This window comes from Rattus norvegicus, chromosome 1 (genome assembly GCF_036323735.1).
Source record: "Rattus norvegicus strain BN/NHsdMcwi chromosome 1, GRCr8, whole genome shotgun sequence".
Taxonomy (NCBI): Eukaryota; Metazoa; Chordata; class Mammalia; order Rodentia; family Muridae; genus Rattus; species Rattus norvegicus.
The window spans coordinates 248,245,080-248,368,655 of record NC_086019.1 but is presented as its reverse complement, the minus strand read 5'-3'; the positions used below and the strand labels follow the sequence as shown (position 1 = coordinate 248,368,655).

The 123,576-nt window shown below is 40.8% G+C and overlaps 3 pseudogenes across 1 annotated transcript; 1 reads left to right on the top strand and 2 right to left on the bottom strand.

Moving 5' to 3' along the window:
* Window positions 1–39,802: 39,802 nt before the first annotated feature.
* Window positions 39,803–96,366, bottom strand: Cyp2c6_v1-ps2 (cytochrome P450, family 2, subfamily C, polypeptide 6, variant 1, pseudogene 2; annotated as a pseudogene). Its single transcript, XR_005499678.2, has 9 exons — window positions 96,153–96,366; window positions 94,248–94,410; window positions 93,923–94,073; window positions 92,924–93,084; window positions 91,673–91,849; window positions 72,746–72,887; window positions 62,412–62,599; window positions 60,682–60,823; window positions 39,803–59,527 (listed from the first exon to the last, which is right to left on the bottom strand). The product of XR_005499678.2 is annotated as a cytochrome P450, family 2, subfamily C, polypeptide 6, variant 1, pseudogene 2 (transcript).
* LOC134485235 (igE-binding protein-like) lies at window positions 50,619–51,689 on the top strand (annotated as a pseudogene).
* A 14,754-nt stretch (window positions 96,367–111,120) lies between the features above and the next one.
* Cyp2c6_v1-ps1 (cytochrome P450, family 2, subfamily C, polypeptide 6, variant 1, pseudogene 1) lies at window positions 111,121–116,272 on the bottom strand (annotated as a pseudogene).
* Between the last annotated feature and the right edge of the window lie 7,304 nt (window positions 116,273–123,576).

Here is a 123,576-nt window from a genome sequence, read left to right as displayed (position 1 = left end):
CACTCTACCTGGAAACTTCATTATTATATCAACTGACACATCTTCCCTCATATGAGGGTCCTCAACTAAGTAGGACTATTGGTGACAGTCCTTCCATGAGAGCTGGTATGTTACTTTCAAGTAGTATAAAAACTACTTGGAAATGAGAAAACTTCCAGCTCACTTTCAGTCAAATTTCTCCTGTCCTGTATCCAAAATGTGAGTTGCTTTTTGGGTCAGGGTCTTGACATATAGTATGTAGCCAACAAGAGCAGTAAGAACCTTGTGATCTGGAGAAATGTGTAGATTTCCTTAGTCAATAATTCTTGAGGAGATAAAAGAAAGAAACACTTGTTGCTGACCTAAAAGCCTTATGGTTCCTGAGGGTTCTGCTTCAACCCATGCAGGTTCAAGGTATAAACCCTCAAACTGCTATTTTTACTGTTCTAAGTTTTTTCACATCTACAAGGCACCCCAAAGCTTAGCAATATGTTAAAGATACCGTGTTTCTGAAGAGATACTACTATCCTTTCTAAGAAAATACAATTGGTCTTGGTCAGGTAAGGAGATTGTTTAAAAGAAATACTAACAGCCCCAACACATAATAAAAATCTCTCATAATTTTTATCCAATATTTAGTCTAAAAAGTACTGTTTGGCAAAGCAGTGTACATTAGGCCTTTACCTTAGTGAGTCCTCTACAATGCACAATATTTCTCCATGATTCATCTGTCTATTTCTTTTTTTTTTTTTTATTAACTTGAGTATTTCTTATATACATTTCGAGTGTTATTCCCTTTCCCGGTTTCCGGGCAAACATCCCCCTCCCCCCTCCCCTTCCTTATGGGTGTTCCCCTCCCAACCCTCCCCCCATTGCCGCCCTCCCCCCATAGACTAGTTCACTGTGGGTTCAGTCTTAGCAGGACCCAGGGCTTCCCCTTCCACTGGTGCTCTTACTAGGATATTCATTGCTACCTACGGGGTCAGAGTCCAGGGTCAGTCCATGTATAGTCTTTAGGTAGTGGCTTAGTCCCTGGAAGCTCTGGTTGCTTGGCATTGTTGTACTTTTGGGGTCTCGAGCCCCTTCAAGCTCTTCCAGTTCTTTCTCTGATTCCTTCAATAGGGGACCTATTCTCAGTTCAGTGGTTTGCTGCTGGCATTCGCCTCTATATTTGCTGTATTCTGGCTGTGTCTCTCAGGAGCGATCTACATCCGGCTCCTGTCGGTCTGCACTTCTTTGCTTCATCCATCTTGTCTAATTGGGTGGCTGTATATGTATGGGCCACATGTGGGGCAGGCTCTGAATGGGTGTTCCTTCAGTCTCTGTTTTAATCTTTGCCTCTCCCTTCCCTGCCAAGGGTATTCTTTTTCCTCATTTAAAGAAGGAGTGAAGCATTCACATTTTGATCATCCGTCTTGAGTTTCGTTTGTTCTAGGGATCTAGGGTAATTCAAGCATTTGGGCTAATAGCCACTTATCAATGAGTGCATACCATGTATGTCTTTCTGTGATTGGGTTAGCTCACTCAGGATGATATTTTCCAGTTCCAACCATTTGCCTACGAATTTCATAAACTCGTTGTTTTTGATAGCTGAGTAATATTCCATTGTGTAGATGTACCACATTTTCTGTATCCATTCCTCTGTTGAAGGGCATCTGGGTTCTTTCCAGCTTCTGGCTATTATAAATAAGGCTGCGATGAACATAGTGGAGCACGTGTCTCTTTTATATGTTGAGGCATCTTTTGGGTATATGTCCAAGAGAGGTATAGCTGGATCCTCAGGCAGTTCAATGTCCAATTTTCTGAGGAACCTCCAGACTGATTTCCAGAATGGTTTTACCAGTCTGCAATCCCACCAACAATGGAGGAGTGTTCCTCTTTCTCCACATCCTCGCCAGCATCTGCTGTCACCTGAGTTTTTGATCTTAGCCAATCGCACTGGTGTGAGGTGAAATCTCAGGGTTGTTTTGATTTGCATTTCCCTTATGACTAAAGATGTTGAACATTTCTTTAGGTGTTTCTCAGCCATTCGGCATTCCTCAGCTGTGAATTCTTTGTTTAGCTCTGAACCCCATTTTTTAGTAGGGTTATTTGTTTCCCTGCGGTCTAACTTCTTGAGTTCTTTGTATATTTTGGAAATAAGGCCTCTATCTGTTGTAGGATTGGTAAAGATCTTTTCCCAATCTGTTGGTTGCTGTTTTGTCCTAACCACAGTGTCCTTTGCCTTACAGAAGCTTTGCAGTTTTATGAGATCCCATTTGTCGATTCTTGATCTTAGAGCATAAGCCATTGGTGTTTTGTTCAGGAAATTTTTTCCAGTGCCCATGTGTTCCAGATGCTTCCCTAGTTTTTCTTCTATTAGTTTGAGTGTGTCTGGTTTGATGTGGAGGTCCTTGATCCACTTGGACTTAAGCTTTGTACAGGGTGATAAGGATGGATCGATCTGCATTCTTCTACATGTTGCCCTCCAGTTGAACCAGCACCATTTGCTGAAAATACTATCTTTTTTCCATTGGATGGTTTTGGCTCCTTTGTCAAAAATCAAGTGACCATAGGTGTGTGGGTTCATTTCTGGGTCTTCAATTCTATTCCATTGGTCTATCTGTCTGTCTCTGTACCAATACCATGCAGTTTTTATCACTATTGCTCTGTAATACTGCTTGAGTTCAGGGATAGTGATTCCCCCTGAAGTCCTTTTATTGTTGAGGATAGCTTTAGCTATCCTAGGTTTTTTGTTATTCCAGATGAATTTGGAAATTGTTCTGTCTAACTCTTTGAAGAATTGGATTGGTATTTTGATGGGGATTGCATTGAATCTGTAGATTGCTTTTGGTAAAATGGCCATTTTTACCATATTAATCCTGCCAATCCATGAGCATGGGAGATCTTTCCATCTTCTGAGGTCTTCTTCAATTTCTTTCCTCAGTGTCTTGAAGTTCTTATTGTACAGATCTTTTACTTGCTTGGTTAAAGTCACACCGAGGTACTTTATATTATTTGGGTCTATTATGAAGGGTGTCGTTTCCCTAATTTCTTTCTCGGCTTGTTTCTCTTTTGTATAGAGGAAGGCAACTGATTTATTTGAGTTAATTTTATACCCAGCCACTTTGCTGAAGTTGTTTATCAGCTTTAGTAGTTCTCTGGTGGAACTTTTGGGATCACTTAAATATACTATCATGTCATCTGCAAATAGTGATATTTTGACCTCTTCTTTTCCGATCTGTATCTATTTGATCTCCTTTTGTTGTCTGATTGCTCTGGCTAGAACTTCAAGAACTATATTGAATAAGTAGGGAGAGAGTGGGCAGCCTTGTCTAGTCCCTGATTTTAGTGGGATTGCTTCAAGTTTCTCTCCATTTAGTTTAATGTTAGCAACTGGTTTGCTGTATATGGCTTTTACTATGTTTAGGTATGGGCCTTGAATTCCTATTCTTTCCAGGACTTTTATCATGAAGGGGTGTTGAATTTTGTCAAATGCTTTCTCAGCATCTAATGAAATGATCATGTGGTTCTGTTCTTTCAGTTTGTTTATATAATGGATCACGTTGATGGTTTTCCGTATATTAAACCATCCCTGCATGCCTGGGATGAAGCCTACTTGATCATGGTGGATGATTGTTTTGATGTGCTCTTGAATTCGGTTTGCCAGAATTTTATTGAGTATTTTTGCGTCGATATTCATAAGGGAAATTGGTCTGAAGTTCTCTTTCTTTGTTGTGTCTTTGTGTGGTTTAGGTATAAGAGTAATTGTGGCTTCATAGAAGGAATTCGGTAGGGCTCCATCTGTTTCAATTTTGTGGAATAGTTTGGATAATATTGGTATGAGGTCTTCTATGAAGGTTTGATAGAATTCTGCACTAAACCCGTCTGGACCTGGGCTCTTTTTGGTTGGGAGACCTTTAATGACTGCTTCTATTTCCTTAGGAGTTATGGGGTTGTTTAACTGGTTTATCTGTTCCTGATTTAACTTCGATACCTGGTATCTGTCTAGGAAATTGTCCATTTCCTGAAGATTTTCAAATTTTGTTGAATATAGGTTTTTATAGTAAGATCTGATGATTTTTTGAATTTCCTCCGAATCTCTAGTTATGTCTCCCTTTTCATTTCTGATTTTGTTAATTTGGACACACTCTCTGTGTCCTCTCGTTAGTCTGGCTAAGGGTTTATCTATCTTGTTGATTTTCTCAAAGAACCAACTTTTGGTTCTGTTGATTCTTTCTATGGTCCTTTTTGTTTCTACTTGGTTGATTTCAGCTCTGAGTTTGATTATTTCCTGCCTTCTACTCCTCCTGGGTGTATTTGCTTCTTTTTGTTCTAGAGCTTTTAGGTGTGCTGTCAAGCTGCTGACATATGCTCTTTCCTGTTTCTTTCTGCAGGCACTCAGCGCTATGAGTTTTCCTCTTAGCACAGCTTTCATTGTGTCCCATAAGTTTGAGTATGTTGTATCTTCATTTTCATTAAATTCTAAAAAGTTTTTAATTTCTTTCTTTATTTCTTCCTTGACCAGGTTATCATTGAGTAGAGCATTGTTCAATTTCCACGTATATGTGGGCATTCTTCCCTTATTGTTATTGAAGACCAGTTTTAGGCCGTGGTGGTCCGATAGCACGCATGGGATTATTTCTATCTTTCTGTACCTGTTGAGGCCCGTTTTTTGACCAATTATATATTGTCAATTTTGGAGAAAGTACCATGAGGAGCTGAGAAGAAGGTATATCCTTTTGCTTTAGGATAGAATGTTCTATAAATATCCGTTAAGTCCATTTGGCTCATGACTTCTCTTAGTCTGTCTACATCACTGTTTAATTTCTGTTTCCATGATCTGTCCATTGATGAGAGTGGGGTGTTGAAATCTCCCACTATTATTGTGTGAGGTGCAATGTGTGTTTTGAGCTTTAGTAAGGTTTCTTTTACATATGTAGGTGCCCTTGTATTTGGGGCATAGATATTTAGGATTGAGAGTTCATCTTGGTTGATTTTTCCTTTGATGAATATGAAGTGTCCTTCCTTATCTTTTTTGATGACTTTTAGTTGGAAATTGATTTTATTTGATATTAGAATGGCTACTCCAGCTTGCTTCTTCTGACCATTTGCTTGGAAAGTTGTTTTCCAGCCTTTCACTCTGAGGTAGTGTCTGTCTTTGTCTCTGAGGTGTGTTTCCTGTAGGCAGCAGAATGCAGGGTCCTCGTTGCGTATCCAGTTTGTTAATCTATGTCTTTTTATTGGGGAGTTGAGGCCATTGATATTGAGAGATATTAAGGAATAGTGATTATTGCTTCCCGTTATATTCATATTTGATGTGAGGTTATGTTTGTGTGCTTTCATTCTCTTTGTTTTGTTGCCAAGACGATTAGTTTCTTGCTTCTTCTAGGGTATAGCTTGCCTCCTTATGTTGGGCTTTACCATTTATTATCCTTTGTAGTGCTGGATTTGTAGAAAGATATTGTGTAAATTTGGTTTTGTCATGGAATATCTTGGTTTCTCCATCAATGTTAATTGAGAGTTTTGCTGGATACAGTAATCTGGGCTGGCATTTGTGTTCTCTTAGGGTCTGTATAACATCAGTCCAGGATCTTCTGGCCTTCATAGTTTCTGGCGAGAAGTCTGGTGTGATTCTGATAGGTCTCCCTTTATATGTTACTTGACCTTTTTCCCTTACTGCTTTTAATATTCTTTCTTTATTTTGTGCGTTTGGTGTTTTGACAATTATGTGACGGGAGGTGTTTCTTTTCTGGTCCAATCTATTTGGAGTTCTGTAGGCTTCCTGTATGTCTATGGGTATCTCTTTTTTTAGGTTAGGGAAGTTTTCTTCTATGATTTTGTTGAAGATATTTACTGGTCCTTTGAGCTGGGAGTCTTCACTCTCTTCTATACCTATTATCCTTAGGTTTGATCTTCTCATTGAGTCCTGGATTTCCTGTATGTTTTGGACCAGTAGCTTTTTCCGCTTTACATTATCTTTGACAGTTGAGTCAATGATTTCTATGGAATCTTCTGCTCCTGAGATTCTTTCTTCCATCTCTTGTATTCTGTTGGTGAAGCTTGTATCTACAGCTCCTTGTCTCTTCTTTTGGTTTTCTATATCCAGGGTTGTTTCCATGTGTTCTTTCTTTATTGCTTCTATTTCCATTTTTAATTCCTTCAACTGTTTGATTGTGTTTTCCTGGAATTATTTCAGGGATTTTTGCGATTCCTCTCTGTAGGCTTTTACTTGTTTATTAATGTTTTCCTGTGCTTCCCTAAGTGTGTTCAGGTCTTTCCTGAAGTCCTCCAGCATCATGATCAAATATGATTTTGAAACTAGATCTTGCTTTTCTGGTGTGTTTGGATATTCCATGTTTGTTTTGGTGGGAAAATTGGGCTCCGATGATGGCATGTAGTCTTGGTTTCTGTTGCTTGGGTTCCTGCGCTTGCCTCTCGCCATCAGATTATCTCTAGTGTTATTTTGTTCTGCTATTTCTGACAGTGGCTAGACTGTCCTATAAGCCTGTGTGTCAGGAGTGCTGTAGACCTTTTTTCCTCTCTTTCAGTCAGTTATGGGGACAGAGTGTTCTGCTTTCGGGCGTGTAGTTTTTCCTCTCTACAGGTCTTCAGCTGTTCCTGTGGGCCTGTGTCTTGAGTTCACCAGGCAGCTTTCTTGCAGCAGAAAATTTGGCCTTACCTGTGGTCCCGAGGCTCAGGTTTGCTCGTGGGGTGCTGTCCAGGGGCTCTCTGCAGCGGCAGCAACCAGGAAGACCTGTGCCGCCCCTTCCGGGAGCTTCAGTGCACCAGGGTTCCAGATGGTCTTTGGCTTTTTCCTCTGGCGTCCGAGATGTGTGTGCAGGGAGCAGTCTCTTCTGGTTTCCCAGGCCTGTCTGCCTCTCTGAAGGTTTAGCTCTCCCTCCCACGGGATTTGGGTGCAGAGAACTGTTTATCCGGTCTGTTTCCTTCAGGGTCCGGCGGTGTCTGTGGCAGGGGTCCTGCCGCTCCTGGGCCCTCCCCCACGGGAGCCCAGAGGCCTTATACAGTTTCCTCTTGGGCCAGGGATGTGGGCAGGGGTGAGCAGTGTTGGTGGTCTCTTCCGCTCTGCAGCCTCAGGAGTGCCCACCTGACCAGGCGGTTGGGTCTCTCTCTCACCGGGTCTGGGAGCAGAGAGCTGCTGCGGGCCGGGATCCGCGGGTGTGGGACTTCCGGTAAACACAGAACGTGCCCGGTTCTAGAGAAATTCTGCTTCCGTGTGTCCCAAGCTCACCAGGCAGCTTTCTTGCAGCAGAAAATTTGGTCTTACCTGTGGTCTCGAGGCTCACGTTCGCTCGTGGGGTGCTGCCCAGGGGCTCTCTGCAGCGGCAGCAACCAGGAAGACCTGTGCCGCCCCTTCCGGGAGCTTCAGTGCACCAGGGTTCCAGATGGTCTTTGGCTTTTTCCTCTGGCGTCCGAGATGTGTGTGCAGGGAGCAGTCTCTTCTGGTTTCCCAGGCCTGTCTGCCTCTCTGAAGGTTTAGCTCTCCCTCCCACGGGATTTGGGTGCAGAGAACTGTTTATCCGGTCTGTTTCCTTCAGGGTCCGGCGGTGTCTGTGGCAGGGGTCCTGCCGCTCCTGGGCCCTCCTCCACAGGAGCCCAGAGGCTTTATACAGTTTCCTCTTGGGCCAGGGATGTGGGCAGGGGTGAGCAGTGTTGGTGGTCTCTTCCGCTCTGCAGCCTCAGGAGTGCCCACCTGACCAGGCGGTTGGGTCTCTCTCTCACCGGGTCTGGGAGCAGAGAGCTGCTGCGGGCCGGGATCCGCGGGTGTGGGACTTCCGGTAAACACAGAACGTGCCCGGTTCTAGAGAAATTCTGCTTCCGTGTGTCCCAAGCTCACCAGGCAGCTTTCTTGCAGCAGAAAATTTGGTCTTACCTGTGGTCTCGAGGCTCAAGTTCGCTCGTGGGGTGCTGCCCAGGGGCTCTCTGCAGCGGCAGCAACCAGGAAGACCTGTGCCGCCCCTTCCGGGAGCTTCAGTGCACCAGGGTTCCAGATGGTCTTTGGCTTTTTCCTCTGGCGTCCGAGGTGTGTGTGCAGGGAGCAGTCTCTTCTGGTTTCCCAGGCCTGTCTGCCTCTCTGAAGGTTTAGCTCTCCCTCCCACGGGATTTGGGTGCAGAGAACTGTTTATCCGGTCTGTTTCCTTCAGGGTCCGGCGGTGTCTGTGGCAGGGGTCCTGCCGCTCCTGGGCCCTCCCCCACGGGAGCCCAGAGGCCTTATACAGTTTCCTCTTGGGCCAGGGATGTGGGCAGGGGTGAGCAGTGTTGGTGGTCTCTTCCGCTCTGCAGCCTCAGGAGTGCCCACCTGACCAGGCGGTTGGGTTTCTCTCTCACCGGGTCTGGGAGCAGAGAGCTGCTGCGGGCCGGGATCTCATCTGTCTATTTCACAGGACATAGATTTCTGTTTAAGAGGCTTGTGACTTGGAAAACACTCTTCACACCAGAATATATAGAGAAGAGAAATGTACAATGTCTACTCTAGGTGTATAACTTCCCAGACCTAGGTGGAACTTCATATTTCTATGTCTGTGCTATTATATTATATTTGCCTTGAATGTACTGGTCAAAAGTTTTTAAAGGCTTCCAGATACTCAATACCACAGCACTCAACTTTCTGTCAAATTTCCCTTGAGATATACCAGTTTCAACACATGTGCCAAAACATTGCATTCAAGTAAAACCAGTGTACTCCTTTCATCTGCTCTGAACCATCCTTTTTTCAGCTTTTAATTATTTATTAGCAATACAAGGGGATATGTTTGACAGACACATTAAAAATACAGTACTACATTGATTTATTAGGATATATTAGGAGCTATATGTACAAAGGTAAAAATAACTAATAAGTTCTTTAAAGTACACATGCAATATTGGCTTTTAATTGGAAAAGAAGGGGGAATAGAGCAGACCACCCAGGGGTGCAGATATCCCAAGGCCACAGGACAGCTCTGGACACATCGGCCCACATGCCTTTTCCAATGGGAAACTGCACAGTAACTCTGGACACAGGGATATAGGAGCAGACAGCCACCAGTACCCACAGTTCTGGTCCGTGCCCAGGACTGAACTGATCTGGCCAAACAGCTGCCTGCACCAAAATCCAGTAGGGGAGAGAGCTGGAACATCAGGAATGTGGATACTACTGAGAAGTCAGAGGAGACTACCTTCTACCCACAGTACAGATCCAAGAGGGAATCGCATAGTGCCAACTATGACCGAAGGGTGCAAGGACTTACATGAGCAATTAGAGGCAGAAGCCTTTGATCCCTGCCCATGCCTAGAGCTGGAGGATGGTCTTCAGGAGCACTAACACACCTGAAATCAGAGCACCTGTACTCAGGAAAGGCTGAAAGAAAGCATGAAAATAGTTCTACAGGAGTGCTGACACAGCGGCCTACAGCAGGTTCAAGTCACTCCCAGAAACAGCAAGACGAGCAAACACCAGAGACAACCCAATGGCTAGAGGCAAACACAGGAACCTAAGCAACAGAAACCAAGACTACTTGGCATCATCAGAGCCCAGTACTCCCACCAAAGAAAATACTGGCTATCCAAGCACAGCAAAAAAGCAAGATTTAGATTTAAAAATCACATTTTTTATAATGATGGAGGACTTTAAGAAAGACATAAATAATTCCTTAGAGAAATGCAGTTAAACACAAGTAAATGAGTAGAAGCCCTTACAGGAAACACAAAAATCCCTAAAAGAATTACAGGAAAATGCAACCAAACAGGTGAACAAATTGAAAATGGAAATAGAAACAATAAAGAAAGCACAAAGGGAGACAACCCTGGATATAGAAAACCAAAGGAAGAGACAAGGAGTCATAGATACAAGCATCATCAACAGAATACAAGAGATAGAAGGGAGAATCTCAGGGGAAGAAGATACCATAGAAAACATAGACATGTTTGTCAAAAACAATGTAAAACGCAAAAAGACCCTAGCCCAAAACATACAGTAAATCTAGGACGCAATGAGAAGATCAAACCTGAGGATAAGGTACAGAAGAAAGTGAAAGTACTTAAAGGGCCGGTAAATATATTCAACAAAATTATAGAAGAAAACTTCCCTAACCTGAAGAAAGAGATGCTCATAAACGTAAAAGAAGCCTACAGAATTCTAAATATATTGGACTAGAAGGGAAAGTTCTCCTGTCACATAATAGTTAAAACAACAAATACACAAAACAAAGAAAGAATATTAAAAGCAGTAAGGGAAAAACGTCAAGTGACATATAAAGGCAGACCTATAAGAATTACACCAGACTTCTCGCCAGGATCTATGAAAGCCAGAAGATCCTGGACAGATGTCATATAGACCCTAAGAGAACACAAATGCAGCCCCAGTTACTGTATACAGCAAATCTTTCCATTAGCCTAGATGGAGGAAACAAGATATTCCATGACAAAACCAAATTTATGCAATATCATTCTACAAATCCAGCCCTACAAAGGATAATAGATGGAAAACTCCAAACCAAGGAGACAAACTACACTGTACAGAAAGCAAGAATAGAATTTCCTTGCAATGAAACCAAAAGAGACAAACATAACGCCACATCTAACAACGAATATAATAGGAAGTGATAATCACTATTCCTTAATATCTCTCAATATCAACAGACTCAATTCCACACTAAAAAACATAGACTAACAGACTGGATACTTAAAGAGGACCCAGCATTTAGCTGAATGCAGGAAACACACCTCAGAGACCAAGACAGACACTACCTCAGAGTAAATGGCTGGAAAACAACTTTCCAAGCTTATGTCCTGAAGAAACAAGCTGGAGTTGCCATTCTAATAACAAATTAAATTGACTTTCAACCTAAAGTGATTAAAAAAATAAGGAAGGACACTTCTTAATCATCATAGGAAAAAATCCAGCAAGATGAACTCTCAATCCTAAATATTTATACTCCAAATGCAAGGGCACCTACATTCATAAAAGAAACCATACTAAAGCTCAAAGCACACATTGCAAGTCACACAATAATACTAGGAGATATAAACACCCCACTCTCATCACTGGATAGAGCATGGAAATAGAATTTAAACAGCGACGTAGAGAAAGTAACAGACATTATGAACCACATGGATTTAATAGATATTTATAGAACATTCCATCCTAAAACAAAAGGATATACCTTCTTCTCAGCACCTCATGGAACCTCCTCCAAAACTGAACATATAATCACAAAACGTTGTTGAGGTCACAAAACACGCCTAAACAGATAAAGGAAGATAGAAATAATACCATGCATCCTATCAGATCAACACACCCCAAGTCTGGTCTTCAATAACAACAACAATGACAGAAATCCCACATATACATGGCAGTTGAATAATGCTCTACTCAATGAAAACTTGGGCAAAGAAGAAAAAAGAAAGAAATTAAAGACTTCTTAGAATTTAATAAAATGAAGATATAATATTCCCAATCATATGGGACAGAATGAAAGCATTACTAAGAGGAAAACTCATAGCTCTGAGTACCTGAAAAAGAAACAGGAGAGAACATATGTCAGAAGCTTGACAGCACACCTAAAAGCTCTAAAACAAAAATAAATAAATAAACCCAAAAGGAGTAGAATAATCAAACTCAGAAGTGAAATCAACCAACTAGAAATGAAAGGACTATACAAAGAATAAACAAAACCTGGAGCTAGTTCTTTGAGAAAATCAACAAAATAGATAAACCTTGAGCCAGAGTAACCAGAGGTTGCAGAGTCCATCCAAATTAACAAAATCAGAGATTAAAAGTGAGACATAACAACGGAATCTAAGGACATTTAAAAAAAATAAAGGATCAGATCTGACTACAAAAGTCTATATTCAACAAAACTGGAAAAACTGGGGGAAATGGACAATTTTCTAGACAGATACCAGGTACCAAAATTAAATCAGGAAAAAATAAACCATCTAAACAACCCCATAACTACTAAAGAAATAGAAGCTGTTATTAAATATCTCCAAACCAAAAAGAGCCTAGGTCCAGATGAGTTCAGTACAGAATTCTATCAGACCTTCATAGAAGACCTCACACCAACACTGTCCAAACTACTACACAAAATAAAAAGAGAGGGAGCACTACCAAATTCCTTCTATAAGGCCACAATTACTCTTATACCAAAAACATAAAGACCCAACAAAGAAAGAGAACTTCAGACCAATTTTCCTTTTGAATATTTCACAAAAATATTCAATAAAATTCTTGCAAACTGAATGCAAGAACACATCAAAACAATCATCCATCATGATCAAGTAGGCTTCATCCCAGGAATGCAGGGATGGTTTAATATATGAAAGTCCATCAATGTAATCCACTATATACACAAACTCAAAAATAAGAACCACATGATCATTTCATTAGATGATGAGAAAGCATTTGACAAAATTCAACACACCTTCATGATAGAAGCCTTGGAAAGACCAGGAATTCAAGGACCATATCTACACATAGTAGAAGCAGTATACTGCAAACCAGTAGATAAAATCAAACTAAATGGACAGAAACTTGAAGCAATTCCCTCTAAAGTCAGGGACTAGACAAGGTTGTACACTCTCTCCTTACTTATTCAATATAGTAATCGAAGTCCTAGCCAGAGCAATCAGACAGCAAAAGAAGGTCAAAGAGATGCAAATTGGACGGGAAGAAATAAAATATCACTATTTGCAGATGATATGATAGTGTACTTAAGCAACCCCAAAAGTTCCACCATAGAACTACTTAACCTGATAAACAACCTCAGCAAAGTGTCAGGGTATAAAATTAACTCAAACAAATCAGTAGACTTCCTCTACTAAATGGATAAACAGGCTGAGGAAGAAATTGAGGAAATGACATCCTTGACAATTGTCCAAATAACAAAATATCTTGGTGTGACTTTAACCAAGCAAGTGAAAGATGTGTATGACAAGAACTTAAAGTCCCTGAAGAAAGAAATTGAGGAAGATCTCAGAAGATCAGAAGACCTTCTGTGCTCATGGATTGGCAAGATTAAAAGTCAAAATGGCCATTTTGCCAAAAGCAATCTACAGATTCAATGCAATCCCCACTAAAATTCCACAATTCTTTGTAGAGATAGAAAGACCAATTTGCAATTTCATTTGGAATAACAAAAAATACAGGACAGCAAAAATTATACTCAACAATAAAAGAAATTCTGGGGGAATAACCATCCCTGACTTCAAGCAGTATTACAGAGCAACAGTCAGAAAATCTGTATGGTATTGGAACAGAGACAGGCAGATAGATCAGTGCAACAGAATTGAAGACCCAGAAATGAACCCACACACCTAGAGTCACTTGATCTTTAACAGAGGAGGAAAACAATCCAATGGAAGAAAGATAGCATTTTGAACAAATGGTGCTTTAGAAGAATGCAAATTGATCTATTCTTATCACCATGTACAAAGCTTAAGTCCAAGTGTATCAAGGACCTCCACATCAAACTAGATACTAATCAATATTCAAACTAATAGAAGAAAAACTGGGGAAGGGTCTCGAACACATGGGCACTGGGGAAAATTTCCTGAACAAAACATGAATGGCTTATGCTCTAAGATCAAGAATCGTCAAATGGAACCTCATAAAACTGCAAAGCTTTTGTAAAGCAAAAAAAAATGTCATTAGGATAAAACAGCAACCAACAGATTGGGAAAATATCTTTAACAATCCTACATCAGATAGAGGGCTAATATCCAAAATATACAAAGAACTCAAGAAGGTAGACTCCAGTGAGCCAAATAACCCTATTAAAATGGGGTACATAGCTAAACAAAGCATTCTCTGCTTATGATTATGGTCAAAAGGCACTTAAAGAAATGTTCAACATCCTTACTCATCAGGGAATTGCAAATCAAAACAACCCTGAGATTCCACCTCATACTAGTCAGAATGGCTAAGATAAAACAGGTGACAGCAGATGTTGGCCAGGATGTGGAGAAAGAACACTCTTCCACTGTTGGTGTGATTGCAAACTGGTACAAACACTCTGGAAATTAGTCTGGAGGCTCCTCAGAAAATTGAACATTGCAATACCTGAGGACCCAGCTATACCTCTCTTGGGCACATACCCAAAAGATGCTCCAACATACAACAAAGACACATGCTCCACTATGTTCATAACAGCCTTATTTATAATAGCAAGAAGCTGGGAAGAACCCAGATGCCCTTGAATGGAGGACTGGATTCAAAAAATGTGGTACATCTACTGAATGGAGTACTAATCATCTATCAAAAACAATTACTTCATGAAATTCATAGGCAAATGGAATGAACTAGAAAATATCCTAAGTATGGTTACTCAGTCACAGAGAAACACACTTGGTATGCACTCATTGATAAGTGGATATTAGTCAAAAAGCTCAAATTACTCAAGATGCAGTCTTTAGAACACAGGAAGCTCAAGAAGAAGGATGACCAAAATGAGGATGCTCCCACTCCTTCTTAAAAGGGGAGAGATATCCATAGGAGGGGTTATGGAAGCAAAGTTTAGAACAGCGATTCAAGGAATGGCTATTCAGAGCCTGACTGACATTTGGTCCATATATTTATATCCACCAAAACTAGATAAGATTGATGAAGCTAAAAAATGCATGCTGAAAAGTACCAGATATAGCTCTCTCCTGAGAGACACATCCAGAGCATATCCAACACAGAAGTCAATGCTAGCATTGAACTACCGAACTGAGAAGAGGACCTCTCAGCGGGGGATTTCAGGAAGTATTGAAAGAGTTGAAGGAGCTTGCAATACCATAAAAAAACAATGCCAACCAACCAGAACTTCCAGGGACTAAACCACCACTGAAAGACTATACATAGACTGACCCAGGGCTCCAACTACATATGTAGCAAAGAATAGCCTTGTTGGGCCACTAGAGAAGGGGAAGGCCTTGGTCCCACCGAGGTTGGACCCACAGTGCAGGGGAATATGGAGGGACAATAATGGGGATGTATAGGGGGAATACTTGTATGAGGGAGGGGAAGGAGAAGGGAGGGAATGGGGATTTATGGACAGGAAACCGGGAAGGGGAATACCCTTTTAAATGTGTGTAAAGAAATATATCTAATAAAAAAATTTTAAAAACTCAGAAAAGAAAATCCTTTTGGAAAACCTAATATTATACTCAGTTTTTAGTGTCTGTTTCTACAGAAATACCTCACTGATCATTAATATTTATTCTTCTTTAAAATAAACAAATTAAGAAGGGAATGAGATAGAATTAATTGGATTCTATTAGTAAAATAATGCCATTTAGCTAATGCCATGATTTAAAACTATGAGAATACCATTTTTAATTTGAATATTTTCTTTATTTGCATTTCAAATGTTATCCCTTTTCCTGCCCCCTGGAAACCCCCGATTCCAGCCCCTGCTTTTATTAGGGTGCTAACCAAACTACCCACTCCTTCCTGCCTACTTGCCCTGGCATTCCCCTACACTAGGGCATCTAGCCTTCCTAGGACCAAGGACATCCCCTTCCATTAATGCCCAACATGGCCATCCTCTGCTATTTATGTGGATAGAGACATGGGTTATTCCATGTGTACTATTTGGTTGATGGTTTGTTTTCCGGGAGTTCTGGGTAGTCTGGTCAGTTGATATTTTTGCTCTTCCTATGGAGGTGCAAACCCTGTCAGCTACTTCAGTCCTTTCTCTAACTCTTTCTTGGGGACCCTATTTTCAGTCCCATGGTTGGCTATGGGCATCTACCTCTGTATTTGTCAGGTTCTGGTAGAGGCTCTCGGGAGACAGCTACATCAATCTCCTGACAGTATGCACCTCTTGGCATCTGCAATAGTGTCTGGGTTTGGTGACTGTATGTGGGATGGATCCTTAGGTGTGATAGTTTCTGGATGGCCTTTCCTTCAGTCACTGTTCCACATTAAGTCTTGATATTTCTTCCTTTATTTTATTTCCCTTTCTTCCCCCTTGTTGTGCCCTTTTGATAGGTTTTGCAGTTTAGAAATACAATTTACATGCAGGTTTATTTCATTCAGATCTGTTAGGACCTTCCCTATTAACGATCTCACTTACCATGTGCACAACAAACCACTAAAGTCATGTAATAGTCTAAATGTACTTACTAGGTAAAAAAAATCTTTTTCTAAATCTATTATGAACACAGTACTAACTGGCTTAGTAAACTGAATATCAAACATGTCTTTCTCAAACCTAATTTTCCTGAAATTCCTGTCATTACACCAATGTTTTCTAGGAATTTTATTTCTACTGCTAAAATAAACACCATGACTATCACAACCTTGAGAAGGAAAAAGTTTACCTGTGCTTAGACTTTCTGGTAGCAGTCCATTATTCAGGGAAGTCAGGACAAGAACATGAAGGCAGGAAATGAAGCAGAGATGACAAATGCTACTTATTAGCTTGCCAACAGGTGGGAACAAGCCATGCAATTGGCCTAGCAATTGGTGCTGCTCTTCAAAGGGCAGGGTTAAATAATTCTCAAAAAAAAACCCTGCTTTAACAACAAACAGGTCAGTCATTTCATGAGAGTATGCCCTCACCCTTGCTAAAATAAAAAACCTCCAATTGAGGGACAGAAGAATGTTCTCCCAATATGGGCTCCACCAACTATGTTGTGCCCCCATGCCTTAGAGGCCAAAATTTGGCTAGTGACTGTAGATCCAAAACCAACAGCCAAAGATGTCCCCTGCTCCCATGGCAGTTGGGCAACTCTCCACAGGGACAGCTTCTGGCCCCCATTTTCAGGACAGGTCCCGGGGCAATAGGGTTTGTCCCTCAACAAACCAGTCACCACTCACCAAATCAATTGCCCATCTCTGGCAAACCACAAAGAACAACTCAGGATTGGACCTCTGTGCCTCCTCCAGTACAATATTAACACCGGAAGAAGGTTTCCAGGCCCCCTACCCCCAAATACTCTTGGCTTGGTTCTGGGAAGATCGTCCCACTCCCTGAAGGGATTCCAGATCACTCCTGGGGTTATAGACCCTGACCACTAGGGAGAAATACAGGTCCTGGCCAGCATCACAGGTGGCCCGATACTCATACCCACACAACAAGCCATCGCACAGTTGTTGTTACTCCCCAAGATGCCAGTCAAAAATCCACATCATAAACATGCCAGAGCCCCAGGAGAGAGATGGATATCAGAGAATTTTTGGGCCCAAAAGATATCCTCCTCTCAGCCTATGCTTACATTAGTTCTGAATGGAAAAACTTTCCAAGGACTCTTAGACTCAATGGCTGATGGCAGGTATTTCTGACAGGTTCTGGCCAGCTGCCTGGATGTTATCTGACTCAGCCATCCACCCACAAGGAATTGGACACTCTAAAAATCCTAAGATTACCACTCAGACCATTAGGTGGACATATCCAAAAGGAAACTCAGGAACTGTGATCTCCTATGTAATACCTGACTTGCCAATAAATCTCTTGGGGAGAGACATTCTTTTCCAGATGAATGTTTTCATGTGTAACCCTAATGAGGTGGTCACAAAACAGATGCTAGCCCAGGGACTCCTACCTGGACAAAGATTGAGAAAACAGGCACAGGGTATCAAAGAACCATTGGCAATGACACAAAGGCTAGATCGAAGAGGCTTGAGATTCTTGTCTTCACATTTTCCCTAGAGACCGCAGTCATGCCTGCTCCCCAGGCTCACGCAGAAAAGATCTCTAGGAAAGATACTGCTCCAGTCTGGGTTGATCAGTGGCTGCTAACTCAGGAAAAAATTGGCTGCTGCAAAACAGTTAGTGCAGAAACAATTAGCAGCTAGCCACATTGAGCCATCCTCCTCCCCCTGGAATACCCCAAACTTTGTTATTAAGAAAATGTCTGAAAAAAAAAAAAGAAAATGTCTGGCAAATGGAGACTCTTACAAGATCTCCGCGTGGTAAATAAAATTATGGTACCCATAGGTGCACTATAATCTGGTCTTCCATCTCCTGCCACCATTCCTGTCAAGCTCTTTAAAATTGTTATTAATTTAAAAGATTGCTTCATTACCATATTTCTTCACCCAGAAGATTGTCACCATTTTGCATTTAGAATTCCCCAAGTTAATTTCCAGTGGCCCATGGACTGCTTTCATTGGTGGGTCCTTTCTCAGGGCATTGCCAGCAGTGCTTCCTTGGCTCAAAAATATGTAGCCCATGTAATCCAGCCCATAAGGAGAGCTTGGCCACAGATATATATCCTTCATTATATGGATTGTGTAATACTGGCAGCTCCTGGCCAGCAGTAAGCCCTTTCATGTTTTCAACATCTTCGAGAGACACTCAGCTCCCAGGGGCTTAAAATCACCCCTGAAGAGATTAAAACACAAGACCCCTATTCCTACCTGGGGTATGAACTAAAACTAGAACAGATCCATACCCCCAAAGTTGAGCTCCAGCTTCATCCCTTAAAACTTTACAAGATTTTCAACAATTACTTGGAAACCTCCAATTTATCCACCCCCACCTATAGATTCCCCCTGAGGCTCTAGTCCCTCTCAATGAACTTCTTTCAGGGGATTCTCATCTATTGTCCTCCTGAACCCTCACCCCCCAGGCCATCTTGGCACTACAACAGATAGGTCAAGCTATTTCCTCTCAGATCTCATTCCAGATACATTACACTGCCCTCCTATATCTTATTGTTTGTGCTACTACACAAACCCCAGTGGGAGTCTTTTGGCAACAACCCAGAGTCCCAAAGGAAAAGGGTTCCTTCTATTATGGGTATATCTCCCCTCCAATGTGAGGATGGGAAAGAACTGAATTGTCTGACACTGGTTTTATATCCAATCCCTTCTGGTGAATGAAAGGTTGCAGCTTAAAATCTTGTAAAATAGGATCAAGATTAGAAACAGTTCTATATGAGCCAGGTTTTCCTGAAAATAGAAAACAATTAGAGTATTTGTATTGTATTTTCTCTTTTTTTCTTTCTTCTTTTTTTCTGGAGCTGGGGACCAAACCCAGGGCCTTGCGCTTGCTAGGCAAGCGCTCTACCACTGAGCTAAATCCCCAACTCCATATTTTCTCTTAATTTATGCTTTTCTCAGCCCCAAGCTCCCAGAAGAACAACTATATTTACATGTATTAACAATGCCTTGGACAAATTCTTTGGATAGTTCTATGATTAGCTGATAAATTAATCACCCTGTTATTCTTCTCTGAGTTCTGCCATGTGCCTGGTTACCTGGTTTGTCTCTCTGCCATAATCCTCTCATGTGCCAGAAGTCCCACCTCCCTTTTTCTTGCCTAAGCTAATAATCAACAGCGTTTTTATTGACAAGTTATTCTTCTATACCATGCAAGAGGTTTTCTCTACAGTTCTCCCTTTTGTTTCAATCAAAGGCTTTTTCCACTTACAAGAATAAACTACAAGCAACAATAATACTTATGAGAGCTCTCAGGTAAGATTACATTCATAATGGTATGTATTTCTCAAACTTGGAGACATACTGTTATTTATCCTGTCTTAGTGATCTCAGATGTCTATACCTAAATTATTATTTATCTTTTTTTTATTAACTTGAGTATTTCTTATTTACATTTCAAGTGTTATTCCCTTTCCCGGTTTACCGGCCAACATTCCCCTAGCCCCTCCCCCTCCCCTTCTTTATGGCTGTTCCCCTCCCCATCCTCCCCCCATTGCCACCCTCCCCCCAACAATCACGTTCACTTGGGTTTCAGTCTTAGCAGGACCCAGGGCTTCCCCTTCCACTGGTGATCTTAACAGGATATTCATTGCTACATATGAGGTCAGAGACCAGGGTCAATCCATGTATAGTCTTTAGGTAGTGGCTTAGTCCCTGGAAGCTCTGGTTGCTTGGCATTGTTGTACATATGGGGTCTCGAGCCCCTTCAAGCTCTTCCAGTTCTTTCTCTGATTCCTTCAATGGGGGTCCTATCTCAGTTCAGTGGTTTGCTTCTGGCATTCGCCTCTGTATTTGCTGTATTCTGGTTGTGTCTCTCAGGAGAGATCTACATCCGGCTCCTGTCTGCCTGCACCTCTTTGCTTCATCCATCTTGTCTAATTGGGTGGCTGTATATGTATGGGCCACATGTGGGGCAGGCTCTGATTGGGTGTTCTTTGTGTCACTGTTTTAATCTTTGCCTCTCTATTCCCTGCCAAGGGTATTCTTGTTCCCCTTTTAAAGAAGGAGTGAAGCATTCACATTTTGATCATCTGTCTTGAGTTTCATGTGTTCTAGGCATCTAGGGTAATTCAAGCATTTGGGCTAATAGCCACTTATCAATGAGTGCATACCATGTGTGTTTTTCTGTGATTAGGTTACCTCACTCAGGATGATATTTTCCAGTTCCAACCATTTGCCTACGAATTTCATGAAGGCATTGTTTTTGATAGCTGAGTAATATTCCATTGTGTAGATGTACCACATTTTCTGTATCCATTCCTCTGTTGAAGGGCATCTGGGTTCTTTCCAGCTTCTGGCTATTATAAATAAGGCTGCTATGAACATAGTGGAGCACGTGTATTTTTTATATGTTGGGGTATCTTTTGGGAATATGCCCAAGAGAGGTATAGCTGGATCCTCAGGTAGTTCAATGTCCAATTTTCTGAGGAACCTCCAGACTGATTTCCAGAATGGTTGTGCCAGTCTGCAATCCCACCAACAATGGAGGAGTGTTCCTCTTTCTCCACATTCTCGCCAGCATTTGTTGTCACCTGAGTTTTTGATCTTAGCCATTCTCACTGGTGTGAGGTGAAATCTCAGGGTTGTTTTGATTTGAATTTCCCTTATGACTAAAGATGTTGAACATTTTTTTAGGTGTTTCTTATCCCACGCGCGACTTCTCGCTGGCAAGAAACACGTGGGTACATAGAAATCCTTGCTGTGACTAAACTTTATTTTAATCTTAATGAGGAAGCTCCAGCGCACCAACATGGTGCGCTTATATACACCCTAACATCCACACCTGATTGGTTGTTTACCCATGATCTCATCAGGCACTCCCTGGAGTGGGCAAAGACCTGGCACGAAGGCACTATTGCACATGCACACAGTTAACTTCCTGAAATGGAGTCGCCTAGCGGGGCGAAGGCTGGCGCATTCTTGTAATGGCGGAGGCTATCCTGGCATTCCACGTTGGGCATAGTGGAAGCCAGTACCATCTAGTGGTGGCGAATGTTATTGCGGCCCTCTACATCTCACCCTTATAATTTATATTTTTTTATAGCAGTCATGATCACCCTATCGCATGCAATGAGGAAACCTCAGCGATGTGGATGGGCTGATCAAAGGATCAATGAGTCTCTCTCATCCCAGTGCAATGGATCCACAGATCCATGGGGTGTAAGAGCAGAGAACTCAGATACAGAAAGAGAGCCTCTCTCCTCCCAGTGCAATGGATCCACAGATCCATGGGGTGCAGAAGCAGAGAACTCAGATACCGACTACTTCCTGAGCAAGATAACCAAATTCCAGGGGAGGCCCCTTGTACAATGGCCACAAGTGCTTGAGTGATAACGGCCTTGTCATGTTTCTGTAGAGATCTGAGTTTGCAAACCAACCATAGTATGAACACTGATCCACAGCATAGGGCTGCACCAGACAGAGCCACTCCCAATAAGTAGTGGGCACCTCATTTGGTCCTCCTCAGCTGTTACCACCAAGGGCCGTAGTCAAGCTGCTCCTATAATAAAATTTAGAATTCCCAATTGTTAGTAACTACTCCAGAAAGTTCATCCACTGTGTTTGTCTAACAATAGATCAGGGGAGGATAACTCCAGACACTGCAGACACAATGTCTGCAGCAGTAATGGCTGCTACAATAGCAGCGAAAGTGTTAAGGTCTTTTCCAGGACAGTTCAGAATCAGGCATTTTCTCTGGAACAACCAGCAGACAATGGAACCATTTCTGAGATCTGTATAACCAGGACAGAGTTCCCCAGTCCACTGTAGCTTTACGCAGGTGGCTTTCTTGTGAAGCTACAGTCTGTAAAATGACAACACCAGTTACCAGTTAAGGCAGCAAGAGTCACTAGGAAAATGAAGGGGGCAGCAACAGCTGGAGTCCAGTCTTCTCCAGCAAGCAGCAGTGTACAGAGGGTCATAGAGCAGGCCATAGTGGGACGGGACACACGCAGCGGTAACACTGAATGCAGCAACGGCAAAATCTCTGTGATGACAAAGGATGAAGGGGAAATCTTTCATCTTCTTCTCAGGGCAGAGGGATGACTCCAGGGACCCGAGCCACAAGAGCTGAATCTTCATGTAACCAGGATCAGCAAGTCTCAGCAAGCACTCAGGCAGCTGGCACACTCTTGTAGCATCCTGTAGAAAAAACACAAACATTCCCTCTTCCCCATATAAAATATCTGGACAGGATCATGTCAATACGTGGATCTCTCTATTTCACCTAGGCAGAAATATGCCTAGTTGTAGGGTGCCATAACCTTTGGCATCCAAAATTTTAAAATTGAAATAAAAGGAGCATTATTTAGCATACAGGGATAGCTCCCCCTTTTTATTTATTAAGATATATTAAAGATATTATTTATTAAGGTAAGTCCTTGAGGATTAAATTGAGGACACTGAGCACTTGTATTTATAAATTGACTTGTATATCAAATTATTGTCTCCAGCATTATTGTTTTGGATATATAAAGAATGAGATTTTTTGACTAATTGTTCCTATGTAAGGCCTATAATCTGTCTGGTATCATTGTCCTCCATTGCTAAAGAGCCCAGGCAATTCAGTTTGAGTTCTTAAATGTCCTATAAAGGAACAGTACTTAGTGCTCTTAACCACTAAGCCATTTCTCTAGCACCTCACAAACTTTATTTACCTAAACATAAACATTAATTAGAAATGTCAAATCTTGTAAATATTGTCCAATTTCAGTCTTACTAGAAATCCCTGAGCTGGCAGGGTGAGGCTGGGAATTGAAAACAAGCAAATGGACTCTTCCTCTTTTCGTGAGGGTGTGTTATCAACTCCATTACCATTTTTAAAGAGCTAGGTCTATGGTTTTGTTTAGTTGTCTGAGCCAGAGCACTGAAACGACAGTGAGTTGTCAGACAATTTATACTGAGATCACTCACTGATTTCATGTAGAAAACTTGTCTCTAATAAAGCATTAAGTAATTGAAATAAATTGTAAACCAAAAGCCACACATTGGCTATCAGTATGTGAATTGAAAGTTTGATTTAAAAACAGTGGCTAAACTACGGAATTTAATAATCTGTGTTGAAACAATAGAAACTCAAGAGAATAAACAAGTGATCCAATCATACATGTAGCCTTTTCATTAGATGAACCACCTATAAATACAGTAAGCGCATTTCCTATGGGTTGTATGCACAAATATACAGGAAGTACAAAAGCATATAAAGAGTAAAATTATCAATTTTGTCTGAAAAATTTGTATATGTAATAGGCCAAATATCAGTATTTTGTAATAACCAATTAACTGTTGTTTGGAATAAGATATGTTTTACCAGGTTTCTTTTCAAAATACTTCTATGACTCCAGTCCACAACTTTGTACTAACACAGCTGAAGCTTTATCTCCAATGTGCATAACAAAGACCTAAGTCCTCTGGTAGGGTGAGGTACTTAGCCAATTAACATATCCTTAGAAGCTTAAAATTAGCTTCAAATATTCTTATCTGGAGTAGTGTAACAGCTACTCCCCAAATATCAAAGCTCATTTTGAGAGCAAAGGTTTGTAGTAAAAATTTCCATATACATGAAAGATTTAAGTTCTAACTTCTTAAACTGAGGAAGCAACAAAATTACCTAATATAAGGCTGTTAGCAATCCTATAAATCTATCCTGAAATGGCAGTTGGAGTAAGTAAACTGGCTGTAATGTTCTCACAAGTTCCAAAACCTCATCAATCCTTCGTAAATCTTGTAACAATCTCTACCTGTTTGATTTTTCCTTAATTAAAAATAAGTTTGAGTTAGTCATTGTAATACTGGCAATCCTTAATCACAATCTTTAAGTTCTCTTTGTAACACCAGAACACAGCCACAACATTGGAAGGTCACCTGAGTTCTGAGTACGGGACTAGGCAGCTGTCCTTAGGGCAGTGGAATTAGCATCAAAATGCAGATACAAAGTTTGACTGCCAATTCCTATATATGAACGCAGGATGGCGTAGTCTCTAGTACCTCAACAAAGAGACATTGTCCTAAATTCTTTTAGAAGCCTGGTTCCTAGAATAAGAATTCCATAAAAACATTACCTCAATTTAGACCTGTTTCCCTAGGTTGGCCCATGTCACATGTTATCTAGAATGACTCCATCCAGATTACCAGCTTTATGTCAACTTTCTGTTACCAATATTATACCCTTTTAACCATATCCAATTACTTGAAAGCCAATAGTCCATAACGAAGGCAAGTAGAGCATATTATACATTTAAAACCAATCAGAAACAAATTGAAGTGGCTACACATATCTTAATGTTTACACCAAACACCATTTTTACCTTTTAGCTATGATTTTAAGAGAAGCACCTTGTCACCTTGTACCAGCTATGATTTTAAGAGAAGCACCTTGTCACCTGTTGAGTCAAGTAATAAGTCAGGGATTTTTCTAAGAGAAACAGCTATCAACTCTTGTATCAAGGAAGCTGAGAGGTTGTTGGCGCCTTTAAGATCAGCTCATGTAGACGCTTAGCCTCTGGGCAGCTTCTCCAGCTAACCTAGACACCTGGCTACAGGCACAGGGCTCCAAAGGCCTGATTGAAACTGTTTTTTATTCATTTGTTCCTTTTTGACACGAGTTAAAACCAAGTCAAGGTGTGAACGACCAGCAGATAAAGTTTTTTTTTTTACCATTTTTTTCTTTTGAACATGAAACATAAAACATTTAAACAACAAGAAACAAAAACCACAGACATACACTGACAGACAAGGGGACATCCTGGTGCACCAGAGACAAACAATAGACAAAGAGGGAAAAAACCAGATGGTGTTCACGGTGACTATCCACTCGAGTGGAGTCGATATGGGCGATGGATTGTCTCAATTCCTGGACTAGTCCACCAACGTGTTGAAACCCAATTCCAATCCAGTAAGATACTGAGATATATTATCTGAGCAGCACGACTGACAGTCGCCAATGGTATGGAAGTGAAACACAGCCCTGAATATATTTACTCACAACCCAATTACATTAACTCCATCAAGCTGTGCACGGGCACTGAGATGTCCTTTTGTTTGATTCTCCTGAATAAATTTTCAGGCGGTCTGCTTCTATCAAATCTGATCAGTATGACTCTGTAAAGCTGTCATGTCAGCGCATGGATGCCACGGTGTCCCGAGAGCCGGCACCGGAGCTTAAGCACACTTCTTACAGGCACAAAGACAAAATTTTTCTCCCAAAATGGTGTGTTCCTTTTATCTCCTCCCTTCTCCTCACCCGGGGCGTTCTTTCCCCAACCTTTCGCTTCCGCATTGGAAGGGCTTTTTTTCTTAGGTGCACCTTTTCCCTTTAAGCTCTTTAATTCGTTATCTAACCCTGTTTCTGACGCGCCGCCTCGCCCTTCCCCCAACACTCTCTGCTTTGCTGTTACAGCTGGGCAGTTCCCACGCGACCTCTGACACTATCTGGCGGTAATTAGAAACTCAAAGGTCAATAGAAACAACCCGAGGGCAGCCAGAGCAACCATAAAGGTTCCTGCCGCATCCGGAAAAGGAGTGAGCTGGAACAGATCAAGGCTAAACATAGTCTCTCAGAGTCTTACCCCCACTCACAGCTTCTGGACTTCTTCCATGAAACAGAGTCTCCTCTTGGCACCGGCGATGATGTAGCTTTTTTGTCCCGGGTTTCTGGCACCAAATGTCCCACTCGCGAATTCTCGCCGGTAAGAAACACGCGGGTACATAGAAATCCTTGCTGTGACGAAACTTTATTTTAATCTTAAAGAGGAAGCCCCGGCGTGCCAACATGGTGCACTTATATACACCCCAGCGCAGTGCATCCACACCTAATTGGTTGTTTACCCATGATCTCATCAGGCACACCCCGGAGTGGGCAAAGACCTGGCATGAAGGCACTCTTGCACATGCGCACAGTTAACTTCCTGAAAGGGAGTCGGCTGGCGCGGCGAAGGCTGGCGCCATCTTGTAATGGCGGAGGCATCCTGGCCTTCCACGTGGGGAGCAGTGGAAGCCAGCGCCATCTAGCGGTGGAGAATGTTATTGCGGCCCTCTACAGTTTCTCAGCCATTCAGCATTCCTCAGCTGTGAATTCTTTGTTTAGTTCTGAACCCCATTTTTTAATAGGGTTCTGTGCCTCCCTGCGGTCTAACTTCTTGAGTTCTTTGTATATTTTGGATATAAGACCTCTATCTGTTGGAGGATTGGTAAGGATCTTTTCCCAATCTGTTGGTTGCCGTTTTCTCCTAACCACAGTGTCCTTTGCCTTACAGAAGCTTTGCAGTTTTATGAGATCCCATTTGTCGATTCTTGATCTTACAGCATAAGCCATTGGTGTTTTGTTCAGGAAATTTTTTCCCGTGCCCATGTGTTCAAGATGCTGCCCTAGTTTTTCTTCTATTAGTTTGAGTGTATCTGGTTTGATGTGGAGGTCCTTGATCCACTTGGACTTAAGCTTTGTACTGGGTGATAAGCATGGATCGATCTGCATTCTTCTACATGTTGACCTCCAGTTGAACCAGCACCATTTGCTGAAAATGCTATCTTTTTCCATTGGATGGTTTTGGCTCCTTTGTCAAAAATCAAGTGCCCATAGGTGTGTGGGTTAATTTTTGGGTCTTCAATTCTGTTCCATTGGTCTATCTGTCTGTCTCTGTACCAATACCATACAGTTTTTTTATCGCTATTGCTCTGTAACACTGCTTGAGTTCAGGGATAGTGATTCCCCCTGAAGTCCTTTTATTGTTGAGAATAGTTTTAGCTATCCTGGGTTTTTATTATTCCAGATGAATTTGCAAATTGTTCTGTCTAACTCTTTGAAGAATTGGATTGGTATTTTGATGGGGATTGCATTGAATCTGTAGATCACTTATAGTAGAATTGCCGTTTTTACTATATTAATCCTGCCAATCCATGAGCATGGGAGATCTTTCCATCTTCTGAGATCTTCTTCAATTTCTTTCTTCAGAGGCTTGAAGTTCTTATTGTACAGATCTTTTACTTGCTTGGTTAAAGTCACACCGAGGTACTTTATATTATTTGGGTCTATTATAAAGGGTGTCGTTTCCCTAATTTCTTTCTCGGCTTGTTTCTCTTTTGTGTAGAGGAAGGCTACTGATTTATTTGAGTTAATTTTATACCCAGCCACTTTGCTGAAGTTGTTTATCAGCTTTAGTAGTTCTCTGGTGGAACTTTTGGGATCACTTAAATATACTATCATATCATCTGCAAATAGTGATATTTTGACTTCTACTTTTCCAATCTGTATTCCTTTGATTTCCTTTTGTTATCCGATTGTTCTGGCTAGAACTTCAAGAACTATATTGAATAAGTAGGGAGAGAAAGGGCAGCCTTGTTTAGTCCCTGATTTTAGTGGTATTGCTTCAAGTTTCTCTCCATTTAGTTTAATGTTAGCAACTGTTTTGCTGTATATAGCTTTTACTATGTTTAGGTATGGGCCTTGAATTCCTATTATTTCCAGGACTTTTATCATGAAGGGGTGTTTTATTTTGTCAAATGCTTTCTCAGCATCTAATGAAATGATCATGTGGTTTTGTTCTTTCAGTTTGTTTATATGATGGATCACGTTGATGGTTTTCCGTATATTAAACCATCCCTGCATGTCTGGGATGAAGCCTACTTGATCATGGTGGATGATTGTTTTGATGTGCTCTTGGATTCAGTTTGCCAGAATTTTATTGAGTATTTTTGCGTCGATATTCATAAGGGAAATGGGTGTGAACTTCTCTTTCTTTGTTGGGTCTTTGTGTGGTTTAGGTATAAGAGTAATTGTGGCTTCATAGAAGGAATTCGGTAGTGCTCCATCTGTTTCAATTTTGTGGAATAGTTTGGATACTATTGGTATGAGGTCTTCTATGAAGGTCTGATAGATGTCTGCAGTAAACCAGCACACCTAAAAGCTCTAGAACAAAAAGAAGCCAATATACCGAGGAGGAGCAGAAGGCAGGAAATAATCAAACTCAGAGCTGAAATCAACCAAGTAGAAACATAAAGGACCATAGAAAGGATCAAGAGAACCAAACATTATTTCTTTGAGAAAATCAACAAGATAGATAAACCCTTAGCCAGACTAATGAGAGGACACAGAGAGTGTGTCCAAATTAACAAAATCAGAAATGAAAAGGGAGAGAAAAGTATAGAATCAGAGGAATTCAAAAAATCATCAGATCCTAGTACAAAAGCCTACATTAAACAAAACTTGAAAATCTGCAGGAAATGGACAATTTCCTAGACAGATACCAGTTACCGAAGATAAATCAGGAACAGATAAACCATTTAAACAACCCCATAACTCCTAACGAAATAGAAGCAGTCATTAAAGATCTCCCAACCAAAAAGAGCCCAGGTCCAGGCTGGTTGACTGCAGATTTCTACCAGACCTTCATAGAAGACCTCATACCAGTACTACCCAAATTATTACACAAAATTGAAACAGATGGAGCCCTACCGAATTCCTTCTATGAAGCCACAATTACTCTTTCTTTTTTTCTTGGCTCAGATAGATTTTTAATTATAATTTTTGCTGGACCAAGATTTCTAAAGTCTGATCTAAGTCATTTTACTTCACCCATATTTAAGCAGAGTCTCAGTTCAGGTTTTACTGCTGTGAACAGACACCATGACCAAGGCAAGTCTTTAAAAGACAACATTTAATTGGAACTGGCTTACAGGTACAGAGGTTCAGTACATTATCATCAAGGCAGGAACATGGCAGCAGCCAGGCAGACATGGTGCAGGAGGAACTGTGTTCTACATCTTCATCTGAAGGCTGCTAGCAGAATATTGACGTCCAGGCAGCTAGCATGAGAGTCTTAAAGCCCATGCCTACAGTGACACACCTACTCCAAACAAGGGCTTCTTTGAGGCCAACCTGGGGCAGCAGCCTCAACAAAATCAGAGTTGAGGAAGATCCTGAAATAAAGGGGCCAAAGACCTGGGCAGACATCGGGCCTTCAAAGAGCCTTGTGTCAACCTTGTGAGGCTGAAATGGAATAATCCCCATGCCGTTGATTTGCTTGCTAACCAGGAACACCTCCCTTGTATACGTCCTTCTAGATTTCCATGCTTCAGCTTCCTCTCCTTTCTAGCTCCCCAGCATGAACCTAGAGGAACACTTCCCCGCAGCTGCTGGACAGAGCCTTCCTGTTATCCTGTTTTGTGCTCAGACAAACACTGAAGGCCCTAGACCCCTGTGTCCAAAACTCTCTTGGTCTTCCATTTGGCAGAAAAAAGTTCAAGAAACCTATGGCCCATGGCTTTATCCACAAGGATCAAACCAACTCTCAAACCTAAAAGAATAGAGAAAGTAGGATACGGCAATGGAGAGTCTGATTTTGACGTCTCCGATTGTGGAAACAGACCCAGGCCGTGACTGTCTCCCACAGGCTTACAAGCTTGTCCAGTGCTGGCCTCTACACAAGTCTTCTTTCAGGACACATCTCAGTTACTTTTTATTTTTTTAATCTTTATTAACTTGAGTATTTCTTATTTACATTTCGATTGTTATTCCCCTTCCCGATTTCCGGGCCAACGCCGCCCTAACCCCTGTTCCTCCCCTTCTCTATGAGTGTTCCCCTCCCCATCCTCCCCCCATTACCGCCCTCCCCCCAACAATCACATTCACTGGGGCTTCAGTCTTGGCAGGACCAAGGGTTTTCCCTTCCACTGGTGCTCTTAATAGGATATTCATGGCTACATATGCAGTTGGAGTCCAGGGTCAGTCCATGTACAGTCTTTGGGTAGTGGCTTAGTCCCTGGAAGCTCTGGGTGGTTGGCACTGTTGTTCATATGGGGTCACTGGACCCTTCAAGCTCTTTCAGTCCTTTATAAGATTCCTTCAACAGGCTCCCGTTCTTAGTTCAGTAGTATGCTGATGGCATTTGCCCATGTATTTGCTGTATTCTGGCTGTGTCCCTCAAGAGAGATATACGTCCGGTTCCTGTCGGCCTGCACTCCTTTGCTTCATCCATCTTATCTATACTGGTTACTGTATATGTATGGACCACATGTCAGGCAGGCTCTGAATGGGTGTTCCTTCTGCCTCTGTTCTAAGCTTTGCCTCCCTATTCCCTCCCAAGGGTATTCTTGTCCCCTTTTAAAGAAGGAGTGAAGCATTTGCATTTTGGTCATCCTTCTTGAGTGTGATGTGTTCTGTACATCAAGGGTAATTCAAACATTTGGGCTAATATCCGCTAATCAATGAGTGCATACAATGTTTGTTTTTCTGAGATTGGGTTAGCTCACTCAGGATACTTTCCAGTTCCATTCATTTGCCTATGAATTTCATAAGGTCATTGTTTTTGATAGCTGAGTACTATTCCATTGTGGACATGTACAATATTTTCTGTATCCATTAATCTGTTGAAGGGTATCTGGATTCTTTCCAGCTTCTGGGTATTATAAATAAGACTGCTATGAACATAGTAGAGCATAGTAGAGCTCATAGTATGAGCATAGTAGAACTCTTTGTTATATGTTGGGGCATCTGTTGGCTATATGCCCAAGAGAAGTATAGCTGGGTCCTCAGGTAGTTCAATGTCCAATTTCCTGAGGAACCTCCAGACTGATTTCCAAAATGGTTGTACCAGTCTGCAATCCCACCAAAAATGGAGGAGTGTTCCTCTTTCTCCACATCCTTGCGAGTATTAGCTGTCACATGAGTTTTTGATCTTAGCCATTCTCACTGGTGTGAGGTAAAATCTCGGGGTTGCTTTGATTTGCATTTCCCTTATGACTAAAGACGTTGAACATTTCTTTAAGTGTTTCTCAGCCATTCAGCATTCCTCAGCTGTGAATTCTTTGTTTCGATCTGAACCCCATTTTTAATAGGGTTATTTGTCTCCCTGTGGTCTAACATCTTGAGTTCTTTGTATATTTTGGAAATAAGCCTTCTATCAGTTGTAGGGTTGGTACAGATCTTTTCCCAATCTGTTGGTTGTTGTTTTATCCTAACAACAGTGTCCTTTGCCTTACAGAAGCTTTGCAGTTTTATGAGATCCCATTTGTCAATTCTTGATCTTAGAGCATACACCATTGGTGTTTTGTTCAGGAAATTTTCTCCAGTGCCCATGTGTTCAAGAACTATATTGAATAAGTAGGGAGAGAGTGGGCAGCTTTGTCTGGTCCCTGATTTTAGTGGGATTGCTTCTAGTTTCTCTCCATTTAGTTTAATGTTAGCTACTGGTTTGCTGTATATGGCTTTTACCATGTTTAGGTATGGGCCTTGAATTCCTATTCTTTCCAGGACTTTTATCATGAAGGGTGTTGAAATTTGTCAAATGCTTTCTCAGCATCAAATGAAATGATCATGTGGTTTTTATTTTTAAGTTTGTTGATATAATGGATTATGTTGACGGTTTTCCATATATTCAACCACCCCTGCATGCCTGTGATGAAGCCTACTTGATCATGGTGGATGATTGCTTTGATGTGCTCTTAGATTCGGTTGGACACATTTTATTGAGTATTTTTGCATCAATATTCATAAGGGAAATGGGTGTGAAGATCTCTTTCTTTGTTGGTTCTTTGTGTGGTTTAAGTATAAGAGTAATTGTGGCTTCATAGAAGGAATTCAGTAGCGCTCCATCTGTTTCAATTTTGTGGAATAGTTTGCATAGTATTGGTATGAGGTCTTCTATGAAGTTTTGATAGAATTTTGCACTGAACCCATCTGGACCTGGGCTCTTTTTGGTTGGGAGACTTTTGATGACTGCTTCTAATTCTTTAGGAGTTATTGGGTTGTTTATCTGTTCCTGATTTAACTTTGGTACCTGGTATCTGTCTAGGAAATTGTCCATTTCCTGCAGATTTTCAAGTTTTGTTGAAATTAGGCTTTTATAGTAGGATCTGATGATTTTTTGAATTTCCTCTGAATCTGTAGTTATGTCTCCCTTTTCATTTCTGATTTTGTTAATTTGGACATACTCTTTTTGTTGTCTTGTTAGTTTGGCTAAGGTTTTATCTATCTTGTTGATTTTCTCAAAGAACCAACTTTTGGTTCTGTGGATTCTTTGAATGGTCCTTTTTGTTTCTACTTGGTTGATTTCAGCTCTGAGTTTGATTATTTGCTGCCTTCTGCTCCTCCTGGGTGTATTTGCTTCTTCTTGTTCTAGATATTTTAGGTGTGCTGTCAAGCTGCTGATATATGATCTCTCCTGTTTCTTTCTGCAGGCACTCAGAGCTATGAGTTTTCCTCTTAGCACAGCTTTCATTTTGTACCATAAGTTTGGGAATGTTGTACCACAATTTCTCTTATATGTAAACCACACAAAGACCCAACAAAGAAAGAGAACTTCAGACCAATTTCCCTTATAAATATCAATGCAAAAATACTCAATAAAATTTTTGTAAACCGAATTCAAGAGCACATCAATGCAATCATCCATTATGATCAAGTAGGCTTCATCCCGGTTAAGCAAGGATGGTTGAATATATGGAAAACTATAAACGTAATCCACTCTATAAACAAACTGAAAGATAAAATCCATAGGACCATTTCATTAGATGCCGAGAAAGCATCTGACAAAATTCAATACCCCTTCCTGATAAAAGTCATGGAAAGAACAGGAATTCAAGGCCCATACCTAAATATAGTAAAAACCATATAGAGCAAATCAGTACCTAAAATTAAACTAAATGTAGAGAAACCTGAAGCAATCCCACTAAAAGTAGACAAGGCTGTCCACTCTCTCCCTACCTATACAATATAGTACTCGAAGTCATAGCCAGAGCACTCAGACAACAAATGGAAATCAAAAGGATACAGATTGGAAAAGAAGTCAAAGTATCACTATTTGCAGATGATATGATATGATTTAAGTGATCATAAAAGTTCCACCAGAGAACTACTGAAACTGATAAACACCTTCAGAAAAGTGGCTGGGTATAAAATTAACTCAAATAAATCAGTACCCTATGTCTACACAAAAAAGAAATAAGCTGGGAAAGAAATTATTAAATAACACACTTCATAATAGTCCCAAAGAATATAAAATATCTTGGTGTGACTTTAGCCAAGCAAGTAAAAGATCTGTATGATAAGAAATTCGAGCCTCTGAAGAAAGAAATTGAAGAAGACCTCACAAGATGGAAAGATCTCCCATGCTCATGGATTACCAGGATTAACATAGTAAAAAATGGACATTTTACCAAAAGCAATCTACAGATTCAACGCAGTCCCCATCAAAATTCCAATTAAATTGTTCAGAGAATTAGACAGAACAATTTGCAAATTCATCTGGAATAACAAAAAACCCAGGATAGCTAAAACTATCCTCAACAATAAAACGACTTCCGGGGAAATCACTATCCCTGAACTCGAGCAGTATTACAGTGCAATAGTGATAAAAACTGTATACTCTTGGAACAGATAAACCAGTAGCATGCAACTGAAGACCCAGAAATGAACCCACACACCCATGGTCACTTGATTTTTGACAAAGGAGCCAAAACCATCCAATGGAAAATAGATTGCATTTTCAGCAAATGGTGCTGGTTCAACTCGAGGTCAGCATGTACAAGAATGCAGATCGACCCATTCTTTTTTTTTTTTTTTTGACAACTTAGAAAAAAAGTTTATTGGGACTCATGATTCCAATCAGTCAGAATATATGATCGTCGTGGTAGGGAGTCTGGCAGCAGACAGGCAGCCATGGCTCTGGAGCAGTAGCTGAGAGATTAGCTGACATTCTGATCTACAGAAAAGGGCAGAGACAGAAAAAGCTAACTGGGACTGGCATGAGCTTTTTTTTTTTTTTTTTTGGCTTTATTTTTTTTTTATTTTTTTTATTTATTTTTTTATTAACTTGAGTATTTCTTATATACATTTCGAGTGTTTTTCCCTTTCCCGGTTTCCGGGCAAACATCCCCCTCCCCCCTCCCCTTCCTTATGGGTGTTCCCCTCCCAACCCTCCCACCATTGCCGCCCTCCCCCCATAGACTAGTTCACTGGGGGTTCAGTCTTAGCAGGACCCAGGGCTTCCCCTTCCACTGGTGCTCTTACTAGGATATTCATTGCTACCTATGGGGTCAGAGTCCAGGGTCAGTCCATGTATAGTCTTTAGGTAGTGGCTTAGTCCCTGGAAGCTCTGGTTGCTTGGCATTGTTGTACTTTTGGGGTCTCGAGCCCCTTCAAGCTCTTCCAGTTCTTTCTCTGATTCCTTCAATAGGGGACCTATTCTCAGTTCAGTGGTTTGCTGCTGGCATTCGCCTCTGTATTTGCTTTATTCTGGCTGTGTCTCTCAGGAGCGATCTACATCCGGCTCCTGTCGGTCTGCACTTCTTTGCTTCATCCATCTAGTCCAAATGGGTGGCTGTATATGTATGGGCCAAATGTGGGACAGGCTCTGAATGGGTGTTCCTTCAGTCTCTGTTTTAATCTTTGCCTCTCCCTTCCCTGCCAAGGGTATTCTTTTTCCTCATTTAAAGAAGGAGTGAAGCATTCACATTTTGATCATCCGTCTTGAGTTTCGTTTGTTCTAGGGATCTAGGGTAATTCAAGCATTTGGGCTAATAGCCACTTATCAATGAGTGCATACCATGTATGTCTTTCTGTGATTGGGTTAGTTCACTCAGGATGATATTTTCCAGTTCCAACCATTTGCCTACGAATTTCATAAACTCGTTGTTTTTGATAGCTGAGTAGTATTCCATTGTGTAGATGTACCACATTTTCTGTATCCATTCCTCTGTTGAAGGGCATCTGGGTTCTTTCCATTTTCTGGCTATTATAAATAAGGCTGCGATGAACATAGTGGAGCATGTGTCTCTTTTATATGTTGAGGCATCTTTTGGGTATATGCCCAAGAGAGGTATAGCTGGATCCTCAGGCAGTTCAATGTCCAATTTTCTGAGGAACCTCCAGACTGATTTCCAGAATGGTTTTACCAGTCTGCAATCCCACCAACAATGGAGGAGTGTTCCTCTTTCTCCACAACCTCGCCAGCATCTGCTGTCACCTGAGTTTTTGATCTTAGCCAATCGCACTGGTGTGAGGTGAAATCTCAGGGTTGTTTTGATTTGCATTTCCCTTATGACTAAAGATGTTGAACATTTCTTTAGGTGTTTCTCAGCCATTCGGCATTCCTCAGCTGTGAATTCTTTGTTTAGCTCTGAACCCCATTTTTTAATAGGGTTATTTGTTTCCCTGCGGTCTAACTTCTTGAGTTCTTTGTATATTTTGGAAATAAGGCCTCTATCTGTTGTAGGGTTGGTAAAGATCTTTTCCCAATCTGTTGGTTGCCGTTTTGTCCTAACCACAGTGTCCTTTGCCTTACAGAAGCTTTGCAGTTTTATGAGATCCCATTTGTCAATTCTTGATCTTAGAGCATAAGCCATTGGTGTTTTGTTCAGGAAATTTTTTCCAGTGACCATGTGTTCCAGATGCTTCCCTAGTTTTTCTTCTATTAGTTTGAGTGTGTCTGGTTTGATGTGGAGGTCCTTGATCCACTTCGACTTAAGCTTTGTACAGGGTGATAAGCATGGATCGATCTGCATTCTTCTACATGTTGCCCTCCAGTTGAACCAGCACCATTTGCTGAAAATGCTATCTTTTTTCCATTGGATGGTTTTGGCTCCTTTGTCAAAAATCAAGTGACCATAGGTGTGTGGGTTCATTTCTGGGTCTTCAATTCTATTCCATTGGTCTATCTGTCTGTCTCTGTACCAATACCATGCAGTTTTTATCACTATTGCTCTGTAATACTGCTTGAGTTCAGGGATAGTGATTCCCCCTGAAGTCCTTTTATTGTTGAGGATAGCTTTAGCTATCCTGGGTTTTTTGTTATTCCAGATGAATTTGCAAATTGTTCTGTCTAACTCTTTGAAGAATTGGATTGGTATTTTGATGGGGATTGCATTGAATCTGTAGATTGCTTTTGGTAAAATGGCCATTTTTACTATATTAATCCTGCCAATCCATGAGCATGGGAGATCTTTCCATCTTCTGAGGTCTTCTTCAATTTCTTTCTTCAGTGTCTTGAAGTTCTTATTGTACAGATCTTTTACTTGCTTGGTTAAAGTCACACCGAGGTACTTTATATTATTTGGGTCTATTATGAAGGGTGTCGTTTCCCTAATTTCTTTCTCGGCTTGTTTCTCTTTTGTATAGAGGAAGGCAACTGATTTATTTGAGTTAATTTTATACCCAGCCACTTTGCTGAAGTTGTTTATCAGCTTTAGTAGTTCTCTGGTGGAACTTTTGGGATCACTTAAATATACTATCATATCATCTGCAAATAGTGATATTTTGACCTCTTCTTTTCCGATCTGTATCCCCTTGATCTCCTTTTGTTGTCTGATTGCTCTGGCTAGAACTTCAAGAACTATATTGAATAAGTAGGGAGAGAGTGGGCAGCCTTGTCTAGTCCCTGATTTTAGTGGGATTGCTTCAAGTTTCTCTCCATTTAGTTTAATGTTAGCAACTGGTTTGCTGTATATGGCTTTTACTATGTTTAGGTATGGGCCTTGAATTCCTATTCTTTCCAGGACTTTTATCATGAAGGCGTGTTGAATTTTGTCAAATGCTTTCTCAGCATCTAATGAAATGATCATGTGGTTCTGTTCTTTCAGTTTGTTTATATAATGGATCACGTTGATGGTTTTCCGTATATTAAACCATCCCTTCATGCCTGGGATGAAGCCTACTTGATCATGGTGGATGATTGTTTTGATGTGCTCTTGAATTCGGTTTGCCAGAATTTTATTGAGTATTTTTGCGTCGATATTCATAAGGGAAATTGGTCTGAAGTTCTCTTTCTTTGTTGTGTCTTTGTGTGGTTTAGGTATAAGAGTAATTGTAGATTCGTAGAAGGAATTCGGTAGGGCTCCATCTGTTTCAATTTTGTGGAATAGTTTGGATAATATTGGTATGAGGTCTTCTATGAAGGTTTGATAGAATTCTGCACTAAACCCATCTGGACCTGGGCTCTTTTTGGTTGGGAGACCTTTAATGACTGCTTCTATTTCCTTAGGAGTTATGGGGTTGTTTAACTGGTTTATCTGTTCCTGATTTAACTTTGATACCTGGTATCTGTCTAGGAAATTGTCCATTTCCTGAAGATTTTCAAATTTTGTTGAATATAGGTTTTTATAGTAAGATCTGATGATTTTTTGAATTTCCTCTGAATCTGTAGTTATGTCTCCCTTTTCATTTCTGATTTTGTTAATTTGGACGCACTCTCTGTGTCCTCTCGTTAGTCTGGCTAAGGGTTTATCTATCTTGTTGATTTTTTCAAAGAACCAACTTTTGGTCCTGTTGATTCTTTCTATTGTCCTTTTTGTTTCTACTTGGTTGATTTCAGCTCTGAGTTTGATTATTTCCTGCCTTCTACTCCTCCTGGGTGTATTTGCTTCTTTTTGTTCTAGAGCTTTTAGGTGTGCTGTCAAGCTGCTGACATATGCTCTTTCCTGTTTCTTTCTGCAGGCACTCAGCGCTATGAGTTTTCCTCTTAGCACAGCTTTCATTGTGTCCCATAAGTTTGAGTATGTTGTATCTTCATTTTCATTAAATTCTAAAAAGTTTTTAATTTCTTTCTTTATTTCTTCCTTGACCAGGTTATCATTGAGTAGAGCATTGTTCAATTTCCACGTATATGTGGGCATTCTTCCCTTATTGTTATTGAAGACCAGTTTTAGGCCGTGGTGGTCCGATAGCACGCATGGGATTATTTCTATCTTTCTGTACCTGTTGAGGCCCGTTTTTTGACCAATTATATGGTCAATTTTGGAGAAAGTACCATGAGGAGCTGAGAAGAAGGTATATCCTTTTGCTTTAGGATAGAATGTTCTATAAATATCCGTTAAGTCCATTTGGCTCATGACTTCTCTTAGTCTGTCGACATCACTGTTTAATTTCTGTTTCCATGATCTGTCCATTGATGAGAGTGGGGTGTTGAAATCTCCCACTATTATTGTGTGAGGTGCAATGTGTGTTCTGAGCTTTAGTAAGGTTTCTTTTACGTATGTAGGTGCCCTTGTATTTGGGGCATAGATATTTAGGATTGAGAGTTCATCTTGGTGGATTTTTCCTTTAATGAATATGAAGTGTCCTTCCTTATCTTTTTTGATGACTTTTAGTTGGAAATTGATTTTATTTGATATTAGAATGGCTACTCCAGCTTGCTTCTTCTGACCATTTGCTTGGAAATTTGTTTTCCAGCCTTTCACTCTGAGGTAGTGTCTGTCTTTGTCTCTGAGGTGTGTTTCCTGTAGGCAGCAGAATGCAGGGTCCTCGTTGCGTATCCAGTTTGTTAATCTATGTCTTTTTATTGGGGAGTTGAGGCCATTGATATTGAGAGATATTAAGGAATAGTGATTATTGCTTCCCGTTATATTCATATTTGGATGTGAGGTTATGTTTGTGTGCTTTCATTCTCTTTGTTTTGTTGCCAAGTCGATTAGTTTCTTGCTTCTTCTAGGGTATAGCTTGCCTCCTTATGTTGGGCTTTACCATTTATTATCCTTTGTAGTGCTGGATTTGTAGAAAGATATTGTGTAAATTTGGTTTTGTCATGGAATATCTTGGTTTCTCCATCAATGTTAATTGAGAGTTTTGCTGGATACAGTAACCTGGGCTGGCATTTGTGTTCTCTTAGGGTCTGTATGACATCAGTCCAGGATCTTCTGGCCTTCATAGTTTCTGGCGAGAAGTCTGGTGTGATTCTGATAGGTCTCCCTTTATATGTTACTTGACCTTTTTCCCTTACTGCTTTTAATATTCTTTCTTTATTTTGTGCGTTTGGTGTTTTGACAATTATGTGACGGGAGGTGTTTCTTTTCTGGTCCAATCTATTTGGAGTTCTGTAGGCTTCTTGTATGCCTATGGGTATCTCTTTTTTTAGGTTAGGGAAGTTTTCTTCTATGATTTTGTTGAAGATATTTACTGGTCCTTTGAGCTGGGAGTCTTCACTCTCTTCTATACCTATTATCCTTAGGTTTGATCTTCTCATTGAGTCCTGGATTTCCTGTATGTTTTGGACCAGTAGCTTTTTCCGCTTTACATTATCTTTGACAGTTGAGTCAATGATTTCTATGGAATCTTCTGCTCCTGAGATTCTCTCTTCCATCTCTTGTATTCTGTTGGTGAAGCTTGTATCTACAGCTCCTTGTCTCTTCTTTTGGTTTTCTATATCCAGGGTTGTTTCCATGTGTTCTTTCTTGATTGCTTCTATTTCCATTTTTAATTCCTTCATCTGTTTGATTGTGTTTTCCTGGAATTCTTTCAGGGATTTTTGCCATTCCTCTCTGTAGGCTTCTACTTGTTTATTAATGATTTCCTGTGTTTCCCTAAGTGTGCTCATGTCTTTCTTGAAGTCCTCCAGCATCATGATCAAATATGATTTTGAAACTAGATCTTGCTTTTCTGGTGTGTTTGGATATTCCATGTTTGTTTTGGTGGGAGAATTGGGCTCCGATGATGGCATGCAGTCTTGGTTTCTGTTGCTTGGGTTCCTGCGCTTGCCTCTCGCCATCAGATTATCTCTAGTGTTACTTTGTTCTGCTATTTCTGACAGTGGCTAGACTGACCTATAAGCCTGTGTGTCAGGAGTGCTGTAGACCTGTTTTCCTCTCTTTCAGTCAGTTATGGGGACAGTGTGTTCTGCTTTCGGGCGTGTAGTGAAAAGCTCTCAGGGAGAACTTTCCCTCGGGATGGAGACCCTCCAACTCCAAAGACCAGACCGAGACACCACAGGATGCAATCAGCAAGAGGATTTTGTTTATTGTCGGGATACACAGGCACAGGCACCTGCGGGCGCTTCAGTCACTCGGGGGACTGGCGCGCCCCACAGAACCAAGGATGGGCTTTTATAGGATTTTGGGGAGCAGAAACAAGCATACAGAAGCAGATGCATGGTTACAGGGATATAATTGGTGGATTCTAATATGGCAAGGGTTTAGCCCGGGGGCAAGTTTCCTAGCTACCTTCCAGAAACATAACGGCTGACTCGGCCCCCCAAGGGTTCAGCCCGGGGGCAAGTTTCTTAGCTACCTTCTTGGAACATAAAGACTGACTCGGCCCCCCACCAGGGTGTGGGACCTCTCCTGGGGCTTTTTTTCATTGTCAGGTGCTCAACCGAAGTCGTCCTGTTGCCAGGCCTTCAACCAAACACATCCTGCTTGGCAGCCGCTGTGTACTCAGTGTTCTAACCTTTCCCTGAACCAGTCATCTTAAGTACAGCCTTGCAAAATGGCGTTACTGCTGCTAAGCTGGGGTCTTTCATTCCCCCATTTTTTTTGTTAACTTTGAGTGAAATCTTTCACTCGACTTGGTCAAGAAATTTCTGTCTGGTGGGGGCTTATTCCCCCACTGACTCTAGGCCACAAAAGGGCTAGGAGGAGCCACGTAGGAGTTTTAACTTTAAGGGGTTTGGAGTGCGCTGAACTCTCCATGTCTGGGGTGTAGTGTTGTGATTAGTCAATTCCTCAGACCGGACTGCCTTGAGGTGTGGTGCGTGGATCTAAGCCGAGACTCCGTCTACCTTTAGGGCGGTCAGGGTAGTCAGGAGGACGGTGTAGGGTCCTTTCCACCGTGGCTCGAGATTCTTGGTCTGGTGTCTGTGCACCCACACGGTGTCTCCAATCTGGAACAGGTGTGGCACCACCGGATGTTCAAGCTTGTCCTGGTAAGCAGCGGCCAAAGGTCTCCAGACGTCTCTCTGCACAATCTGTAGGGCCTGTAAATGGGCCCTCAGAGAAGGGCTGTCAGCAAAATCAGCAATGTTTGAATCAAAGAAATGGACAAATGGGGGTGGTGTTCTATATATTATTTCAAAAGGAATTAGACCATGGGGGCCCGGGGTATTCCGGGCCCGATATAGAACTAGGGGAAGGAGGGCCACCCAATCCTTTGAGCCAGTTGCAAGCGTATGTTTGGATAAAGTCTCCTTAATTGTTCTATTCATGTGTTCTACCTGACCTGAACTCTGGGGTCTATAGGCACAATGTAATTTCCAATCAATCCCCAGCAATTTGGCCACCAACTGACTTACTTGGGAGACGAAAGCGGGCCCGTTGTCTGACCTCAACGCTTGAGGCATGTCATACCTGGGAAAGATTTCCTCGAGGAGCTTCTTGGTGACCATTTTTGTAGTCTCGTGCTTCGTGGGGAAGGCTTTGACCCATCCTGAGAAGGTGTCTATAAACACTAGGAGATACTTGTATCCATATATACCTGGTTTAATTTCAGTAAAATCAATTTCCCAATGGATGTCGGGACGGTGTCCCCTAGGACGAACTCCTTGTCCAATCATGGTCCTTCCCAGGTTAACCTGAGCACACGCTTTGTAACTCTCAGTCACCTTTTGTATCGCTTTGTCCCAATTAAAAAAAAAACAGATTTATCTCTTCTCGATCTAGTAAGGTTTTTATCTTCTTATGTAAAAAGGAGATCAATTCAAAAGTCCTTTGTAGACCCACTGTTTTAGTTGAGGGTGGTAGATGGCCCCCATTTTTTTAGGAGCTCTATGTCCTCATGGGCATAAACCCAACTGGTTTGTCCCACTGGTGGGGGCGTGGGTTGGTCTGGGCTATTTAAGGGCAAGATTTGTTTGCTCATGGCCGCTTTTCGCGCCGTGGCATCGGCCAGCCGGTTTCTTCGTGCCTCTGGGTTGTGCCCTTTCTGGTGTCCTGGACAATGTACTCAGTCTTTTGGGCAAGAATAGGGCTTCTAAGAGGGCCAGAATTTTAGCCATATCTTTACCCTCAGATGTGAGCAGCCCCCGCCTCCGGTAGATCTCCCCGTGGATGTGTGCCGTGGCAAAGGCATAACGGCTGTCTGTATATATATTTAGCCTCTTACCTTTTGTCATCTTGAACGCCTGAGTCAAGGCGATGAGTTCAGCCCGTTGTGCGGAGGTACCAGCAGGCAGGGCTTTCGCCCAAATCACTTTGTCCTCCGTAGTGACCGCAGCTCCAGCCTTTCACTCTCCCTCTGCCAAGAAGCTGTTGTCATCCGTGTACCATGTGTGGTCAGCATTCTGAAGAGGCTGGTCCGATAGGTCCGGCCTGGTTCCATGTACTTCTGCGAGGATTTGTAGGCAGTCATGCTGTTTTGCCTCCTCTGGTAGAGGAAGCAAGGTGGCAGGATTGAGGGCGACTACGGGCCCAAACTGAACCCGTTCTGCATCCAGTAACAAGGCTTGGTGTGAGAATTAGAGAGCCAGCGGTCTGGGGGCTGCTTTACCAAGGCCTCCACTGCGTGGGGTGCTAGGATGGTGAGTGGCTGTCCCAAAGTCAATTTTCCAGCGTCCTTGATCAGGACAGCAATAGCAGCCACCATCTTTAGGCACGGTGGCCAGCCGGAGGCCACAGGGTCCAATTTCTTAGACAGGTAGGCCACAGGGCGTTTTCAGAGTCCCAACCTTTGTGTTAGGACCCCTTTAGCATACCCCTGTTTCTCATCGATGAACAGTTACTGAGCAAATTGTAAGGGTTTGGAACAGTCGGATGAATATCTTCTATCCTCTTGTTGACCTTTCTCAAGTCTTGTACTGGCCTATAATCTCCAGTGCCGGGTTTCTTAACAGGCAGAAGAGGCGTATTCCAAGGCGACCGGCAGGGGATTAGGATGCCTTGATCTAGAAGCCTCGTAATGTGAGGCCTTATACCTTGATAAGCTTCATGTGACAGGGGGTATTGTTTTATGGAGACTGGAGTTGTATGGGGGCTGTTGGAGCGCCAACCCCATCCCACCAGTCTCTGCCCAAGCCAGTGTCCTGTCCCGGTTCATAGGGTTAGAACTTGAAGGGGAGTTCCGTGGGGGCCAGTTATTTGGGCCCCTCCTTCCTCAAAATGAATTTGTGCTTTTAGTTTGGTGAGCAGATCACGGCCCAGCAGAGGGTACGGGCAGTCTGGAACATGTAAGAAGGAATGGGTCACCTTACCAGTAGCCAGCTGAACCCGGCGGTCCGTAGTCCATCGGTATTGTTTCTCACCAGTAGCTCTTTGTACCCAGGCCGTCCGGTCGCTGAGTTGTCCTGAAGCTTGGGTGAGGACTGAATGCTGGGCTCCTGTGTCTACCAGGAAAGTAACCGGCTGCCCCCCAACTTTAAGCGTTACCCTGGGCTCAGGGGGGGGCTCCTGGCCCTGACCTCCCTAATCTTTATCTAGAGCCAAGAGGGAGGTTCGTGGTCGAGGCTTTCGGGGTCCGCCAGGCTTCTTGGGGCACTCTCTAGCCCAGTGCCCTTTCTCTTTGTAATAGGCACATTGATCTTTATCCAGCTTCAGCCCCTTTCGAGCTCCCCCCTATCTCCCTTCCTTTCTTGGCTCTGAACTACGGCGGCCAAGATTCGACTCAATTCTCTCTCTTATTAAAAATCTTTTCAGCTTCTTTAAGTAAATCCTGTAATGTATAGCCCTGCAAATTTTCTAACCTCTGTAACTTAGTCCTGATATCTGGAGCAGCCTGCCAGATGAAGGACATAGAGACACTCGTCATTTGTCCTGGGTCATCTGGGTCATAGGGAGTGTACATACGGTAGGCCTCCTTAAGTCTCTCTAGAAAGGCGGAGGGAGTTTCCCCTGCTTCCTGTAATACCTGTTTTACCTGAGCCAAATTAGTAGGGCGTCGTATAGCCCCTCGGAGACCCGCTAGAAGCAACTGGCGATAAAGGCGTAGGTGTCCCTTACCTTCAGCTGTATTAAAATCCCAGTTTGGTCCTCAGGCAGCTGGGTGGGACGCCCATCATCTCCCAGAACATGCTTTTTGGCCTCTAGGATCACTCTTTGTTTTTTTTTTCTGAGGTTAAGAGGGCCTGTAAGAGCTGTTGGCAGTCATCCCAAGTAGGCTGGTGGGTAAGTAAAACAGATTCTATTAGGTCGGTGAGTGCCACCGGATCTTTGGAGAAAGAAGGGTTGTGTTGTTTCCAATTGTAAATGTCAGCTGTCAGCTGCTGAAAACGGCCAGTATTGGGTCTGGCCACTGGTTCCCTGTCTAAGTGGGAAAGCCTGGGAGGTTGTATCTGGCATCACCTCGCGCTTATTGCGCAATCTCCCTGCGACAGGGGAGAAACCCTTATCAGACTGTGGCCCGGCAATGATCTGGCCGGCGGCTCTGCCTCCTCCGTTTCAGCCGGCCCTGTCAGAGAGAAGATCTATGAGAGGGGAGTTTGGGTCTGCCGGGAGGACAGGTTTCTTAAGACGTGGCCGGCAGACCGGGCGGGGCCGAGGGGACAGGCTGGGGGTTGAGGGGAGGCCAATTCGGGTCCACGAAGGGTTCCGCCCAGGAGGGGGGTTTTAAGGCGAGACTCTCTCAAGTGATAATATAAGAAACCTGGTCAGGATGTCCGTGGACGACCCGATCTTTAACCTGTAAAATAATGATCTTATTAAATGTGTCATTCACTGGCCATCCTGCTCCGAAAGTGGGCCACTCGGATGTGTAGAGAGTCTGCCCTTTTCCTTTTTTTTTTTTAACCTCGACGGACTGGTTGTGTGCCTGGTCGTGGACGTCTTCCCAATGATCAAGAGTGAGACTTAGGGGCATTGTTAGGGACTGTCCCATGTTAGTTCTAAGGAAGATTAGGACACAGAGAAAACAAACAACACCAACAGTCAAACAAACAACAGACAGGCGTGCTACACGGCTTTGGTACCAAACTGAAAGCAAAAAGTCAGATGGAGGTGGCAAAGGTCCGGGGCCCTCTGAAAGCCAAAAATACAGACAGAGTGCCGTTAGTCCGGATCTTTCTCCTCTCCCAGATTGGGCCCCGAAAAGTCGGGCCCCTAACACCCTTGGAACGTCTTCCAGGGCTGCGGGGCGAGAAGTCCGAGCTCGTCAGTTCCTTCTTCGTCCCGCCCAAATTCCAAACAACCTGGCTGAGCGCTCACAGAACAGACCTGGCTGAGCGCTCACAGAACCTGGCTGAGCACTCACAGAACAGACCTGGCTGAGCGCTCACAGAACAGACCTGGCTGAGCGCTCACAGAACAGACTTGGCTGAGCGCTCACAGAACAGACAGAATAAGGCAGAACGAGACAAAATCAGACAGACAGACAGACGCCGGCCGGCTTACCTCCCAGTGGGTGGTCGGTGGTCCCTGGGTGGAGGATCTCCTTTCCCGGCCAACGCACCAAATGAAAAGCTCTCAGGGAGAACTTTCCCTCGGGATGGAGACCCTCCAACTCCAAAGACCAGACCGAGACACCACAGGATGCAATCAGCAAGAGGATTTGGTTTATTGTCGGGATACACAGGCACAGGCACCTGCAGGCGCTTCAGTCACTCGGGGGACTGGCGCGCCCCACAGAACCAAGGATGGGCTTTTATAGGATTTTGGGGAGCAGAAGCAAGCATACAGAAGCAGATGCATGGTTACAGGGATATAATTGGTGGATTCTAATATGGCAAGGGTTTAGCCCGGGGGCAAGTTTCCTAGCTACCTTCCAGAAACATAACGGCTGACTCGGCCCCCCAAGGGTTCAGCCCGGGGGCAAGTTTCTTAGCTACCTTCTTGGAACATAACGACTGACTCGGCCCCCCACCAGGGTGTGGGACCTCTCCTGGGGCTTTTTTTCATTGTCAGGTGCTCAACCGAAGTCGTCCTGTTGCTAGGCCTTCAACCAAACACATCCTGCTTGGCAGCCGCTGTGTACTCAGTGTTCTAACCTTTCCCTGAACCAGTCATCTTAAGTACAGCCTTGCAAAATGGCGTTACTGCTGCTAAGCTGGGGTCTTTCAGTAGTTTTTCCTCTCTACAGGTCTTCAGCTGTTCCTGTGGGCCTGTGTCTTGAGTTCACCGGGCAGCTTTCTTGCAGCAGAAAATTTGGTCTTACCTGTGGTCCCGAGGCTCAGGTTCGCTCGTGGGGTGCTGCCCAGGGGCTCTCTGCAGCGGCAGCAACCAGGAAGACCTGTGCCGCCCCTTCCGGGAGCTTCAGTGCACCAGGGTTCCAGATGGTCTTTGGCTTTTTCCTCTGGCGTCCGAGATGTGTGTGCAGGGAGCAGTCTCTTCTGGTTTCCCAGGCTTGTCTGCCTCTCTGAAGGTTTAGCTCTCCCTCCCACGGGATTTGGGTGCAGAGAACTGTTTATCCGGTCTGTTTCTTTCAGGTTCCGGCGGTGTCTCAGGCGCAGAAGTCCTGCCGCTCCTGGGCCCTCCCCCACGGGAGCCCAGAGGCCTTATACAGTTTCCTCTTGGGCCAGGGATGTGGGCAGGGGTGAGCAGTGTTGGTGGTCTCTTCCGCTCTGCAGCCTCAGGAGTGCCCACCTGACCAGGCGGTTGGGTCTCTCTCTCACCGGGTCTGGGAGCAGAGAGCTGCTGCGGGCCGGGATCCGCGGGTGTGGGACTTCCGGTAAACACAGACCGTGCCTCCTAGAGAAATTCTGCTTCCGTGTCCCAAGCTCACCAGGCAGCTTTCTTGCAGCAGAAAATTTGGTCTTACCTGTGGTCCCGAGGCTCCGGTTCGCTCGTGGGGTGCTGCCCAGGGGCTCTCTGCAGCGGCAGCAACCAGGAAGACCTGTGCCGCCCCTTCCGGGAGCTTCAGTGCACCAGGGTTCCAGATGGTCTTTGGCTTTTTCCTCTGGCGTCCGAGATGTGTGTGCAGGGAGCAGTCTCTTCTGGTTTCCCAGGCTTGTCTGCCTCTCTGAAGGTTTAGCTCTCCCTCCCACGGGATTTGGGTGCAGAGAACTGTTTATCCGATCTGTTTCTTTCAGGTTCCGGTGGTGTCTCAGGCGCAGAAGTCCTGCCGCTCCTGGGCCCTCCCCCACGGGAGCCCAGAGGCCTTATACAGTTTCCTCTTGGGCCAGGGATGTGGGCAGGGGTGAGCAGTGTTGGTGGTCTCTTCCGCTCTGCAGCCTCAGGAGTGCCCACCTGACCAGGCGGTTGGGTCTCTCTCTCACCGGGTCTGGGAGCAGAGAGCTGCTGCGGGCCGGGATCCGCGGGTGTGGGAGATCGACCCATTCTTATCACCCTGTACAAAGTTTAATTCCACGTGGAACAAGGACCTCCACAACAAACCAGATACACTCAAACTAATAGAAGAAAAATTGGGGAAGAACCTTGAACACATGGGCACTGGAGAACATTTCTCGAACAAAACGCCAATGGCTTATGCACTAAGATCAAGAACTGAAAAGTGGGATTTCATAAAACTGCAAAGTTTCTGTAAGGCAAAGGACACTGTTTTTAGGACAAAACAACAACCAACAGAATGGGAAAAGAAGTCTATCAATCCTACAACTGATAGAGAACTTATATCCAAAATATACGAAGAACTCAAGAAGTTAAACTGCAGGGAGACAAATAACCTTATTAAAAATGGGGTTCAAAGCTAAGCAAAGAATTCACAGCTGATGAATGCCAAATGTCTGAGAAACACCTAAAGAAATGTTCAACATCTTTAGTCATAAGGGAAATGCAAATCAAAACAACCCTGAGATTCCTACTCATGCCATTCAGAATTGTTAAAATCAAAAACTCCAGCTACATCAGATGCTAGGAAGGAAGTGGAGAAAGAGGAACACACCATTGTTGGTGGGATTGCAGACTGATACAACTGTTCTGGAAATCAGTCTGGAGGTTCCTCAGAAAATTGTACATTGAACTACATGAGGACCCAGCTATACCTCTCTTGGGCATATACCCAAAAGATGCCCCCAGAAATAATAAATACACATACTCCACTATGTTCAGAGCAGCTTTATTTATAAGAGCCAGAAGGTAGAAAGAATCCAGATGCCCTTCAACAGAGAAATGGATATAGAAAATGCTGTAAATCTACACAATGGAATATTACTCAGGTATCAAAAACAATGACTTCCGCAAATTCATAGGCAAATGGGTGGAACTGGAAAATACCATCCTGTGTGAGGTAACACAATTACAGAAAAATACACATGGTATGCACTCAATGATAAGTGGATATTAGCCCAAATGCTCGAATTACCCTAGGTAAACAGAACACATGAAATTCAAGAAGGATCCCCAAAATGGGAATGCTTCACTCCTTCTTTAAAAGGAGAACATGAATACCTTTAGGAGGGAATAAAGAGGGAAAGTTTAGAACAGATGCTGAAGGAACACCCATTCAGAGCCTGCCTCATATGTGGCCCATACATATACAGCCACCAAACTATATAAGATGGATTAAGCAAAGAAGTGCAAGCTGACAAGAAACAGATGTAGATCTCTCCTGAGAGACACAACCAGAATACAGCAAATACATAGGTGAATGCCTGCAGCAAACCACTGAACTGAGAATGGGACCCGCATGGAAGGAATCAGAGAAAGGACTTTTAGAACTTGAAGAGGCTTGAGACCCCATAAGAACAACAATGCCAACCAACCACAGCTTCCAGGGACTAAGCCACTACCCAAAGATGATACATGGACTGACCCTGGGCTCCAACTGCATCGATAGCAATAAATAGCCTACTAAGGGCACCAGTGGAACGGAAACCCTTGGTCCTGCCAAGACTGAACCCTCAGTGAATGGTATTGTTGAAAGGAGGGTGACAATGGAGGAAGGATGGGGAGGGGAACACCCTTATAAAAGGGGAAGGGGAGGAGTTAGGGGGATTTTGGCCTGGAAACCGGGAAAGTAATAACAATTATAATGTAAATAAAAATACCCAATTTACTAAAGATGGAGAAAAAATATTTCCAAGCTAATGATCCCAAGAAAAAATCTGAAGTAGCCATTCTAATATAGATTAAAATTGGTTTTCACCTAAAACTTATCAAAAAAGGTAAGGAGGGACACTTCATATTCATCAAAAAATTGACACCAAGATGAATTCCCAGTCCTGAATAACTATGATGCAAACGCAAGGGCAACTACATTCAAAAACAAACATTACTAAAGCTAAAACACACATTGCACCTCACATAATAATACTGGGAGACTTCAACATGCCTCTCTCAGCAGTAGACAGATCATGGAAAGAGAAACTAAACATGGGCACTGAAAAATCAAAAGAAGTTATGAACTGTGAGGAGCTGTCCGAGGAGCTGTCCTCACAGAGATGTGAGGAGCTGTCCGAGGAGCTGTTCTCACATATGTGAGGAGCTGTCCTCACAAACTCCATTACAAGATGGCACCAGCATCCGGCAGAACGCACCTAGTAAAAAGGGCAATACGCAGGCGCCTGGTAATGTCCCTACTCAAAGGGACACGTACGTTTTGGTACGTCATCTGGCATAATTGGCGGCGACCAGTCAGAGAGTGACACGTCCTAGGCGAGGATAGTTTCCTATATAAGGGACGGTTATTCCTCACTCTCCGTCTCCACATTGTAAGCTTATGCTCTCCCTCTCAAGACGCATTAAAGCTTTTCTGTAGTAGGATCCTGTGTGTGCCGTGTCGTTCCTGCTGGCAAGACGAAGCGCGGGACATCTGGTGCCAAAAACCCGGGAAAGACCTCACCATCGTCAGCACCTTCGGAGATCCCTTGGCGACAAGGAGGATTCAGAACTGCAGGTAGATACGTTCGGAGAGGCAGCCCTCCCTTGGACTTTGGTCTGGGGTTGTCACCGCCTTGGGAAGGATTTGTTGAGGCTATAGTATTTGTCCTGGGAGCCACCCTACTCTTTGTGTTCTGTTTTCACCGTTTTCGCTGTTAAAAGGACGATCACAGCAGCTGAAGGCGCGTCTCAGTCTCTCGTATATAAGTGAGCTTCGCGCAGCTCCCTTTTAACAAGGACGCGATAAGGCCGACGTACATAAGCGGCACCATCTGGGGAGGCGCGTGTAAGACTCCCGTACATAAGAGAGCAGCGTGTCCGTCTCTACCCTTTCACCTCACGCCTTGTCAGACGGACGTAGGTAAGCCGCCGGCGTTCCTGGCCCATCATGGGATCCTCACAGTCTGTGGTCACAGCCTTGGAAACAGTGTTAAAGCAGAGGAACATCAAAATTGGAGGAGGAACACTTAAAAACTTTGTGAAGGAGGTGGAGAGGGTGGCGCCTTGGTTTGCCTGTTCAGGCTCGTTTACGATTGCCTCATGGAACAAACTTGGAAAAGACCTTGACAGAAAATTGGCGGAAGAGGATCTGTGCCTAGGGACCAAAGCTATATGGAAGCTGGTTAAGAATTGTTTAAAGGATGAAACGTGTAAGGCAGCAGTAGTAGAAGGACAGGCCACTCTCGAGGTAGTCCGGGAAAGTCTGTCAGAAACTGAACGTAGTGAGAGGTTGGGCGCGCGCAAGAAAAAAGACGTCCTAAGAAAGAAAAAGTGCCCTCCCGGTAAGTCCAAAGACAAGGGAGCGTTGAAATTTTCAGATTCCAATACTTCCTCCTCTACACATAAACCAGGAGGGGGAGCCAGCCTATACCCTGTGAAAGAGCTAGAAGCGCTGAACCTCGACATTTCTGAAAGCTCTGAAAATGAAACCTTAGACTCAGAGGAGGAGGCTGAGCTAGATGAGGAAGCAGCTAAATATGAGGAGGAAAGATATTACCCAGATGAATGTAGGGGAAGTAATAGAAGCCTTCTAGCGCGGCCGCCACCAACGGCGCCTCCTCCATATGAGACACGCTCACGCGCCTTCTCACTAGTCCCCGAGAGGGTGAAAAGAAAGCTGAGTATGACATTTCCTATCTTTGAGACTCCGGAGGGAGGACGGGTCCATGCCCCTGTTGAATATAATCAGATTAAGGAATTAGCGGAATCAGTTAGAAAGTATGGAGTCACGGCCAACTTTACTCTAACACAACTCGACAGGTTGGCCATGACAGCATTGACACCAGCTGATTGGCAGATGATTGCTAAGGCAGCCCTTGCCAGCATGGGCTAATACATGAATGGAAAGCGCTCTGGTATGAGGCAGCCCAAACACAGGCCAGAGCAAATGCTACGGCCTTAATACCTGAGCAACAAGAATGGACTTTCGAACTCTTAACAGGACAGGGCCGCTTTGCAGCTGATCAGTCTGCTTACCACTGGGGCGCCTATGCTCAGGTCTCCAGCACAGCTATTAGAGCCTGGAAGGCACTGTCCAGGAGAGGAGGGATTGATAATCAACTTACAAAAATCGTTCAGGGACCCCAGGAAAATTTCTCAGATTTTGTAGCTAGAATGACAGCGGCTGCAGGACGAATCTTTGGCGATCCTGAACAAGCAGCACCACTAATAGAACAGCTCGTTTTCGAGCAAGCCACCCAGGAGTGCCAAACAGCCATAGCCCCCCCGAGGAAATAAAGGGCTACAGGATTGGCTTAGAGTTTGCAGGGAACTTGGAGGGCCCCTTACTAACTCAGGCCTGGCGGCTGCCATTCTCCAGTTCCAGCAACGCCCCGTTAAAGGGACGGATAAAAGATCATGCTTTCAATGTGGGAAAACAGGCCATCTAAAAAGAGACTGCAGGATGACAAAAAGAGACAGGGGGTCTGCAACCCTCTGTGTCCGATGTGGCAAAGGCTACCATAGGGCTGACCAGTGCCAATCAGTGAGAGACATTAAAGGCAAACTACTCCCTCCTTTGGAGACTCGACCTAATGAGATGTCAAAAAACGGGCTGGTGGGCCCCCGGTCCCAGGGCCCTCAAAGATATGGGAACCGCTTTCACAGGGCCACGACCCCGGCAGAGGAGGTCCCCCAAGAGGCGACACAAAATTGGACCTGCGTGCCGCCTCAGACTTCTTTCTAATGCCCCAGATGGGCATTCAGCCAATTCCTGCTCAGACTGTGGGGCCTCTACCCCCGGGAACCATAGGCCTTGTCCTTGGGAGAGGATCTCTTGCCCTACAAGGACTGATAGTCCATCCAGGCCTTGTTGAAGCTCAGCGCTCTCTTGATATTCAGATTCTTTGTTCAAGTCCCGATGGGGTTTTTTCCATAAGTAAAGGAGATAGAATAGCACAGTTATTACTCCTTCTGTGCTTCCAGGCCACGATACAAGATACCAAGGGACCCATGGGGTCCACTGGTCATGATTCGGCATATTTGGTGGTTCACCTTAACAACCGCCCAAAATTGAGCTTAGAAATTAATGGAAAGAAATTCGAAGGCATACTGGATACTGGGGCTGATAAAAGTATAATTTCCTCAAAATGGTGGCCTCAATCATGGCCTACCACAAAATCTTCTCACTCACTACAAGGATTAGGCTACCAGTCATGCCCTATGATCAGCTCTGCCACTCTAACTTGGACAACTGCCGATGGCCGACAGGGACAATTTATTCCTTATGTACTTCCCCTGCCAGTTAATCTTTGGGGGAGGGATGTTATGCAGACCATGGGACTGACCTTATCTAATGAATACCCCCCACAAGTGGCCCACATGATGTCAAGGATGGGCTATAAGGAAGGGAAAGGCCTAGGGCGATTAGAACAGGGTTGTCTCACGCCCATTGAACCGATTGCCAACCCCCATAAACAAGGCCTGGGTTTTTCCTAGGCGCCATTGGGGCAGCACGACCCATACCATGGAGGACGGAGGACACGGTGTGGGTTCCCCAATGGCCATTAACCTCTGAGAAATTACAGGCAGCTACAGGACTGGTGGATGAACAATTAAGATTGGGACATTTGGAGCCCTCTACCTCTCCTTGGAACACCCCAATTTTTGTAATAAGGAAAAAATCAGGAAAATGGCGACTACTCCATGACTTGAGGGCCATTAACGATCAGATGGAATCCCTTGGACCCATTCAGCGGGGCCTTCCTATACTCTCGGCCCTACAAAAAGATTGGAATTTGGTAATAATAGATATCAAGGATTGTTTTTTCTCTATTCCTCTTTACCCCCCAGATAGGCCCAGGTTTGCTTTTACTCTCCCATCAATTAATCATATTGAACCTGATAAAAGATACCAGTGGAAGGTCCTACCTCAGGGCATGGCCAACAGCCCTACGATGTGTCAGTTATATGTTCAGGAAGCCCTCAAACCAGTCAGGGAGACCTATCCAAATTTACTGTTAATCCATTACATGGATGATATATTGATGTGTCATAAAGACTTAGAATTCCTCAAACAAGCCTATTCCTTATTACAAAAAAACCCTTAAACAATGGGACTTACATATTGCTACAGAAAAGGTCCAAATTGCTGACACAGGCCATTTTCTAGGATCCATTATTTTCCCTGATAAGATTATACCCCAGAAACTGGAAATCCGTAGAGACCACCTCCATACTCTTAATGACTTTCAGAAGCTCTTGGGAGATATCAACTGGTTGAGACCATTTTTGAAAATCCCTTCCGCGGAATTAAAACCTTTGTTCGAAATATTGGAAGGGGACGGCCACATCACCTCCCCTCGTGTGCTAACTCCCGCTGCAACCAAGGCCTTACTAAAAGTAGAAGATGCCATAAAACAGGCCCAATTGCAACACATTGATTGGTCTCTACCTTTTTCACTCTGTGTACTAGATACCAAGGATTTACCCACTGCCGTTTTATGGCAACAAGGTCCACTGTTATGGATCCATCCACATGCTTCCCCTGTGAAGATTATTGATTGGTATCCAACCGCAGTAGCACATCTGGCTATTAAGGGCCTAAAAGCTGCCATCTGTCACTTTGGGACTCCACCCCAATCCTTGATTATCCCATATACACCCTACCAAGTCCAAACTCTAGCCGCTACCTCTGATGATTGGGCAGTGCTGCTCACATCCTTTACAGGGAAGATAGATAATCATTATCCTAAACACCCCCTATTGTGTTTCGCAAGATCACAACCTATTGTTTTCCCTCGCATCACATCCCACAAACCATTAAAGGAGGGGATAACGGTGTATACGGATGGGTCAAAAACAGGGGTGGGAGCATATGTGGTAAACTCCCAAGTATTCTCTCGACAATATTTTGAAACCTCACCCCAAGTGGTAGAATGCCTAGTGGTCATGGAGGTCATTGAAAAATTCCAGGTTCCTCTAAATATTGTTTCAGATTCCTCCTATGTGGTTAATGCTGTTAGTATTCTTGAAACCGCCGGTATAATTAAAACCACTAGTAAGGTGGCAGATATTTTCCGAAAAATCCAAATTATCCTATTAAATAGAAGATTCCCTGTATACATTATTCATATACGGGCCCATTCTGGACTCCCTGGCCCAATGAGTTCAGAGAATGATTTGGTTGACAAAGCCACAAAAATGATAGCTGTGGCCCTGGCCTCTCCTTTAGAGGCCGCTAAAGCCTTTCATGGCAATTTCCATGTCACCTCAGAAACTTTACACCGCCGCTTCTCTATAACTAGAAAAGAGACACGTGATATAGTCACCCAATGCCAACAGTGCTGCCAGTTCCTCCCAGGTCCTCACATCGGGGTCAACCCGAGAGGAATACAGCCCTTGCAAATCTTGCAAATGGATGTTACTCATAATTCTACTTTTGGAAAATTACAGTATGTGCATGTATCTATAGACACATGTTCTGGCATTCTACATGCCACCCCACTTACAGGAGAAAAAACAACACATGTCATTCAGCACTGCCTTGAAGCATGGAGTGCTTGGGGAAAGCCAAAATGTGTAAAAACTGACAATGGCCCCGCCTACACATCTCAAAAATTCCGTCAGTTTTGTGCTCAGGTGCAGGTTACCCACCTGATGGGCCTGCCCTACAACCCTCAAGGACAGGGAATCATAGAGCGTGCTCATCGGACGCTCAAATCATATTTAATAAAACAAAGAAGGGGAATTATGATAGAACTCCCCCCAACACCCCGAGTGGCCACTGCTCTGGCCCTTTTTACCTTAAATTTTTTAAATCTTGATGAAGCTGGACAAACAACGGCTGAGCCACATTGCTCAGAGCCCAAGAGGACAAAAGAATTAGTCAAATGGAAGGATGTATTAACAAATGAATGGAAAGGCCCGGATCGGATCCTGTTTTAATAAGATCCAGGGGAGCTGTCTGTGTTTTTCCACAGGACAATGAAAATCCCATATGGATCCCAGGACGACTTACTCAGAGCATCACAGCAAGTGATCAAGAAGGGACTGGGACTCCTGCACCTCCTCACTCTTCTTCCATGGATGCCAGCAACGGTGCAGGGCGAGCTACGATGGGGAGTAATGTCAACCTTTCCACTCCCGATGCCGGTGATGTACCACTAACAGGGATTTAGGGTTGGCCTATTTACCTAAGGATCCACAGGTTGAACGACTAAAAGAAAATAGGACTATTCCCCTTAAGGGCAGCCTTTGTTTTGGCATATTCAACAAAACATCTTTTGATCTCCCTTGCATTATGTTATATAATCAATCTTCTGCTTGGTTAAGGGAGGCCACATGGGGAACTGTTGAGGAGGACATTGTGGCTAACACCACAGTTCTCTATGGTGGTGGCCTTACATTGCGTTAATGGTAGCTGCACTGATCTTACACCCATGGCGATGCTACTTGGAGGAAAGGGCGAAAAGGGACGGTTGTCATTTTCCTGGACGGGGAACATCAAACCTGCTGCCTCTGTCTGGACAGCTACTCATATAAAATATCGCAGTAGTTACCCGCATGCCGCGCTTTATCCCGATCCCTGTTGATACCTCGGGGACCATGACCTTATTTAGAGGAAAAAGAGATTTTGGTACTTCTGCAATTATTGCTGGCATTATTGCTACGACAGCAGTCGCTGCCTCGGTTACTGCCTCGGCATTGGCCTTGTCAAATTCAGTACAGACAACCCAAACTATCAATGATTTATCGGCCACCATCTCTGGTGTCTCGGGACAGACAGGCCTCGGCCAATACTCAGACATAGGGAGGCCTTATGCTTGTCAACCAACGTATAGATCTGGTCCGAGAGCAATTAGACATTCTATGGCAACTGGCCCAGCTTGGCTGTGAGCAAAAACTCCCAGGCCTTTGTGTCACCTCCATATAATATGACAAATTTACCCGAGCTGCTAATCTGTCTAAGAGTCTTTCACAGCATCTGTTACAGAATTGGACCTCGGAGTTTGAACAGACACTTCGGGAGCTGAGAGCGACCATCATTCAAGTAATTTCTACCTGACTGGACCTGTCTTTGATGGAGGGATTGTCGTCCTGGATCACCTCAGCAGTCTCTTATTTCAAGGAATGGGTGGGAGTGGGACTTTTTGGAGTGATCCTCTGCTGTGGATTAGTGTTACTCCTCTGGTTGCTTTGCAAATTGAGATCTCAAACAAGAAAGGATAAAGTAGTGATCGCCCAGGCGCTTGTAGCCCTTGAACAAGGAGCGTCAGCCGATATCTGGTTGACCATGCTCAAGCAACAGGTCGCCGGCTGGACAGCTCTTGCACTCCTAGAACCTTGGTTCATTGCACAGGATTAGAGTGTCTGGCTTGAGCAGCCCATGAGGGGTGACGAGCTTAGCATCGCACAGGGAAGTTCTACCAAATACGCTCCCTGGAAGGCATGTCATATTACATGAGGGTTTCTGCCCCAGTTTTCCCTCCCTCGAAAAATGGCAGTGCGACGGGTCGGGAGTGCCCTGGGTCCCAACAACAGCCTAAGGGTATCTCTCTTGTACAGGTTCGCCAACTTTGTACAAGGATATGACCTCTGTCTTCGCCCTCCTATATCTGGGTGTCCTGTTTGCTTAAAAAAAAAAAAAAACAGAAAAGGGTGAGATGTGAGGAGCTGTCCGAGGAGCTGTCCTCACAGATGTGAGGAGCTGTCCGAGGAGCTGTCCTCACATATGTGAGGAGCTGTCCTCACAAACTCCATTACAAGATGACACCGGCATCCGGCAGAATGCACCTAGTAAAAAGGGCAATACGCAGGCACCTGGTAACTTCCCTACTCAAAGGGACACGTACGTTTTGGTACGTCATCTGGCATAATTGGCAGCGACCAGTCAGAGAGTGACACGTCCTAGGCGAGGATAGTTTCCTATATAAGGGATGGTTATTCCTCACTCGGCGTCTCCGCATTGTAAGCTTATGCTCTCCCTCTCAAGACGCATTAAAGCTTTTCTGCAGTAGGATCCTGTGTGTGCCGCGTCGTTCCTGCTGGCGAGACGTAGCGCGGGGCAGGAACCTGGTCTAGCTGTTAACTGGGAGGTTCAGCCAGCAACTGATCAGTGCAGATGTAGAAGCTTGGAGCCAACCATCACACTGAGCTCCAGGCCTCCGGTACGGGAGACAGCAGAAGCAATGGGGTAGCAGAGAGGGATTGCAGCCCCATAGGAAGAGCAACATCAGCTATCCAGACTACCTAGTGCTCCCAGGAATTATAGCACCAAGGGGTGTACAGGGAAGGATCCACGGCTCCAGATACATATATGGCTAAGGATGGCCTTATCTAACATCAATGGGGGAAAGCCAGAGGTACTGGGGAGATTTGATGCCCCAGCATAAGAGGATGCTGGAATGGTGGAGCAGGAGTGGGTGGATGGGGTAGGAAGCACCCTAATGGAGGCAAAGCTGAGAGGGGAGATGGTAGATGGGATGGGTGTGGTATAGTGAGTTAACTGGGAAGGGAGATACCATTTGAAGTGTAAACAAATGGAATAATTAATTTACTGTGCCCAGGACCTTAATGAACTGGCCAAACAACTCCCTGCACCAATATCCCATGGGGGAGAGAGCTGGACATTCAGAAGTGTGGATACTTCTGAGAAGTGAGAGGAGAAGATCCTCTGCCCACAGTCCAGACCCAAGAGAATTGCACAGTGCCATCTGTGGCCACTGGGTGCAAGAACCTATAGGAGCAATCAGAGGCAGGACCCTTTAATTCCTGCCCACGCCTAGAGCTGGAAGACAGTCCCAGAAGCACCACCACAGTTGAGAGCAGAGATAAGACCCACTTTTCTGCTACCAAGTGACCTGCTTGGTTGTATCAGGATACACAGAGGCAGAATTCCTCGGGGTCAGAGCCCTTCCTGTTTTTGGCTCTGCCCGGAAGTGAACATCCCACAGTTTCCTGCACCCAAATCCCATGGGAAAAGGTTCTTACTAGCACAAATACCAAGTGGTCAGTCCTAAAAGCACATGTATACAAAAAAAAATCATCATGAGAACACAGCCTAGATAATCAACTATTCAGAGCCATAACAGTTCACATAGATGGAAGCAAAGACCAAATGGGTCTGCATTAGGTCCTCTGCATACATGATGTGGTTGCATAGCTTAGTGTTTTGGGGACTCCTAACAGGAGGAGTCTGGGTATCTCTGCCTCATTTGTCTACTCTTTGGACCATTTTCCTCTTCCTTGTCGAGTAGGACCTTGATATGACGATTTGTAGCTAATCTCGCCACACCTTTTAATGCCAAGTTGGCTTGATATCCCTAGAAGGCCTGCTATTTTCTGAAGGGAAATGAAAGAACAATGAATCTGGGGAAGAATAATGGTAGTAGAGGAACTTGAAGAAGTGGAATGTTGGGGGAGGGGCTACAGTGAGGAGATGCTATATGAAGAAAGAATAAATCAAAGGAAAAAGTACTAAGAGCCTTTTGTCAGTGTTGTTGAAAGTAAACCTTGGCACAACCTGCATGTTTATTCCTCCCTGTGAGTTGTCTTCATTATATTTGTCTACAGAGTACTTCAGTTTCTCATCAGCATTTATATGTTTCAAACACAAATACTGCTAGTGGCTATACTTAACATTCAGGAAAAAAAGCTTTCTTACTAATCTCCCATTCACATTCCTTTTTATATTAGTTAAAGGGGAAGATAGTGTGTGCATGACTAGTTGCATGTTTGAGAAGAGCGCCATATCTATGTAAAGGCCAGAAGTAAAACTTTTACTAGTACTGTTTCTTTTAGAAACATCTTGTCTTGTTATGCGAGACAGTTTATCTCCCTAGTATGGCTATTAATCTAGTGTGGGTGACCAGGAAACCCAAGGGATCCTCCTGTGCCTGCCTCCCAAACTCTGGTATAACGAGCACATGCACTGACTTTGAGACATGCACTGAAGATGAAGGTTGGGTCTTCAGACTTGAATGAAAAGGGCAACAGGAGGAACCTGTTCCTCCCCAGAACTGCCACTTTACATGCTCTGTTATCATTATACGGAACAAAATGATATATTGAGAATCTAGTGTTTTGGTTTTAGCCTGAATTGTAAGGAAACACTGAACAAAGGCAACTCAATCAAAAGATCTTATTTTTGAGAACATAAAGAAGATAAATTTCTGTGAATTACCAGTGCTACAGCTAAACCACAGTAAGAACTCAAATTTAGATATACATAGGTACATGAGATGGGGAGACTGTTACAGAGAATATGGAAGTGCAGATATATGTGAGCAGTGACTCCAGAAACTGGAAAATGCAATATGGATATTTCTTGAATCTTGAGGAATATAGGAGTTATTTGAAGGGAGAAAATACAACACATCAGGAGCCAGGCAATTTGATCTCTTTAGAGAGGAATGAAGCACAGCTCATAAAATGGTGGTAGAGAGGCAAATCCATGGAAAACTGGAGTTGTATCAATATCCTTTGGTTGAAGTACAGATTTCAGCTTAAAGTTCTGTAAAATTGTGGTCAGGAATAAAAATAACTCCATGCGGGCTAGGCCCTCTCCTGCAAACATCCGTTTTCCTAGGAGGGAAATGCCAAAAAAGGTAATTATTCCTTGTATATGGTGTTGACCTGAGATGTATTGCACTGGTACAAAAAATACAAGGGAATAACAGTAACTACTGAGTTAAAGCATACATTTTTTAGATTAATCGATGGCTAAAGGAAAAACATTTTAGACAAAAAGAGTCATTTTTCAAACTAACATATGATATCAAAGAATATATCATTCAAAAGTACTAGTCAGCTAGATAGATGCTATGATCTTACCTATATTCAAAGCACTAGGAAAGTTGTAGAGGGGGAGGTTTTTAATTTTTTCATAAAGAACATAAAACTTAGGTAGCACACACACTAAGAAATGTACTTTATATCCACTGTTCATACCCTGAATTTGGGAGAGGGGAACCCTGAGGCCACTGCAGGGCATGATGGCATATCTACAATATTTTCATCAAACTAAGGTGTTCTGAAAATTTTTCAAAAGAGAGAAAATGTCCTGTTCAATTGGTTAAGAAACTTCAATGAAATGATCTCCATTTTCTTTTGAATATTATTTGTGACCTATACCCTTTGAGTAAGCTAGACATTTTAATGAGAATGCTGCTCTATGTTTTGTACAAAATGTAATGTATGAAAGAGCAAGGTATGAACTTTTCCCAGTATCCCTCTGACCTGGGGATATGTGATAATCTCACATGCATTAACCATAATGTATTTGCATGAAGTAATCACTCCTCTGTTTCCCGTATATGTTTTAGGCCCCTTGGTGCTTTCTATGTTTTAGGAGACATAGCTTATTATCCAGTCTGGAGGTGAGTAAGAGCAAAGAAGGAATTTAATTTTGAAGAAGTCTCCATTTTCATGGGGAGTAAGTAAAATGTAAGTGAAGTTTAGTTTCTAGAATGGTATCCTTGGTATTTCTGTAATGTACCTAAAGGAAGAAAGCAAATTCCCTATACTCTAGGTTTCTCGATTTATGAACAACTGATAAACAATCAAAACACTCATTTTCATACCCTGACAAAGAAGGTGGTCACATCAAGGCAGTGCATACACAATGAAAATTATGCTCCTTATCATGCAGATGCAAATCTATCAGCACATGAGGAGTCATACTCTAAGTCCCCACGGATCTGCATGTTACTGGAACCATGGAAAGGAGTTTCTATTACCTGCTGAGAAAGGCATGAAATAGTCACTTTTCTTAAACTTTCCATTCCCATCTAAAAAGTGCCCAGGGTCAAATATCTCTGGGTTGGGGAATTCCTTGCTGTCATGCAGCACTGATGAGAGTGATGTTATTATTGTTGTTCCCTGTAATGACACACAGAAGAGTAACAAACAAACAAGTTACAAAAATTCATGACTTATAAGGAAAATAGTAAATAACATAGTTCAATCTTCTGGTCCATAGGTAAGATTAAGTTTAAAGAATATCGGGTATATTTATGGCAGAGAGATCATAGGAAGAGTATGAGGACAGTGACAGTGATGTTACTAAAGTGCCTTCAGATCAATTTTAGGTCACTACTTCAGTAGTGAAATCATCATCTCTAGCAGAATTTTAAGCAAGCGACATGGCTGCTTGGGCAAGAGATAATATCCAAACTCCTTCTCGATCTGTGTGATCTGGCTGTAATACAGATATGCCTTAAATTCCAGGAGACAAAGGCAAGCAAACCTCTGAGATCAAGACCAGTATTGCATAGAGCAAGTTTCAGTTAAACCAAAGCATAGGTCCAGGAATGGTAGAATACACCCTTAATCCCAGCACTCAGGAGAGAGAGACATATAAATCTCTGAGTTCCATTCAATTAGTTCCATTAGTTCAGTGATCTAAAAGACAGGAGAAAGTGGTAGTTCATTTTGTGGAGATCAGCAGCAGTTTTTAACAGGGGCAGATTTACAGAGACAGGCTTCAAGGAGAACAAGTTAGACACAATTAAAGGCAGAATGACTCAGACAATATGAAAGAGTCAAAAGATTAGAATAGATTGCCAGAGTTAGTTTGATACCAAGCAGAGGAGGAATTGGGTGAGAATCTGAGAGACGTCAGATTGAATCAGTCAGCTTGGAGAGAATTTGGGCCAAAAGAACTGAGTTAAACCAGCCAACCAGAGTTCAAAAAGAACTAGAAAGGATGTGCTTAGTTAGCAGTAAACCTAGATGACAACTTCATCAGGTGAATAAAATTTACCCATACAAAGTTCATATAAAAAAGATTATTCATCACAACCAGACTGGTTAAATCCAGAAATGCTGGGATGACCCTACCCAAAAGAAGAAAACACTTCTCATACTCATGAGAAAAAAGTATACTTACTTAGGTCATATAGTTCAAAGATACAAATGCTACATATTTTCTCTATCTTGAGAGTCTTGGTTAAAATATTTGTGTGTTTTAGGCTTTTTAACTTAGTGTATATGTGGAGACTAGATAGCTAAATGCAGGTGATTGTCAGTGGAAATGCATGGGGGTAGTAGAATACATGTTAAATGAAAGTAGAAAGGACAATACTGGGGGCAGGATTCAAAGAGGTAGTAAAGGGAAAGTTGGCAAAAAAATGAAGGCTTAAACAACATGTGATGTATGTAAGAAGCTATGTGGAAACCTACATACCATTCCCAATGGGAAACTCAAGGAAAAATATGTAATAAAGGGGTATAATTGAATGTGTATACTATCAAAGAACAGGGCAAGTATGATAGAAGTGATAAGTTTAAGCATGGATAGAGAAATAAGGAAAAGAAAAAAATAAGGGTTAAGGATTCAATCATATCCTCAATCCTCAGGGAACACCGTGAAAGAATGGGGAGAAAAATGTAGGAATCAAAGGTAAAGTGTGACTGAGAAGACTGGAGCACACAGCACAGATGTGCAGCAGAGAAAAGGAAAGCTTACCATGGGTATTAGGTAGTTCCTGAACTTAATGTCACAGGTCACCGCATGTGGCAGGTTGGTAGGAATGAGGTCAATGAACCTCTGGACCTCATGAATCATGGCATCTGTGTAGGGCATGCGGCTCCTGTCCTGCATGCAAGGGCTGCGATGTTTGCCAAACACACGATCAATCTCTTCCTGGACTTTAGCTGGTTGGTCACAGTAGAAGTGTTGAAATGGGAAAGAAGTAAACTGTTTATCACAATGCATGAGTACATGATGCACAAAAGTAGCATTACAAATGCATTTTATATGCAGGAGTACATTAAGACATGCAGATATGCTATATATAGATGCATACCACTATCTCACTAATAGCTGTTACATCGCTATGTATCATTATAATAACAAGAACAAAAGGATTAAGTAAATACTTCAAATAGCATAACATATCATAGTCTGATAAAGATAATTAGAAATCAAACATTGAATTTTTGTCAAAAATATATCTTAAAATATCTTTAGTGTGTGTGTGTGAGAGAGAGAGACAGAGAGACAGAGAGACAAAGAGACAGAGAGAGAAATTTGATGGGATATAATGTTCATAATAGGTCACCGTCAAAGTCAACAAGTGCTTCTGAAGTATAACCATATTTGTAAATAATTAATGTTTGCTATGTAGCCAATTACATAAAATATCTTCTGTTGTGAAAGATGAAAAACATGAATTACAGTTATATTCCAAATACTAAAAGACATCTTCAAAAAGACAACACAAGCATCACACTTTCTGTTACTTCATGAACAATGTGTTGAATTTCAGAATTCAGTTATTCCAATTTTCACTGTGAGATTCATTGACAGTATATAAATATGATTCTCCATTATGAAAAATTTGATCATCTTCTACTAGTACTAGTCATTTATATTTAGTTTGTAATATTCCATTTTATGAGTTTAAAATTGTTTCTAAGTATTTAAATTCATAGCTCTTGAAATAAAAGCTCAGTTGATGTAGGCATCAGACCACATATTACTTCTCCTTTTTCCCTCATCTTTGTTCATGCATGCAGGATCCACATGGTAAAAACAGAATAGAGATCTCTATAGGTAATGTGTCCAGAAACCTAGCCTTTACCTTATCTTTCTATGTGGGCTGTTCTGATTCCTGAAGCCCATGACTTCCTTGACCCTGATTCAGAGAAGTAGATAAAAATATTCTCAGGTGTTTCATTAAGAAAAGACACATTTCTACGAATACTGGAGTCCAGGCTTACATTTTTGCTCAGCAGTCTCAAGGCAAGTGTTTACATGTGACTCAGGGGTCTTTCTAGAGGATGTCATGCTTATATTTAGTCTTATGTTCTGAAACTCTGTGACTGTTTCTTGGATTAGTGGTTTTATTCTCTTCACATTGCAGAGTATTTAGAATGGTTTATTAAGATGATAGATAACACACACACACACACACACACACACACACACACACACACACAGTTACTAACTTAACTAAGAGGTAGATCTTGCCACTAAAATTCACAAGCAAATTAGAGAAAGGTGCTCTGATCCTCTCAATTCTGGAACTGGAACATGGTCACTCTTCCCCTTTCATCTCTGTAGACTGCTCTTTCTCTGTCAGCCACTAAAGATCTTTGAATACAAGGCTACTTAGGCTGACTCCTTAAAAGCAACTCTGTCTTCTTCCATGGGGGACACTTAGTCACTGCAGGACTGTGGATAGAAAGGGAGCCCTAGCAAGAAGAGACCCCTTTTCTAAACCTTTTATAACCGTATGTTGACTCTGTATTGTTTTCAATCGACATCCATACTGTAATTGTAGAAATGTAGCTTACATGTTCATCTGATATCTATGCTACAGTGTCATCTTCCCTGCCCCATTTTTCTTTGTTCCTCATTACACTGTTGTATTTAAGTATTTTTGTGAAGCTCTATTAATCATGTGCCATTTTCCATTTCTCCTACCCTTTAATTATTAATTATTATTCATATTTATGCTAGAGTCACTTTAATGTAAATTACATAAAATTGAGAGGTGAACTTCATATATGCTAAAATATTGAATGTATTTAAAAGTAACTTTTGGGTTAGCACAATCAGATGCTTTCTGCAGGGTACACACTCCCCTTTAAGAGGAAACAGAGGGAGCCACGTCCCCTTAGAAAGAAATTAAGACAGTTCTCATGGATGCTCTATTTACTCTGATGACAACAATATAAGAAAAAAGTCTGTAGCACTTTGTTATTTCCTTTTTTTCTATCTCCAGATGTTAGACTAATGAAAACTGCATACTTACCACATGTGCAATAGTAACATTTAAAGCTATCTGGCAGACTATGAAAGCCAGAAGATCCTGGACAGATGTCATACAGACCCTAATAGAACACAAATGCCAGCCCAGGTTACTGTATCATACAAAACTCTCAATTAACATATATGGAGAAACCAAGATATTCCATGACAAAACCAAATTTAAACAATATCTTTCTACAAATCCAGAACTACAAAGGATAATAAATGGTAAAGCCCAACAAAAGGAGGCAAGCTACACCCTAGAAGAAGCAAGAAACTAATCCTTTTGGCAACAAAACAAAGAGGAGAAAAAGCACACAAATATAACCTCATATAAAAATATGAATATAACAGGAAGCAATAATCACTAGTCCTTAACATCTCTCAACATCAGTGGACTCAACTCCCCAATAAAAAGACATAGATTAACAAACTGGATACGCAATGAGGACCCTGCATTCTGCTGCCTACAGGAAACACACCTCAGAGACAAAGACAGACACTACCTCATAGTGAAAGCCTGGAAAACAACTTTCAAAGAAAATGGTCGGAAGAAGCAAGCTGGAGTAGCCATTCTAATATCAAATAAAATCAATTTTCAACTAAAAGTCATCAAAAAAGATAAGGAAGGACACTTCATATTCATCAAAGGAAAAATCCACCAAGATGAACTCTCAATCCTAAATATCTGTGCCCCAAATACAAGGGCACCTACATACATAAAAGAAACCTTACTAAAGCTCAAAACACACACTGAACCTCACATAATAATAGTAGGAGATTTCAACACCCCACTCTCATCAATGGGCAGATCATGGCAACAGAAATTAAACAGAGACGTAGATAGACTAAGAAAAGTCATGAGCCAAATGGACTTAACAGATATTTATAGAACATTCTATCCTAAAGCAAAAGGATATACCTTCTTCTCAGCACCTCATGGTACTTTCTCCAAAATTGACCACATAATTGGTCAAAAAACGGGCCTCAACAGGTACAGAAAGATAGAAATAATGCCATGTGTACTATCAGACCACCACAGGCTAAAGCTGGTCTTCAATAACAATAAGGGTAGAACGCCTACATATACATGGAAGTTGAAAATGCTTTACTCAAAGATAACCTGGTCAACGAAGAAATAAAGAAAGAAATTAAAGACTTTTTTAGAATTTAATGAAAATGAAGGTACAATATACCCAAACTTATGGGACACAAAGAAAGCTGTGCTAAGAGGAAAACTCATAGCACTTAGTGCCTGCAGAAAGAAACAGGAAAGAGCATATGTCACCAGCTTGACAGCACACCTAAAACTCTAGAACAAAAAGAAGCAAATACACCCAGGAGGAGTAGAAGCCAGGAAAGAATCAAACTCAGAGCTGAAATCAAACAAGTAGAAACAAAAAGGACAATACAAAGAATCAACAGAACCAAAACGTGGTTCTTTAAGAAAAGCAACAAGATAGATAAACCCTTAGCCAGACTAACTAAAGGACACAGAGAGTGTGTCCAAATTAACAAAATCAGAAATGAAAAGGGAGACATAACTACAGATTCAGAGGAAATTCAAAAAATCATCAGATCTTACTATAAAAGCCTATATTCAACAAAACTTGAAAATCTGCAAGAAATGGACAATCTCCTAAACAGATAACAGGTACCAATGTTAAATCAGGAACAGATAAACCAGTTAAACAACCCATAACTCCTAAGGAAATAGAAGCAGTCAGTAAAGGTCTCCCAAGCAAAAAGGGCCCAGGTCCAGACGGGTTTAGTGCAGAATTCTATCAGACCTTCATAGAAGACCTCATACCAATATTATCCAAAGTATTCCACAAAATTGAAACAGATGGAGCACTACCGAATTCCTTCTATGAAGCCACAATTACTCTTATACCTAAACCACACAAAGACGCAACAAAGAAAGAGAACATCAGACCAATTTCCCTTATGAATATTGACGCAAAAATACTCAATAAAATTCTGGCAAAACGAAACCAAGAGCACATCAAAACCATCATCCACCATGATCAAGTAGGCTTCATCCCAGGCATGCAGGGATGGTTTAATATACGGAAAACCATCAACGTGATCCATTATATAAACAAACTGAAAGAACAAAACCACATGATTATTTCATTAGATGCTGAGAAAGCATTTGACAAAATTCAACACCCTTTCATGATAAAAGTCCTGGAAAGAATAGGAATTCAAGGCCCATACCTAAACATAGTAAAAGCCATATACAGCAAACCAGTTGCTAATATTAAACTAAATGGAGAGAAACATGAAGCCATCCCACTAAAATCAGGGACTAGTCAAGTCTGCCCGCCCTCTCCCTACTTATTCAATATATTTCTTGATGTTCTACCCAGAGCAATCAGATAACAAAAGGAGATGAAATGGAAACAGATTGGAAAAGAAGAAGTCAAAATATCACTATATATAAATGGTATGATAGTATATTTAAGTGATCCCAAAAGTTCCACCAGAGAACTACTAACGCTGATAGACAACTTCAGCAAAGTGGTTGGGTATAAAATTAAATCAAATAAATCAGTAGCCTTCCTCTACACAAAAGAGAAACAAGCCGAGAAAGAAGTTAGGGAAATGCACCCTTCATAATAGACCCAAACAATATAAAGTACCTCGGTGTGACTTTAACCAAGCAAGTAAAATATCTGTACAATAAGAACTTCAAGCCTCTAAGAACGAAATTGAAGAAGACCTCAGAAGATGGAGAGGTCTCCCATGCTCATGGATTGGCAGGATTAATATAGTAAAAATGGCCATTTTACCAAAAGCAATCTACAGATTCAATGCAATCCCCATCAAAATACCAATCCAATTCTTCAAAGAGTTAGACAGAACAGTTTGCAAATTCATCTGGAATAACAAAAAACCCAGGATAGCTAAAACTATCCTCAACAATAAAAGGACTTCAGGGGGAATCACTATCCCTGAACTAAAGCAGTATTACAGAGCAATAGAGATAAAAACTGTATGGTATTGGTACAGAGAGAGACAGATAGACCAATGGAATAGAATTGAAGACCCAGAAATGAACCCACACACCTATGGGCACTTGATTTTTGACAAAGGAGCCAAAATCATCCAATGGAAAAAAGATAGCATTTTCAGCAAATAGTGCTGGTTCAACTGGAGGTCAACATGTAGAAGAATGTAGATCGACCTATGCTTATCACCCTGTACAAAGCTTAAGTCCAAGTGGATCAAGGACCTCCACATCAAACCAGATACACTCAAACCAATAGAAGAAAAACTAGGGCAGCATCTCGAACACATGGGCACTGGAAAAATTTCCTGAACAAAACACCGATGGCTTGTGCCGTAAGATCAAGAATTGACAAATGGTATCTCATAAAACTGCAAAGCTTCTGTAAGGCAAAGGACACTGTGGTTAGGATAAAACAGCAACCAACTGATTGGATAAAGATCTTTACCAATCCTACAACAGATAGAGGCCTTATATCCAAAATATACAAAGAACTCAAGACGTTTTACTGCAGGGAGACAAATAACCCTATTAAAAATGGGGTTCAGAGTTAAACAAAGAATTCACAGCTGAGGAATGCCGAATACCTGAGAAACACCTAAAGAAATGTTCAACATCTTTAGTCATAAGGGAAATACAAATGGAAACAACCCTGAGATTTCTCCTCACACCAGTGAGAATGGCTATGATCAAAAATTCACGTGACAGCAAATGCTGGTGATGATGTGGAGAAAGGGGAACACTCCTCCATTGTTGGTGGGATTGTAGACTGGTACAACCATTCTGGAAATCAGTCTGGAGGTTCCTCAGAAAATATAGCTGAGGATCCAGCTATACCCCTCTTGGGCATATACCCAAAAGATGCCCCAACATATAAAAAAGACACGTGCTCCACTATGTTCATAGCAGCCTTATTTATAATAGCCAGAAGCTGGAAAGAACCCAGATGCCCTTCAACAGAGGAATGGATACAGAAAATGTGGTACATCTACACAATGGAATATTACTCAGCTATCAATAACAATGTCTTCATGAAATTCGTAGGCAAATGTTTGGAACTGGAAAATATAATCCTGAGTGAGGTAACCCAATCACAGAAAAACACACATGGTATGCACTCATTGATAAATGGCTATTAGCCCAAATGCTTGAATTACCCTAGATGCCTAGAACACATGAAACTCAAGACAGATGATCAAAATGTGAATGCTTCACTCCTTCTTTAATACGGGGAACAAGAATACCCTTGGCAAGGAATAGAGAGGCAAAGATTAAAACAGAGACAGAAGGAGCACCCATTCAGAGCCTGCCCCACATGTGGCCCATACATATACAGCCACCCAATTAGACAGGATGGATGAAGCAAAGAAGTGCAGGCTGACAGGAACCGGATGTAGATCTCTCCTGAGAGACACAGCCAGAATATAGCAAATACAGAGGCGAATGCCAGCAGCAAACCACTGAACTGAGAATGGGACCCCCGTTGAAGGAATCAGAGAAAGAACTGGAAGAGCTTGAAGGGGCTCGAGACACCATGTGAACAACAATGCCAAGCAACCAGAGCTTCCAGGGACTAAGCCACTACCTAAAGACTATACATGGACTGACCCTGTACTCTGACCTCATAGGAAGCAATGAATATCCTAGTAAGAGCACCAGTGGAAGGGGAAGCCCTGGGTCCTGCTAAGACTGAACCCCCAGTGAACGTGATTGTTGGGGAGAGGGTGGCAATGGGGGGAGGATGGGGAGAGGAACAGCCATAAAGAAGGGGAGGGGGAGGGGTTAGGGGGATGTTGGCCGGTAAACCAGGAAAGGGAATAACATTCGAAATGTAAACAAATACTCCACCAGAGAACTACTAAAGCTGATAAACAACTTCAGCAAAGTGCCTGGGTATAAAATTAACTCAAATAAATCAGTTGCCTTCCTCTATACAAAAGAGAAACAAGCGAGAAAGAAATTAGGCAAACGACACCCTTCATAATAGACCCAAATAATATAAAGTACCTCGGTGTGACTTTAACCAAGCAAGTAAAAGATCTGTACAATAAGAACTTCAAGACACTGAGGAAAGAAATTGAAGAAGACCTCAGAAGATGGAAAGATCTCCCATGCTCATGGACTGGCAGGATTAATATAGTAAAAATGGCCATTTTACCAAAAGCAATCTACAGATTCAATGCAATCCCCATCAAATTACCAGTCCAATTCTTCAAAGAGTTAGACAGAACAATTTGCAAATTCATCTGGAATAACAAAAAACCCAGGATAGCTAAAGCTATCCTCAACAATAAAAGGACTTCAGGGGGAATCACTATCCCTGAACTCAAGCAGTATTACAGAGCAATAGTGATAAAAACTGCATGGTATTGGTACAGAGACAGACAGATAGACCAATGGAATAGAATTGAAGACCCAGAAATGAACCCACACACCTATGGTCACTTGATTTTTGACAAAGGAGCCAAAACCATACAATGGAAAAAAGATAGCATTTTCAGCAAATGGTGCTGGTTCAACTGGAGGGCAACATGTAGAAGAATGCAGATCGATCCATGCTTATCACCCTGTACAAAGCTTAAGTCCAAGTGGATCAAGGACCTCCACATCAAACCAGACACACTCAAACTAATAGAAGAAAAACTAGGGAAGCATCTGGAACACATGGGCACTGGAAAAAATTTCCTGAACAAAACACCAATGGCTTATGCTCTAAGATCAGGAATCGACAAATGGGATCTCATAAAACTGCAAAGCTTCTGTAAGGCAAAGGACACTGTGGTTAGGACAAAACGGCAACCAACAGATTGGGAAAAGATCTTTACCAATCCTACAACAGATAGAGGCCTTATTTCCAAAATATACAAAGAACTCAAGAAGTTAGACCGCAGGGAAACAAATAACCCTACTAAAAAATGGGGTTCAGAGCTAAACAAAGAATTCACAGCTGAGGAATGCCGAATGGCTGAGAAACACCTAAAGAAATGTTCAACATCTTTAGTCATAAGGGAAATGCAAATCAAAACAACCCTGAGATTTCACCTCACACCAGTGAGAATGGCTAAGATCAAAAACTCAGGTGACAGCAGATGCTGGCGAGGATGTGGAGAAAGAGGAACACTCCTCCATTGTTGGTGGGATTGCAGACTGGTAAAACCATTCTGGAAATCAGTCTGGAGGTTCCTCAGAAAATTGGACATTGAACTGCCTGAGGATCCAGCTATACCTCTCTTGGGCATATACCCAAAAGATGCCTCAACATATAAAAGAGACACGTGCTCCACTATGTTCATCGCAGCCTTATTTATAATAGCCAGAAAATGGAAAGAACCCAGATGCCCTTCAACAGAGGAATGGATACAGAAAATGTGGTACATCTACACAATGGAATATTACTCAGCTATCAAAAACAACGAGTTTATGAAATTCGTAGGCAAATGGTTGGAACTGGAAAATATCATCCTGAGTGAGCTAACCCAATCACAGAAAGACATACATGGTATGCACTCATTGATAAGTGGCTATTAGCCCAAATGCTTGAATTACCCTAGATCCCTAGAACAAACGAAACTCAAGACGGATGATCAAAATGTGAATGCTTCACTCCTTCTTTAAATGAGGAAAAAGAATACCCTTGGCAGGGAAGGGAGAGGCAAAGATTAAAACAGAGACTGAAGGAACACCCATTCAGAGCCTGCCCCACATGTGGCCCATACATATACAGCCACCCAATTAGACAAGATGGATGAAGCAAAGAAGTGCAGACTGACAGGAGCCGGATGTAGATCGCTCCTGAGAGACACAGCCAGAATAAAGCAAATACAGAGGCGAATGCCAGCAGCAAACCACTGAACTGAGAATAGGTCCCCTGTTGAAGGAATCAGAGAAAGAACTGGAAGAGCTTGAAGGGGCTCGAGACCCCAAAAGTACAACAATGCCAAGCAACCAGAGCTTCCAGGGACTAAGCCACTACCTAAAGACTATACATGGACTGACCCTGGACTCTGACCCCATATGTAGCAATGAATATCCTAGTAAGAGCACCAGTGGAAGGGGAAGCCCTGGGTCCTGCTAAGACTGAACCCCCAGTGAACTAGTCTATGGGGGGATGGCGGCAATGGGGGGAGGGTTGGGAGGGGAACACCCATAAGGAAGGGGAGGGGGGAGGGGGATGTTTGCCTGGAAACCGGGAAAGGGAATAACATTCGAAATGTATATAAGAAATACTCAAGTTAATAAAAAAATAAATTAAAAAAAGATGTAAGGTTGTTTATGCAGGGATAATCAATAAAATGTATGCCTCCCCCCCCCAAAAAAAGCTACATGTCATAGGGAAACTTTTGTTCTATCCAGTAATATATTTTTTTCTTAAATGTTAAGGATACAGACCTATTCAGAAACATGATAGATAATTTAATAAATATTGTAAAATAATAATACTAGAATAACTTTCCTATAATAATATTTTTAAAATAAATGCTGCTGGTACAACTGGAATAAGTGTGAGCAATATAGGTTTCATGGAAATGGATATTTGAAATAATAACATTCCTTTTTCTATAACTATTGCCTTATATGGAAATAACTTTCTAATGAATTGATTATTTTTACTCCTTCTCAGAGTAGACATTATCTCAGATAAGCTCAGAAATTCCCGAATTCATGCTTGTTTCAGTGAAGTAAGTTTTTACCTCTGTATACCTCAAAATTAGGTTAATTAGAAACATAGAAGGTAAGTACAAAAAGTTGCCTGCTCTGAAAACCTAATTTGGGGACAAAAAAAATGTATAGGCAAAACAAGCCAAAGAAGGCTGTAAGTGCCTGTCCCAGATTATCTCCAAAAGAACCCAGACACTTAACAACATTCTTTTCCTATGTGCACAGTCTCTTCATTCTTCTCATTCATCCTACACTTTCTGGCCAGTAGCACAAAAAGTCAACGGCAGACTTTTCTAAGAATAATACACAGGACATCAACAACATCTTCCCAGCATACTATGAGAATGCCAAGGTTCACCACCTGTGTCCTTACATGTGATTTCTGGATACTTCAGCAGGAGCAAAAGAGCATATCTCAGTGTTGTGCTTGTTGTCTCTGTCCCAGCACCAAACAAATCAGTCACAGTGATTGATAAGTTTTCAAGTGTAAATTCCGAATGTGGATTGTGACTTTCCTAAGAATTGGTTGATGTAATTTTCTGGTAAATTTTTTACAAGCACCTATGATAACAATGATTCTACAATATCACCCCATTTTCTGCATGGTTACCAACACAGAACTGAAAATGTAGTGCCAGAAGAAATTAACACAACATTGCAGAGACTAATACAGAGGATCTAAATTTCATTCCGTACACTCATATATTTTTGCTTGAATTCAGGGATACTCTACATCTAAATTTGTATGATAAAATTAGCATTAAGATTTAAAAGGGTGTAAACAAGATTGTTGTTCATTCATTAAAAACAAAAATCCATATGCTAAATATAGTGAGAAAAAATCAAAGGCATTTGACTCTAACAATATGGGGATCTCTGTTATGCTACGACTGGTCTATAATCCAAACTGCTTGCACTGTAGTAAAATAAACCAGTTCTTTCTTTAAGGTATTTATGCTACTCTTAAATCAATAGAATTGAGAAAGTGGTTACACACTGTACAAGATGTTACAAGCTTATATTACACATTTGTTATTCATTGCTTTGTTCACAACTTTATGGACTCAGTATTGCTGCAAATTTGCACCAAAGTTGAACTTGTAAAAAGTGTAAAAGTTCAAATATCTAGAAGGAATGGGGAAAAATAGTCTCACAATGTGAAAATACCATGGCTCCATTCCATAAGCGAGTCCACTAGTAACATGCCATGTATAGGGCAGAATAATTGGACAGTATAACCTGAGGAGAGAATAGGTCATGAAGACAGGGGAAATACACACAAATAGCTCTACTAGGATGAAGGAGAGAGTATATAGAACATAATTATGAAAATGAGGAATAAAGCCTAGCAGATAGCATATTATAGGGATTTCATCATATTATATCTATGGATATTTAGTCAGGATATCATTATTCATATATCCTAATTTAAAAATAAGTAACACTACAGTGTTTAATATTATGTAATAACACTATTAACACAATTTAAATCACCTTCTCTATGTTAGTATCTGTGAAAAATACAGAAAAATCTCCCTTTCTCATATTACTTCAGGTACTTTTGTTTCCTGAAATTCATTTTATCTTATTGTTCTGGTGGATCCTTCAGAAAAATCATGAGAAGTCATATATTGTCTTTTTTTCTTATTTAATTAGCCCTAGTACAGTAGTACAGATCAAGGCAATTGGCTGGGAAAGGCTAGTAAAAGCATGCATTCTTCAGTTCTAATTCTTTATTCCAGACAACAAAGTATGGCATGAAAGACAACAAATCATAACCTGCACCTGCACTTATGAATAAGTTTTTACAAATCTATGTCACATCCTGTTGTCCATTTTTTAATAGAAAGATGGCACCAAATGATTGTGGCCATATGTTCATTCTATGGAAAATGAGTATTCATGAGCTGACCCTACACAGAAAAAAATTTACAAGTCTATGCTCTAGCACAGTCATACTGATTGGTCTCTTTGAGAATTTCAGACCAATTCCTCTTATGAATATCAATGAAAAATTACACAATAAATATCTTACAAACCAAATCCAGGAACACATTAAAATGATCATACATCATGATAAAGCAGGCTTCATCCCAGGGATGCAGGGATGGTTCATTATACAGAAATTCATCAAGATTATTCACTAAATAAACAAATTCAAAGAAAAAGCCACATGAATATCTCATTAGATGCTGAAAACGCATTTGATAAAATCCAACACCCCTTCATGTTAAAAGTCTTGGAAAGATCAGAAACTCAAGGCCCATACCTGAACATAGTAAAAGCACTATACAACAAACCAGTAGCCAACATCAAACTAAATGGAGAGAAACTTTAAATAATCCCACTAAAATCAGGAACTAGACAAGGCTGCCCAATCTCTCCATACTTATTCAATGTAGTACTCAAATTGTACCCAAAGCAATTGGAAAACAAAATGAGGCAAAGAGGATACAGTTGGAAAGGAAGAACTCAAAATATCACTATTTGCAGATGATATGACAGTATATTTAAATAACCCCAAAAGATCTACCAGAGAAATCCTCAATGTGATAAATGGCAGCAAAGTGGCTGGATATAAAACTAACTCAAACAAATGAGTGGCCTACCTCTACACAAAGGAAAATCAGGCTCAGAAAGAAATTAGGGAAATGACGCCCTTCATAATAGTCACAATTAATATAAAATAACTCTGTGGAACTCTCATCAAGGAAGTAAAAGATCTGTATGACAAGAACTTCAAGTCTCTGAAGAAAGACCTCAGAAGATGGAAAGATCTCCCCTGCTCAAGGATTGGCAGGATTAATATTGTAAAATTGGCCATCTTGCCAAAAGCAATCTACAAATTCAGTGCATTTCCCATCAAAATTCCAACTCAATTCTTCATAGAATTAGAAAGAGCAACTTGCAAATTCATTTGGAATAACAAAAAAATCCAGGGAAGCAAAAACTATTCTCAACAATAAAAGAACTTCTGGGTTAATCACAGTCCCTGACCTCAAGACGTATTACAGAGTAATAGTGATAAAATCTGTTTGGTATTGGGACAGAGACAGACTGGTAGATCAATGGTATAGAAATGAAGAAACTGAAATGAACATACACACCTATGGTCATTTGATCTTTGACATAGGAACTAAAAACATCCAATGGGAAAAAAGACAGCATTTTCAACATATGGTGTTTTTAAACTGGCAGTCAGTAGGTAGAAGAATCCAAATTGTTTCATTTCCTTAATAATAATTATTTATTGTTTCTGCTTTTTCAATAGGATATTTTTATTTACATTTCAAATATTATCCCCTTTCCTGGATTGAAATCCATAAGCCCCTAGATCATTTCCCTTCCACTTCTTCTATGAGGGTGTTTCCCCAACCAACCAAAAGCCCCTTCCCACCTACCTCCAATAAGCCTATTAAAAAATGTGGTACAGAACTAAACAAAGAATTCTCAGTGAGGAATATGGAATTGCTGAAAAGTACCTAAAGAAATGTTGAACATCCCTAGACATCAGGGAAATGCAAATCAAAACAACTCTGAGATTCTACCTCATACCAGTCAGAATGGATAAGATAAAAAACTCAGGTGACAGCAGATGCTGGCAAGGATGTGGAGAAAGAGGAATACTTTTCCATTGTTGCTGGGATTGAAAGCTGATACAATCACTCTGGAAATCAGTCTGGAGTTTCCTCAGAAAATTGGACATAGGACTACCTGAGGAATCAGCTATACCACTCCTCAGCATATACCCAAAAGATGTTCCACTGTATAACAAGGACCCATGCTCCACTATGGTCATAGCAGCCTTCTTAATAATAGACAGGAGCTGGAAAGAACACAGATGTCCTTTAAGAAAGGAATGGAGACAGAAAATTTGGTACAGTTACACAATGGAATACTACTCAACTATTAAAAAGAATGACTTCATGAAAATGAAATTCTTACACAAATGGATGAAATTAGAAAATATCATCCTCAGTGTGGTAAGCCAAACACAAAAAAATCACAAGTGGTATGCACTCACTGATAAGTGGATATTAGCCCAAAAGCTCAGATTACCTTATTGACTATCCATATGAAGCTCAAGAAGGACAACCAAAATGTGGATGCTTCAGTATTTCTTAGAAGGTAGAACAAAAATATTCATAAGAGTAAATATGGAGACAAAGTTGGGAGCGCAGACTGAAGGAAAGGCCATCCAGAGACTCTGCACTTGGTGTTTCAACCCATATATAGTCACCAAACCTAGACAATATTGCTGATTCCAAGAAGTACATGCTGAAAGGAGCCTGATATAATTGTCTTCTGAGAGACTCTGCCAGATCATGACAAATACAGAGGCAGATGCTTGCAGACAACCATTGAACTGAAAATAGGGTCCCAATTGGATAAGTTAGAGAAAGTATTGAGGGAGCTGAATGGGTTTGCAACCCCATAAGAAGAACAATACCAACAAACCAAATCTTCCATGGACTAAACCACCATCCAAAGAGTATACATGGACATACTCATTGCTCCAGGTGCATATGTAGCAGAGTATGCCATTGTCAGCCCCCGGTTGGAGGAGAAGCCCTTGGTCCTGCCAAGGCTTGGTACCCAATTGAAGGGGAAAGTCAGGGCAGAGAGTTGGGTAGGGGTGGGTGGGAGGCTGGGGGAACACTCTCCCAGAAACAGAGGAAGGGGTAGATGGAATAGGGGGTTTATGCGTGGGAAACTGGATAAGGCTATAACATTTCAAATGTAAATTTTAAAATATCCAACAAAAAAACTTCTATTATTTATTTTAATTTTCATTTAAATTTTCTTGGACACTTTATATATTTACATTTCAAATGTTATCCCCTTTCCCTCCTCTCCCAGAATCTCCTCCCCTGTCTCTCTCCTTCTATGAAGATGCTCCCACTCCCACCTACCCACTCCAACTTCTATACTCTTACATTACCCCACATTGAAGACAGGAGACTTCCAAGGACCAATTGCTTTTCCTCCTATTGATGCTGGACAATGCCACCCTCTGCTACATATTCTCTACTTACCAAATGCTACATAGCAGACAATAACTAAGTGCTGCTCTACATACACAGTTTTCTAAGTCCACTTAACAGTGTGTCTGGATGCAAATGTAGAATCTAAAAGTTGATTGCATACTATGCCTTCTGACTTCATTGCCAATGTAATACATGTGCGTAAATTACTTAAATGATATATAGGATATTCATTGGTTTTCTCCTAAATATTCTTAAGAAGTATGTCTTTCTCAGTTTACATTCCAGATCACGAAATATTGCTGTTCACAGAGATCAGCATTTGAGCTCAAAACAGTCATTTCTGAGAAGCTTTTAAATGATGCTAACCTTTCACAGTTAGGTTATATGTATATATGATCATATATTCATATACAGAGTTGTACACATGCATGTGCATATACACATATGCACCCATATACATATGTCAGTTTTGCAGGCACACATTCCATATAATTAGTAGTCCTATACTACAAATAATAAAGTGACTACCTTGTCTTGGCATTTTATTACAAATAAAATTAATTTGTGACCCTGGTTGCTTGTTCATAAGTGCTAAATACAAAGTATTGATAGCAGTAAAGATAATAAGACTGACTTATACTTACTTCTCATTAGCTTAATTTGGTTAGGTAGTTTTCAATTTCCCATCTACATTTTTACTATTGTGCACATTTTCTATGTTACTCAGATTTATCTGGCTCAATGCAACTTGTACTGAGTTGTTCAACTGCCACTCTATGTGTGCCTTAGTCCAGAATAGCTTATACTTCCACTCAGGTCCATAGCTTCCACTACCAAAGATTGAGAAACTCCTCCCTCACCTGTGGACCTTACCCAGGGTCAAATCTTATCCCTAATTTGCATCTGGAACCTCTGGTCTATATCACTGGTCATATAACATCACCATCTTGGATATTCACTGGTACAATAAAACTATGAGCATTACAAGATACCTAACTACATTTGGATTAGTTTTAAAGACTGCAGCAAGGAATTTAGTACCCAGAAATGTGTTGCTGGTTAAAAGCCCATGGATGGAGAAGCCAAAAACCTGAGGTTACAGCTTACTGATGTTATAATGCTATAATGCTAATGGTCATAATGTTCAACTACTCTGTGTGTGTGTGTGTGTGTGTGTGTGTGTGTGTGTGTACACAAACTTGGGCTGTTATAAATTTAGGTACAATAAGTTTCTGTTTACAGATTAGAAGTCTATGCAGAGATGTGTGTATTGTAAAAGTGCAAAAAATAAGAGTCCGAGTACTCAGCCCTTTATTAACCCCATATTCCTGCTAAGAAGTGGTAGAAAAGCTGTAAGAATTAGAGGATATGATGCAGTGAAGTGATGTGCAAATAAATGACACACTTATGCACATTTGATCTTTGACAAAGAAGCCAAAAATATACAAAGGAAAAAAGAAAGCATCTTCATTAAATGGTGCCATTCTATCTGGATGTCTGTATGTAAAAAATTACAAATAGGCCCATATTTGTCACGATGCACAAAGCTCAAGTGCAAGTGTTTCGAAGACCTCAATATAAAACCAGATACACTGAATCTAATAGAACATAAAGAGGGGAAAGGGCCTTGAACTCATTGGCACAGGCAGAAATTTCCTAAAGAGAAATCCGATGGCTCATGCACTAAATTCAGGAATGGATAAATGGGACCTCATGAAACTGGAAAGCTTCTGTAAGGCATCAGACATAGTCAATAAGACAAATTGATATCCTACAGGTTGGGAAAAGGAGATAGGTGTTGGGGGAGAGTGTAGCTTAATCTTATATTGTGTGGGTGAAAGAACTGAAGCACTGAAGGCCAGCAGAAAGAATCAAAACAGGTGAATTCAGGAGGTAGGAGGTTGGGAGGACACTCTAGAATGTACCAGAGACATGGGAAGTGAGTGACTCTCTGGAATCAGAGAGGGCAGATACCCTAGATGAAAGGCCCCACATGGGGAGAAGGAAATTATTGAATTCGCCACCAGCAGAAAGACAGGTCATTAAATGAGAGATGGGGTTGCTATCACACAGCCAAAACTCTGACCCATAATTCTTCCTGTCTAACAGCAATGCAAGGATGAAAATGGAGAAGAGCCTGAGGAAAAGAAAGTCCAGTGACAGGCCCAAATTGGGGTCCAGCTCAAGGGGAAGCCCAAGACCTGACACCATTACTGACCCTATGGGGTGTTCACAAAAAGGGACCTACCATGACTTCTCTCCAAAAGACCCAACAAACAGCTGAAAGAGTCAGGTGCTGATATGAGTACCCAACCAATGAAAAAACTGCTTACCCTCCAGTTGAATTAGGGAAGAGCTGTAGGAAGCTAAAGAGGAGGGCAACCCTGTAAGAGGACCAGCAGCCTCAATTAACTTGGGACCCTGAGATGAGACACTGAATCACCAACCAGGCAGCATACACCAACTGAGATGAGACCTCCAACACATATACAGAAGAGGACTCCCAGGTCTGGGTTAAGTCAGAGAAGATGCATCAAACCCTTAAGGGACTGGAAGCCCTAGGAAGTTTAAAGGTCTGTTGGGATGGGTACGATGGTGACATCTTTCTTGAAACTGGTGGGTGGGGAGTATCGGGAAGCAGGGAGCAGGTATTGGATGTAGAACTCCCAGGGAGTGGATCACAAGGGGAATAAAATCTGGAGTGTAAAAATAAATAAATAAATAATGAATGAATGAATGAATAAGTAAACAAACAAACTCTCAAGAAAGAAATCAAGAAGATCTCAGAAAATGGAGAGATCTCCTATGATCATGAATTGGTAGAATTAACAAAATAACACTACCAAAGCAATCAATAGATTCGATGCAATCCCCAGTAATATCCCAACAAATATTGATTTTTATTTTCTTTTTTCTACATACAGTCTGCCAGTTAGACCAACACTAGTTTTTGAAGGAGTTGTCTGTTTTCCATTGTATATTTTTTGTCTTCTTTGTCAAAGATCAAGTGTCTGTAAGTTTATAATTTTATTTCTGGGTCTTGAATTCTATTCTGTTGACCAGTGTTTCTGTCCCTGTACCAATACAAACTTACAGACACTTGATCTTTGACAAAGAAGACAAAAATAACCAATATTTGTCACATTACACAAGCTCAAGTCCAAGTGAGTCAAGCAACTCAACCCTAAAACAAGATACTTTGAATGTACAATGTAACAAAATGGAAATTTGGAAAGAGCATGGAACTCATGTGCACAGGAGACTATTTCCTAAATAGAATGGCTACAATGGCTCAGGCTCTAAAATAAAGAATTGATAAATGGGACCTCATGAAACTGAAAAGTTCTGTAAGACAAGGACATTGTCATTAGGACAAATTGAAATACAACAGATTGAAAAAAATCTTCAGTAACTTGACATCTGATAGGGGTTAGTATTGAAAGTACAAAAAAAAAAAATCTCAAAAGCTAACCACTAAAAAACCAAAAACAAAAAAAAAAAACAAAAAGAAACCCCAAAAAACAATCAAAAATGAGGTATAAAACTTAACAGAGAATTCAAAAAAGAGGAATCTCGAATGCCTGAGAATCACTTAAAGAAATGATCAAAGTCCTCAGTGATCAGAAAAATGCAAATCAAAATGGCCCTGAGATTCCACAGTACACCAATCAGAATGGCTAAAATAAATAATTCAGGTGTCAGCACATGTTGGCAAGGATGTGGAGAAAAGGATCCTTCCTCCATTGATGGTAGGATTGCAAACTGGCACAACCACTCTGGAAATAAACTTGCAGGTTCCTCAGAAAATTGGAAATATATCTACCTGAAGACCCAGCATACCCGCAGAAGATGTGCCACCATGCCACAGGGTGTGTCTTCCCCTATGTTCATAGTGGCCTTCTGTGTGACAAACAGAAGTTATAAACAGCCCATATGTCCCCCAAAGGAAGAATGTGTTAGGAAAACATGGTTCATTTGCACAATGAAATATTATTTACCTATTAACAACAATGGCAACCTGAGTGAGGTAACTCAGACCCAAAAGGACATGCATGGCATGTACTCACTAATATATGCATATTAGCCAAAAAGTACAGAATTCCCAGGATACAGTCGTAGAATTCAAGAAACTAACAAGCCAAAGGGCACAACTGAGCATGCTTCAATCCACATGGCAGAGAGAAGAAAGCAATCATGGTGGGCGGGAGAGCAGATGGAAGAAGAGACCAGTCTGGGAAAGAAGCTGAGGTGGCAAAAGAAGAAACATTATCTTGTATTGGGGGAAAACAGGACTAAAGCCCTGAGGGTCAAATAAAAAAATGGAAACAGGCAACCTTGGAAGATGGGTTGTACGGGAACCCTCTAGAATGTACCAGAGATCTGGGAGGTGAGAGATTCTCAGGACAAAAAGGGAGGGACTCCAAAAGAAATGCCCTCAGAATATTGGACATAGAACTACCTGAGGACACAGCTATACACTCATGGGTATATACCGGAAAGATGCTCCAATATAACAAGGACACATGCTCCACTATGATCATAGCAGCCTTATTTATAATAGCCAGAGAATGGAAACAACCCAAATGTCCCTCAACAGAAAAATTGATACAGAAAATGTGGTACATTTACACAATGGAGTACTACAGAGCCATTAAAAATAATGATTTCATGAAATTCACAGAACTAGAAAACATCATCCTGGGTGAGTTAACACAGTCACAAAAGAACACACAGGGTATGTATTCATTGACAAGTGGATATTGGGACAAAATCTCAGAATACCAACAACACAACTCAGAGACCATTGAAGCTCAAGAAGAAAGAAGACTGAAGTATGGATGTTTCGGTCCTACTTAAAAAGGGGAGCAAAGTAATCACAGGAGGTTTAGTGTTAGAGGAACATGAAAGGAATAGTGGAGGGGGAGAGGAAAAACAGGGGGCCAGGCTCAGGTTTGGAAGGAGACAGGGGAGATGTTCAGAAGAACAGGAAATTGAACAGAGGATAAAGAATGGAGAAGAGACTGAATGACAGACCACCATATACTGACACACATGGGAGTTTGAGAAAGGACTGAGGTAACTGAGGGGGGTTGCAAGCCCATAGTAAAAATAACAATATCATCCAACTAGACAGTCCAGAGCTCCCAGGGACTAAACCACCAATGAAAGAAGGCACATAGAAGGACCCAGGGCTCCAGCTGCATATGTAGCAGAGGACAGAGTTATCTGGCATTCATGGGAGGGGAGGCCCTTAGTCCTATGAAGGGTTGATATCCCAGTGTAGGGGAATGCTAAGGCAGTGAGTTGGGAGTGAATCAGTGGGTGGGGAAGTTACCTCATACAGGGGAATAGGGTAAACTGAGAAGGAGGATAACATTTGAAATGTAAATAAATAAAAGAACAAGTAAAAAATTTTAAAAAAGGAAATGCCCTACAGTTGGAGAGGGGACAGGTAGAGTCCACCTCAGGTAGAAAGACAGAATGTCAAGTGAAGGGATTGGGTTGCCATCCCGCAGTCAAAGACTCTGACCCAGAATTGTTCCTGTCTGAAAGAACTGCAGGGACAAAAATGGAGAAGAGACTGAGTGAAAGGAGGTCCAGTTACAGGCCCAAATTGGGATCCAGCTCAAGGGTAGCACCAAGGCCTAACACTATTACTGATACTATGGTGCATTTGCAAACAGGAGCCTAGCATGGCTGCTGTCTGAGAGGCTAAGGAAGCAGCTGAAAGAGTCAGATGGAAATACTTACAGGATACTGAAGTACAGAAGCTGTGGACCCTGTGGTCGATTAGGGAAAAGTTGGAAAAAAGTGAGGAGGAGGAGGGGAACCCCATAGGAGGACGAGCAGTCTTCCTAGACTCCCAAGGTCTTCCTTGTGCCACCAACAAGGCAGCATACACCAGCATATTTGAGGCCCCCAATGCATATACAGGAGAGGAATACCTGGTCTAGCCTCAGGGAGAGAAGATACACCTAACCCTTGAGAGCATTGAGGCTCCAGGGTGAGTGAATATCTAATGACATGATACTGTTGGGGACAAATTATTGGAGACAGGGGCACTGCTGAAATATAGGATGAAGAACAATCAGAAGGCAGACTGAGAGGGAGATAAAAACTGGACTGTAAAAAACATTAATGAAGTCCCCTGCAGTCCAGACACTGCCTAGAACTGAAGGGACCCGATCAAAAGTTCCCTGAACTCAAATCCCTTGGGAGGGAGAGTTAAACCTTCAGAGGGACAGACATGGATGGGAAGCCAGAAGAGATTATACTCTGCCCACATTTCTTACTCCAGAGGAAAACACCAAATTCGATCTGGGATCCTGGTGCACAGGGGCCCCGGGAAAAGGCAGCACAGGCCCTCCTGGTTGCCGCCCTCACAGAGAGCTCAAAAGCAGCCCCCCATGAGCAACTTCAGCCGAGGGACCACAGGTAAGACCAACTTTTCTGCTCCAAGCGGCATGCCTGGTGGACTCAGGACACACAGAGGCAAAATTCCTCTGGGACTGGACACTTCCGGTTCTTAGCTGGAGCCCTAACCCCACTGATTCCTGCCCAGAGTTCAATGCTCCCAAACCCCTTGGGAGAGAGAGCTCACAACCTGGACAGGTGGGGACTCCTGAGATTGCAGGGTGGGAGAAACCATGAATACTGTCCATTCCTGCCCACATCCCTGGCACAAGAGGAAACTGTATACGGCCTCTGGGAACCAGAAGATAGAGGCACTCGAATGGCAGATTCCCTGCAGTCCAGACACCAGCCGGACCTGAAGGTAACTGGTCAACAGTTCTCTGCACCCAAATCCCATGGGAGGGAGAACTAAACTTTCAGAAGAGCAGACGCGCCTGGGAAGCCAGAAGAGACTACATTCTGTCACATTTCTGACTCCAGAGGAAAACACCTAAAGCCATCTGTGACCCCAGTGCACGGGGCCTGAGGAAAAGGCTGCGCAGGCCCTCCTGGTTGCTGCCCTCACAGAGAGCTCAAAAGCAGCCCCCAACAAGCAACTCGAGGCAGGGGACCACAAGTAAGACCAACTTTTCTGCTCCAAGAAACCTGCCTGGTGGACTCAGGACACAGGCCACAGGAACAGCTGTAGACCAGTAGACATGAAAGACTACACGCCCAAAAGCAGAACACTCTGTTCCCATAACTGGCTGAAAGAAAACAGGAAAACAGGTCTACAACACTCCTGACACACAGGCACATAGGGCGGTCTAGCCACTCTCAGAAATGGCATAACGAGGTAACACCAGAGAAAACCTGACGGTGAGAGGCAAGCACAGGAACACAAGTAACAGAAAACAAGACTACCTGGCATCATCGGAGCCCAATTCTCCCACCAAAGCAAACACTGAATATCCAAACACACCAGAAAAGCAAGATCTAGATTCAAAATCACATTTGATCATGATGATGGAGGACTTCAAGAAAGACATGAAGAACTCCCTTAGAGAAACAGAGGAAAACATAAATAAACAAGTAGAAGCATATAGAGAGGAATCACAAAAATCCCTGAAAGAATTCCGGGAAAACACAATCAAACAGGCGAAGGAATTAAAATCGGAAATAGAAGAAATAAAGAAAGCACAAAGGGAAACAACACTGGATATAGAAAACCAAACAAAGAGACAAGGAGCCATAGATAAAAGCACCACAAACAGAATACAAGAGATAGAAGAGAGAATCTCAGGAGCAAAAGATTCCATAGAAATCATTGACACAACGTTCAAAGATAACGTAAAATGGAAAAAGCTACTGGTCCAAAACATACAGGAAATCGAGGACACAATGGGAAGATCAAACCTAAGGATAATAGGTATAAAAGGGAGTGAAGACTCCCAGCTCAAAGGAGCAGTAAATATCTTCAACAAAATCATAGAAGAAAACTTCCCTAACCTAAAGAAAGAGATGCCCATCAACATACAAGAAGACTACAGAACTCCAAATAGATTGGACCAGAAAAGAAAATACTCCTATCACATAATAGTCAAAACACAAAATGCACAAAACAAAGAAAGAATATTAAAAGCTGTAAGGGAAAAAGGTCAAATAACATATAAAGGCAGACCAATCAGAATCACACCAGACTTCTCACCAGACACTATGAAGGCCAGAAGATCCTGGACTGATGTCATACAGATCCTAAAAGAACACAAATGCCAGCACAGGTTACCGTATCCAGCAAAACTCTCAATAAAAAATAGATGGAGAAACCAAGATATTCAATGACAAAACCAAATTTACACAATATCTTTCTACAAATCCAGCCTTACAAAGGATAATAAGTGGTAAAGCCCAAAATAAGGAGGCAAGGTATACCCTAGAAAAACTGAGAAACTAATCGTCTTGGCAACAAAACAAAGAGAAGAAAATCACACAAACATAACCTCATATCCAAATACGAATGTAACAGGAAGAAATAATCACTATTCCTTAGTATCTCTCAACATCAATGGCCTCAACTCCCCAATAAAAAGACATAGATTAACTAACTGGATACACAACAAGGTCCCTGCATTCTGCTGCCTACAGGAAACACACCTCAGAGACAAAGACAGACACTACCTCACAGTGAAAGCCTGGAAAACAACTTTCCAAGCAAATGGTTGGAAGAAGCAAACTGGAGTAGCCATTCTAATATCAAATAAAATCAATTTTCAACTAAAAGTCATCAAAAAAGATAAGGAAGAACACTTCATATTCATCAAAGGAAAAATGCACCAAGATGAACTCTCAATCCTAAATATCTATGCCCCAAATACAAGGGCACCTACATACGTAAAAGAAACCTTACTAAAACTCAAAACACATATTGCACATCACACAAAAATAGTAGGAGATTTCAACACCCCACTCTCATCAATGGACAGATCATGGCAACAGAAATTAAACAAAGACATAGACAGACTAAGAGAAGCCATGAGCCAAATGGACTTAACAGATATTTATAGTACATTCTGTCCTAAAGCAAAAGGATATACCTTCTTCTCAGCACCTCAGGGTATTTTCTCCAAAATTGACAATATAATTGGTCAAAAAACGGGCCTCAACAGGGACAGAAAGATAGAAATAAGCCCATACGTGCTATCGGACCACCACGGCCCAAAACTGGTCTTCAATAACAATAAGGGAAGAATGCCCACATATACGTGGAAATTGAACAATGCTCTACTCAATGATAACCTGGTCAAGAAGAAATAAAGAAAGAAATTAAAGAATTTTTAGAATTTAATGAAAATGAAGGTACAACATACCCAAACTTATGGGACAAAATGAAAGCTGTGCTAAGAGGAAAACTCATAGGTCTGAGTGCCTAAAGAAAGTAACAGGAAAGAGCATATGTCACCAGCTTGACAGCACACCTAAAAGCTCTAGAACAAAAAGAAGCAAATACACCCAGGAGGAGTAGAAGGCAGGAAATAATCAAACACAGAGCTGAAATCAACCAAGTAGAAACAAAAAGGACCATACAAAGAATCAACAGAACCAAAAGTTGGTTCTTTGAGAAAATCAACCAGATAGATAAACCCTTAGCCAGACTAACGAGAGGAAACAGAGAGTGTGTCCAAATTAACAAAGTCAGAAATGAAAAGGGAGTCATAACTACAGATTCAGAGGAAATTCAAAAAATCATCAGATCTTACTATAAAACCCTATATTCAACAAAACTTGAAAATCTGCAAGAAATGGACAAGTTCCTAGACAGATACCAGGTACCGAAGTTAAATCAGGAACAGATAAACCATTTAAACAATCCCATAATTCCTAACAAAATAGAAGCAGTCATTAAAGGTCTCCCAACCAAAAAGAGCCGAGGTCCAGACAGGTTTAGTGCAGAATTGTATCAGAGCTTCATAGAAGACCTCATACCAATATTATCCAAACTATTCCACAAAGTTGAAACAGATGGAGCACTACCCAATTCCTTCTATGAAGCCACAATTACTCTTATACCTAAACCACACAAAGACCAAACAAAGAATGAGAACTTCAGACCAATTTCCCTTATGAATATCGATGCAAAAATACTCAATAAAATTCTGGCAAACTGAATCCAAGAGCACATCAAAACAATCATCCACCATGATCAAGTAGGCTTCATCCCAGGCATGCAGGTATGGTTTAATAATGGAAAACAATTAAGGTGTTCTATTATATAAACAAACTCAAAGAACAAAACCACATGATCATTTCATTAGATGCTGAGAAAGCATTTGACAAAATTCAACACCCCTTCATGATAAAAGTCCTGGAAAGAATAGGAATTCAAGGCCCATACCTAAACATAGTAAAAGCCATATACAGCAAACTAGTTGCTAACATTAAACTAAATGGAGAGAAACTTGAAGCAATCCCACTAAAATCAGGGACTAGACAAGGCTGCCCACTCTCTCCCTACTTATTCAATATAGTTCTTGAAGTTCTAGACAGAGCAATCAGAAAACAAATGGAGATCAAGGGGATACAGATTGGAAAAGAAGAAGTCAAAATATCACTATTTGCAGATGATGTGATAGCATATTTAAGTGGTCCCAAAAGTTCCACCAGAGCACTACTAAAGCTGAAAAACAACTTCAGCCAAGTGGCTTGGTATAAAATTAACTCAAATAAATCAGTAGCCTTCCTCTACACAAAAGAGAAACAAGCCGAGAAAGAAATTAGGGAAACGACACACTTCATTATAGACCCATATAATACAAAGTACCTCGGTGTGACTTTAACCAAGCAAGTAAAAGATCTGTACAATAAGAACATCAAGACTCTGAAGAAAGAAATTGAAGAAGAACTCAGAAGATGGAAAGATCTCCCATGCTCATGGATTTGCCGGATTAATATAGTAAAAATGGCCACTTTACCAAAAGCGATCTACAGATTCAATGCAATCCCCATCAAAATACCAATCCAATTCTTCAAAGAGTTAGACAGAACAATTTGCAAATTCATCTGGAATAACAAAAGGATAGCTAAAATTATCCTCAACAATAAAAGGACTTCAGGGGGAATCACTATCCCTGAACTCAAGCAGTATTACAGAGCAATAGTGATAAGAACTGCATGGTATTGGTACAGAGACAGACAGATAGACCAATGGAACAGAATTGAAGACCCAGAAATGAACCCACACACCTATGGGCACTTGATTTTTGATAAGGATCCAAAAACATCCAATGGAAAAAAGATAGCATTTTCAGCAAATGGTGCTGGTTCAACTGGAGGTCAACATGTAGAAGAATGCAGATCGATCCATGCTTATCACCCTGTACAAAGCTTAAGTCGAAGTGGATCAAGGACCTCCACATCAAACCAGACACACTCAAAGTAATAGAAGAAAAACTAGGGAAGCGTCTGGAACACATGGGCACTGGAAAAAATTTCCTGAACAAAACATCAATGGCTTATGCTCTAAGATCAAGAATCGACAAATGGGATCTCATAAAACTGCAATGCTTCTGTAAGGCAAAGGACACTGTGGTTAGGACAAAACGACAATCAACAGATTGGGAAAAGATATTTACCAATCCTACAACAGATAGAGGCCTTATATCCAAAATATGCAAAGAACTCAACAAGTTAGACCGCAGGGAGACAAATAACCCTATTTAAAAAATGGGGTTCAGAGCTAAACAAAGAATTCACAGCTGAGGAATGCCGAATACCTGAGAAACACCTAAAGAAATGTTCAACATCTTTAGTCATAAGGGAAATGCAAATCAAAACAACCCTGAGATTTCACCTCACACCAGTGAGAATGGCTAAGAACAAAAACTCAGGTGACAGCAAATGCTGGTGAGGATGCAGAGAAAAAGGAACACTCCTCCATTGTTGGTGGGATTGCAGACTGGTACAACCATTCTGGTAATCAGTCTGGAGGTTCCTCAGAAAATTGGACATTGAACTGCCTGAGGATCCAGCTATACCTCTCTTGGGCATATACCCAAATGATGCCCCAACATATAAAAAAGACATGTGCTCCACTATGTTCATTGCAGCCTTATTTATAATAGCCAGAAGCTGGAAAGAACCCAGATGCCCTTCAACAGAGGAATGGATACAGAAAATGTGGTACATCTACACAATGGTATATTACTCAGCTATCAAAAACAATGACTTTATGAAATTCATAGGCAAATGTTTGGAACTGGAAAATACCATCCTGAGTGAGGTAACCCAATCACAGAAAAACACACATGGTATGTACTCATTGATTAGTGGCTATTAGCCCAAATGCTTGAATTACCCTAGATGCCTAGAACAAATGAAACTCAAGAGGGATGATCAAAATGTGAATGCTTCACTCCTCTTTAAAAGGGGAACTAGAATACCCTTGGCAGGGAATAGAGAGGAAAAGATTAAAATAGACTCAGAAAGGACACCCATTCAGAGCCTGCCCCACATGTGGCCCATACATATAGCCATCCAATTAGACAAAATGGATGAAATAAAGAAGGGCAGGCTGACAGGAACCGGATGTATATCTCTCCTGAGAGACACAGCCAGAATACACCAAATACAGAGGCGAATGCCAGCAGCAAACCACTGAACTGAGAATAGGACCCCATTGAAGGAATCAGAGAAAAAAACTGGAAGAGCTCGAAAGGGCTCCAGACCCCTTATGAACAAGAATGCCAGGCAACCAGAACTTCCAGGGACTAAGCCACTTCCTAAAGACTATACATGGACTGATTCTGGACTCTGACCACATAGGGAGCAATGAATATCCCAGTAAGATTACCAGTGGAAGGGGAAGCCCTGGGTCCTGCTAAGACTGAACCCCCAGTGAACTAGATTGTTGGGGGGAGGGCGGCAATGAGGGGAGGATGGGGAGATGAACATCCATACAGAGGGGAGTGGGAGGGATTAGGGGAAATGTTTGCCCGGAAACCGGGAAAGGGAATAACACTCGAAATGTAAATAAGAAACACGCAAGTTAATAATAAAAAAAAACTAAACAAAAAAACAGTGACTTTATGAAATTCATAGGCAAATGGATGGAACTGGAAAATATTCTCCTGAGTGAGGTTACCCAATCACATTAAAACACACATGGACTCATTGATAAGTGGCTATTAGCCCAAATGCTCAAATTACCCTAGATGCACAGAACACATGAAACTCAAGGATGACCAAAATGCGAATGCTTCACTCCTTCTTTAAAAGGGGAACAAGAATACCCTTGGAAGGGAATAGGGAGGCAAAGTTTAGAACAGAGGCAGAAGGAACACTCATTGAGAGCCTGCCCTACATGTGGTCCATACATATACAGCCACCAAACTAGATAAGATGGATGAAGCAAAGAAGTGCAGTCCGACAGGAACCGGATGTAGATCTCCTGAGAGATACAGCCAGAATACAGCAAATACATAGGTGAATGCCATCATTACACCACTGAAATGAGAACGGAACCCATGTTGAAAGAATCAGAGAAAGGAATTTTAGAGCTTGAAGGTGCTTGAGACCACAAGAACAACAATGCCAACCAATCAGAGCTTCTAGGGACTAAGCCAATACCCAAAGATTATACATGGACTGATCCTGGACTCCAACTGCATAGGTACCAATGAATTGCCTAGTAAGAGCACCAGTGGAATGGGAAGCCCTTGGTCCTACCAAGACTGAACCCCCAGTGATCGTGATTGTTGGGGGGAGGGTGGTAATGGGGGGAGGATGGGGAGGGGAACACCCATAGAGAAGGGGAGGGGAAGTGGTTAGGTGGATGTTGGCCCAGAAACCGGGAAGGGGAATAACAATCGAAACGTAAATAAGAAATACTCAAGTTAATAAAAATGAAAAAAACCTTAAAAAAATTTAAAGAATAAAACAAAACCAAAAATTGAAATAAATAAAATTAAAATCTCTTTCCTATTTCAGAAAATGCTTAAGGCACAAAATGATAATTATATATGAATAGTTTTCTTACATAATATATTAAATAAATAATAAATGAAAATCCCATGATGGCATGAATTTGGAAAAGCAGTGGAAAAAAATACAAAGCTTATTTATTCCCAATTTCTTATACTTTATCACATGATTTGAGTCGGTTTACATCTCTGCTGCACTTCATGTTGTCTTTTTCCTCAGTTATGTTACTTTTTGTGGTGAAATAACTGTCAATGTGTTCTGATTAACCAATTCCCCTTATGTGTTCCTGAATCCATATTGTACTTTCATGGCTCAATAACTATTCAAGTTGGTTTTCAAATGACACTGAACCGAGGCTTTTCAAAGCTCTGGCAAATAAGTTTTCAGTGACTGTGAATTTACTTGAAAAATGAAATGAATGAATATATATATCAATGCTTTACCTGCTTCCACTTAATTAGGTAATAATCAATAAAGTCCTGAGGATTTGTAACATCCAGTGATTCTTGATGCTCTTTTATTTTCTTCAGAAGGTAGTTTCTAATATGATACACATTTTTAGCTAATGTCGTATGACTTCCCGGACAATAATCAATTAAAACAGGGAAAAAACTGCAAAACTACATGGAAAAACACCAAGGATTTATTAAATGCATAAGGGATAGTAAAGAAATACATACATACTATAATCTAGCAATTCTCATTGGGATTTATAATTACATATATGGCTTAGGTTCACCTTGAAAAAGAGTTGCTCCATTTTAGTATAATAATATTATATATAAACTCTATGCTAGTAGAAGAATTGAGGAAGAAAATCCTGCTCATATAATTCTGGTTCATAGTGAATTTTTCCACATTCAGTAATAATTCAATTTTACCTGCAAAGTTTAAATATTATATGATATAAAGTAATGTAATCCATACATTCTGGATGCCAGTATATGTTAAGAAAATAGGGTAAATAATTTACTGCAGAAAGCTTTTCAATCAGCCAATCTCTGAGATGAAGTGAAAGCATAGAATTGTGTGGGTCTCTAAAGCTGCTTTGACAAAAATTATACACCTTTATTTACTTCTCTGTGGTCCATAACTACTATATAGAAAGAGAGCAGGAGATGCTAATTCCTCACATGGAAAGATTGTCACGACATTAGTGACCTACACACCATACAACCATTCATACCACCATTTCTTCTTGTCCCCATGTCAGAGAGGATCCAAAATAAAGCAGCAAATATTCCAATGGTTTCAGTGCTTCCTGTATCATTATCCAAAGTTTCCTTTAGCAGATTATTTTCTGTCTACACTGAGCATTTATGCCAAATACTGAAATGTATAGGTCTTAACTTTTCGCAGTACAAGAACTTGTGAGTAATGCAAGAATATTCTTTCATGAGTGACTGAATATCTTTCTAAAAATCAATGGATTAATTTGTAGAAAAAGCTCTCTGAAAGTCAATGACTAAAAATAACATCACATAGGAAGCTAAGTAGCTTGAGCCATCTTGGCATTTGTGCTTTGTTTATCTGTTGGTTAAGCAAAGGATGTAGACATCCCTTCCAGAGGTCCTATCCATACTACTCTAGGCAGGTCATGTGTATCATTACATCACTATTAGTCCCCTTGTAATTTGACCTGAGAAAAAGAATAGTCACAAGTTTGCTTTCAGGAGGAGATGAATTTTACTCACCTGTGTCCAGGGACTGCTCAAAATCTTCATGTTCTCATTGAGTTTTTCCATCAAGTTAAGAAAATCCTGATCTTTATAATCAAAACGATTCTGGAAAATAATGGAGCAGATGACATTGCAAGGAGCACAGCCCAGGATAAACGTGGGGTCACAGGGTGAGCCTGAGGAATGTGAAACAATTGCAATATGTTATTAAAATATACCAAGAGGGCACTTTATCTTTGTTAATAGGTAAAATCCTGGAGAAATTTTAAACTTCACTAAAATATGATTTTCAGTCTTCATTTTATTTTGGAGAAAGTACTTAAAGACAAGTTTCTTCATAATTTAAGCAGATAACTTGACTGTTCTGTGAAAGATATTTCAGGGGTGAGTAGCATTCACATAGCAATTGAAGATCTGTTCATCACCTAAGCCAAAACAGCGAATACAGAGAGAAATGGTTTACACAACAGAAGACAGATATGTAATATACTTAGCAAAAATGAGATGTTGTTAATGAAAACAGTTCAAGGTTACTTATACATGTCATTTTATTAAGTTCTTTGTGTTTGAAGATTAGTACTGTCATGTGTAATTTCTTAAAGCATACAAAACATAATAAAATGAAATTATGATAATTTTTCAAATCATGATGAAATTCTATTACATAGCCAAAGAATGAAATTATATTTTGACTCATAATACCCAGGACTATGAAAACGAGCATTCAAGACACATTGCCACATCAGTGAATTTGGGGAGATGAAAGTAGGTCCACAAAATGAAAACAAATATCATCTGGTTTGGGATATATAGATGTAGATGATGTCACTACCACCATTATCAATATCAACTCTTCTGTACTAAAATGATCAGCAATAAATAAGTTATGTTCGCGCTAAGAATGGAACTCATTAGAAAATTAAAATAAAAGCTGTGATAAAGTAATGCCAGTAGATCCTTTGATCCTTTGTACTCTAACAGGATGGAAAACTCAAAACACAAAAATTTACTTACCATTGGTTTTCCTCATGTTCCTCCACAAGGCACCGTGCTTCCTCTTGAACACGATCCTCAATGTTCCTTTTCCCCATGCCCAAATTCCGCAGAGTCGTGAGTGTAAAGCGTCTTATTTCTTTCCATCTATTTCCATGGCTAAAAATAATTCCTAAACAAATGGGAATAGAAACTACAATGTGATCTCAGAAAGAAAGAGGGCACTGGAGAAAACACAACCCTAGAGAGGCATAGTCTGAGCCCCAGGATCAAGTCTGGCCTTTGCTGTCTATCTTCTTCCTCAGTGTGAATGCTACCCAGCTCACCCATAAAAATGCATACTTACCAAGGTCTTTATTAATTTTTTCAGCTACTGGGAAGCTCCCTCTTTCAGCAAACTCCTCCCCGTGATCAATCAAGGCTTCTTTTACTGCTTCATATCCATGCAATATCACAGTGGGCTTCATGCCAAAGTAAAGAGTAAATACAGGACCATACACTTTTGAGAACTGGAAATTGAAAAGCAACCAATAGGTACTTGTCACTTTTCAGTGATGTCACAATGGCCCAGGCACTTGATATTTAGAATACAACAAAGTACCGCATCAAAATATTCAGCAGGTCTCTTGATTGTGTTTCAGTAAGTACTTCAGGCAAAAGTTTTCCAAATTCATTTTGGGACTGAATTGCTCATGAATAAAAGATCCATTCCATGGGCAGTCACCAAACCCTGGCAACTGTTACTGATTCAATGTTGTGCTTGCAGACAGGAACTTAGCATGACTTTCCTATGAGAGGCTCAAAGAGCAACTGATTGACAAAGATATAGATGTTTACAGTCAAAAATTGGACTGTAGGAAGAGTAAGGAAGAGTGGGAAGATTGAAGGAACATAAGGGAATAGCAATCCCATAAGAAGCCAAAGAGTGTTAACTAACCTGGGCCACTGGGAGTTTTCAGGGACTAAATCACAAACTAAAGAGAATACAAACCCTGAACTGAGGCTTCTGGCACATATATAGGAGAGGACTACCTTGTCTTGCTTCAGTGGGAAAGGATGTGCCTAATCCTACAGAGACTTTATACACCAGGGAAGGGGGATGAATAAGGGGCACCTTCTCAGAAACAAAGTGGAAGGAGAATGAGGAAGAACTATGCAAGGGGGATGATAGTCAATATTGGGGAGGTAAATAACATAATAATAATAATAATAATAATAATAATAATAATAATAACTAATATTGTTTTAAAAATGTAAAAGTACTCAACATTTAAAAGTACTCTTTTTTTATGACTTGATGCCTGGACAATCTAATTCCATGTTCGCTCATACTAAAATAAGTGTCAATGCTCAGATGATGATTTCAGCAACACCTGTAAGGACTTTTCTGTGCAGCTTAGCTTCAGGAATAAAAGAGAAAATCCATAGTGAGGACCCCAAGTTAATTCTATCATTACTACAAGTGTGGAGACTGTGTAGTACCAAAGCTGCACAAAGCATGGGCATCTGCTAAGAGAACAGTTTCACCCTGAGGCATTCATGGTCCCAGGCACAGAATAAAAGTCAATTTGAATAGTATCAAATATGTTTAGTTCTCTTATTTCCTGTGTTTTGCCTCATCTATGGATATTTTATTTTAATAAAACATCAGTTATTTAGGGAACTTCAATACCAAAAGATAATAAATACACATCTTTAAAATGCTGCATGATTTGGTGGATGGTGTCATATGCCCTTTTCCAGAGACTTAGCAAAAATATGGAAACAGCAATAAAATAAAGAAAAGAAGTGTACATAGCTTTTGCAATTTTCCAAATGTTATTTTAATATGTAAAGACCCAAAGTTCTCTAATTCACCATAGAAATTGTTTTTTCTTCAATTTCTCTGGGGATAGAAATGAACCTTCACAGGATTCTAACTTTACAATCATTAATCAATTACAAGGCCATTTGGCCAAGTCCTGAAATTGTAAATGAAAATAAGATTATACAGACTTTACAGGTTATAGTTATGAATATATGTATATAAATATACCTATTTGCATGTACCAATTAATAAAAGAATGGCCATGGATTGTATAAAAGAAAAGTAGGAGTGTATGGGAGGGTTTGGAAAGAGAAAATGAAAGAGGAATATATTATGATCTCAAAATAATAATTATGTAATTATAATCTCAAAATGAAAAGAAATTTTTAAAAGAGTTATATTCACCTTTCCTTGCAAGGTAAAAGAAGAGCATAAGCATATTACACTGGTTAAGGATTGGGTAATGTTCTTCACATTTAGCTGAAAGATATTGCCAATAATTGGGAGAGGAATAGGGCCTGGGGGGAGCTTTCCTCTCCCAGAACTCTGTCTCCAGATTGACAGGAGAATAAGACAGGTGAGAGTGAGCACCAGCAACATGACCAGATCCATTGAGTTTCTCCTTATTGACATAGCTCTGCCAGGAAGCATAGAGCTTTTATCATGTGGCTGCTAAATCAATATTGCATAATTGACTAATTAGCTACGTGCTGATCTTTGTCTTTTACATGAACTTTATCCTAGGGACAATAACAAAAATAAGCTCTTCTTCATTCTTAAACATCTCATTACATAACTCAAACTATTTACTTATCTGTTTGACCTTCCCAAGGTGAGAAGTATATGCATGAGCCACCATGCCCAAGTTTAACTGTATATTTAACTGGGTGTTTAATTGAAATATTTGTTACCTCAAACATTTACACATGCATTCTCAATAACTGTAACTTTATAAATATTTAATACCCCATTTTTTCATTGGGTTGTTTGGTTCTTTGATGGTTAGCTTTTTGAGTTCTTTATGGATTTTGGATATTAGCCCTCTGTCAGAGGTCAAGTTAGTGAAATAATTTTCCTTAATCTGTCGGCTGCTGATATTCCCTATTGACTATGTCCTTTGCCTTACAGAAGCTTTCAAATTTTGCGAGGTCCCGTTTATCAATTCTTGATCTTAGAGTATGAGCAATGAGAGTTCTATTTAGGAAATTTCTCCTTTTCCAGTGAGTTCAAGAAACTTTCCCACTTCCTCATTTATTAAAATCAGTGTCCCAAACTGGGATACAGCTCAAGGAGAGGCCCCAAGGCCTGACAGTATTACTGAGGCTATGGAGTGTTCACAAAAATGGACCTAATATGAATGCTCTCTGAAAGACCCAACAAGCAGCTGAAAGAGAAAGATGTAGATATTCATATCCAACATATGGACAGAAGCTACCAGCCCCTGTGGTTGAATTAGGGAAATCTAGAAGAGGCTGAGGATGAGGCCAACCCTTTAGGAAGACCAGCAGTCTCAATTAACCTGGACCTCCGAGAGCTCTCATAAACTGAACCTCCAACCAGGCAGCATATACCAGCTGATATGGGGCTCCCAACACATCTACAGCAGAGGACTTCTCAGGCCGTGTTCAGTCAGAGAATATGCACCTAACCCTCAAGAGAATGGAAACCTCAAGGATTTAAGAAGTCTGATGGGGTGGCGGTGGGGAAATCCTCGTGGAAATAGGGAGTTTGTTGAAGTGGGGGAGATACGGGATTGGAACAGTCAGAGGGTGGACCCAGAGGCAGACATATTCTAGAGTGTTAAATAAAGATAATAAATAAATTTTTAAAAAGTATTTAAAAGAATAGTGCAGAATTCTATCAGACTTCATAGAAGACATCATACCAATACTGTCTATACTATTCCACAAAATAGAAACAGACAGGACACTATCAGTTTTCTTCTACAAAGCCACAACTACTCTTAAACCAAAACCAAAGACTCAACAAAGAAAGAGAACTTCAGACCAATTTCCCTTATGAATATCGACTGACAAATACACAATAAATTTTTGCAATCCAAATCCAAGAACATATCAAAACGATCATCCATAATGATCAAGTAGCTCCATCCCAGGGGTGCAGGGATCGTTTAATATACAGAAATCCATCAATGTAATCCACTATATAAACAAACTCAAAGATAAGAACCACATCATCATTTCATTACATGCAGAAAAATCATTTGACAAAATTCAACACCCCTTCATGACAAAAGCCCTGGAAAGATCAGAAATGCAAGGCCCAAACTAAGCATAGTAAAAGCAACACACAGCAAAACAGTAGGTAACACTAAAATCAATGGAGAGTAACATGAAGCAATTCCACTAAAATCAGGAACTACATGAGTCTGCCCACTCTCTCCCTATTTATTCAATGTAGTATGCAAAGTCTTAGCCATAGCAATCAGTCAAAGAAAGGAGGTCAAAGCGATACAAATTGGAAGGGAAGAAGTCAAATATGACTATTTACAGATGATATGATAGTATACTAAAGTGACCCCAAAAGTTCTACCAAAGAACTCTTAACCAGCTAAAAAATTTCAACAAAATGTCTAGAGATAAAATTAACTCAAACAAATGAGTAGCCTTCTTCTACTCAAAGGATAAACAGGCTGAGAAAGAAATTAGGGAAATGGCACCCTTTATGATAGTCTCAAATATTAAAAAATATCTTGATATGACGATAACTAAGCAAGTGAAAGATCTGTATGACAAGAACTTCAAGTCTCTGAAGAAAGAAATTAAAGAATATCTCAGAAGATGGACAGATCTCTCATGCTCATGGATTGGCAGGATTGATTTAGTAAAAATGGCCATTTTGCCAAAAGCAATCAACAGATTCAATGCAATCCCCATCAAATTTCCAACTCGATTCTTCATAGAAATAGAAAGAACAATTTGCAAATTTCTTTGGAATAAGAAAAGAAACAGGATAGGGAAAAATATCCTCAACAATAAAAGAACTTCTGGGGGAGTCACCGTCCCTAACCTCAAGCAGTATTACAGAGCAATAGTCATAAAAACTGTATGTTATTGGTACACAGACAGGCAGATATATCAATGGAATAGAATTGAAGACCCAGAAATAAACTCACAGACCCATGGTCACATGATCTTTGTCAAAGGAGCTAAAATCATCCAATGGAAAAAAGATAGCATTTTCAAACAATGGTGCTGATTCAACTGGAGGTCAGCATGTAGAAGAATGCAGATTGATCCACTCTTATCACCCTGTACAAAGCACAAGTTCAAATGGATCAACAACCTCCACATCAAACCAGATACACTTAAACTAATAGAAGAAAAAGTGAGGAAGATGCTCGAACACATAGGCATTGGAGAAAACTTCATGAACAAAACACCAACAGCTTATGCTCTAAGAACCAGAATAGACAAATGGGACCTCAAAAAACTGCAAAGTTTTGTAAGTAAAAAGACACCGGCATTAGGACAAAACGGCAATCAACAGATTGGGAAAAGATCTTTATCGATCCTTCATCTAATGGAGGGTTAATATCCAAAATATACAAAGAACTCAAGAAGTTAGACTCCAGATAGCCAAATAGCCCTATTAAAAGTGGGGTACAGAGTTAAACAATTCTAAGCTGAGGAATATCGAATGGCTGTGAAGCATGTAAAGAAATAATCAACATCTTTAGTTATCGAAGAAATGCAAATCAAAACAACTTTCAGATTCCACCTCATACCAGTCAGAATGAATAAGATAAAAATCTCAGGTGACAGCAGATGTTTGCAAGGATATGGAGAAAGAGAAACACTCCTCCATTGTTGGTGAGATTGAAAACTGGTACAACTATTCTGGAAATGAGTCTGGATGTTCCTCAGAAAACTGGACATTCCACTACCTGAGCACCCAGTTATACCTCTCCTGGGAATATACCCAAATGGTACTCCAACATACAACAAAGGAACATGCTCCTATATGTTCATAGCAGCCTAATTTCCAATATCCAGAAGATGGAAAGAACCCAGATGCACTTCAACAGAGGAATGGATTCAAAAAATGTGGTACATTTATGCAAAGGAGTTCTACTTATCTATCAAAAATAATGACTTCATGGAATTCATAGGGAAATGGAATTAACTAGAAAATATCATCCTGAGTAAGGTAACCCAATCACAGAAAAACACACATGGTTGGCATTCATTGATAAGTCTACATTAGTCCCAAACTCGAATTACCCAAGATGCAATCCACAGACCACATGAAGCTCAAGAAGTAGCATGACCAAAATACGGGTGCTTTCACTCCTTAAAATGAAGGAAAAAAATCCATAGGAAGGGTTATAGAGGCAAATTTTAGAGCAGAGACTGAAGGATCAGCCATTCAGACCCTGCCGACATGTGGCATATATAGCCACCAAAACTAGATAAGATGTATGGAGCTAAGAAGTGCATGCTAACAGGAACCAGATATAGATCTCTCCTGAGAGACACAACAGGAGCATGTCAAATACAGAGATAAACGTTAGCAGCAAACCACTGAGAATGGAACACAATTTAGGGGAATTAGAGAAAGGATTGAAAGAGCTGAAGGGGTTTGCAATCCCGTAAGAACAACAATGCCAACCAACCAGAGCTTCTGGGGACTAAACCACTAATCAAAAACTATACATGGACTGACCCAGGTATCCAACTACATATGTAGAAGAGAATAGTCTTGTTGGGGCACCAGTGGAAGGGGCAACCCTTGGTCCTGCCTAAGTTGAACCCCTAGTGCAGGGTAATGTCAGGGGGATTGTAGTGGTCAGTATGGGAGGAACACTTTTATGGGAGATGTTAAGGGGCTAGGAGTCTTATGGACATGAAACCAGGAATGGGAATAACATTTGAAATGTAAATAAAGAAATATATCCAATAAAAAAAGACTGATAAATAAAACTAAGTAAAAAAGTGCGCCTAGTGTTACTCAGACATCTTGAATAAAAGATCATAAAATACAATCCATGGAAAATAAAGACTCTTTTATTTGTCCTAATGGTGAAAAGACAAACAGAAGTTCACACAGTTCACACAGTTCATAGAAAAAAATGAATTCAGTGAGATTTTCTTATGGCCATAGTTACTGTAGTTTTGTTACAACTTCTTATTTAAAATAGATTCTTATCTAATATCATACATCCAGGCCTCTCATCCCTCTACTTCTCCTTGTTTCTTCCATCTCCCTTCTCTCCGCAGTATTACTCCTCTCACTGCTCGATTTTCTGTTCAGAAAAGTGCAGGCCTTCAAGGGATGACAGTCAAATGGGGCAAATAATGATACAGTAAAAATATACAAGAGCCCTTATTTGAGACTAGAAAAGACAACACAGTAGGAAGGAAAAAAGATTCAAGTTCAGGCAAAACAGCTACACCCTCTGTTAGGCAGTCCACAAAACCACCAAAGTACAGCTCTATACCTATATGTCTACATAAAAAAAGTATTGGGACTGCCCCCTTCACATCACTCTAGAAGAGAAACTAGCTTAGTATAACTGACCACAGAAACATCTGATCTCTGAGCAGAAAATACTTGAGGAACTGTGAGTAACTGAATATATTGTCTCCCCCAGAAAAAGTGTTTTCTATTTTATATTATTGTCTAAATTAGAGTTAATAATGATGTGATGAAATATCATAACCAAAAGCAAATAAAGGAGGAAAGTCTTTAATTGGTTTACAATTCTACTGGATGGTTCATAATTGGAGGAAGTCAAAACAAGAGCTCAAGCAAGGTGAGTTCAGGAAGTAGAGGCTGATACAGAAGTCATGGAGAGATGACTTTACTGGTTTGTTTCCCAAGGCTTGTTCATCCTGCTTTCTCCTAAAACACAGAAACACCCTCCTATAGATGGCCCCACCCATCATGAACTGGGTCCTCTTCAATCAATCACTAATTAAAAATATATCTATAGCCAGAACTGAGAGAAACATTTTTTTTTCTTTTTTTTTTTTTTTTCCGGAGCTGGGGACCGAACCCAGGGCCTTGCGCTTCCTAGGCAAGCACTCTACCACTGAGCTAAATCCCCAACCCTTGAGAGAAACATTTTATCAATTGAGGTTCACTTTTTCAAAATGACTCTAGCTTATTTCAACTTGACATAAAACTGTCATCATAATTCTGTAATTGATAAGAAAAAATTACTATACAATAAATAATGAAAGTTGAAAACAGAGCAGTTTCCTCTGGCTTTAATATATCATAGGTAATTGAGGATGTTAGAAATCATAGTTTAAAATGACCGGACTATTCAGAATGGGATCATAAAAATTCAAATATTAATGGAATGATATATGTTATTCTAATGGCAAAGCTCACGCAATGGCATCCTTGTAGAGGTGACATAATACTTGTTCTAAATTGGCTAAAAAGATATTGCTAAGCTCTCTTATCACAGAAAATTGTCTTTTAAAACTGTTATACAGTATTTCATAAATCATATTATACATATTCTGTGTATTTTCTTAAAATGCTCACTTCAGTATTTCATTTGAGTTTTCTCTATTGTCTTTGTCTAAGCCAAAATTATTTCCACCAGGGATTAAAAGGTAAGCCTTGGAGATCCTGTCCTTTGCCTAGGCAGACAGAGACTATAGGTAGTTGAGCCAGAGTGTGAGTCCTTATCTTGCCCTTTTTTTCTCCATATAGACATTCAGTTCTATTGCATCTACCAACCTTTACTGACTGTGTACAGTGATGCAATATCAACCTTATTAAATCCTATTTAAAACAAACATGAACTTAGTTAATAATTACATCATAATACTTGACATTGAGATCAAAAAAGTTTGATCCTTATCATCTTTCAAATCTAGTTAATAATTAGATCATTGTTTTCTGACATGGAGGTCAGAAAAGTGCTATGTTAATAATCTTTAGACTTTTGGTGACCAAAAGTCATCTTGTGTAAATTAAGCAGAATTTGCTGCCTGACTCACATTGAACTAAAATCCGAAAGAAACAAAGTTACATTTACTGGACATAAGCTAGACTAAAAAGCATAAAACTTTATATTTGAATTTATATTGGAAATTAGTAAGCTCTTAAATTGATGTAATCCTAATGGCCTCAGTGCCCAGGATACTAGCTGAAGTCAGAGCCTATGGAATAGTTAGAGAAATATGTCTTAACCTGTTTTATTTCCCACTAGAACCATTGTGGGTAGCTGATAAAACCTTGAGCTACAAAACACAATCTGAAGTATCTATACATAGGCAGCATGACCTAACCTTGGTCCTTTGCCTTTACTAAACTTGTCTCTGGACTGGTCTGAACTATGGTTTCAGGATGGGATATGACAAACAGCATTGGTTTTCAAAGGGATGCCCATACTATCCTTCTTCCAACATCAGGAAGCACAATGAAGAGTAATTATCTTCATAGGAAAGACACAAAAGAAGGTGTCTTATAGGTACCCATAAAGGGAGACTGCTCAGACATAGGTTTAAGCCAACAGTAAGCCTATTAGCCAGCTGGTAACAGCATTGGTTTTTCTGGATCTCAATGTAGCCCTGAGCATTTCTTATGATGAACTTTTAAGCACAAATACCATACTCTATGCTAACATACTTCAGTTAAAAATATGATTAGCTAGAAGCTGAACTACAGAAGCCAAAAAGTAAGAATAATACATTGGGAGACTTTCCCAGAACTGGACATTCATGACTAAGGGGTTTTTTTTTGTTTTTAGTTTTTCAGTTTTTGTTTTTGTTTGTTTTGTTTTCATTTTGGCAAGTAGTATTGGCTGTGCTCTGAGTTTTATGTCCTAAGGGTACGTTCATCATGAAGTCAGTTGAAGTAAGCTGTGGGGGCCTCCATTGAACAGACAAATTTTATTTGTATACACACAAATATGAAAGGGTTTCATGCCAGCTTCCCCCACATCACCCTGGTTCAAATCTGAAGGATAATAAAACCATGCTCCTCATGTGCATCAATTATTACCATCCCGGCTTTAAAAATGATGGACCCCAACCCCAGAGCTCTCTCATAAATCACCTGAGGGTAAATTGGTGTCATCTATGTTTCTTAATTTGCTAGGCAAACATATGCTTTTGTTACAGTAGATACATAGTCATGTGGGTTACAGCCCAAATAAGTGAGAAGTCAAAACAGCTAATTCACCACATGCTCTCTACCTTTTCCATCATGACATTCCTCAACAGATAAAACCTGATAATTTCCCTGACTTCACTATCTCTCATTTCAAAACCTTCTGCACATGTTGGGAAATTGTTCACCATACAGGGATTTCCCTCAAGGAATAGTATAAAAAGTACATCAAAGCCTTGAAATCCAATTTCAAAAACAAAAGACAACCACATACCCCCTAATGTACAATTAATAATAGCTCTGTCTACACTAAACAAATTTAACATCTACAAAAACTCCAAACACCCTCCTATCTTCCTCCACTGACACACACCAAATTTATCTCCCCTGCCATAGTTTATGGACATGGTCCTTTGGATGGAATTTGGAAGGGACCAGACCCTCAACTTACAACTGGGTGTGGTTCACTTATGTTTTCCCACCGGATCAACCTAAGCCTATCTTGGTTCCTAACAGAAATGCCTGACACCACCCCATCAACCAAGAATATGGCAGATCAAGTGCAAAGAAGGAGGAGGAGGAGGAGGAGGAGGAGAAAGAGGAAGAGGAGGAGGAAGAGGAGGAGGAGGAAGAGGAGGAGGAGGAAGAGGAGGAGGAGGAATTTCCAAACACAGAGGAAAAGCACGATCTCCTGTAAGGACATCCATGATCTGGTGAATGCTGCCCAGGCCATGTTACTCCCACAAGCTTCCCTCTCCTCCATTCTCTTGGGTGTTTTTATCATTCTTCATACTAACTCTGCTACTGTCCAGACTACCCCTATCCTTCCCAGGACCTATCATTAGAGTATCTTTGCTAGAGAAACCTACAACGAACATAACAAATTCATAGGAATGTAGGATTGCCCACTTGAAGGTTGCTGGATCAGGATTGAGATATCCACACACCCAGATTCCATCTCCACTTCTCCAAGACGATGGGATGGTAAAATCATGCCAGGAGGTTTGGTAATGTAGAACAGGTTTGAGAACTGAAGATTTGGTGTGCAAACACCTGAGTTTTACCTAACTCTTCATTCCCTGCCATTCCCACCATGGAAAATGTGCCACACTCCCCACTTAAGGAAATGTGACCTCTGGTCAAATAGGCTCAGCACAGAGTTCTCCATGCTAATGAGGTACCTAGAGACCATGAGAGCTTAGCCAATAAGCTCTCCTTCTCAGACATTCCACCCTGAGAAGTTGGTATAGTATGCAACTATTCTCCACATGAACAGTCAATAAACAGTTAAAACTGTGGACTGTCTCTTTCATGAAGAGCCACTGTGGGGAGACATGGAGAAGGCGTTCTTAAGTCACAGCTTAATTCTCCTGTAGAAGGCCTCTCTGAATTCCCAACCACAATACGACCAAACTAAGGACAATCACCTCTGAAAAAAGCAAGAGTTCCCCTTTCCCCCAGCCCCAGGCTAGACACCAGTGTTCAGCCTATGGGCCACAACTACATTCTCAGCTCATTGCAACTTTCAGTGATGCACGGATTTCCAAGAATCTGAGAAGCTCATGACCCTGGACTCATTGCAGGCCCAGGACACCTGAACCACCTTTGACTTCCCCACCTGTCAGATTGAGTTTTCCACATATAGAGCAGTGTCTCCAAGATTCCTTGAAGCCCAGCCACAACCGATGGGTGATCATGTGGGATATTGTGCAATCAAATTTCCAGAATTTAACCTCCTGAGCTGTAGGTGAACCCACACCAGTCCATTTCTCTGCTTTCCTTACCAAAGTGCAGGTGACTACCTCCATGAGGTCTCACCATACAGAGGTTTAAAATTCACCATCCAACATTTACCAATGTTAAAGCTTGTTTTCAGCTTTCGATCAGTGACCCATGGGTTGAACATTGGTGAACCAGAGTCATGAGTAAACTCTACCATTATGGCTATGCCAAAAACCCATAACTAATAATCATGTCTCCATGAGTTTTTTTCCCATCTCCAAATCAGTCTTTACCCATGTTAATATTCTTCATCAGTAAAATCAACCTCAGAAGGAACTCCAAACTACTGTCTTCTAGCTACAATACATCCATATACAGCTGACTTCCTTCCCTTAACCAACAATCCCAACTCCCCCCAATGTTTTTCCTTTGCTTTGCTCACCCAACCACTATTAACATCTGTTCCCATTAGCATTTCTCTTCATGAATTTCATGGACCCTTACCCACAAGGAAAACACAAGACCTTCCTCTCTTTTTCCCACCACTTCCATTTTTGCCTTGTAGGACCCTTCATAAAACTGCATCTTACATATGTCCATGACGTCACCATCACCAAATCAATATGTATTAACTCTCCTGCTATCGTCTGGTACAAAGGCACTATAGGTTCCTATATTAACCCTCATTTTCAGGGCTTCTAGATCCTTGTGATAATTGTTCCTTGCAGATAGGAGGAACCAAAAGAAGAGAGATATCTTCATCCTTCTCATCATTGGACTGGGCCTCACTGTCACTAGGTATGACAAGAAACAATGGAACAGCCCTTGTCCAAACATAACATCTGGCCAGTGACTTTGAGGACAAGATAGACCAGGCAATGTCTTCCACATCAGACACTCTTGAGGCCCTTCAGTGCCAGATAACCTCCTTAGCAGGAGTTGTTCTGCAAAACTCAAGGGCCCTGGACAAACTGACCACTAGACAGAGAGGAATGTAAGTTTTGCTGGGGAAGAAATGTTGTTTCTATGTCAATAAATCTGGGCTAGTAGAGAAAGATGTACAAATGCTAAAAGAGCTCCAGGGAAATCTCCAGGGAAGCTAAATTCCCAACACCACTACCTCTTAGCACTCTAAACTTTTGGTAGCTTGGATCCTTCCTCTCATCAGCCCCATACTAGTCATATGAGCCTTGGTTCTTTTTGCAACCCACCTTATCCAATTTATAAAATAACTGTTGACTCACATTACAAACCTCACTACTAATCAGGTTTGGTTCAACATCAAACTCTTCCCAATATAAAAGACAGTTCTTCTGTTAACATCTTTCCTTTATAAAAAAACAAAAGGAGGAATTGTGGGGAAGTGAACCATACCTGGAAACTTGGTAATGTTGAGTGGGTTTGGAAGCACTGGAACTTCATACCAGAGGGTGGTAGGTGCTTCACCTGTGCTCTGGCCAGATACCTGTCACATGACTGTGGTATTCCATGGAGGATTATGACAATAAGTCATGTAAGGGCAGTGTGCTAACACCCTCCACATGCAGATGAGACATCCCTAATATCTCAGACGAAGCAGATATAAAGCTTCTACTGTCAAACCACAACCCACGACAAAATACATATGATATCTTATACCAATAAGGTATAAGAAGGAATAAGAATGTGAGAATTACTCCATCAAGGATCGCTCTGAGAGCTGCTGTCATATAAGAACTGTAATTCTTCCTGTAGAGAAGAATTCTCTCCAAGAGATTCTGCCACTAGATGCTGCCCTGGCAACACACCACAATCACTTCCTACCCAGTAGCCCCAACCTGTCCACTGCATTTTACCTGGTATCCTAGCCCCCTGCCAGTGCTTCACCACTTTGTGCCAACCATAGCAGAAGCTTCAAATACAATTCCACTCCCTACTTGTGCTAGCCTTTCAGCAACATTATAGCAGTGAAAGAAAGTGGCTACCTTGACATGGCTCCCCATTCCCCCTCAAAGAGTGTAATGGTTTTTTGCTTCAGCTGTCCCCCACCCCCACAGATCTCCATGGATATCTTCTGGCATACAGATCATCATGTCTGATTTATTTCTTCATGTTCTATAGCTCAAGCATGTGATATATTTAGGTCTTCAATGTTATTTATACATCATGGTATTCCCTGCATTCCCATCTCCCACTTAGCAGTAATCTTTTGCCTGACTCATGTTGCTCTATTGGCAGCACACCAAAGTTCTAGAACAAAGAGAAATAAATTCACTCAAAAGGAGTAGAATGCAGGAAATAATGGAAAAAATAAGGTATAAAACTGAACAGAGAATTCACAAAAGAGGAATCTCGAATACCTGAGAATCACTTAAAGAAATGATCAAAGTCCTCAGTGATCAGGAAAATGCAAATCAAAATGACCCCATGATTCCACCTTAGCCCATCAAAATGGCTAAGATCAAAAATTCACATTACAGCACATGTTGGCAAGGATGTGGAGAAAAGGAACTTTCCTCCACTGCTGGTGGGATTGCAAACTGGTGCAACCACTCTGGAAATCAGTTTGCAGGTTCCTCAGAAAATTGGAAATATATATACCTGAAGACCCAGCTATACTTCTACTGGGCATATACCCAGAAGATGCCCCACTGTGCTACAGGAGTATGTGTTCCACTTGTTCATAGTGGCTTTATTTGTAACAGCCAGAAGCTGTAAACAACCCACATGTCCCACGATGGAAGAATGGATAAGGAAAACATGATTCATTTGCATAAAAATACTATTTATCTATTGACAACAAGGACATCCTGAGTTTTGCCAGCAGATGGATGGAACTAGAAAATGTCATCCTAAGTGAGGTAACTCTGACTCAAAGTGACATGCATGGCATGTACTCACTAATATGTGCATATTAGCCAAAAAAGTACAGAATACCCAGGATACAGTCCATAGAATTCAAGGAAGCTAACAAGTCAAAGGGCACAAGTGAGGATGCCTCAATCCACTTGACAGGGAGAAGAAAGCAATCATGAGGGGCAGAAGGAAGAAGGGACTAGGGTGGGAAAGAAGACAGGCAAAAGAGGAAACATTATCTGGTATTGGGGGTAAACAGGACTAAAGCCCTGAGGATCAGCTGAAAAAAGTGAAAACAGGCAACCTTGGGAGATGGATTGTAGATGAACCCTCTAGAAGGTACCAGAGACCTGGGAGGTGAGAGATTCTCAGGACACAAAGGGAGGGACTCCAGAAGAAATGCCCTCAGAAAATTGGACATAGTACCACCTGAGAACCCAACTATACACTCCTGGGCATACACCTGAAAGATGCTCCAACATATAACAAGGACACATGCTCCACTATGTTCATAGCAGCCTTATTTATAATAGCCAGAGAATGGAAACAAACCAAATGTCCTTCAACAGAAATATGGATACAGAAAGTGTTGGTACATTTACAAAATGGAGTACTTTACCACCATTTAAAACAATGAAACTCACAAAAGTATAAAATGTCATCCTAAGTGAGGTAACACAATCACAAAAGAACACAAATGGTATGTATTCATTGATATGTGGATATTAGTACAAAAGCTTAGAATACCGACATTATAACTCAGAGACCATAAGAATCTCAAGAAGAAGAAAGACCAAAGTGTGGATGCTTCAGTCCTACATAGAAAGGGCAGCAAAGTAACAACAGGAGGTATAAGTGGGAGGGACATAGGAGGAAGAGAGGAGGGATAGAGGCAAAAGAGGGGGCCAGGATCAGATGTGGAAGGAGACAGGGGAGATGTTCAGATGGTCAGGAAATTGAACAGAGGTGTGTAGTGATGAAAGACGGGGAACAGGGAGAAGCCAACAGAAAGACCCAGATGCCAGGAAAGCAAAGGCTCCCAGGACCCAACAGGAATGATATTTGTTGAAATACCCAACAAAGGGGAGGGGGAACCTGTAGAGACCACATCCAGAGATTAGGCACAGCCCCTGGTTGGTGATAGGGCCATTCACCCTTCAAAAATTTAACCGTGAATTGCTCCTGGCTAAAGGAAATAGAAGGACAAAGAATGGAGCAGAGACTGAAGGACAGACCATCCAGAGACTGACACACATGGGAGTTTGAGAAAGGACTGAGATAGCCGAGGGGAGTTGCAACCCCATAGAAAGAATAACAATATAAACCAACCAGACACCCAGAGCTCCCAGGGAATAAACCACGAACCGAAGAATAGGCATGGAAGTACCCAGGGTTCCAGCTGCAGAAGTAGCAGAGGACAGAGTTATTTGGCATCCATGGGAGGGGAGGCTCTTGGTCCTTTGAAGGCTTGATGCCCCAGTGTAGGGAAATGCTAAGGCAGTGATGTGGAGTGAGTGGGTGTGTAGGGGAGCTACCTCATACAAGCAGGGGAATAGGGTGGTATAGGGTGCTTTTGGAGGGGAAATTGGGAAGGAAGATAACATTTGAAATATAAATAAATAAAATGATAAATTAAATTTAAAAAAAAGTAATGCCCTACAGTCAGGAGAGGGAACTGGTAGAAAGACAGATTGTCAAGTGAAAGAATGGGGTTGACATCCCATAGTCAAAAACTCTGACCCAGATTTGTTCCTGTCTGAAAGAAGTGCAGGGAGAAAAATGGAGAAGAGACTGAAGGAAAGGAGGTCCAGTGACAGGCCCAAATTGGGATCCAATTCAAGGCTCAGCAAGCAGCTGAAAGAGTCAGATGCAGATACTTATAGGAAACTAATGGACAGAAGCTACAGACCCGTTTGGTTAAATTAGGGTAAAACTAGGAGAAGGTAAGGAGAAGGGTGACCCCATAGGAAGACCAGCAGTCTTCCTGGATCCCCAAGATCTCTCAGACCCTGTGCCACCAACCAGGAAGCATACACCAGCTGACATGAGGCCCCCAACACATCTACAGCAGAGGACTACCTGCTCTGACCTCAGTGAGAGAAGATGCACCTAACCCTTCAGAGAATTGAGGCCCCAGGAAGTGGGAAGGTCTGGTGGCCTAGTGCTTGTGGGGACAACCTTTTGTAGACAGGGGTGGTGAGGAAGAATAAGATGAAGAACAATCAGAAAGTGAACTGAGAGAGGGATAAAGACTGGACCATAAAAATAAAGAATAGAACAAAAAACATAAAAATTAAAATAAAATAAAATCTCATTTCTGTTTGAAAAATGCTTAAGGCACAAAATGATAATTACAAATGAATACTTTCTTACACAATGTATTGAATAAATAATAAATGAAATCACACAATGGCATGAATTTGGAAAAGCAGGGAAAAACAAAAAATACAAAGTTTATCAGTCACAATAACTTATACTTTATGGCATGATTTGAGTCGGTTTCCATCTCTGCTGCACTTCACATTGTCTTTCTACTCATTTATTTTATGTGCTAAGATAAATGGCAATGTGTTCTAATTAACCAATTCTCCTTATGTGTTCCTGAATCCATATTGTATTTTCACACACCCAATAACTATTCAAGTTAGTGTTCAAATGACACTGAACTGAGTGTTTACAAAGCTCTGGCAAATATTTAAGTATTCAGTGAATGAGAAAATACTTGAAAAATGAAATAAATGAGTATATGTCAACACTTTACCTGCTTCCACTTAATTAGGTAATAATCAATAAAGTCATGAGGATTTGTAACATCCAGTGATTCTTGATGTTCTTTTATTTTCTTCAGAATGTAGTTTCTAGTATGATACACATTTTTTAGCTAATGTCATATGAATTCCCGGACAATAATCAATGAAAACAGGGAAAGAACTGCAGAACTACAAGGAAAAACACCAAGAATTTATTAAATGCATAAGGTACAATAAAGAAATACATACATACTATAATCTAACAAGTCTGATTTTGATTTATAGTCCCATAAATGATTTATTTTCACCTTGAAGAAGAGTTGCTCCATTTTATACATAATAAAATTATATATAAATTCTATGTAGTATAAAAATTGAGGAAGAAAATTCTGCCCATATAATTCTGGTTCACAGGGAATTTTTTCACATTCAGTAATAATTCAATTTTGCCTATAAATCTTAAATTTCATATGATATGAAGTAATGTAATTCATACACTTTGGATGCTAGTACATGCTAAGAAAATAGGGTAAATAATTTACTGCAGAAAGCTTTTCAATCAGTCAATCTCTGACATGAAGTGAGAATTTGGAATTGTGTGGGCCTCTAAAGATTCCTTGACAAAAATTGCACACCATTATTTACTTCTTTGTGGTCCATAACTACTATATAGGCAGAGAGCAGGAGATCTAATTCATCACAGGGAAAGATTGTGAACATATTCGTGATCCACCATTCATATTATCATTTCTTCCTGTTCCCTTGTCATGGAGGATCCAAAATAAAGCAGCAAACATTTCAGTGGTTTCAGTGCTTCCTGTATCATTATCCAAAATATCTTTAGAAGAATATTTTCTGTCTACACTAAGGTATTTTTGCCAAATACATAAATGGGTAGGTTTTAATTATTGATAGTACAAGAACTTGTGAGTAGTTCAAGAATGTTCTTCTATGAGTGACTGAATATCTTTCTAAAAATCAATGCATTAATTTGTAGAAAAACCTCTCTGTGTGTCAAATAAAAATAACATCACATAGGAAGATAAGCAGCTTGAGCTATCTTGGCATTTGTGTTTTGTTCATCTGTTGGTTTAGCGAAGGACATAGACCTCTCTTCCAGAGGTCCCATTCATACTACTCTAGGCAGGGCATGGGTACCATTACATCATTGTTAGTCCACGTGTAATTTTGAAGGGTTAAAATTTCTAAAAGTTAGTCATGAACAATGTCTGGCTATGCCTAAAAGAATCTGAGATAGGGCTCCAAGGACACTGGCCATCTTGAGCTACCCCTGGAGCTACCTCCCTTCTCTTCCCCTTCCCTTCATTCACTCCCTAATATGAGTCATCTCTTTGCTGAGCGAGATAAGCCACCTTGCCCATATTGCTAAGATACTAGAATGCTTTGTTAACACAATTCCGCGCAAAAAAAATAACTGTGCACCCTTTGTATTAGCCAATTATGTGTATAAACATGAAACCCCTGGTTTTCCCTATATAAGCTCCTGCCTAGAGAGGCTTGGGGCTTGACTCAATCTCCTGTGTGAGATACGTGTCAGCCCGAGATCTCATAAATAAAACTGCCTCTTGCTGATTACATCAAGACCGGCTTCTCGTGTTTCCTGGGGGTACCCCAACCCGTGACTGGAGCGAGAGTCTCCCCAAGTCTGGGGGTCTTTCAATTTGATCTGTGAAAAAGAATAATCATAACTTTGCTTTCAGGAGGAGATGAATTTTCTTCACCTATATCCAGGGACTGCTCACAATCTTGATGTTCTCATTGAGCTTTTCCATCAAGCTAAGAAAATCTTGATCTTTATAATCAAAAGAATTCTGGAAAATAATGGAGCAGATGACATTGCAAGGGGCACAGCCCAAGATGAAGGTAGGGTCACAGGGTGAGCCTGAGGAATGGGAAACAATTGTAATATGTTATTAAAATATACCAAGAGGGCACTTTATCTTTGTTAATGGGTAAAATCCCTGGAGAAATTTTAAACTTCACTAAAATATGATTTTCAGTCTTCATTTTATTTTGGAGAAAGTACTTAAAGACAAGTTTCTTCATAATTTAAACAGATAACTTGACTGTTCTGTGAAAGGTATTTCAGGGGTGAGTAGCATTCACATAGCAATTGAAGATCTGTTCATCACCTAAGCCAAAACAGCGAATACAGAGAGAAATGGTTTACACAACAGAAGACAGATATGTAATATACTTAGCAAAAATGAGATGTTGTTAATGAAAACAATTCAAGGTTACTTAAACAAGTCATTTTATTAAGTTCTTTGTGTTTGAAGATTAATACTTTCATGTGTAAATTCTTAAAGCATACAAATCATCATAAAATGAAATTATGATAATTTTTCATATCATGACAAAATTCTATTAAATACAGCTAAGGAATGAAAATATACTTTGACTCATAAGTACCCAGGACTATGAAAATGAGCATTCAAGACATATTGCCACATCAGTGAAGTTGGGGAGATGAAAGTAGTTCAAGAAAATGAAAAGAAATAACATCTGGTTTGGAATCTTTAAATGTAGATGAAGTCACTGCCACCAATTAACTGATCTGTGGTAAAACAACTAGCAATAAATAAAGTATGTTTGTTCTAAGGATGTAACTTATCAGAAAATTAAAATAAATGCTGTGTTCATGATACCTGATTCAAAAGCAACAGAGAAAACATCATTTTGAATAGAATAATACCAGTAGATCCATTGGACTCTAACCTGTATCAGGATGGAAAAGTCAGAACAGGAAAGTATGATCACCATTTGGTTTTCCTCAGTTCCTCCACAAGGCACCATGATTCCTCTTGAACACAGTCCTCAATGCTTTTTTCCCCATGCCCAAATTCTGCAAGGTCATGAGTGTAAAGCGTCTTATTTCTTTCCATCTATTTCCATGGCTAAAAGCAATTCCTGAACAAATGGGAATAGAAAGTACAATGTGATCCCAGGAAGAAGGAGAGCATTGGCGAAGACACAACCCTAGAGAGGCATAGTCTGAGCCCCAGGATCAAGTCTGGCCTTTGCTGTCTATCTTCTTCCTCTTTGTGAATGCTACCCAGATCACTCATAAACATGTACACTTACCAAGGCCTTTATTAATTTTTTCAGCTACTGGGAAGCTTCCTCTTTCAGTAAACTCCTCTCTGTGATCAATCAAGCCTTATTTTATTGCTTCATATCCATGCAATATCACAATGGGCTTCATGCCAAAGTACAGAGTGAACACAGAGCCATTCACTTTTGAGAACTGGAAATTGAAAAGCATACTAATGGGTAATTGTTACTTTTCAGTGTTGTCACAATGTGATGACCCAGACAGTTGATATTTAGATTACAATAAAGAGTCACATCAAAATATTCAGCAAGTCTCTTGATCATGTTTCAGTAAGGACTTGAAGCAAGAGTTTTCCAAATTCATTTTGGGGATGAATTGCTCATGAATAAAAGACTCTATCCCATGGGCAGTCACCAAATGCTGACACTATTACTGATGCTATGTTGTGCTTACAGACAGAAACCTAGCATTTCTTTCCAATGAGAGGCTCTACAAGCAGCTGACTGAAAAGGATATATACTTACAGTTCAACATTGGACTATAAGAAGGGTAAAGAAGAGTGGGAGGATTGAAGAAACTGAAGGGGATAGCAACCCCACAGGAAGACAAAGAGTGTTAACTAACCTGGACCACTGGGAGTTTCCAGAGAATAAGCCACAAACTAAAGAGCATACACAAACTTGTACAAGGCTTCTCACACATGTATAGCAGAGGACTACCTTCTCTGGCTTTAGTGGGAAAGGATGAGCCTAAGTCTACAGAGACTTTATATACCAGGGAAGGGGGATGACTAAGAGGCACCCTCTCAGAAACAAAAGGGAAATGGAATGAAGAAGAACTCTTCAAGGGAGTGATAGGCAACATTTGGGAGGTAAATAATTTAATAATAATAATAATAATAATAATAATAATAATAATAAACTAAAAATCTAAAAGTACTCAACATTTAAAAATACGCATTTTTATCACTTGATGCCTGGACAATCTAATTCCATGTTCACTCATAATAAAATAAGTATCAATGCTCAGATGACGGTTTCAGCAACACCTATAAGGCTTTTCCTGTGCAGCTTAGCCCCAGGAAGAAGAGAGAAAATCCATAGTGGGGACTCCAAATTCATTCTATCATTACTAGAGATGTGGAGACGGTGTACCACTGAAGCAGCACACAGCATGGGCATCTGCTAAGAGAACAGATTCACCCTGAGGCATTCATGGTCCCAGGCACAGAAGAAAAGTCAATTTGGATAGTATCAAATATATTTAGTTCTCTTATTTCCTGTGTTTTGCGTCATCTACGGATAGTTTCTTTTAATAAAACATCAGTTATTTAGAGAACTTCAACACCAAATGCTAATAAAAACAGAGATTTAAAGTGCTGCCTGACTTGGTGGATGGTATCATGTGTCCCTTTCCAGAGACTTAGCAAAAAATATGGAAACAGAAATAAAATAAAGATGAGAAGTATACATAGTTTTTGCAATTTTCCAAATGTCATTATAATATGCAAATACCCAAAGTTCTCTAATTCACCATAGAAATTGCTTTTTCTTCAATTTCTGATGGGGATAAAAATGACCTTTACAGGTTTTTAGCTTTATAATCATTGATTACAATGCCGTTTGGGCAAGTCCTGAAAATGTACACAAAAATAATGTTATACAGACTTTACAGGTTATATTTAGGAATATATGTATATAAATGTATCTATATGCATGTAACAACAATAATAAAAGAATGGCCATGGATTATATAAAAGAACAAGAAGGAGTATATGGGAAGGATTGGAAAGAGAAAAGAGGAAGAATATATTACAATCTCAAAATAATAACTATGTAATTATAATATCAAAATGAAAAGAAACTTTTAAAAAGAGTTATATTCACCTTTCTTTGCAAGGTACTAGAGGAGCATACTTACACTGGTTAAGGATTGGGTGATGTTCTTCAAATCTAGATGAAAGAAATTGCCAATAATTGGGAGAGGAGTAGGGCCTGAGGAAGCTTTCCTCTCCCAGAACTCTGACTCCAGATAGACAGGAGAATGAGACAGGAGAGAGTGAGCACCAGCAACATGACCAGATCCATTGAGTTTCTCTTTACTGACACAGCTCTGATCAGGTAGCTTAGAGCTTTTTTTCATGTGGCTACAGAATCAATATGGCATAATTGACTAATCAGCTAGCTTCTGATCTATAATCTTTCTTTTACATGGACTTTATTCTAGTGACAATAACAAAAATAAGCTGTTCTTCATGCTTTAATATCTCATGATATACCTCAAACTATCTACTCATCTGCTTTATCTTCCCAAGGTTAGAAGTGTATACATGAGCCACCATGCCCAAGTTTAATGGCATACTTAACTGTGTATTTAACTTCAAATATTTGTTATCTTAAACATTTACACAAGCATTCTCAATAACTGTAGATTTATACACATTTAATACACCATTTTTTGATTGGGTTTTTTGGGTTCTTTGGTGGTTAGCTTCTTGTATTCTTTATAGATTTTGTATATTAGCCCTTTATCAGATGTCAAGTTAGTGAAGTTTCTTTCCCCAAGCTGTAGGTTTCTGATTTTCCCTGTTGACTATGTCCTTTTCCTTACAGAAGCTTTCCTGTTTTGTGAGGTCAATTCTTGATCTTAGAGTATACGTCATTGGATTTCAATTTAGGAAAATTCCCCCTATGCCAGTAAGTTCAAGAACCTTTCTCACTTTCTCTTCTATTAAATTCAGTGTCCCAAAGTGGGATCTAGCTCAAGGGGAGGCCTCAAGGCCTGACCCTATTACTGAGGCCATGGAATGTTCACAAAAACTGACCTATCATGACTGCACTCTGAAAGATCCAAAAAGGAGCTGAAAGAGTAAGATTCAAATATTTATACCCAACAAATGGACAGAAGCTGCTGGCCCCTGTGGTTGAATTAGAGAAAGCTAGTAGAGGCTGAGGAGGAGGGTGACCCTGTAGGAAGACCAGCAGTCTCAATTAAACTGGACCTCCAAGATCTCTCACACACTGAACTGCCAACCAGACAGCATACACCAGCTGATATGGCGCTCCCAACACATATACAGCAGAGGATTGCTGGCTCTGTGTTCAGTCAGAGAAGATTCACCTAACCATCACAAGACTGGAAGCCTCAAGGATTTAAGAGGTCTTGTGAAGTGGTTGGTGTGGAAATCTTCTTGGAAATGGTGAGGTTGTTGAGGTGGAAGAGATATGGGATGTGGAACAGTCAGAGGGTGGACCCAGAGGGAAACATAATCTGGAGTGTAAATCAAAAAGTATAAATAATTTTTAAAAAAAAGTATTTAAAAGACTGAAGAATACAACTAAGTAAATAAAGTATGTCTAGTGTTACTCAGACATCTTTAATAAAAGGTTATGTATTATCCCGTCCTATAATACAAGTCATGGAAAATAAAGACTTGTTATTTGTTCTACTGGTGAAAAGACAAACAGAAGAACTGTCAGTATCACAAAATTTATATAAAAAATGAATTCAATGAGATTTTCTTATGGCCATAGTTATTCACTGTAGTTTTATTATACCTTTTTATTTAAAATAGATTCTCGTCTAATACCGTACATCCACGCCTCTCATGCCTCTACTTCTGCATTTTCCACCCACCTCTCCTCTTCCCCCAGATTTACTCCCCCACTTTTTTCTGTTCAGAAACGTGCAGGCCTTCAAGAGATGACAGTCAAATGGGGCAAATAAGGATACAGTAAATTAACACAAGGGCCCTCATATTGAGACTGGATAAGACAACAGAGTCGAAAGGAAAAGAGATTCAAGATCAGGCAAAAGAGCCATCACATCAGTTAGGAGTTCCACAAAATCACCACACTATCAGCTACATGACTATGTAAGAAAAGTATTGCGATTGCACCCTTCACATCACTCTAGAAGTAAAACTAGCTCAGTATAACTGACCATAGAAACATCTGATAACTAAGCAGAAAGTACTTGAGGAACTGTGAGTCCTTGAATATATTGTCTCCCCAAGAAAAGGTGTTTTGTATTTTTTATTCTTGTCTAAATTAGAGTTAATATTGCTGTGATGAAATATCATAACCAAAAGCAAATTAGAGAGGAAAGACTTTAATTGGTTTACAATTCCACATCATGGTTCATCGTTGGAAGAAGTCAAAACAAGAACTCAGGCAGGGTAGGGTTCAGGAAGTATAGTTTGATACAGAAGTCATGGAAGGGTGCCTCTTACTGCCTTGTTTCCCAAGGCTTGCTCATCCTGCTTTCTTCTAAAACACAGGAGCACCCTCCTGTGTTGGCCCCACCCATCAGGAGATGGGTTCTATTCAATCAATATCTAATTAAAACTATATCTATAGCCAGTTCTTAGGGAGACATTTTATCAATTGAGGTTCACTTTTTCAAAATGACACTAGCTTGTGTCAACTTGACATAAAACTGTCATCATAATTCTGTAATTGATAAGAATAAAAATTACTACATAATAAATAATGAGGTTGAAGACAGAGTAGTTTCCTCTGACTTTAATAAATTGTAGGTACTCAAGGATGTTACAAATCATAGTTTAAAATGACCAGACTATTCAGAAGAGAATCATAAAAATTCAAATATTAAGTGGAATGATATGTGTTATTCTAATTATTATTTTCTTCCAACTTTATTAAATTGGGTAGTTCTTATTTACATTTCAAATGTTATTCCCTTTCCCATTTTCCAGGCCAACATCCCCCTGGTCCCTCCCCTCCCCTTCTATATGGGTGTTCCCCTTCCCCCATTAATGCCCTCCCCACAAACAATCCCTTTAAGTGGGGGTTCAGCCCTGGCAGGAACAAGGGATTCCCCTTCCACTTGTGCCTCTACTAGGCTATTCATTGCTACCTATGAATTTGGAGCCCAGGGTGAGTCCATGTAAAGTTTTTGGATATCGGCTTAGTCCCTGGAAGCTCTGGTTTGTTGGCATTGTTGTTCATATGGGGTCTCAAGCCCCATAAGCTTTTTCAGTCCTTTCTCTGATTCCTTCAACGGGGCTCCAGTTCTCAGTTCAGTGGTTTGCTGCCGGCATTCGACTATGTATTTGCCATATTCTGGCTGTGTCTCTGAGGAGAGATCTATATCCAGTTCCTGTTAACCTGTACTTCTTTGCTTCATCCATTTTATCTAATTTGGTGGCTGTATATGTATAGGCCACATGTGGGGCAGGCTCTGAATAAGTGTTTCCTCAGTCTCTGTTCTAAACTTTGCCTCCCTATCCCCTCTTAAAGGTATTCTTGTCCCCCTTTTAAAGAAGGAGAGAAGCATCCACATTTTGGTCATCCTTCTTGAGTTTCCTGTGTTCTGTGCATCTTGGGTAATTCGAGCATGTGGGCTAATATTCACTTATCATTGAGTGCATACCATGTGTGTCTTTCTGTGATTGGTTACCTCATTTCAGATGATATTTTCCAACTCCATCCATTTGCCTATGAATTTCATAAAGTCATTGTTTTTGATACCTGAGTAGTATTCCATTGTGTAGATGTACCACATTTTCTGTATTCATTCCTCTGTTGAAGGGCCTCTGGCTTCTTTCTAGCTTCTGGCTATTATAAATAAGGCTGCTTTGAATATAGTGGAGCATGTGTCTTTGTTGTATGTTGGAGCTATTTTTCTAAGTATAATGGCAAAGCTCACGCAAAGTCTTAATTTGTAGAGATGGCATCATATTTGTTCTAAATTACTAAAAAGATATAGATAAGCTCTCTTGAAACAGAAATTGTCTTTTAAGACTATGTTATACAGTATTTCATAAATCATATTATGCATATTCTGACTTCAGTATTTCTTCTGATTTTTTCTACTTTCTTTTTCTAGGCCAAAATTATTACCACCAGGGACTAAAAGATAAGCCTTGGAGATTCTGTCCATTGACTAGGCAGACAGAGACTATAGGTAGTTGAGCCAGGGTGTGAGTCCTTATCTTGTCCTTTTTTTTCTCCATATAGACATTCAGTTCTATTGCATCTACCAACCTTTACTGACTGTGTACTGTGATTCAATATCAACCTTATTAAATCCTATTTAAAACAAACATGAACTTAGTTAATAATTACATCATAATACTTGACATTGAGATCAAAAAAGTTTGATCCTTATCATCTTTCAAATCTAGTTAATAATTAGATCATTGTATTCTGACATGGATGTCAGAAAAGTTCTATTTTAATAATCTTTAGACCTTTGGTTACCAAAAGTCATCTTGTCCTTTTATCTTGCGTAAGGTAATCAGAATTTGTTGCCTGACCCATGTTGACCTAAAATCCCAAAGAAACAAAGTTCCATTTACTAGACTAAAAAACATGAGACTTTATATACAAATTTATATTGGAATTTATATTGGAAATTGGTAAGCTCTTAAACTGATGAGATCCTAATGGCATCAATGTTCAGGGTACTAGCTGAGGACAAAGAATATGGAACAGCTAGAGACATAGGTCCTAACCGATTGTATTTTGCACCAAAATCATTGTAGTTAGCAAATAAAATCTTGAGCTACACATCACTGTCAGAGGTATCAGTACATAAGCAGCATGAGCTCACCTTGGTCCTTCCCCTTTACTGAACTGATCTCAGAACTGGTCTGAGCTATGGTTTCAGGATAGGATAAGATAAACAGCATTAGTTTTCAAAGGGCTGCCCAAACTATCCATCCTCCAACATCAGGAAGTACAGTGAAGAGTAATTGTCTTTCTTGGAAAGACATCAAGGAAGGTGTCATAAAGGTACCCACCAAGGAAGACTGCTTAGACATAGGTTTAAGCCAACAGTAAGCCTATTAGCCATCTGCTAACTGCTTTAATTGTTTGGAATCTCAAAGTAGCCCTGAGTCTTCCTCATGATAAACTTTTCAGCACAAAAACCATATTCTATATTGACATACTTCACTTAACAAGAATGATTAGCTAGAAACAGAACTATGGAAGCCAAAAAGGAAGAATAGTACATTTAGAAACTTCCCCAGAACTGGACTTTGATGACTAAAGCCTTTTTTGGTTTTTTGTTTTTTAGTTTTTGTTTGTTTTGTTTTCATTTTGACTGGTAGTATTGTCTGTGTTCTGAGTTTTTTGTCCTAAATGGTACTTCCATCATGAAGTGAGTTCTACTAAATATTGGGGCCTCCATTGAACAAACAGACCAATTCTATTTGCATACATACAAATATAAAATGGCTTCATGCCAGCTTCCCCCACATCACCCCGGCTCAACTCCAAAGGATAATGAAAACATGCTCTTCCTGTGCATCCTTTATAACCATTCTCACTTTACAAATGGTGGACACCAACCCAAGAGGCCTCTAATAAAACACCTTATGGAAAATTGATGTCACCCATGTTTCTCAAACATACTTTTTGGTAGTCAAAGTTACAATAGTTCCATACACATATGGGCTACAGCCCAAACAAGTGAAAACTCAAACATATTTATTCAACACATGTTCTCTGCTTTTGCCATCATGGCATTCCTCAACAAATAAAAACTGAAAGAAGACAGGAAAACATCTCTACAGGAGTGCTGACACAAAGGCCTACAGGAGGATCAAGCCACTGTCAGAAACAGCAAGAAAAGCTAACACCACAGGCAACCTGATCTTGAGAGGGAAGTGCAGGATCCTAAGTGACAGAAATCAAGACTACTTGGCATCATCAGAGACCAGTTCTCCCACCAAAGCAAATACTGGATATCCAAATAGACCAGAAAAGCAAGATTTAGATTTAAAATAACATTTGGTGATGATGATGATGATGATGATGATGATGATGATGATGGTGGAGGACTTAAAGAAAGACATAAAAATTCCCTTAAAGAAATAAAGAACAACACAAGTAAACAAGTAGAAGCACTTAAAGAGGAAATACAAGAAGCTCTTAAAGAATTACAAGAAAATATAACCAAAGAGGTGGAGGAATTGAACAAAATCGTCCAAGATTTAAAGATGGAAATAGAAACAATAAAGAAAGCACAAAGAGAGACAACCCTAGCGATAGAAAACCATGGGAAGAGATCAGGAGTCATAGATGCAAGCATCACCAAGAGATAGAAGAGAGGATCTCAGAGGCAGAAGATACCACACAAAATCTCGAAACAACCATCAAAGATAATGTGAAATCCAAAAACAATGGCCCAAAACATCCAGGAAATCCAGGATACAATGAGAAGATCAAATCGAAGGATAATAGGTATGAAGAATGAAGAATCCCAACTTAAAAAGCCAGCAAATATTTTCAACAAAATTATAGAAAATAAACCTTCCCAAATGTAAAGAAAGAGATGCCCATTAACAAAAAAGGAGCCTACAAAACTCCAAATAGATTGGACCAGAAAAGAAATTCCTCCCATCACATGATAGGCAAAACACCAAATGCACAAAACAAAAAAGGATATTAAAAGCAGGGAGAAAGGTCACGTAACATATAAAGGCAGACCTATCAGAATTACACCAGGCTTCTCACCAGAGACTATAAAAGTCATAAGATACTGGACAGATGTCATACAGACCCTAAAACAGCAAAATGCAAGTCCAGGCTACTATATCAATTAACATAGATGGAGAAACCAAGGTACTCCATGAAAAAAACAAATTTACATAATATCATTCTTTGAGTCCAGCACTCAAAGAACAACAGATGGAAGAGCCCAAAATTGGGGGAGAAACTACACCCCAGAAAAAGCAAGAAAGTAATCTCCTTGCAATGAAATGAGCAGAGAGACCACAAACATAAATCGACCTCTAAGTAGGAAAATAACAGGAAACAACAATCACTATTCCTTAATATCTCTCAACATCAATGGACTCAACTCCCCAATAAAAAGACAGACTTACAGACTGGATAGATAAAGAAGACCCAGCATTTTGGTGCATACAGGAAACACACCTCAGAGACAAAGACAGACACTACCTCAAAGAAAATGGTTGGAAAATCATTTTCCAATCAAATGGTCTGACGAAGCAAGCTGGAGTAGCCATTCAAATATCCAATAAAATCGACATTCAACCAAAAGTCATCAAAAAAGATAAGGAAGGACACTTCATATTCATCAAAGGAAAAATCCACCAAGATGAACGCTCAATCCTAAATATCTATGCTCCAAATACAAGAGCACCTACATACATAAAAGAAACCTTACTAAAGATCAAAGCACACATTGCACCTCACACAATAATAGTAGGAGATTTCAACATCCCACTCTCATCAATGGATAGATCATGGAAACAGAAAAGAAACATAGAGAAACTAACAGAATTATGAACCAAATGGACTTAAACTATACTTACAGAAGATTCCATCATAAAACAAAAGGATATGCATTCTTCTAGGCACCTCATGGTACCTTCTCCAAAATTGACCATACAATT